General features: G+C 41.1%; 1 long non-coding RNA gene and 1 pseudogene across 1 annotated transcript; both read left to right on the top strand.

The window, feature by feature from the left end:
• Positions 1–67,485: 67,485 nt before the first annotated feature.
• On the top strand, positions 67,486–123,250 carry LOC110211330 (uncharacterized). Its single transcript, XR_013484362.1, has 4 exons — positions 67,486–67,601; positions 73,725–73,802; positions 83,962–84,124; positions 122,868–123,250. It is a non-coding gene; the product is annotated as an uncharacterized LOC110211330 (long non-coding RNA).
• Positions 80,100–81,927, top strand: LOC110211329 (carnitine O-acetyltransferase pseudogene; annotated as a pseudogene).
• Positions 123,251–144,179: the final 20,929 nt, after the last annotated feature.

Here is a 144,179-nt window from a genome sequence, read left to right as displayed (position 1 = left end):
CTGGAAACCTGAGCTGCCTCTCCAGAGAGCAGGAGGAGGCTGAGCTCCCAGAGAAAGCGTTAAGGCAGGGCTTCTGAACTATCTGTGTGTCATGGAGCCCTTTGATAGTTGGCGAAGCCTATGAACCCCTTCTATAAAATACATAGGATTGCAAAGGAAGCCAATTAATATTGAAATAGTTATCAAAATATTAAAAGAAGCAAAGACCCCAGGTTAAGAAATCCTGTTTCTAGAAGATCTTAAACACATAACAGCTTCATCCAACTGAATTTCTATAAGCCAGGAATCTAAATGATTGAACATCTAACCCAGACAAAATTGAGCCAGAAGACAGGAGCTAAAAGACCCCCAGAATTTATGGAGGTACAAGCAAGAGGAATCAAGAAGACCTCTTTAAATTTAGCTTCTCCTTTTGCTTATCATTTTAACCCTGGTATGGTTCCCTATAGAGTTCAGTATCAAAACTATTTGACAAACCTAAAATGGCTGTGTGCTTTTTAAAAGAAAATGAATAAAATAAAATGAGATTACAAAAACCAATAATATTATAACTTACCAAAATATATTTTATTAAATTGTGATGTAATAATGTATGTAGCAAAAGGTCTAATAATATCAGTAATTTTGATCAAGTGATGAGTGCAAATGATGTTCAGAGATGACTGCAATGACTCTAATGTGACATGATAATGTTATTGGTGACCAAGTCATAGGTATTGCTAATACTTTTGTGGTTTGTTACCTACATTTATAATGGAAAGAAATGCTAAATTTCTTTTAGAAGTTAATTTAAATCAAAAAAAAAATTTTCCCATCCAATTTTACAGATCCCTAAACCCATGGAACCTTTAGGGGTTAGTGGATCCCAGATCAAGAATCCTTGCTCTAAAAGGCATGAGCTTTTGGAAAGAGTGGTATGGGAGGCAGAACCCCAGGAAGACTTACAAAGAGGTTTCAAGTGCTCAGCAAGCATTTATGAAGCCTAGGGATTATCGCCCCCTCTCTCCAAACAAATTTAAGGCATAGTCCCTAAAGGCCTGAATAATGGAGTAGGGAAATGCCTCAATCTGGTATCAGAAGGCTCAAGTTCAAACATTAGATTAATTTTAGGTTAATTGTAGCTACAATGAGCTACATACAATGACAATTTGTTTCTCACCACCACCCCCCCTTAATTCCCAGATTGATTCTTTTGTGAAAGTAAAGTAAGATTATCTTTTACCTCAGTTCTTACCTAGCCTTTAACTACTAAATGAGTGTTGCCTCGGACAAACTGGGACCTGGGAAAGAGGTTAGCTTAAAAAGGCCAAGGTCTCCCACTGCATCCTGGGCCATCTCTAGTCTTCCTGACCTATGTCTTGCTATTGGACTCCAATGACTCTGGAGGACAGAGTGAGGCTGATGACTTTGCAGAGCCCTGCCTCACTTAAATCTAACTCACTCGCAAGTCAAGACAGCACCCTTCATGATTTCATTAGTTCTCTTTGAAAACAAAGGATGAACACCAAGGTAGTCTTATGCTAGCTTCTAACAATAATAATAAAAATAATAACAATAGCTCACATTTGCTTTTCATTTCTCAGTTTGTGAGTTTCTTTCTCAGAACAAACCTCTGGATGTTGATTTTCAGAGGCTGAGGGAGGTAAAAAGTCTAGCCAGGATGGGATCATTGTTTTTATGCTGCTTACAGCCTAATAAGGGGAGGAGATATACACGTAATTATGATACATAATTTTTACTGTAATTTCACTATTGTAGGCATTTTCCAGGGAAGACACTCTCTACCAATGCAGGGAAACAACCATTTTTTCAACCTGAAATCTTAAAAGAATTAGCCCAGGATCCTAATTTGTTCAGATTTACAGAATTAATAATATTAAAAGTGGGCTTTAAACCTAAATCTTCCTGATTTCAAGGTGAGCTTTCATCACCTGGCTTCTCAACATGATAAGCACAACAAAGAGATACAAATAATTCATGAAATTCAAAGAGAAAAATCATTGTTTGTACCAGTGATCTAGGAACGATTCAAAGAAGAGAGGCCAATTGAATTGGACTTTTAAAAAGTTTATGAATTAAGTGAGTAATGAATGTAAGGAAGAATGTACCAGACAACATGTGCAAAGTAAGAAAATCAGAAGGTATGTGCAGGATCCAGACAGTAACTCTTGTTTAAAGTGTACACAGAGTATAAGAAATGGAACTCTGTGAGATCAGACTGTAAAAAAAAAAAAAGAAGAATGGCAGGGGCAGCTAGGTGGTACAGTGGATAGATCAGTGGCCCTGGAATCAGGAGAACCTGAGTTCAAATCCATCCTCAAACACATAACACTCACTAGCTGTGTGACTCTGGACAAGTCACTTAACCTCAGTTGCCTCACCAATAATAATAATAATAATAATAATAATAATAATAATAATAATAATAATAATAATAATGGCAGATCATGAAGGGCTTTGAATTAGGCAAAAGGATTTGAAATTTATTCAAGAGGAAGTTGGGAGCTATAGAAGATTTTTGAGCAGAGGAGGATGATGACCATTAGCTTTACATAAGGACAGACCTGTGATAGGTCATTAGAGAAAGTAAAGTTTGGAATTGGCATCAGGAAGGATGACCCTGCATTCCTGGAACTATCGGTTGGGCTGCTCCTCAGAGTCTTTTCTCTGCCAGAGGTGCCTTGGGGCTTTCCTGGGGGGAGGGGGGGTTCTGCTCTAAGAACCCCTAGGCTCTTGTTCAATGCCCAGAGGTATTTTTTAATACCTTTTGACTTGGCCAAATCTTCCAGTCCTGCTCTTTTCCTTCATATTATGCATGACATTTCTGAAAAGGAGAGAAAACCTTGCGAAATCTGTATTCCTCTCCACCCTGCTACCCCTGCAGCTCTGGCCTGGGGGTCTGCTCTATGCAAGGCAGCTCAGGCTATTGGAGCAGACCCTGGTGGGGCCCTTGGGAGCTGCACTAACATTTCCTCAACTGGAAAATGCCTAGGCATCCATCATTCTCTGAGCTGCTCTACCTTTCAGCAGGGCAGCCACACGGGAGCCTTTCATAAATCATCCAGAGCTCAGTGTCCCCCTCTCTTGCCCTCCACCAATGTTTAATAGCAGATGGAGCTGGCTTTTACTGGTCTAGAATCCTGCCAGTCTGATTTGTCCCACCCAGTTTGAAGCATGGAACTTAGCATCTCAAGCTTGTCCAAACCATAACTGAGCAGAAAATCTTTCTATATCATTCCCCCAACAAGTGAACATCTGAACTTCTGACTCCAGACCTGGTGCACTAGCCATCTTCCTGAGTTCAAATCTGGCCTCAGACACTTACTGGCTGTGTAACCCTGGACAAGTCACTTAACCCTGTTTCCAAACTTCTCTTGAAGACCTCCAGTGACAGAGAATATACTCCCTCTATGAGGAAGTCCATTTCACTCTTGGACAGCTCTAATTATCAGGTAGCTTTTCTTTATATCCAAATTCAATTTGACTCTCAAATGTATCTCCTAATTCTTAGTTCTCTCCTCTGGGGGCCAAGCAGAATCTTTATTTCATATGACAGCCCTTCCCATACTTGAAAACAGCTCTCATGTCCCCCAGTGTTTTCATTTCTTCAGGCTAAACATTGCCAGGTGCTTCAACCAATACTTTTTTGGCCTGGCTTTCAGTTTATGGAGCCCCTTCCTCAACTGTTTCCTTAAAACTTCACAAACTACTCCAAATGGGATGGATCTAGCTTGGGTTGTGTATTGCTTTCTTTCACCCTTGAGGCCAAGAGAATAAAAGAATCCTAGATTTGGAAGAGACTTCAAAAGCCATCTAGTTTTGTTGTTATCATATCATTTTGGTCTTGTCTAATGCTTTGTGACTCCATGTGGGGTTTTGTTTGCAGAGATACTAGAGTGGTTTGCCATTTCCTTCTCCAGCTTATTTTATAGATGAAGAAAGTGAGGTAAACAAAAGTAAGTGACTTGCCCAGGGTCACACAGCTGGTGAGTATCCAAGGCCAGATTTGAACTCAGAAAGATGAGTCTTCCTGATTCCCAGCCCAGTATTCTATCCACCTAGCTTCCTCTTCTCATAAGCAGGAGTTCCCTCTTCAACATCCCTAACAGGTGATGATTATCCAGCCTTATCTGAAGACTTCCAATGTCAGGTAACATACAACCTCTTAAACAGAATTCTTAAACAGACTCCAGTCACTCAACCCCTATCCCCTGTACCCATGATACACCTTTATCTTTCCTTATCTTTCCCCCATAAATCTTTTGTAGCCCCTCCCTCAGAGACTTGTCAATGAGATGAGGGAAGGACCACTGGCTGGATCATCTTCAGGACATACAGCAAAGCCTTGGGTTCTTCACATTTCTGGTGGCCTTGGAAGGAATTTCCTTCTGGGAGAGAAGCATCTATTATCATAGTGTAGGAGTGACTGAGAGGAGGTGCTGAGGTCAATCAGAGTAGGATTTGGGCAACTAAAAGCAAGGGAAGGCATGAAACATTAGGGCAGGGCATTAAGAAGGTCCAGAATGATTGGGAGCCGCCAAGACACACATACCTCACTTCCCCATTTTGCCTTTGTCTACCCTGGGGCACTCGAAAAAATGTGATTCACTTGAATTCTACAGAACTTTGCCTATTGTCTCTCCTCCCTACCTCTCCAGCCAGAATAAGAAGGGCATGGTCCTGGAAGCATGCTTCCGCCTCCACACATTCACACAAACACCCCCAAATAAGCAGGAGCAGCATCCTTTCTGCACCCTTCTCATAGCCTTTCTCATGGGCAGCACTGATAACTATAACTAGCAAATTGAATACCTAAGGCAAACAGCATGGATTATGCCCCCAGACCAATTTTATAATTAATGGTATGAAAATAATACAAGAGGAAATTAGGACAAATATACTTGAATAGGAGGGAAATTTAATTATTGTAGTGGCTTGTGCTACTGAAGGAATGGCTATGTTAAAATTTTTAGCTATTTTAATTTCAGTGGCCTGGGACAAAATCTGTGCTTCTCTGCCCTAGTTATAGCTCTAATGGTATTTTTAAAAAAGTTTATTTATTATTTTTTATTTATTTATTTTCTATTAATTTATTAATTTTTTTTTGTTTTCAACATTCACTTCCACAAGATTTTGAGCTCCAAATTTTCTCCTCATCTCCTCCCTCCCCCAACCCCAAAGAGCCTTCATTCTGAATACCCTTTCCCCTAATCTGCCCTCCCTTCTATCTCCACCTCCTTCTCTTATCCCCTTTTTCTATTTTCCTACTAACAGCATTTATTTTTTCAGTGACTAAGGCATTCCTATTTTGGTGTAAAGGAAGGTTAGGATTAGGGTTAGGGTAGTCTCCAGGAAGTAGCATAGTATCTGGTCAAAAGTAACGGAAGTATAAACGGAGTAACTAGGGCCAAGTAATGGCTCAAATATGTATAAGCTCTGGGAGCCTAAGTCACTTAAGCTGTCTGAGCCTCAGTTTCCTCTTCTTTAAGGTGGGAATAATTTTACACTAGCTACTTCATATATCTCTCCTCAATGAATTCAAGTCACTAGGTATAGACAAATTACATCATCCATCATTGAAAGAAATGGCAGATGCAATTGTTGACCTGTTGGTAATGATTTTAAATGAATCCATGAGAAAGAAAAAATAAGGAATTTCTTAAAGACATTATCATCCTTTGTGCCAAGCACTGTGCTAAAAAACACTAGGAATACAGATGGTCCTTGTTTTCAAGGAGCTCACATTCTAATGGAGAGGTTAAGGGGCAGGGTAAGGGCAACATACACACGTATATGTGTATACATGTATGTGTATGTATGTGTATATGTATGTGTATTTATGCAGGTACATACACACATAGATACATATTCAATTGCAGGTCAGATGGAAAGGCCCAGTGGTCCTTAGGGTATGATGTCAAGGTAGATGATAATATAACTTCTTTAGCATAATTTCTATTGATACAACTGTATGCATTTCTGATACAGAAAATTTAACATTGCCAACGACATTGGTGGTAAGAGTTCTCTTTTCAAGGTCTTTAGCAGCTGTGAGTGCCAAAGAGGAAGGAGGTGCAGTCCCTGAAAAAATAATTGCTGGTTTGAATCTTTATAGGGTTTGTTTCCCTGGACAATGGTGACATGGGCATGGATGGTGGCTTGGTGGAGAGTGAGAGCAGAGAAGGCATTCCTATTCCCAAGGCTTTTATGCAGAGGATCCCGCAATGCCTGTGCCATAGTCTAAGGGAAATTAACGATCAAGGTAGTAGCTGTTTGACTTCTGTTTCTTTCCCAGCCAGGCTGGCTGGCTGGAGAGAGGACCCTACACTCTTGTTATCATCAACACCAACTACTAAGAACAACTATTACTGACTGATAGTTCCAAAATGACCAATTGTATAATGGATCCACTCACATATCTCCATCTTTTCCATAAGAATAATATGAATGATTTTTTTTTGGCTGCTTTGACAAAATCCAAGCATCCTGGCTCTAGACCAGAGCATTCCTCTGATCCATAAGGACCTCGGCCTGTTGCTGTCCCAAAGTCTTAGCAGTGAGTTGGCTGAAGAGATAGATAACATGTTTATCAAATATCCAGATAAAGCAATGCTTGGAAGAAAAGTCACCATGTTCAATGACAGAGTCCAGGCAGAAAAAGAATCACAGTGAGCTGGAATTATAGATTGAACTCAATAGGATAGAATTCATTGAAGTTTAAACGTAAAATCTTATACATGAGTTTAAAATAATTTCACAATTTGGAATAATGATAATATCTAACATTTACAGAGCTTTACTATGTGACAGGCACTATGCTAATAGCTTTTGCAAGATTATCTCATTTGGGGGCAGCTAGGTGGCTCAGTGAAAGAGCACCAGCCCTGAAGTCAGGAGGACCTGAGTTCAAATCTGGGCTTGACACTTACTAGCTGTGTGACCCTGGACAAGTCACTTAACCCCAATTGCCTAAGGGGGGGGGAAGATTATCCCATTTGATCATCACAACAACTCTGGGAGGTAGGTACTATTTTCAATCCCATTTTATGGATGAAGAAACTGAGACAAAAAGAGGTTAAATGACTCAACAAGGGTCATACAACTAGTAAATGTCTCAGGGAAGATTTGAATTCAGGTCTTCCTCACTCCAGGTTCATCACTCTAACCACTGGGCTAAATATAATACAAGATTCAGCCAGGAGACAGGAGACAACAAGCACTGAAGCTGACATTTCATTGGAATAGAGAACTCCCAGATAAAGAAATTCCCTCTACCAGTTCAAGTCAGGAACTTTTCTACAACTGTCTTAGAGAGTTGCCCAGCACAATGAGAAGTTAAGTGACTTACCAAGAGTCACACGACCAGTATGTGTCAGAGGCAGGACCTGAACACTGGTACCTCTGCCTAGGGGCAGCTAGGTGTTGCAGTGAATAGAGCTCTTAACTGGGAGTCAGGAAGACTCATCTCCCTGAGTCCAAATGTGACCTCAGACACTTACTAGCTGTGTAATCCTGGGCAAGTGACTTAATTCTGTTTGCCTCCGTTTCTCTATCTGTAAAATGAGCTGGAGAAAGAAATGGCAAACCACCCCAGTATCTCTGCCAAGAAAACCCCAAATGGTGTCATGAAGGGTCAACTGAAAAATGACTAAACAGCAACTGAGCTTCAAAGCCAGCTCTCTCTAGCCACTATACTCTACTGCCCCTCATAGTCCAGGGAAAAGCACAGTTGTGTGTGTGTGTGTGTGTGTGTGTGTGTGTGTGTGTGTGTGTGTGTGTGCAGAGAGAGACAAGCATAAATGTATATTGGTATATGTGTGTCTATATATATACACATACACACATATATACAAACACCTATATGCGCACACATATACGTATATACATATGTGCATGTGTGTGTGTGTATATATATATACACATATATATATGTGTGTGTGTATATATATATACACATATATATATGTGTGTGTGTATATGTGTATATGTATATATATATATACATATACACATATAGATATCCATGCCTAAGATTTGGGGGTATTAGTGGACTGAAAGCTCAATATTCATCAAGCTTGAATGTGACGTGACAGTCAAAACAGCTAATGCTCTGGGAGCCATAGGGTCCAGGACCAAGGAAGTAATACTCCTGCCATAGTCTACTTAGGCCAAAACCCTTCTAGAATATGATGTTCAGTTCCAGGTACCACCCTTTAGGAAGGAAACTGACAAACAGCACACATCCAGTGGAAGGAAACCATGGGATTACGAACTAGGTCAAATTAAGACCAATTGTGAGAAATGAGGATGGGAAGATTAATCCACCCCAGCTACCTAGTCTTGCAGGCGAGGAAACTGAGGCTAGGTTAAGTGGCTTGACTAGGCTCACTCAGAGGAATAAGTAAGGAATTTAAATTCAGGTTTTCTGATTGTTTTTTGTAAATTTTTTTCTTAATTTCAGGTTTTCAGATTCATTTTCTGATTCTGATTTCAGTGGGAAGAGCCTTAGACTCAGGAGACAGGTTTGAATCCTAGTCGTGCTCCTCACTAGCTGGGTAACCTTGGGCAAGTCATTTCAGTTTTCCAAATTGAAATTTTCTTCATTTATAAAAGCTGGATGACAACTTTTGTACTTGCCTGCTTTACACAGTTGTTATGGAGAAAGTCTGTGGAAAACTTCAAGTGCTTCAGACATGTGACTCACTATACTCATTAGCTTTCCCCCCACTATTCATTATCATTGTTTCCCTTCCAATGTGAAAACAGGCTTCTCTCCTCTAAGAGCCTGCATCCCCGAGCTCATGTCAGGTTTCCATTGGCAACTCCCAGATCCAACCCCAGGTTCTCTTAGCATCTGATTAAATATGGATGTGGGAGGGGGAGCTAACTCTTTTATGATCCTTTCCCTCAAAACTCCCATTAGCAAATCACTGTCCAGCAGGACAGGAAACATGGCCAGTCCATTATCCTGGGTTCATGGAGGAACATTAATTCTTAATAAACTGGCTGGTTGTAATAATGATACTTGGAGGAAGCAGAGTAATGGACAGACAGTTTTACATCTTGTACACAAGATTCAATATATGTGAGGGCCAAGAGGTGGATACAGAGAGCCGGAGACCCTGAGAGAAGAGAGATAGACAGAGACAGACACAGAGAGAGACAGAGACAGAGAGAGACAGACAGACAGACAGAGACAAACACAGAGAGAGACAGAGACAGGGAGAGAGCAGGGAGCCCGTGCCAAAGCTAGGTTACTTTCCACTGAGACAACCTCAGATAGGCACTGCCAGGAGGTCTCCTGCTAACAAATTCTTTCCTTTTAGGAGTTGTTGTGCTAGGTATATATCTAACCACTTAGTTTTTTTGGGCCTTCCTGGCTCAGAGTGAATGTAAATAGTAACTGTTTCTCTTTTGGCCAGCAACCCTAAGGATGTTCCCCTCCCAGTTTGATTTTTTTCTTATTAAGGGAGCCATCCCTTGACTCACTTCTTAAAGAGGCCTGTTCACTGAATGGATGTTGCCTCACTCAAAGTGAGAACCTAAAAAGGTTCTTAGCTTAAAAGAGCTAGGGTCTCCCACTGCATCCTGGGCCATCTCCAGGCATCCTATCTATGTCTGGCCACTGGACCCAGATGGCTCTGGAGGATAAAGTGAGGCTAGTGACCTTGCACAGCCCTCCCTCGCTCAAATCAAAGTTAATTGCAAGTCATGTCATCATCTCCCTGATGTCATGGTCCCCTTTGAGAACATCAAACCACAACAACCTTTGTAAATGAAAGTAAAACCCTAAATCTCTGTTTCTCACTTTGCAGTCTTATGTCTCATTTTGTTTCCATCCAACTCCATGTTATAGCTGGAGGCAGCATGCTGTAACTCAAAACACACTGGATTTGGAGTCAGAGACCTGAGTTCAAATCCCAGTTCTACTTTACTTGTCATGTGACCTTGATAAAGTCATTTCCATTCTGGGCTGCAGTTTCTTACTTTGGAAAATGAGAGGCATGAACTACATGACCTCTGAGATCTCTCCTGGCTCTAAATTTATGGTCCTATGAAAAGTCACACAAAGTTCTGTTTTCTTTTGCAACATGGCTAAAATGGAAATGTGTTTTGGGTGACTTCACGCATGTAGCTAATATCGTATTGCTTTCCTTCTGAAGGGGTAGGAGAGGGGAGAGGAGAGAATTTGGAACTCAAAATTTTTTAAAATGAACTTTAAAATTTTTTACAAGTAATAGGGAAATATTTAATTAAAAATATAATAAGAAAAGTCACATAGAGGTCATTTTTAGGGTGAAAAATGACTTTAAAGATGATCTAGTTTAGCTCCCTTGGTTGAAGAAACTGAGTTCCAGGTAAGGGACTTGTCTTGATGCAGATCACATGCCTAGGAAGTAACAGTTTTAGGATCTGAACTCAGGTCCTCTGCTTCCAAATTGAATATATCCAAGATAAAGTTGAGAAGTGCATCGTAATCTATCAATATTACACATTTAGTTGTGAAGGGAAGAAGGTGAAAGGAATCGTAAAAGAAAAACAATAGCTCTGCGTTCTAATTCAGCTCTTGACTTAAATGAATATTTGCCTTTATCACTTCCTTACTTTCCCAGCTAAAGAGTAAGGATGGGTGGGGAGAAGGCAAGGAAGGTTAAGCGCCAGCAAAATTTTTAAATCAGCAAAATATATTGAATTTTAATGCTGGAAAGGCTCTTAGTACCATCTAGCCCAAATCTTTCCTTTTCATAGAGGAGGAAATGGAAGTTTATTTAGAAGAAGGTGCTTGTAAGTTAGTTGCAGAGCAGGGAAGAAAACCCATAACTCATCAGTCCCAAGCCAGCACTCTTTACAGTACTATGTGTCTACATGTATACACTACCTCCACAAAGCACAGACAAAAATCAATCCCATTCCATTATCCTCACCCTTTGTATTTATAAATACAATATGTCATCTAATAATATATAATGTACCATAGCATACCAAAGGGGGTTTTAGGCATGAATTAACCTTGGTAACAGAAGAGTAGACACAAGTGCAATTGATCACTTTCCCAGCTTCATCCAACACTGTTTTGATGTTCTAAAATCCCTAATGAGGACAGCAAGTACTATGTAAATAAATCATCAATTAGATGGAAGACAGAACTGTCAGTGTGGGCACAAGCTCCTCATTTGCTGACACCACATGTTGACCGTGGTATACACCATCATATACAAATGCATGCTCACATTCATCAGGGCCTCCTCCTCTGTGACTCTTCTATCAAGAACTAAATTCTGTAGCAGGCAACAATTGCCATTACCACTATTGCCACATCTACTTTGTTCCCATCTTGTGCCAGAGACTCTCCCCTGATGTGAAGGGTCTAGGTATCCTTTGGGGATTTCTAAACTCCCCTAGTCCATCTGGCCTAACTCAGATGACAAAATCTAGGAATATCAGAATCTGCCCCTCCCCAGTGGTAACACCAGTTCCTTTTACAAGTGTTCAGGCTCACATGGTATTAAACACAGAATTAGTCTTATTTATATTCTAAAGAACAGAATAAAAGGACTTTGCTTTAGTAGAGAATTCTTTTTGGTATCAGGATGGCCATAGAAGCCTTTTCTAACTCTAAAATTTTGTGATTCTTTGAACTCACACCTGAGATCATAAAGAGTCAAGGAAGTCCATCTCCCCTTTGGTGGGGCCTTCCCTTCCCCTTCCCATAGCCTGAAGGAGACTCCAGTGGGATTAGAGTTGGATTCACGGGGTGGTTCCTCCACTTGCTCATGACAGTAACCCTGCTGACGTACACTGCCCACTCCAGGCACGATCACTATCTCACTGGAGTCGTGGGTCCTACCTAATGTTCCCTCACAGTTGCCCATCTTCTTCAAGAGATGGTTCCATTTCTCAAAAAAAAAAAACTGAGCAAGAGAAGAATTAAGCTGCAACCCCACCTGACGATTTTATAACTCTTTAATATCTCCAGATCCCAAATGAATCTGGACCTAATAATACCTTCTGTTTGTCTGACACCACCATCTTGTAGAAACAAAAGACTTTTCCAGGTTCGATGGGAAGCAGCTTCTACTTACCTTTCTCATTTGATTGAGTCAGGCTGAATCCATCCCCTTCGTTTCCTCACTCTCCCAGAATCCAAGCAATGTGCCTTCTGCTCAGTCAGCCCCTCTAACAGAGTTTTCTCAAGTCTTCGAGTGGCACTCAAAGTCACTGTCCATTTGCTCTTCCACTTCCTCTCTTCCCCAGGGCTTCTGGGCCAGGCCATGCAAATTGGGTAGCCTCTCTAAGGATTTCCAGAAAGGAGAAGTAATATCAGCCAGTCAACTAGAATTTAATAAGCATCCACTATGTGGCAGGCACTGTGCTAAGAGCTTGGGGATACAAAGAAAGGCAAAAATCTAGTCCCTGTTTTCAAAGATTTCCCAGCCTGAGGAAGATATTGATTCAAAGGAAGTGGAGGGGGGAGGGCACAACCCTACCAAATGAAGAAATTCACATCCCTCTTACATATATTTACAGTCACATATGAATACATTACCTAAGTGTAGACCCATCTCACCACTAGATGGCAAAGTGGATAGAGCGCTGGGCCTGGGGTCAGAAAGACCTCTTATTTAAAAAGAGTCTCAGACACTCGCTTTCTGATCCTGGGCAATTCACTAAAGCTCTGTCTACCAACATTTCCTCAATTATAACATTAGAATAATAATAACACCTACCTCTTAGAGTTGTGAGAATCAGAGGAGATATTATTTGCAAAAGTGCTTAGCACAGTGGGTGGCACATAGCAGGTGCTTAATAAAGGCATATTCCCTCTAAAACCTGAGAATTGGAAGAAATAAGAAAGAAATGATTAGTAGCATCATGTCACAGGTGGATAAAAAGCAAGTCAATAGTCAATAAATATTTATTAAGTACCCATTGCATGCTAGGCACTCTGCTAAGCTCTGGGGACACAAATAAGAAAAAGAACTAGTCTGCCCTCAAGGAACTTAGAGTCGAATGGACAAAGACAATACACAAAAAGAAACTGGAAAAGTTAGAGGGTGCCCACCAGAGGGTACCCAGTATGAGAACATCATGTTCATAGAGTTGGAATCAGGCAGAGCAGCTGATGGAAAATTAAGTTCGCTGGAGCTTCCTGAGCCCTCTGTAAAGGGAGGCTTTGGGAGTTTACTGCTCCACCCTCCAGCCCTCCAATAAGAAGGGAGAGGCAACTGAGGGTGCTGGGAAAGTGCTAAGGATCAAAGCTGCCTCACTCTCTATGATGGTAAGATTTCAGAGGATGAGCTTATCCTAGGGAATGACATAGTTAAAATAAAGAGCCACTGGCTCTCTTTGAATGGGTGTAGTGGTGCCTAGAAACTGATCACTTTGCATGCAACCTTTTTCCAGTTCAATAAAAAAGCAACCAAACTTGTCTTTTTAGCAAATAAAATATTTGGAGCTTTTTTTTTAAAGTTTCTTAGCCAGTCCTTTTGGCTGTTTGTTGTTGTTATTTGTCCTTTGTTCTTGAAGAGAACCACGACATCAGGGAGGTGATGCCATGACATGCAAGTGAATTGGACTTAAGTGAGGAAGGACTGTGCAAAGTCACCAGCCTCACTTTCTCCTTTGGAGCCATCTGGGTCCAGTGGCCAGATATGGATCAGAACAACTGGAGATGGCCCAGGATGCAGTGGTAGACCTTGGCCTTTTCAAGCTAAGGTCTTTAACGATCTCAGTTTGACTGAGGCAACACCCAATCAGTGATTAAGCCTAGGTAAGACTTGAGGCAAAGAATGGCCTCTTTTACCTAGTCAAAAAAAATCGATTTGGAAGGGGAAGACCCCAGTTTTTCTGGCTAAAACAGAAACAATTGCTATTTACATTCACTCAGAGCCAATTAGGACCCAAACAATGACCAAGTAGGGCTTGGCCTGGGACCTATTGTTGGCCAATCAGTGACAGCCTTCTTTTCTTTCTTTCTTTCTTTCTTTCTTTCTTTCTTTCTTTCTTTCTTTCTTTCTTTCTTTCTTTCTTTCTTTCTTTCTTTCTTTCTTTCCTTCTTTCTTTCCTTCTTTCTTCCTTCCTTCCTTCCTTCCTTCCTTCCTTCCTTCCTTCTTTCTTTCTTTTTCTTTCTCTCTCTCTCTCTCTCTCTCTCTCTCTCTCTCTCTCTCTCTCTCTCTCTCTCTCTCTCTCTTTCTTTTCCTTTCCTTCTTTCTTTTTGTATTGACAAAGAATATAGAAACATTGTTAGATAAGGGGCACATACTTTTAATTCCTCAATAGATCTGTAATTTCATCAGTTGTATTTGTGCCATAAGTACTTACATCTGTGTGATCTTGGACAAGTCACCTAAATTTTCTAGGCCTCAGTTTTCTCATTTGGCCTAAATGGACTATGAGGTCCCTTCCACCTCTAGAACTACGTATGATCTTATATACAATAAACGTACAGTTCTTATAGAAAGGATTGTTTCCTTTTTGTCTTCATGTCCCCAGAGCCTAAAACAGTGCCTAGAACCTAAAACACGCTCACTGATCCATTGATTCATTCACTCTATATGGTAACATAGATTCCAACCCCTTGATTAGTAGATTGGCTGTGGACAAAATATGACCGCCTGGAGACCAGGCCTTTGGTGATGAGCTTGCCCAACGTTTTCACTCTAAAATAAAAGAAGGCAGAATGCCAGACAATTACTTTCTCATTGATTTAGTGTTCAGTTTTGCAATCATAATTGACTTCTGAGATTCTCACTTCCATTTTCTAAAGAACATTGTCTCATAGAATTTCACAGCAAGCAATGGCACAGTTAATAGAAATCTGGATCTTGAGGGATCTCAGTATTTGGAGTCCAAGAGACCTTAGGGACTCTACTCTAGTCTAGATCTCTCATTTAACAGATGAGAAAACTGAGGTCCACAAAGCTTAAGCGGCTTGCCCAAAGGAGTTAGGAGCAGAGTAGAGGTTTGAACTAGTTGGGTCTTTTGCCTGGAAACTTAATTAACAATTAAGCAATATTATTTCTGCATTAAAATTGAGATACAGAGAGGGGAAAACTCCAGTTCAGTTCTGGGGTCTACCCATAAACATCCAAGGGGATGTTTCTTTAGCCCAGGGAAGAGTGGAAAGAAATCAAGCTATAGAAGAAAAAAAGAAGGGAAGAAGGGAGGAGAAAAGGAAGAAAGAAGATGAGAGAGTATAATTCTGAGGAAGGGTTTATGTTATTCTCTCTTTGAACCAAATCTGATGAGAGTAAAGTTTAAACAATGCTCATCTCCCTCCCTTCTTTCCCTCACTATCATAGGTTTTTGTGCCTTTTCATGTGATGTAATTTATCCTTGTCTGCCTCCTCCTTTCCTCTACTCCCAGTACAATGCCTTTTCACTACTTAATTAGTTTTTTTATCATCATATCAAAGTCAACTTATACCCACCCCCTCTGTCTATGTATACCTCTTTAAATGTCATAATAACAACACAGTGCTCAAGAGTTACAAGAGTCATCTCCCTTATAGGGACGTAAACAGTTTGTCCTTATTAATAACATGTTGTTGTTTTTCTTTTCTGTTTACCTTTGTATGCCTCTCTTGAGTCTTGTATTTGAAAATCGTATTTTCTGTGGAGCTCTGGTCTTTTCATCAGGAAGGTTTGGAAGCCCCCTGTTTTGTTGAATGTCCATCTCCCCTGAAAAATTGTGCTCAATTTCACTGGATAGTTGATCCTTGGTTGTAATCCAAGCTCCTTTGCCTTACTGAGGAAGGGTTTAAAGGAGTCACTGAAGACTCAGTCTTATCTCTCTTGACCTCAGCAAATAACTGACCACTCTTTCAATGCCATTATTCAGTTTATAAGGACAAAGTTTGCCCTGCTTAGAGAAGACCCCTGCTCTTGATGGCGGGTAGGGAGCTTTCATAGTTAAGAAACAAACTAGTGGAAGATTATAGGAGCAAATCCTCCTTATTACACTTCTTAAGGCAGGTCTGGGAAAGTGAATCATGTGATCAGTATGAGGCGCATTTGAAGACTAGGGGTGTTTAGTTTGGAGAAGAGAATATTTTTGGGTAGTGTGTGGTAGCTGTCTTTAAATATCAGGACTATCAGTAAAAAAAAAAAAAGAGAGAGAGAGATTAGACTTGTATATTTGGCCACAGAAGGCAGAACTAAGAGCCATAGGGGGAAATTGTAGAAGTTGCATTTCAGCTACACATGAAAAAAGCTTCCCAACAATTAGAGCTTTCCAAAAGTTAAATGGATTGCCTCAGAAAATAGTGAGATCTCCAACAGTGAAGGTATTCAAGTAAAAGCCACATGACCCCTTCTTGAGAATGTTGTAGAGGAGATTTTCCTACAGGCACAGTTGGATAAGAGGGCTTCTGAGGCCATGGGATCATAGAATTCCTTCCAACTCTGATATTCTATGATAAATGTTCAATGCGTATGCATTTATTCATTCAGTCAGCATTTATTAAGCACCCATGGGGTCCAAGGCCCTTTGTTATGTGGTTCAGGTGTTACTAAGATGCACAACACACAATCCCTACCATCAAGGAGCTTATATTCTAGAGGTGGCTTGGGAGAGAGACTCCAGACTTTAATGTCTATTTCAGTAAATCTGTAATTTCACCAGCAACCCATCCTCATCCCTCACCCTGTATGATTCTCATCCGCGGCTTTCTGTAAATCATCCATAGAGGAAACAACCAAGACTCTTGAAGACTTGTTCTGGGTCTTTTGCTAATCTATGGATCATGGCAAAGTCCATGACATTTATGACATTTATCCATTGTTCCTAACCCTGCTTCCTTTTCTGGTCACACATGTTATTCATTGTGTCCTTTATGAAACTTCTCACACAAAAGCAACATGTGCCAATAACTCTGAGAACAAGTTTGTGATATGAGGAGACTGACAAAGTACAAAGGACTATAAGCATTCATGGGTAGGGGCTGGACCTCTGATTTCCTTGCTCTATGAAGATTCTATGTGAGGAAATTCCCTCTATCAATGGAGATTGACAACTTCTCCATAACTTAAAGGTGAGAAAGTTGCCTACAATGCTGAGAGGTAAAGTGATTTGCCCAGGGTTACACTGGCAGAGGCAGGTTTTGAATCTAGTTCTTTCTGGCTGGCCTTGTATCTATTATACCCCCCTGTCTCTCATCTAAGAGTTAGAAGAGGGAGGAATCATGTCTAGATAAGGCTGAATAGAGGAATTGGCACTTTCACAGGAGCTTGAAGGACATGTAGGATCTCGACAGGAAGAGATTCATCTCAGGAGATGTTATTAGGTAGAACAAATGTAAGGCATGGGGCAAGAAAGTACCAAGTGCATCTGAGAAGGGGCTAGTTGTCCAGTAGTCCAGTTGTGTTCCATGGTACATGAAAAGGAGGGTGGGAGTTGTCTGGAAAGTCAATTGAGACATATCGCAGACAGCCTGAAAGCACAGACTATAGAGTTTGATTTTTATTAAGTAGGCAAGAGGTAGCCACTGAAGGTTTAGGTGTTTTGCTTTTGTTTTGGTGATGGGCTCTGTGTGTGTGTGTGTGTGTGTGTGTGTGTGTGTGTGTGTGTGTGTGTTTGCAAGAGAGTAGAATAACTAGAGGTGTGCATTTAAAGGAAGATTAAACTGGCAATCAGTATAAGATGAATTGAAAAAAGCAAGACTGAAGGTCAGGAGACTAGTTATAAGAGGATACCAAAACAGTCCACCAACACAGTAATGGTGGCATGAACTACAGTGGTGGCAGTGGGAGTGGAGAGGAGGAGAAGGGTATGAAAGGAGGAGGAGGAAGAGGGAGGAGGAAGAAAAGGAAGATGAAAAAGGAAGAAGGAAGAAAGAAGGAGGAGGAGGAGGGAAAGGGCAGAAGAGAAGAGAAAAAAGAAAAGAAAAAACAAAGAAGGAAGAGGAGGAGGAGGAGGAAGACTTCAGGTTTGGGAGTAACTGTATATGAGGGGAGGAAAGATAAGTTTTAGTATTGTTCAGTTTTTGACATGCTGGCAGGGGACCCAGAAAGTGCATCTAAGAACTAACTGAAATGTGTGACCAGAAAGCAATAAGCTGCCATGTGACCATCAGATCATGGACCTAGAGCTGGAAGTAAACTCAGACCACTGAGTCCACATGCACCCTCTATTTTACAGACAAGGAAACCAAACCTTACAAATGTTAAGGGACTTGCTCAAGGTCATACAAATAAGCATCAGAAGCAGGATATCAGGATGCATTCTAAATTAGGGTCATAATATTGTTTGCAGGATAAAGTAGAAGGAAAAAATAAGAAGAGAGCCTTGGACGTAGTGCTAAAGTAAGCCGATTTTTAAAAGTGTTTATATTTGACCCATTAAATTTTTTTTTTTAAAAAAAAGGCTTGCTAGTGCTACTAGGGCACGGTTCAGTCTTCGGTGTCTTTATAGCTCCTTATTATTCAGAGACAAGAGGTTTACCCTGAACAGTAACCAGGAAAGCTAGGTCCATTGTATTCTTTCAGTCAGGTCCCTTGAAAAATGATGCTGTTGGCTTTTCCTGAACTTTGTCCCCCAGAAACCTCACTGCCGCCCTTCTTCAATTTACTCACCTCCATCTGACTGTTCCCATCATTGCTGCAACATTTGCCCTCAAAGTAAAACAAGAAAAATCAAAGTCGTTTGAAGGTGAGGCCCCTACAGAGAGCAAACACTTCTCTCACTGAAGCACATTTTTTCCCGAGTTGCTGAATTTTCATTGAAGGCTCTGAAGAAATCCACATAGCTTGTCAGTTTCCAGGCATGACTGCTTTAGCAGGAACTGACTAGACCATAAAACCTGCATGAAGCAAGGCACACTGGACTCTGGTGGTGGAAATTGGCATTAAGTTATTATTCCAAGTGTTCAGCATCCTGACTTTTGAGAAAAGGAGAAAAGGGAAAACTCAGGGTGGTCTGTTCTGGAACCTGTGATTTGGGGTTCTTACCTTAAAGGATTGAGTTGAACCAAGCAAAACACAGAATGACTGATAATTCAATGGAAGTTTTTCACTACAATAAAAAGTTCCTTTGGACCAGGAGTCAGCTTACTCTGGTCCTGTAGTTTGCTTCCTATATGGGTTTAGTCAGGTTGCTTAACCTCTCTGGGCCTCAGTTTTCTCTCCTGTAAAATGAGGGGATTGAAAGAAATGATCATAAAGATTCCTTCCACCTCTGACATTCTGTGATCCATGTTCTAAATGGAGCTTCTATGAACGACATTATGGCTGGTTAACTTGGCAGCCGGCGGGCTCATGTAGCATCTGAACTACAATGAGCCCATGACTCTGAATGTACTCCATTATGACTTTAAGTCATAGAATCAGCAACTACCCTGATCTGGGAGGGATCTCAACATGCATTTGATGCAAAGGAGGAAACTAAGGCTGAGAGCAATTTGATAGCAGAGCCTGGATTCAAAGCCAGGTTCTCTGACTCCAAATCGAGTGCTCTATCCACTTTGCCAATCAATGGACAAGCCATTCCTCCTCACACCAGGCTCTTTGAGAGGTGGTGGTATTTTCCAGTGCTTGGGGGCTACTACAGTAAAGCACTGGGAAAAGGTGACCTCAGGAAGCCGATACCATCCTGCAGCTCTGTTTTCCTCATGCCCCCATAGGAGTGAGTACTGTTTATCCCTGACCAGATCCTGGGCCCCTGGCTTGACTCAGGGAGGAAGTGAGAGGAGTAGTGGAGCCTTCCTCTGACTTCAGGACTCCTCAGGAAGGCCCTGTGCGGGCCCTCCCGTCTACGTCCCCTCGCAGCCATTTCCTGGGAGCACGAGGAGCCGGGAGTCTTCCAAAGAGGTTCCAGAAGGGTTAATGGAGGCTCTCAGAGTCTTTGCTTTTCCTGATCACGTAGCTGGTGACCAAAAATAGACCTAGAGTGCTGGCATCGCTCGTGTCTTCTTGTTAATTGTCTTGTTTTAGATGCAGATGTTTTTCACTCACAGACAGTGTTTTTTGAGGAATCGGAATACAAAATGTGCTGGTGTGGCATTTCTGAGCCCAGTAAAACTTTGATTAGTTTCAACAGCATTGCTGGGCTCGAGATAAACATCAAATCCCAGGAAGCAGTGGCCCTTTTGTCTTTCACCAGCTATAAAGTAACAAGACCTCTTTTAAGCAGGAGGGCCTGTGAAATCTGGCATTTTCTTTGTCTCCCCCAAGAGACTCATTTCTTTTAATGTGTTGGGGGATTTTTTTTTTCTTTTCTGCCTACGCAAGGTGAAAACCAGGAATTACCAGTGAGATCCTTGGAAGGATGGCTTAGCAGCACACCAGCCTGCACCAATCTGAGTTTATTTCTAACTATTGAGACCAGAAGTCACTCAACAAATAACACTCCCTCCCAAAGTGTGGCGCACAAGTTACCATGTTCTTTTGCAGCTTATGTTCTCTGTCTCTCTGTTTTTGTCTTGGTTTCTCTATTGTTAAATAGGTACCGATAGGGGAAAGTTCACATTGACCTGAGACTTTAAAATAAATTATTATTAATAATATTAGGAGATGCAGAGTAACAGTGAAAAGAGGACTGGTCTCAGTATCAGGAAGACCTGGGTTCAAGTACTGACTGAGCAACCAATGAAAATTTATTAAGGACTTATTACTGTGATTTAATCAAATAGACAGATAGATAGATAGATAGATAGATAGATAGATAGATAGATAGATAGACATGGACAGATAGACAGACAGACAGATAGACATAGACAGACAGACAGACAGACAGACAGGCAGATAGATAGATAGATAAGATTCCTGCCCTCAAGGAGCTCGCATTCTAATGGGAAAGACAAGATGCAAACAAATAATTGTCTAATGCTCTTCAGTTACAGAGAAGGTACATCTGAATGAAAAGTTCCTCCCCAAGATTTCTGACCCTAATGAAATTGCAAGTAGGTCCCATCAAAACAAAACAATATTAATAATAATCTCTGAGTTTTATAGAGTAATTTAAGGTTCATAAAGAGCTTTTGATCCTTTTAAGTGCTTTCCTTAAATTTGTGTAAAATAGGTCACATACTTTGGACTTCCCCTCTCTTTGCTGGATAAAGAACTTTGGATTCAGAGTGGTCAAATGATTTGTACAGCAACAGACAGCTTGTTAAGTTTCAGAGCTGGGACTCAAACCCATATCTTCCAACTATAGGACTGGCATGCTTTCTCCAGGCAGCCTCTGAATGAAAACGTATGGTAGCCTGTGATCATACTTTACTCATATAAAGGAAGGCAAATTGGGAGATTTATAAGACAATAACAATAAAAATTATATACATAATAGCTCATGTTCATATGGCACTATAAGAAGTTATTTGGAATACAAAGAGGTATATCTTGTCCCCAGAGTAGGTTACCTCATCTCAAATGACTTGGCAATAGCAGTTCGGCATACACCCTGTATTGTAACAGTGACAAGCTGTTGTTCCTACTCTCCAGAATGACATCCGAAATCAACTATTTTTATAGGAGAGTACTGTAGCAAAACATCATCAAAGTGTAGAATCTCCTCAAAGAGCTGAATTCAGAGAAAGAGAGGAGGAGGAGGAGGAGGAGGAGGAGGAGAAGAAGAAGAAGAAGAAGAAGAAGAAGAAGAAAAGAAGAAGAAAAGAAGAAGAAGAAGAAGAAGAAGAAGAAGAAGAAGAAGAAGAAGAAGAAGAAGAGAGGAGAAGGAGGAGGAAGAGAAGGAGAGAGAAGGAAAGAGAAGAGAAAGAGAAGAGGGGGGAGAAGGAGGAAAAGAGAGGAAGACAAACACAGAGAGGGAGGGAGAGAGAGCAAGACAAAGACAGAGACAGACAGAGAAAGGGAGGAAGAATGTATGTGTGTGTGTGTGTGTGTGTGTGTGTGTGTGTGTGTGTGTTTATGAAAGCAAGAGACACAGAGACAAAGACAGAGACCTAATCATCTACAGCTCTGATTGCTATAGCTGACATTGCCAAGTCACAGGTAGTCTAAGACCCAGTTTCCAAAACTGCCTCAGAGCATTATGGAGTAACAGGCAGAGTTATGGAATACAGTATATTCATATCCTAACAGTGAAGTGCTTATTGTCCGAAAATACCAAAATCAGGTTTAAAAGACAGCCCTTAGTAGTTGTAGCTCAGTCTATATCCCAAATACAATACCGCAAGAGAATTGGCTGATGCTGTCAGAGCCATTGCTCTACAATCTGGTGATGGATGCTAAGGCATTTGGGGATGACTTGGCCCTATCTGGAATTCCCTTCTCCACCCCAGTGTCAAGAGAGACATTTGTCAGGGGTCTAAGGATTCAGTCATTGTTCTGTATTTTTGAAGATGGAGAGCTCACTGTGTATACTGGCCAGAACCTTCTTAAGTTCAATCAGCAGAGAAGTGCTAACAAGAAGAGGCAGATTCTTTTTTTATTTTTATTTTTTGTCTTTTTTCTTCTTTCCTTCTTTCCTTTTCTCCTTCCTTCTCTCTTTCCTTTCTTTTCTCCCTCCTTTCTTTCCTTCTCTCTTTCCTTCTATCCATTCATTTATCCATACGTCAATTAAGCCACCATTTATTAAGTCTCAGTCTCTTACTTATCTATTATACTAGCATCCCTTCATAAAATGTTCATTGGTTAGAGAATGAGTGAACAAATTATGGTGCATAAATATAATGAAATGTTATTTCTCTTCAAGAAATGATTCATGTAAAGATCATAGTTCTAGATCTGGAAAGGACCCTTAATGGCCATTTATTCCATCCCCTCATTTTACAAATAATAAACTGAGGCCCAGATAGATGAAACAACTTGCCCATAGTCACACAGGCCATAAAATGTCATAGACAGAATTTGAACATGAATCTTCAAAATCCAGAATCAGGAAGCTTTCCATGGTTTCACATTGCTTCAGAAAAACTTGAAAAGATGTGTATGAACTGATGTACAGCAAAGAAAACAGTGAGGTGGTGCAGTGGATAGCATGCTGGGCCTAGAGTCAGGAAGACTCTTTCTGAGTTCAAATCTGGCCTCAGACACTTACTAGCTGTGTGACCCTGGGAAGTCACTTACCCCTGTTTGCCTCAGTTTCCTCATCTGTAAAATGAACTGGAGAAGGAAATGGCAAGCCACTCTAGTATATTTGCCAAGAAAACCCTAAATAGGGTCATGAAGAGTCAGACATGACTGAAAACAACTGAACAACAGCAAAGAAAGTGGGACCAGAAAAAGAGTATGCCCATTGACTACAATAATACAAATGAAAACAATATTAAAATGCAACTAATGTCTATTTACTTCCAATGAGTATTCCCAGTTCTAAAGATCAGGTAATGGGGGAACAGTGGGTACGTGATGTTATATATGCTGTCAAATTTGCTTTACTTGTTTTCTTTTCCAAGGAAGGATTAAATGTTGAGGTTGAATGAATATACAGACATGAATGAGATGTAAATAAATAAACAGATGAATGAATGAATACATAAACAGAAACAAAAAATAAATGAATTGAAATTAAAAAAAATTATATTAATAAAATCTTCTTTGCAAAAATGTATAAGATAACATTCAGTACTACCAAGACAGTCTAAATTGTCCTAAAGTCATAAAGCGAAGTAAAGACAAGGCTCCCTGCCCTAAGAGCCACACTGGGAAAGACAAGCTGTACATGTGTACACATATGCGTCTTTCAATGAGGCAGCTGAAAAGAATAACAATAATCATCTCTCACTATGTGTAACACTTCACAATTTACAAAGCACTTTCTGTTGCATGACCTCATTTGCTCCAGAGCCAGATTTTCTGCAGCTTCTCCTTTGAAACCTTGGCAATTAAAACCAAATCGAGGAACCTAAAGGAGATGGATCTGGCTGAAGAAGCCAGACCCAGGGCAAATAAAACCCTCTTCTTCAAAAAAATCCATTTTAAAGGGCAAAGCCTTACCTAGGAAGCAGGAACAGACAATCTGATAGCAGAAGAGGTATAGCAAGAGCCAAACTGTCAGAAAAGAAAACATTTCACTTAGTCGGTGGAGATCATTTTATTCAAAGGTAAAACAAACAAACAAAAATGGGAATCCATTTGGTTACCAATAAATCCCATAACCCCATAATATATTGATTCAAGCAGACAGTGGAAAAAGCCTGAAACCCTATACTGGGAGAGAAATACTCTGCCTGATCCCCCTCCCACTTCTCCCCTCCCTCAACACACACATACACACATACACACATGCACACACACACACACACATGCACACACGCACATGTAAACACATACAATCAAGGGATCAAATGAGTATGCAGAAAAAAGCTATCATTAGCACGGGGCAAAAAGAACATTGCCTCAGGATGCTGACTTGGTGGGGGGCTAGGAAGGGGAATATGGTAAAGATGAGTATTGTAAAAGGTGATAGTGTGGTCAGGGCCGTCATACCAAGTGGCCACAGCAGCTTGTACTTCTCTTCATAATCTCCACTGTTTGGGTACCTCGGCTGCCTCCATAGGGATCTTGTCACATGGGGTCTGCTTGCTCCAGTTGAAAGCAAAAAGTCTTAGTTATGGCTGTGGTTTCTGAGCCATGTTTTGATCAGTTTAGTTGATGTCTGTGGGGCAAGGGAGGGAAAAAGCCTCTCCTCTCCCTGCCTCATCAGGAACAACAAATATGAGAAAAGCATCGTATCTACATTCCCTAGCTGCATTGCACCCAATGAGGCCATCACTTGGGTAGACAATGGTTGATCAAGGCAAAGACCACAAGGTCATCTCTGGCTACTCCATAAGAACATCATATTTGGCCCCAACCATTGCATCCCATGGGTGATCCAATCCAGGTTGCCACCTCTAATGAAGATGCACCAGAGGATCTCTTGTGGGAGAATGAAGCCGGAAATTGCTTCTTTGTCTTTGTCTTTGTCTTTGCAGTACGTGGCACATAGTAAATGCTTAACAAGTGTTTCTTGAATTGTGCCAATTGCTCATGATCCTATCCTCCGCAAACCTGAGGTTTATTTGTTAAAGCCACACATGTCACCAGATGCTTATACAATATAATACAATAACCACAAAACGGATAGTTGACCTGATTATTACATCACACTCCACAAGAAAATTCAAGGAGAACAAGATCCTGTACCTTTTTTCATAGCTATGGTTAGGGGGAGAACTGTGAACCAAACTAAAGTTGGAAGCAATGACAAAACATGAAATAGACAGCTTCAATTACACGAACTTGGAAAGCTTGTGAACTGACAAAATCAATGCAACTAGTATAAGAAGGGAAGCTAACACTTAGAAAAAATCTTTGTACCAAACATCTCTGATAAGGGTCTAATACCCAAAATATGTAGGGAACTAACACAAAAAATAAGATCATCAGCCATTTCCCCGGTGGATGAGTGGTCCAAGTATATAAACAAATGGTTCTCAAAAGGAAAATTTCAAGCTATTCAAAACTATGTGAACGTCTGCTCACTAAATCACTAAAAATAAGAGAAATGCATGTCACAACAAGGCTGAGGTTTCTCTTCATACCCAGAAAATTAGCAAAGATGAAAAGGGATGGTAATAGTCAATGTTGGAGGGGATACAGAAAGACTGGAACACTGATACTTTGTCCGTGAAGTGGAAAATTGGTCCCCCAACTTGGAAAACAATTTGGAATTTTGCTAAGGAAGTGACTAAAAAGTCCATACTCAATAATCCAGAGAGCCTACTGCTAAATATATACTCCAAGGAGGTCAAAGACAGTTCTACTCTTTGTGGCAGCAAAGAACTGGAAACAAAGTAGATGTTTATCAACTGTCGGGAAATGGCTAAATAATCTGTGGTTAATAAGGATAATGGATTGTACCCTACTGTGAGAGTGATGAAATAAATGCAACGGCATTTGTTAACACTATGTGCCAAACATTGAGTTAAATATTAGAGATACAAATGCAAAAGCAAAGATAATTTCTGCCCTCAAGAAGCTTATGTTCAAATAGGAGGAGATAACACATAAAGACCCTTATATTCTAACAGCAGAAAACACATTTTAGGGATTGGTGGCTGGGGCTTTGGTCTGGAAAGTAACAGCAAAAGGAGTAAATCGATATACCTTGGAAAAGCGAATTTTGTTATGGTTCAAGAACTAGAAAGTGAAAGAAGGTAGAAAAAGGAATTCAAGTCAATGAGAAGGTGCCTAGAGGAATGGAGAGTGAAGTAAAGTCAGGTCTAGATGTATTGGGGTTATGGGTAACCATCAGTCAGGATGTAGTTACCAGGGCAAGAGTTTCATATGGAAACAAGAAATGGTCAGGAAATTTTTGAGCATCACAAATGCAGAGAAGCATGAGAAAACTTATATAAACTGATGCAAAATGAAATCAGCAAAACTAGGAAAGTGACATATACAATCACTACAACAATGTAAATGGAAAGAACAAAAAGAATAATGACAACAAAAAATTAATAATAACCATATTTGCTCCCAAAGAAAAGAAGAGAAAATGTACTTCTCTGATTTCTTTGCAGAGGTGGGAGAAGCATCATATGTTAGATTTGATGTGCCAATAGATTTTGCTGAACTGCTTTCTTTGGGGGGCAGCTAGGTGGCGCAGTGGATAGAGCACTGGCCCTGAAGTCAGGAGGACCCGAGTTCAAATCCAGCCTCAGACCAAACACTTGGCACTTACTAGCTGAGTGACCCTGGGCAAGTCACTTAACCCCAATTGTCTAAAAAAGGAAAAAATGAACTGCTTTCTATTTTTTTTAATAAAATTCTTTGTTTCCGTGGACTTCTTGCTTGTGAGGGGGAACAGGAGAACATGTTCAGAAATGAGGAACATGTCTAAATCAAACAAACCAGAAACCAAAAAAAAAAATTAAATCAAATGTATAATGGAATTTAGCACATCTCTAACCAACATCCTGGTAAATAAGATGTGGATTCAATTAAGTAGGTCTCCGTTTTTTGAAGGTGAGGACCACAGAATCACCAAATTTTAGAAGTTGAAGGATACTCTTAGCAGCTATCTACTCAAATCTATACTGTGATTAGGCCAAAGTTCATTGTTTCTCTACAATAAGAATTAGTTTACCCTCAAAGGCAACAAAGCTGTACCTAGGATTTGACTGGCCTCTGTTTCCCTTGATGTAGTTTCCTAGTCCCCAAAGAACATATAAAGGTTCCACCCATGTGGAGTCAGGGCCTATTTCAGCTTAGTGTATGAGTGAAGACCACACAAGTCATCATGCCCCACCCTGCTGGTCAGATGAATTCCCCATGTGGTACCAAAGAGGTTTCAGCTGGAGGAGCTAGCTATGTGTCACTGAATTTTTGTTGCGTATCCTTGTTCTGTTGCGGCAAAATAAACCTCATTTTTTAAACTATTCAGTGACTTATGAGTGCATCCCAAAATAGAATATGAACTAACAGGCTGTTGGCATTAGGTCCACTCTTTAACACATAAAGAAATATCCTCTGTAACTTGCCAGACAACTATCCATATACCCTCCCTTGAAGACCTACAGAAGAACAGGTCAAATGAAGGGGAGCTTACCACTTCCCAAGGCAAACCATCCCACTGTTGGGCAGCACTAATTGTTAGGGAAATTTTCCTGACATGATGCCAAAATTTGTCTGTTTGTAAATTCTACTCTGCTATGGAAAATCTGTCCCTTGGGGGCCAAACAAAGCAAGTATAATCCCTTTTCCACATGGCAGTCCTTCAAACTCTTTTTTTAATATCAAAAATGAAATAATAAATAAAAATAAAATAAAATGACAGCAGTTTTACTATGAATTTGAGAAACTATTTAGTGGCAAAAAAAATTACCATAAACCCCATACTACTTTTAAGGAATTTTTATTTTATCAATCCCAATAATATCTATATACATTGAAACATAGTACTATATATCTATATTCAAAAATTATTCATTTAACAGAAATACATTACATTTAATTTATAGGCAGTGTGGTTTAGTGGATAGAAGGCAAGACTTTGAGTCAAGAAGTCCTGGGCTCTAATTCTGTATCAGATACTTGCTATGTGACTCTGGGGAAATCACCTATCTTCTATAAGATTCAGTATTCTCACTTATAAAGTGAGGTTAACAATACTACCTGCCTCAGAAGGTAGAGAATTAAATAAGATAACATATATAAAGTGCTTTGCAAACTCTAGCTGAATGAATGTGAATATTATTATAAATCACTGAATGAGATAGAGGCTAGTCAATGTTTTTTACCTTTCAGAGAATGGAAGTCAGGTTGGATAATTGATCATATAAAATTGTTGGCACAAAACCTATTATTCACAGTGCATATTTGGTTGGAGCTAAATAAAGATCAAAATGTTGTTTTGTGGGCATATGAATTCAAAGAGCCTTTGTAATAATGCTGCTCAGCCCCTAGATCAATCAATAAGTATTTATTAATGTTTACAATATGCCAGTCACTGGACTAACTGTTGGATTGCAAAGACAACAATGGAACAGTCCCTGCCCTCAAGGAAATTATATTCCAATAGCATAGACAACAGAAGCAATGGCATAAGACAACATATATAAGAATATATACATACATATATACATACATTTATATGTATATATGTGTATATGTATATACACATACATATATATACACACATACACACACACACGCACACACACACACACACGCACACACACACACATATGCTGTCCTTGCCAGTAATAGGGATGGAATGGAATGACATAAGTATACATATATATATATATACATATATATATACACATATATACTTATATATATGTGCATGTATATATATACATACATATATATGTGCGTATATATATGTATATATAGACATACACACATATACATATATACATATATACGTGTGTGTGTGTGTGTGTGTGTGTGTGTGTGTGTATGTCATTATGCCCTGCTCGGCTGGTCAGATAAATTCTCACGTGGTACCAAGGGGGCTTCATCTGGAGGAGCTAGCTATGTGTCACTGAATCTTTGTTGCATATCTTTGCTCTGTTGGGGCAAAATAAACCCCTTTTAAATATATATGTATATGACGAATGCGAAATAGTTTGGGGAGAAGGGGCGTTAGAAATTGGAAAAGGCTTCATGTAGAAAGTTACTCGTGTTTCGTCTTCAAGGATACTAGGAATTCCAAGAAGTGGAGATGAGGAAGAAGAGTATTCCAGGTATGAGTCTTGACACATAGAAAGGCCAGATAAAGAAAACAACGTCTGAATGTTAGTCAATCGATAAACATTTACTGAGTACCTACCACGTGCCATGCACTGTGCTAAGCTTTGGGTATACAAAGAAAGGCAAAATGCAGTCCCTGCCCTCCAGGAGCTCATAGTAATGGGATAACAAGCAAACAAACACACAATATACAACAAACTATACACAGGACAAATAGGAAATAACAGAGGCAAGGAGCTAGAATCACAAAGGGTTGGGAAAGTATCCCTGTAGAGGGTGGGATTTTAGTTAGGACTTCAGAAAAGCCAGTAGGCACAGGGAACAGACAGAGAAAACGCCCAGAACTAAGAGATGTAGTGTCATATTCATGGGACATCCAGGAGGCCAGTGTCACTAGATTGAAGAATACATGGTGTGGTGTAAGATGTAAGAAGACTGGAAAGTGTGTTGGGGAGGGGGGAAGTGGGGTTAGATTGTGAATGATTTTGAATGCCAGAGTGATAGGGAGCCACCGGAGTTTATATAGTTTGAGGTGATAAGCTCATACTTAGCCTGTAGGAAACTCACTTTGATGGCTGAATGGAGAGAAGATTGGAGTGGGCAGAAACCTGAGGTTGACAGACCTACCAGCAAGCTATTTCAATAGTCCTAATGAGAGTTAATGGGGATATGTACCGGCGTAGTAACAGTATCAAAGGAGAGAAGGGATCATATTTGAGAGATGTTGCAAAGGTGGAATTAACTGACCTTGGCAATAGATTGTGTATGAGAGAGGAAAGATAATGAAGACTCAAGAATAATGCCTAGGTAGCGAGTCTGGGGGACTGAGAGTGCTGCCCCTGCCAGTAATAGGGAAGTTTGGAAGGTGGAGGGTTTAGAGGGAAAGATAATGAGTTCAGTCTTGGACATGTTGAATTTCATATATCTATTGGACATGCAGTTTGAGATGTCTGAAAGGCAGTTGGAGATGCAACACTGGAAGTCACTAAAGAGGTTAGGGCTGGATACCTAGATTTGAGAACCATCAGCATAGAGATGATAATTAAATCTATGGGAGCTAATGGGATCACTAAGTGAAATAGTGGAGAAGGAGAAGAGCAGAGGGCCAAGGACAGCCCTGTGGGATACTCATAATTGGTAGGTTTGATCTGAAAATGATGATTCAGCAAAGAAGACTGAGGAGGGGTTAGATAGGTAGGAGGAGAACCAGGAGAGAGTAGTATCCCTAGAGAGAAGAGTATGCAAGTAATCAGCAGTGTTGAAGGCGGCAGAAAGGTAAAGAAGAGTGAGGACTAGGAAAATGCTATTAGATTGGTCAATTAGGAGATCAGTAGTAACTTTGGAGAGAGCAGCTTCATGAGGTCAGAAGCTGGACTGTTGGGGTTAAGAAGAGAGTGAGAGGAGATAAAATGGAGGCAGCTATTTTAGATGACCTTTTCAGGGAGTTTTGCCACAAAGGGCAAAAGAGATATAGGATGATAATGGGGATGGAAGGATCAAGTCAGGGTTTTTTTTTTCAGGATAGGGAGACATGGGCTTGTTTATAGGAAGTAAGAAATGAGCCAGTAGATAGAGAGAAATTGAAAATAAGTGAAAGAGTATGGATGACAGAGAAAGCAATCTGGAAAACAAGATGGAATGGGATCATTTGTTTGAGTAGAGATGTTTGCTTTGGCAAGGAGTAGGGCCACTTCTTCATGTGGAACACAAAGGCAGGAAGGAAGAGGCAAAAGTGTAGGGAAAAGCATCTCAGTGATAGGAGACGAAGAGGGGAGAAGAGGGAGCTCACATGAAGTGGACTTGATTTCTTCTGTAAAATATGAGGCAAAGTTATCAATTTAGAGGGTGGGGGAAGGAAAGCCATAAGAGGTTTGAGAAGGGATAAAAAGGTTTGGAAGCGCTGCTGTGGAGAGTGCAATAGTAAGCCGATAAGGCATGTGTAGAAGATTGTCTGGCAACAGGGAGGGCCCAGTTCAGTCAGAAAGGTTGGATGACTTTCTCCAACTTTGTCCAATAGCACATGTGTAGTAGGCTCAAAGGAGGTAGATGATAGGAGTGATCCAAGGCTAAGTATTGGCAGGGTATAATTGGTAATCTAGGGAGACTAAGGACTCAAGAGAAGAAGACAGTACAGAGTTGAACTGGTTCACCAGAGGGTCAAGACAGAGAAAAGAGGAGAGAATGGTAAGTATAGGGGCAATGGCCTGGGAAAGAACTGAGACCTTACAGGACTGGAGACCACAATGGGGATGAAGAGTATGGGAAAGCAGAGGGAGAGGTAAAAAGTCAACGATTATGATCAGATAAAAGGATTTCAGAGTTCTCGAATATGGAGGTGGTGCATTTGTTGGTTTTGACAAAATCAAGATTGTGACCATGAAGACTTGAATGATTAGGGTGTTTGAGGAAGTATAATATGCATATGAGGTCAGCATCTAGGGAGAAGAGAAAGATTAGGAGCCATATACTAAATCCATTGATGAAGGAAGGAGAGTGACCTTGAGATTTATAGACAATAGCTACCAGAATTTTAATTTGGAGGAAAATGTGAATTGTATGGACCTCAAAGGAGGAAAGGTCACTGAGTAATAGAAATAGAGGGAGAAACTAAAAGTGGTAACAGGAAGCAAGGAGTATTCCAACTCCCTTTCTTCAATAATCAAGCTGAAAGGAATGGATGGAAGTGAAGCCAGTACTGGGAAGGTTGGTCAGGGTGGCTGTGTCATGGGAGCATATGGGTCTTGATGATTGCTAGAAGATGGAAGGAATGGGAGATGAAAAGATTGAAGATGAAGGCAATTTTTGTTGCATTTGAAACAGACATTTCAGAAGACATAATGGAAAGTATTATTTGGTGGGGACTCTAGGGTGGGAAGGTTGAGGGGGATGGGAATAAGGAATCAGGTGGTGGAGGTTGGAGAATGGGGTTTGGATGATGACCTGCAGGAGTTCAGAATCACCGTGGTATGTCGGGTATGAGCAGATGTAAGTTAATCATTAAGTGGAAGGTGCCCACCCTCTTGCAGAAGAGCATTAAGCTTGATATATCATGAGATAGAAAGGGAGAGGAGAGGAGAGGAGAGGAGAGGAGAGGAGAGGAGAGGAGAGGAGAGGAGAGGAGAGGAGAGGAGAGGAGAGGAGAGGAGAGGAGAGGAGAGGAGAGGAGAGGAGAGGAGAGGAGAGGAGAGGAGAAAGAGAATGGAAGAGAGGAAGGAAGATTAAAGAGGACTGGAAAGTTAGGAAAGGACCATCTTATGAAGACATTTATGTCAAGCAGAGGAGTTTAGATTTGATTCTAAAGGTAATAAGGAGCCACTAGAGTTTATGAAGCTGAGTGGATAGAGCACTGGGCCTGGAGTCAGGAGGACCGGAGTTCAAATCTAGCCTCAAACACTTACTAGCCGTGTGACCCTGGGCAAATCACTCAATCTCTGTTTACCTTAATCTATTGGAGAAGGAAATGCAAACCACTCCAGTATCTTTGCTAAGAAAACCCCATGGACAGCGCTGGTGTGCTACTGTCCAAGGGGTCACAAGGAGTCTGACACAACTAAATGACTAAACAACAAGAAGTTTATGAAGCAGGGAGTTGATATGATCAGATCTATACTTTATGAAAATCACTTTGGCAGCTATGTGGAGGATGAATTGGAGTGGGGAGAGACTTGAGACTATAGGAGTCTTTTGCAAATAGTCCAAGTGTGAAATGATGAGTGCCTGAACTACAATGCTGACCATATAGTGAAGCATCTCCAGGATATACAGGCTGGGAACCAGTGGCTCCATGATGGTACCATTAGATGGCCTTACATGCTTGGTTCACAAAAACATTCACTAATGAATTGATACAAAAGTAAAGGACGTTTTCTGGTGGATTTTACTCTTAGTCATAGGATTGTTAATTTAGATGGAAGGGACCTCAGAGTCCAACCCCTTTATTTTACTGGTGACAATGCAAAGCCAGGAAAAGTTAACGACTTGCCCAAGATTACATAGGTTGTAAGTAGCATGGTTGAAATTTGGACTTAGGTCCTCTGCCTCTAAATTTAGCAAGTTTTCCACTACACCAGGCTACCTCTCCTGTTCTCTTCTGCATATTCAAAGATGTCTCAGATGAAGACAGATGGAATGCCTATCAAATTTCTATATAGCACTAAGGTGAAAGGAAGAGCTAATGAAATGCATGATAGACTTGGGACCTAAAAAGATGTTGACAGGCTAAAATGATGAGTCTAATAAGATGAAATATGTACTTGGATAGATTTGTATGGACGTACCTTTCCACATTGTTTTTCCTTACATTAAGCCCAAATCTGCCCCATATGTAGATCACAACCCATCCATGTTTTCTCATCCTGTGCAATTCTTGTCCACATCCTTCATAAATGAAATATCCACCCAGTATGCTGGAGGCCTTCATCTGGGGCTTTGATTATTTTGTTCAGTCCTCAGATTGGTTGTCTGTTATCCTTTGTTCTCGTTTCATAATGATCAGACTGTTACATTCCACCTTTGATTTCTTTGCCCTCTTGTCCTGTCACTGATCCTACCCTTGCCAAGCACAAACACTGGTAGTTAGCACTTACATATCGCTTTAAGGTTATAAAAAATACCTTATAAATATTATCTCATTTTATGCTCATAACAAAGCTAAGATGTTAAATGCTATTATTATCCCCATTTTACAGATGAGGAAACTAAGACAATCAGAGGTTAAGTGATTTGCATGAGGTTACACAGCCAGTAAGTGTCTGAGGCTGGCTTTGAACTTAGGTCTTCCTGACCCCAAGTTCAATACTTTATCCACTATTCCACCAAGCTACATAGGATTCCTTCTACCATCCTTCTCCATCTATCCTATTCACCCACCACTGAATGGAACTAGAAGAAATCACAAATTGTGCTGATTGGGCTCACTACACATTTGTATTATCAAATATTAATGAGGAACTCACTGCTAGAAGGCAAACGTTCTTCTTTAATTGATTCACTATTCCATCTCCACAATGGCTGTTCCAGACCTTTCCATCTTTCTTCAAGTGTCATATGGCACGCTCTTACCTATTTTCTGAGTCAAAGACTTCTCATATTTCACCAAAAGGAAAAAAAAAAGAGACCATTCCCTGAAAACTTCCCCTTTTCTCCTTCTCATCTCACATCACTCAAATGGCTTCTACAACTACCTCCTCCTTCACACCTGCCTTACATGAGGTGGCCCTTCTCCTTGCCAAGGCTTGCCCCTCTTCATGCAGAAAGGATCCCCTTCTATCCTGTTTTCTTTGCCATATTGCCCCTTCTATCATTCCAACTCTGTCACTTAGCTTCCATCTGTTTTCCTACTGCCTACCAACATGCCCATATCTCCCCCATTCTCAAAAACTCGCATTTGATCTGTTCATTCCCATTAGCTCTAATCCCATATCTTTCCTCACTTTCATGGTTAAACTCCTTGAGAAGTGTGCCTACAATATATCTATAGAAATCTGTCTACAAAAGTACCTCTACTTCCTTTCCTCTCACTCTCTTCTTACATTTGGCTTCTGACTTCATCATTCAACTCTCATCATGAAACTCTCCAATAATCCCCTTACTACCAAATCCAATGACCTTTGCTCAATTCTCATCATCTTTGATTCTTCTGTAGCCTTTTACATTCTCCATGATGTCTTCCTGGATATACTCTCTTCTAGGTTTTCATATCCTCGCTTTCTCTGGATTCTCCTCCTATTTGTCCAATCCCTCACACTCTTCTGCTGATTCTTCATCCATGTCACATCCACTAACCAAGGATGTTGCCAAAAGCTCTGTCCTAGGCCACTTTTCTTCTCCCTCTATTCTACTTCACTTGGTGATCTCATCATCTCCCATAGATTCGATCACCATCTCTATGTAGATGATTCCTAGATCTCTACATCAAACCTGGACTCTCTGCTGAGCTACAGTCATGAATCTCTAGCTACTTTTTCAAACGTTTTGAACTGGAGGGTCCATAGACATCTCAAGTTGCAAAATGACTTATTATTTTGTCACCCTAACCCTTCCCATTTTCTAATTTCTCTACTACTCACAAAGGATTTCCTGTGGTTTTGATTCTTCTGAAACTTTGGCAGCCCATTTTTTAAAACTGTATCATTATCTAGACAATATTGATATTAAAGAAAATAGTCTTTTGTAGGAGGGAGCAGCAAAGGTGTCATTGAAAGTGTTACACTATTGTTTAAATGAAATTAACCTTGTTCTCCTCTTAATTGAATTCTTCTTTTCCCTTTTTTGGTAAGGCAATTGGGGTTAAGTGACTTGCCCATGGTCACACAACTAGTAAGTGTCAAGTGTCTGAGACTGGATTTGAACTCAGGTCCTCCTGACTTCAAGGCCAGAAGTTGATTTTCTTCAACCTAGGTATAGAACCTTACTCTTACCTCTATAGTTTCCCCGGTAGATTAAGGATTAAGTTTCTTAAAGGCAGGAAAGGTATGTTCTTGTGTGTGTGTGTGTGTGCGCGCGCGCATGTGTGTTTGTGTTCCTAAAACTGAGGATAATATTTTGTACTGCATTGATTTGATATGTTTATTTTATTTAATCTGACCTATTTTTCCAGCCTTCTGGGATCAGTCTGGACTCTTATTCTACTACCTGTGTCCAGTATAGTTTTTTGTTTGCTTGGTTGATTGGTTTATTTTTATGTACATGGTCAGGGGGAGCTGCCTTTTTCTGCTTTGTCTTGAAAAGATGAGAGGCTATACATTTTTAGGTTGCTCGGAATCCTCAAGCCTGTATATCTTTAATGCATTTTTTAAGAAGAGATTTAGAAGGTCCTAAAAGTGGTGAACGTTAAATAACACCAAAAAAAAAATGAAAGCAACTGTGTTTTAGATATAAAATAATGGTTCAGTTATTTAAGACTGCTTTCAGAGTCAGTGGTCTGTGCTCTCAAATCATTGACAAGTTAGAGAAAAAGTCAAATTCAATGCCAAATTAGAAGGAAAAATAATGATGTAAAGGTACTACATGTAATTATACCAGCTCTAGTCTGACCTGTTTAAACAAGCTTTTGGCTTTGAACATGGGAAATGAATAAAGGTAAAGACATTGGTTGACTCTGTCACCATTTCTTAGGGAAGTTTAACTGATACAAAATAGTTGCCATGGCAATGAGGCCAAGAAGGACCAGAGACTACCTTAGCAATCAAACATTTGCTCTCCTTGCCAAAAGAAGAAAGAAGAGACAAGGCAACCAATATATTCACAAGTTTATAACATCAAGCCATGAGTATGAAAAAGGATGATGGAAGATTGCAAGCAGAATTGCCTCACTAGTGAAAATCAATAAAAGAGAAAATAAATCTGAACAAAGGCCAAGGTATCCTAAGAATATTTATAGTTGGAACTATGAGGACAACAAGTAGATATAAAGTGGAACAGATGTGTCAGAACTTCTGTAGCAATCAAGTTTCATCTTCAATACAGTGGAAACATCATATTTGGAATCTAACACTGAAGTCATTTTTGTTTTTGCAAAATCATCTGTATAAGGAATATATGGGATAAAATCTAATAAGATGACAGTTCACATGAAAAAAGATCTGAGGTTTTTAGTGGACTGAAAGTTCAATATATCTCATTTGCAATATGGAATCTTTTTTTTTTTAATGAACATTCTTGGGCTTTATTAAGATATCTAGAAATGGATAGTAAATAATCCCATATATTCTGTTTTGGCCAAGCCATATCTGAAATGTATCTAATTTGGAGTGTTCTGTTTTAGGAGGGTTATTGTCAACTGAAACATGATCAGAAAAGGTGACTGGGATGGTGAAAGGATTCAAAGTCATACTCTTCAAGAATTGGTTGAAGGAGCTAGGTGTAGTTAACCCAAAGAAGAAAATATTTGAGAGATACATGATCATTGGTGTTGAAATATCTGAAGGGTTAGCCTATGTAAGAATCAAACTCTTTCTTAGCCCCAAAGTGTGAAACTTGGAAGAGTAGGTAGAGGTTACCAGGAGGCAGATTTCAGTAAAATGCAAGAAAAAAATTTTCTATCAAATTTTTGCAACAATGGAATGAGCTGCCTTGAGATGTCTTGAAGTTATCTATCACTGGAGGTCTTCAAGCAGAAGCTGGATAATCATTTGTCAGCTATATTGTAAAGGGAATTCATGTATAAAGTAAGAGATTGAATTAGATGACCTCTGAAGTTCCTTCAAACCCTAAGGTTATATGAATTATCCCTTAGTGCTTAATGGATGCAAAATGGAAAAACAAAGATGAATGGGTACAATAGTATTGATGTTATGAGAGACACAGAGACCTATAGAGAAATGTGCACAAAAATACATACATATAGGCATAGACGCAATGAGACCTACATGTATATAGACAAAGATACACAGACTTACACACACACACACACACACACACACACACACACACACACACACACATACACACACACACATGGAGGAAAATGAACACATTTTCACATGATCGTATGTAAGATTTACATCCTGCAATCTTCATTTAGGGTTTTGTATTTTACCTTCACAAAGCCTTGGAAAGTGGGGGAGGGAAGACATAGAAAGAAATATCACCATTCCTTTAATCTACAGACCAAAAGAAGCCAGTTTTGCATCTGAAAATCAGCTCGTTATTGATCCAGTCCTTGTTAATATTCATGAAGCTCTATCGAAAAGCTGGAGACTTTAACACAGTGGCCCCCACACTCTAAATCAATTCCCATTGATTTCAATTGATTTTGCCCCCCTCCCTTGAAAACTTGCTCTCAAGGTCCTTTGAAACACACTTGTGGTATAATCAACTGTGAAAGATCACACACTCTGGGCTCTATCCATTGCTCTGATTTGGGGGGACTGTTGAAGGGGAGGGAGAGCTAGGTGGCCAGGGAGGGGAGTGGAGAAGAGAGGAGAGTTGCTCCTTTTCTGAAAACAGAACCTCTTGTGGATTTGGCATCTGCTCAATAGCTGAGACTAGGATGATAGCATCTACCTCTTTCACTCACTACCCTCTCTTCCCAAGACTGGAGCAATGAGGCATATCCAGGCCTCCTAGTCAGTTAGTATACCCATAGATTCACACTAATCCTGAGGCCAAGCAAGCCTCTGGTCAATGCAGGCTGCCATCTCTAACCCTTCCTCTATTTTTTGGATCCAATAACTTCTACTCAGAGGGAGGAGATGGGGCCTGAGGGCCAGACAGTATGGCAGCCAATTTCATTGTTGATGTGCCCCTGTATTGATGACAACATTTAATCACAGTCTAGATTTCATTTTTTGGACTTATAAATCCTTATTAATCATGCAATTCTCCCCCTCAACACCCTTTCCCACTATGTAGATAATAAAAGCATTTGCTCCATGAATCAAAAAGATGCTCAAATACTTAGCCTTAAGGTAGCATTAGTTACTAATGATGCCCCAAGGACTGAAATTTATAACTGATCATGGGTAAGCTTTCAAACTCTAGTCCAAAGGTAGATTGGGTTTTCATCATGGAACAGCTGGCTAGAAGCAATTCTGTGTCCCCTGAGATAGACTGCAGTTTTGTTCTCTTCCTTTTTTTTTCAAAGACCCCTCAAACAAACTGTGTCTTGGGAATGACATCTTCAAACTCTTACTTTCCCATACACTTTTATCATCTTTCCTTCTTCCACTGAAATCCTTATCCCCCACAGGGAGAGGAGTTCAAAGGGAAAATGACTTTTCTATTTAGTGGGCTCAGGTTATCCCTGCCTAGGCTAATCACCTCTGCGGATTTTCATTCCTGGACAGTCCTAGCCACACACCAATCTCACCCACAGCTTGTACAGGGTGATAGACCCCTGGCAAAACCACCTGAGAAGGATGCTTTGTATATCAATGAAAATGATTAGGCTTGTTTCTCCATCTATCAGTGGTGGGAGAATAAGTGTGGGTGATTAGGTAAATGACCAGAGGGAGGCATAGAGGAGAGTAGATATGGCCCAAATCAGGAGCTGAGAAGCTTTAAACCCAAAAGCCTAGGCCAGCTGGTAACAGGATTTCTTTTGAATGCCCAAATTGAAGAGGCAAGAAGTAGCAGAAAAAATTGGTTGTTCAGGTAGGGTTTCAAACTAGGAGATCAGCACTGAATCTGAAAGCAAGATACAGGGTAAATCAAAGCAATTTTCCCTTTGTCCAACTCAACCTCTGTCCAAAATTGTGTTTCTTGATGACAACTACTTACATTCTCTATCATGTTCTTCTGTGGCTCCACCCAATACAGCCATAACAGAGATGCCATATCACATTCCAGCAGATCGAATATTTTGATAAGTGAATTAGCTGTTCCTTCTATACATCTCTTGCTGCTACACCTTTGTGCAAAAGGTTCACCCCCTTCTATAATGTCCTTCCTCCTCATCTTCTCCTCATAGAATCCCTTCCCATCAAAGCACAGCCCAAGTACCATCTTGTATTTACTTACTTGTATACCTGTTATATTCCCCTCCCCCCAATAGAATATAAGCTATATGAGCAAGGACAGGGAACGCTTTGGAGAATGTGTGTGTGTGTGCATATGTGTGTTTATTCCTGGATTAGTAACTTATATATGCATTTAGTAAATGTTTGTTGAGTTGAATGACAAGTTCAGGAAAGATAAAATCAGCAAGGCCAATTGTAATGAAACTGATTTAGGGACTGGCCTCACCTGTCAATTCAGCCACAAGAGCTCAACAAGTGGGAAATACAGCTATATGCTCCTTTCCTCTGTTCTTTTTTCTACCTAACTCTTGGCTCATTTTCCTTTCTTTAGTCTGTTCTCCATACTATTGAGAAATGTCTCTTCTCCTCTTGGCCACAGGATCCACAAAGCCACTCCCTAGAGATTTTCCCACCAGTTCTTTATCTTCTAACCTTTCTGCCCTTATAGATTTGTGTTTCCTGAATTATTGTGTCCAAAATATGTTTCTCCTCAGGAAATATGTTGGAAACACTGTTTTTGCAAACTCTTCTTTAAACTACAGTGTGTAGATATATCATATTATAAAACAATAAGACCAAAGCAGACACATACAAATGTACTACAGAGACAGAGAGAAAGAGAGACAGACAGAGAGACAAAGACAGAGAGACAGAGACAGAGAAAGAGAGAGAGAAAGAAAGAGACAGAGACAGAAAGAGACAGAGAGAGAAAGAGACAAAGACAGAGACAAATAGAGAGACAGAGACAGACACACAGAGAGAGAGAGAGAGAGAGAGAGAGAGAGAGAGAGAAGACAGGGACAGAGAGAGAGAGAGAGAGAGAGAGAGAGAGAGAGAGAGAGAAAGACAGAGACAGAGACAGAGACAGAGAAACTAACATCCAAATAATAATAAAAGTATGCATGGCCCTGAGCAAGTGGCTCTACTATTCTGGTCTTCATTTCTCATCTGTAAAATGAAGGAGTTTGACTAGTCAGAGGTTTTAAACTCACAGCCCCACAGGTGGTGGCAAAATTCCAGAATGAACTAGATTAAAAATATCATTGGGAAACGTTTAACAAAGATGTTCATATTTTTTTTAAATGCAACATTTTGTTGTTGCTGTTCAGTCATGTCTGACTCTTTGTGACTCTATTTGGGATTTTCTTGGCAAATATGCTGGAGTGGTTTGCCATTTCTTTCTCCAGTTCATTTTATAGATGAGGAAACAGGAAAACAGGGTCAACTGACTTGCCCGGGGTCACACAGCCAGTAAGTGTTTGCGGCCAGATTTGAACTCAGGCAGATAAGTCTTCCTGATACTAGACCTGGTACTCTATCCACTGTGCCACCTAGCTACCCCACAATACAGCATAGGTGATATAGATTTGGTTTTCAAAGTCAATATGTGGCCCTCAGGGATCTGTTTCTGTTTGTGGTGGACACTGGTGGACAAGAGGATATTTCAGGTCTCTTCAGTTCTGAATCTATCATATTTTTTCAGTGTAATCATTGTCATGTGTATGGCATGGCAGCATGTTCACGGCAGTTTGTAGCACAATATTTTCTACATATATTATCTCCTCTGAGCTTTACAATAACCCAGTGAGATAAGCCGCATAGGTGTCATTATCTTCATTTTTCAAAAAAGGAAGCTGGGCCACAGAAAGAGTGGGTCAGTCAAAAAGGGACAGAGCAGGGATTCCAATTCAGGTCTTTTGACTCCCTCTCTAGCATTCTCCAGTGCACCACAAAATGAGCTCAGTCTCCATCAGAAGTGGACTGTTCAAGGGGCCTTTGTACAGTCCAATGAGGTTGTCATGGCTCACAATTTTCTTTGGGGCTTGCCTTCTAGATTCATGGCACATTTTAAAAAATAAATCCCCAATCAGAATAGACTTAAAGCCCTCTCCAATGCACTCATATATGAATAAGGAATCCCTTTTATAATATTTTCAACAAGGAGTCATCTAGCTTCTGCTTGAAGACTTTCCAATGATGGGGAACTCATTACCAAGTCAGACTCTTCTATTTGGGGATATTTCTAGTACCCTTTCTTTACGTGGAACTGACCTCTGCTATTCCATAATTTCCACGCATTTCCCCTGAGCCTGCATTCTGGGAACAAGCAGGACATGTCTAATTCTCTCTTCAGTAGTGGAAAAAAATCTACCCCCCAGAAGGTAGGGAAAGAATCAGAAAAACAGAGTTAAACTCTGGTAAATAAAAAAATTGATTAGAAATCACCTCGGCGGTGTTTTTTTTTAAAGTATGACTATAGATTAAGACTGTTTTTTTCCTATGTGGCCTGTTAACTTCTTTGCAAGCTCACTACTTTAAAAGACAATACACATTTAGTTGTGTAATTCTAACCTGTTTGATGACTAATCTAGGTCTCACTTTCTACCTTTGCAAAATGAAAAAATTGAACCATTAGTTTCTAAAGTTCCTTCCATCCCTGATGGTCTCTTACAGCTCTAGCATTCTATTTTTTTAAGGTCAGGTCAAACCAACCAGAATTTATTAAATGCCTATTATGTGCTAAGCATATTGTGCTAAGTGTTGGGAGTAAAGAGACAAAAGATAGTTCCTGATCTTAAAGAGCTCACAATCTAATGGGAGAGACAGCATACAAATAACTATGTAGAACAAAATTCACACAGGACGAAGTGGAGGTAATCAACAGAGGAAAGACACTAGCATTAAGGGAGATCAGGGAAAGCTTCTTCTAGAAGGTAAGATTTTAGCTGAGACTTGAAGGAAGCCTGGGAAGCCAGGAAGTGGAAATCGGGAAGGAGAGCATTCCAGGCCTGGGGGACAGCCAGTGAAAATGCCCCCAATCTGGAGATGGATTGTCCTGCTGAAGAAAGAACAAGGAGGCTGGTGTCACTAGAAAGTAGAGTACATTGGAGGCAGTGAGCTATAAGAAGATTGGGAAAGTAGGAGGTAGCCAGGTTATAAAGGGTTTTGGAAGACGAACTAGGATTTTATGTTCTATCTGGAGGTGAGAGGGAGCTAGTGGAGTTTATTGAATAGCAGGACAACAGGGTCATATCTGCGCATCTAACATTCTCTTAAGTGTCCTTTTTCTTATTTTTTTACATTTATTTTATTTTTAATTTATAGGATAAAACAAGCATTTCATGACATTAGATAATGAAAAAGATGATAGCTTGCATCTCTGATATTCAATATTCTAAAGACACTTCTAACTCTGCCATTTTATGTTCTACAGGCTGATCCAGCTCTGATATTCTGGGTCCGGTGCTGTAAATTGATCTTATTGCCACCACCCTCTCATATTTAGTAGGTCCCAGATGTCTATGAGTGTAGTCTGGAGAAATGTCTTTTGCATCATCTATGCCATGATGTTACCAGCCCTCTTGACTTCCTTGGGCCATGCATCATTGTGATTCACGTATCCCTTCAATGGATATTTCTGATGCCAGAGACCAGTTGGATCAAGAAGAAAAGACCAAGGATCTTTCCTGCATGTCAATTTCCATCCCTCTAGTCATTAGATCACTAAAAGTCTGGGCAGTGCTAGACAGCAAAAGAAGAGAGTAGTTAAGACAGGGCATGCAGATTTTTTAAATGGTTAAAAAAAAATGCCAATGGCGACACGTGATTTGATCTCCATTAGCTCTCTGAATGACTGTTCTTGTCATTCACTATTGTGTACAAGCTGGGTCATGAATCCTTAATTCACACTGCCAGACCTGGTTACAACTGGCCCCTGTGATTAGGCATTGTCGTCTGTGTGTGGTAGATGTTAGGTAACAAGCCAACCTGCGCAGCCACCCACTAGCCCTGGCATGCCTTGCTCTGGTTCCCTCATAAGGGGACTGTACTTGGCTTCAACCAATCATGTCTCTTCTTGTCTATCTCCCCAATGCCACTGTTTTCCCTTTCAATAAGCTCCTTCCTGTCTCCAAGGGGCCTTATCCTATCTTCCATGCAATCAGGGGAGACCAGAAATGGCTGGGATGAATGGGAGGAAGTCCCTGCAATTAACGGGATCTTCTGCTGTTTACACAAACACTTCAAACTACATCAGGAGCCAAAAAGTCCAGTTCACATTTGTGGTGAAAATGCAATGAAATGTAGGGCAGTGGGTGGTGTAGGAAGGTGAAATCTGAAAGACCAAATAAATCTGAGCTGTTATGGTAGTTTGTGTGAAACAGAGGATAATTTTAAGTAGAATGTTAAGAGCACATTGATCATTGAGTCAAGACTTCGAAGACGGACCTAAGTCTGGCTCTGCCACTTATTTAACAACCTACGTGCTTATATAAGCCACTTACTTCTCTGGAGCCAAGTTTCCTCCTCTGAAAAATTAGGGGACTGGGCTAGAGAGTCTCTAACGTCCCTTTCCGGGCCAATATTCTGGGATTCTGTGAAGTATGACTGCTTCAGGAAGGTGCTTAGAAACAGCACATCTATGCACCTAATACACATGCAAAACCCATCATCTAAGATGAACAGGGTTATTGCTTGGACTGGAAATAGTCCATCTCTTTTAGATAGATAACTGGAGGATTAACCTCAGATAGGGGCTCACTGAGCACACCATTTGAGCTCCCAGGCCTAGAAAAAAGTGGCGTCTATAAAACAAAAAATTGAATTAGTTCACTCAAAAAAGTCAGTCGTCCAAGTGGTATGCTAATGTCAAGCCAAACAACCCATTTTGCTGAATGCCTTTTGTGTATCACAGGCCACAACTGTGAGTGTTTTGAAAGGGCTTTGGGAGAAAATCTCTATCACTAGTCTAAGAAAATGAATTATTTTCCTGCTAAGTGTTTTACATTCAAAGCTAAATTGTTAGCTTGACCTAAATATGACTCCTCTTTTTTGGAGATAGAGTTTTGTGTTCTCAAAGTTGCTGACAAAGAAGACACGCATAAAGTAGAAGAGGGGTCAGAGAAGGCAGGAACCAATATGAGCAAAGGGGGAAGCAGTTGTTAACTCCTTCTAGTTTATGTCGACACCCCACACACAGCTTGATGGCCTACACTAATGGTCATTAAAGTGAAAAGGGCACTGGTTCTGGAGTAGAATGCTGTTTTTCCAAATCCCACCTCTGATCTTTATTATCTTTATTAGGGTAATTCACTAAACTCCCCTGATTCTCAGGGTCCTCAGTTGTAAAAAGAGACCATTGGGCTAGATGGCCCCTAAGGTCGCTTGTAAATCAAACAAAGTCTATGACACTATGACTTTCAGCTAATTTAACCCATCAAGTAAATGATAGTTTGCCCATGGATAGAGCACCAGGTCTGGATCTTCCTGAGTTCAAATCAGGCCTCAGATACTTACTAGCTGTGTGACCTTGGGCAAGTCACTTAACCCTGTATGCCTCAGTTACCTCATCTGTAAAATGAACTGGAGATGGAAATGGCAAACCACTCCAGTGTCTGTGCCAAGAAAACCTCTAATGGGTTCACAATGAGTTGGACACTACTGAAGCAATTGAATAACAAACTATACCTTAGTGCTATACATAACATTTGTTTTTCATTTGATCCCTACAACAACATTGAGAGAAAGGTTCTGTTATTGTCATCCCTCTTTCAGAGATGAAGAAACTGAAAATCATGGAATTTAAGCGATTTACTCAAGGTCACTTAGCTAGTAAATTCTGATATAAGGTTAGAACCCGGGCCTTCCTAACTCCTAATTCACTTCTCTATCCACTATACCATATCTTCAGGAGGCAAAAGGATCTATGTGAAAAGAGGACTAGAAGAGGGAGAATATTAGCCTGGGAACCAATTCAACTATTGACTACAAGGTCAACTTGAACTTGGACAAGTTACTTTGACTTTCTTTCCTTCCATTTCCCCTCCACTTTAAAATGAAGAGGTAATATTGGATGATATTTGAGGTCCCCGATAACTCCAAATCTTCTGATCTACACAGTCAAAATCATATCATAAGAATGGACAAGAAAGCACTTGATTTCTCTGTGTTTAACATCCGGCCTTCCCCGATTATTTCCCAATTTGTACATTCTGCTTTCCTCCTGGCTTTGGTCATTCTTTGTTGAGATAATGGCACCCAGACAAGCCACCAGCCACCAGCCAAACAATACTCCTTGCAACAAGGAAGCAGCGATGAAGACCTATTTAGAATGATTTTTTTCAAGCAATAGAAGGCAGAGACTTCTCATTGCTTGTGTAAACTCCACAAAGGCAGGGACACTGTTTCTTCTGAACTTTGTGCTGCCAAGTACAGTACTCTGAACACAGCAGTTGCTCAAAAAATGTGTTTTTTTTTCTTTTTAGGCAATTGGGGTTAAGTGACTTGCCCAGGGTCACACAGCTAGTTAAGTATCAAGTGCTTGGTCTGAGGTCAGATTTGAACTCAGATCCTCCTGACTTCAGGGCTAGTGCTCTATCCACTGCACCGCTTAGCTGTCCCTCAAAAAATATTTGTTGAGTGAATGTTGAATGATGGAACTTGAAGGTCTTTTTGAGCCTTTATTTGTTCTAGGTTGTAATCTCCTTGAAGATTGTTTTATTCTTTGCATTTGTATTCCTAGCACAGTGCCTGGCACATGGTAGGTGCTTAATGATGCATGCTGATTGATATTTTTTAGCCAATTTCAATCTTTGGGAAGTCCTCTAAGAGTCCTAGCCACTGGGAGAATTTTCTCACTAGGGCCTCAATATTAAAAGGTGCAACAATTCCACCCACTCCCCACCTTTTCCAATCCAAACTGAGCTGTTGCCCGAGTAATCATTTAATTGGGGTAAGAATCTCTTACTTCCTCCTTTGCAAAATTCTCTTTCCTTTGGGGAAAATTATCCTCTGTGCTTCTGGGTTTGAAATTGTGATCATCCCTTTTTATCGTCTTCAGGGTGGGCCCATGAAAAGTTAGTGCCCCTATGAAACAGGGCTCTTTGAAGGCCTGGAAGCTGCAGTTTCTGGGCCTTCAAAGAGCCCAAACTACAATGATTTATTTACAACAGTTAATACAATTGGTAGTAACGACTTTATAGGCAACCTCTAAGTGCAGGCAAGATGAAAAATTTACTAAATTGGAGAATAAAAATGCATAAGAAAATGTACAGAATCAATATTTCATGGCCTTTACTTTACCTTGCCTTACACAAATCTACTCCTGAGCTCACATTAAAATTTAAAGCAACGTCATGCGACAAGTTCAAACCCTGGGCTGTTTTCACGTTAGCTTAACTTGAGGGTCTTGGGGGTTGTTCATGTCATAAAGGAGGGAGGGTCAGACAGAGACAGGGATGCTTTAGAAGCCACTCATCCCAGGGTCTTCAGCCTTTCTCCTGGGGAAAAATAATTAAAACCAGTAGTGTTTGACATAAGTAGAAAAGGTCATTTTAAAAAGCGAATGAAAAGCCACTACTAACCATTATATGGAACCAGAACCCTACTGTGCAGGAGGATGATTATTGCTACTGTTGGTGCCTAACACAGCCCCCTGCATGCAGCAGGCACTCAGTCAGTACTGGTGGCAACTGCCAATAGTGATGATGGTAATGCTAATAATGAGCAGGGCCTCAGATTTAATCAATACATTAACCATTGAGCAACTATTAAGCCCCTACTAGGCACTGGGCATACAAATACCAAAAGGAGACATCCCCTGACCTCAAGGAGGTTACATTCTAGTTAGACAATTATGACACAGAAAATCAAGCCAAGTCAACAAATATTTATTAGGGCATACTGCTATGTGCCAGACCCTGTGCTAAGGAAGTGGTGTACAAAGAAGGGAGTTTGGGTCCAGGGAGTTATAGAGATGCTGAGTAGAAACAGCATTGATTATCAGGCCACTTTCAGTAGCAGTAGTAGCATTGTTTTATTATTATTTGCACAGGGAGAGGTGATGGGTTGGGATGGGTAAGCTCAGTCACCAGGCAGGTGGCAATACACCTGCACTGGAAAGCCTCTGGTGGTCTTAGAGAATGGGTGTATGGGTTGGAATAACAAATGCTGCTGCAGGTGCCAGATGGTGTCTCAGAGCGCCCAGTGCAGAGAAGGAGTTAGGAGTACAATGACAAGTAGATCTATTCTGTGCTTAGATGGTATATGATGAAGGTGTCAGACTCGGGGCCCTTAGCTCTAAGTGGCCATAAAAACTCCCCAGTGCCACCCAAAGCAGATTAAAATGTAATTAGGATATATTTAACAAAATGAACAAAATACAATACGACATAAATAATGTTAATTTGTGCTTTTCTAAGTCAAGATACTGTTGACAGGGATCCATTTCCATTTCAGTTTGACACTATTGGATGGCACAGACCATAATGCATTAAGTAAATAGCAAGTGCCAGAGACAGAATGCAAACCCAGATCTTCTGACTCCAAATCTAGTGTCCTTTCCACTATACTGTATTGCCTTTAATGCGGCTGACATATATCTTTGCAGTTCCTATCTATGGCCTACAAATCCCCAGTGGAAGGCTATTCTTCCCACCTCCCCAATATTTCATGGATATTAGTGGAGCATGGGTTCATAGAATTTAGCACTAAGAGAAACCTCAAAGGCCAGAGAAAGAAATGGAAATGAAATATGAAGAGGGCTGACCATGATCACACAGGCAGTAAGTCAGTCACTCAACAAGCCTTTGTTCGGCACTTATTTGTGCTAGCTACTGTTCCAAGTATCGTGGACCAAAAAAAAAAGTTCCGAGCTCCAATGTTCTAAGCTGAGTCCAGCACCCAGTGTGGTGAACCCTGAGATAAGAGGAGTCTCTGGCTGCCTAAAGTGGAGCAAACTGCCCAAGATCAGAAACAGACCAGGTCAAAGCTCCCATGAAGATCAGTAGTAGTGTCAGGCCTGTCAGTGGCTACTGCACGTCTAGCTTGGGCAAGATAAAAATGCCTAATCTAAAAAAAAAAGTCCAGGGTCCCAATTCAAGCTTAGTCATTAGTCCCTATGTGACCATGGACAAGTCCCTTTATATCTCTTGGCCTCAGTTTCCTCTTTTGTAGAACAAGAAAGTCCTTTAAGGTTCCTTCCAACTCAATGAACATAATGGGTGAGAGGTGTGCTGACAAGACTGACCTTGAACTTAACTGGAAATCCTCTTAGAATTATGTGGCAAAAGAAGTCTCTTTGTAAGATGAATAAAGATGAATTCTTCCAATGGCTACTGGTGGGGAGGGGGTGTTTGGTAAGTAAGAAGAACAGGTTTGCAAGGCAACAGCCCCGAGGAATACATACATTAAGGTGGTGGGAGTTGAAGAGCTGCTGACAAAGGAGTAAAGAAAAGGAAAGGCTGAGAGGTAGGAGATCAATCAGCAATGTCTTAAAAGACAAGAGAGGAAATAATTTCCAAAATAAGAACATTGTCAACTATGTCATGTGCTATATGAACTCAAGGAGGAAGAAGACTCAGAAAAGACTTTTGTCCTAATGAGACCCAGTAATAACCTTAAAAAGTGGTGTTGTAGGTTGAAACCAGATTGCAGGAGATTAAGGTTAAGGTGGGTGATAAGAAAGTGGCAGCAGAGATATAGACTATTAATTTGAGAAGTTTGGCCAAAAAATGAAGAATGGGTTACATAGAAGAGAACGTAAGGTTATATGAAAGTGTTGTTGTATTATGTGTAAATAGATGAGTCCTATACAGATAGAAGAATGGGAGAGGGAAGAGAGTGAGTGAGTAAAGAGACAGAAGAGAAAGATTAAAGATTCTCTAGGGGACAACCAGTCTAAAGGAGAGAGAGAAAAAAAAATTAAAAATTCTCTTTAGGACACAATGAGTTCATCCTTCTTTTCTCATTTTACAGTTGAAGAAACTGAAGCTCAGAGAGGTTAAAAGATTTGCCCCAGTCACATAGGTAATGAGAGTCAGAAGAGGGACTGGAATGCAGGTCCTTTGGCTCTAAATCCAAGTCTTTTTTTCATTGTCACACATTGCCTTTCTGTAGTAGCTAGGGGTCAGAGGACAAAGGGGGTTCTAGTAGTGCTTGTCCAGGAAAGCATGCTGTATATTCTTTTTGTATTCTTTTGGTGAACTTCATAGCTAGGTCATCTGAAAACAAAAGTTCAGCATCTCATTTCACAAGCTCGCTGTCCATGGTCCCCAAGGTTCATCAGAGCCCTACCTCTTTACTATGTGTGACAGACATTCATTCCCAGAGAGGCAGCAGCATAAGTCTCTCTGCTTCCCAACCTGGGGGTGCAGTGAGGGGAGGTGCACAGCATAGAGGACTCATGAGTAACTGGTCTGAATGGCGTCCACCATCACACATGACGTTTGAAATGTTCGAGAAGGGAGCATGGGCTTTGTTGACCTCTTGCCTTGATGGACGGTCCCTTTAAATATTTAAACTGTCAAGACATGGCTAAGGGACTTGTCACAACAATCCCAAAGCTATGGGTGACATTTTTAAAGGATGCCAATCCACTTTCCAAGGACAAAGCCTGAGAAACATATACACAAGGTTAGACCCATAAGTATGCTCTGGCTATGAGCCTTGTGAACACAGAAATAGTGAAATCCTCATTCATATTTGAAGCTGACCACAAATTTTGTTCTCAGCTATTAAGCAGGGTAGTCTGTGTTAATTACTATGGCTTGACTCAGTCTTAAATGGATCATAAAAAAAGAAGAAAGGAAACATCACATTCGATTCCCTGTACCAAAAGTTGATAGTTTCCAGTGTCTTAGCAAAAAATGGTCATCACTTATTACTTATTATAATTCATTAAGCTTGTAGGAAATATTTAGAGACTTAATTGGCATTTAACAAGATAGCCATAGAGAGTAAATGAGACATTAAATTCTCCCCTTAAATGCTCATTAGGTTTTCTTTAGAAATTAATTGATATCTAATTCATTTGCTATAAACTCTTCTATCCAATGCCAATTGAGAAGTTCAACATACTCATGAAAAACAGAAGGGGGAGAAACATTGACTTCACAGTGAGCAAGATCCCTGCCAGGGAGATTAATCAGCCCCCTGTCTGTGTGCTGCTTAAATCACAACAAAGGGGCATTGATCATTATGTCAGAAGGGAGAAGGGGATTTGTAGTGACTCGGGCTCAACCTATGGCTATCTGCCCCAACCTGTTTAACCATTTCGATAAAACTAATGGGTCAGTTCAGCAGTCAGCCAACCCCTTTGGCAGTTTAAGATGACATATAAAATGCAGGACTTGAGGCAGAGGAGACCTGCAGTCAAATGCCATCTTTGATATTTGCCAACTGTGTGACCTCAGGCAAGTTACTAAACCTCCCTTATCCTCAGTTAACTCATCTCTAAAATGTAAAGATTATCATGCATGACTTCTAAGGTGCTTTCCCATAGAACCTTACAGTGGGGGAGGGGGGAAGAGTAGCCTTGGCTGGTTCCATTTTTCACTTTTCAACCACCTGGTCAACATGCTGACAGAAATAGCATCAGATATCAATGTATTCTCTCACAAGTGGCTTTCAGTATTTTCCAAAAAGTCACTGCCCATCACAGACATAATTAGATTCCTGAATCTAAGGCAAACTCAATTGAATGTGATTCAAATTGAAGGAAGGGGCAGGGGGAGGTTTCTAATGCATGACCACTCTTGGCTTTAATTGAGGTTTCTTGGGAGATGTGGCTCATAAAAGCTGAAGAGAATAAGGAATTGGGAAACAAAGTCATTAGAAGGAAACAGGTTAAATTTAAAAAAAAAATTTGAGCTAGGTTTTAGTCTTATCAGGTAATTGACAAAGTTTCTTGGAGGTCCACAAATGATACCATAAAAGATTCTAGACAGAATGGAGTGGACTTTAAATGAGAAGAGGTTGTTTGTTGGATGGTGATGGCAGAGGGAGAATGTGAAAATGGTGGCAGTGAGAAGCAAGGCTCATGCCAACACCTCTTCCTGGCCCTATGTGTCAAAGGGTGCTAGAGAAGAAGCTGCCAGCCTTGAAGAGGATATAGCAGATATGGCATCTCCTGGAGAAAGATGAAGCTTCAGTGATCACCAGAAGATTCATCAATCACAACAAACATTTATTGAACACCAACTGTGCTAGGCACTATGTAATAGATAATGGGATGACAGGATGGAAAGGTGGAATGTGGAAAATGGAAGATGGAAGGACTGTGAGAGCTAAGGACATAGGATGAATGGAAGGTTGGTAGCAAGAGGCAAGAGTTCCAGGGAGCACAGTGGGAGAGAGGCAGAGATAAGACCTGGAAAAGGATAGAGCTGAGGTTATTAGTAGGAGTGCAGCAACCAGAACGCACCATCTTGATGGCTGGCCTCCCACTTGTCATGTGGTCATCCCTGGCATCCTTCCAGGCATAGTTACTCAGGCTAGGCAGCAAATACAGGATAGCCCACGTTGGTAAGAAGGCAGGCCCTTGGAGATAGACGTGAGACTCCGAATGGAGCCCAGGAGCAAGGCATAGACTGGACTTGTGCTAGGCATTCTATTGGGAAGGAAAAAATCCTCCTCATCTGAGATCCTGGCATTTGGAGGAAAGCACCAGCTGCCTATAACCAAGTACACTGTTTAAATTCTATCTACTGGCCTCTGACTCTACTGTGCTGAGGCTGAATTAAGTATCAAGTTATTCCTTTTATTTCCATAGGATCATAGGTTTAGAATCAAAAGGTCCCTTAGAGAGAATCTACTCTAAGCCACTCATTTTTTGGATGAGGAAGCTAAGGTCAATGTAGTTAAGTGATCTCCTCAAGATCACACAGGGAGTGAGAGAGGCAGAATTTGAACCTGGGTCCTCTCATCTGGTGCCAGATGTCACTATTATCCAGCATACTAGGGTTGGCATTGTGAGATAAGCTAAAAGCATACCAGAGTGAGAAGATACACCTAAGCACTGGTCATGAATATACTACTGAGTGATGTCTAGCAAGTTCCTTCTCTTCTTTAAGCCTGGTGAATCGTCAAGAACCTTCCCAGGATAATGTTCTTAAATACATAATATATATAAGGAAACCAATTATGTTGGCATAGAGCTATTAAAAATTAATACCAAATTCACAGACTCCAGGTTAATAATGCCTGTCCTATAAGCCCTCTTCCATTCCTGCCAGTTGCTAATGCCCCAACCATAAGTCACTTAGTATATATTTTGTATCCAATTTTCCCTGCACATATCATTTCTCTTCCACAGAAGGCAAGCTCCTTGAGGCCAGGTACTGTTTCATTTTTGTCTCTGTATCCTCAGTACCTAGAACTGTACCTGGCACATAGTAGATGCTTAGTAATGACTTCTTCTTGTTATTGTTATGCATGCTCTGTTTTTAGCAGAATTGAACTTCCAGCAGATGTCCTCCTAAAATTTACATCTCTGCTAGATTGATAATAATCACCTGTATTTTCCATCTAGTCTATTTGTAGATTTTTACTATAACATCAGACTAGTTCTTCTCTCCTTTTGTCTTTGTCCAAATGCTTTCCACCATGCTTCCACCTTCAGGTCTACGGTTGTACACACAAGTATATTCTTTCTTAATGTACAGTATTGATCATCCCTGGCTCCTTCTAGTAGATCTGTTTTTTGGGGTTTTTTGTAACAATACATAACCTTCCACTGCTCATGATAATACTGTAAAGGTTATTTTGAGTCAGAATGTAAAGGGCCTTGAACATAAAAGTAAGGAGTTTGAATTTCATCTTGGAGGCCGTTTGGGAGCCATTGCTGAATTTTGAGCTGGTGAGAAGCTGGGTTCAGGGAACAAAAATTAGGAAACTATTACAGTACCTCAAGCATGAGTTGATAAAGACCTGAACTAGGGTAGTTGTAGTGAGGGAAGAAATAGATTGAGCATTTTTTTATTATTTGGGGGGGGGATTTAATTATTTCTCAATTAAACATTCATTTTTCCTTCCCTTCCAACTCTCCTTTCCATTGAAAAGAAAAAGAACTGTCAAGCAAAATGAATTCTCACATTAGTCATGTACAAAAATATATCCTTCATTCTTCATCTTCAATAAGTCAATCATCTCTCCATCAAAAAGAAAGTAATATTTTCATCATCAGTCCTCTGGAATCATGGTCAATCATTGCATTTGAACATGGTTCTTAAGTCATTCAAAGTTGTTTGTCTTTTCAGTATTATTATTGTATAAATTGTGTTATTGTATAAATTGTTCTCCTCATCCTGCTCATTTCACTCTGTATCAGTTCATATAAGTCTTCTCAGGTTTCTCTGAAACTGTCCCAGATGTGAGCAATATTAAGAAAGCAGAATCAATAGAACTTGGCGATTGCCTAGATACAGAGAGAGAAGGAAGAACAGAATAGCAGACATAGAGAAGTAGAAGTATAGATGTGTAGGTTGGAGAGGATGATGAGCTCTGTTTTGGGATTGCTAAATTTGAGGTGTTAGCATATCATGCAGGTAGAGATAGCTACTCAGCAGCTAAAAAATCTAGGACTACGGTTCTACAGGAAAAAGTAAAGATAGAGATTCAGCAGCCATGTATAGAAAGGTGATTTTGAAACTATAGGCAAGAATGATATCACTAAGGAAGAAAGCACCGAGATGAGAAAAGAAAGCCGAGGGCAAGGCCTTGGGGAAACACTCACAGTTGAGGGACAGGAACAAGGTGATCAGTCAGTGACAGGAATAGAGAATGAGCAGTCAATGGCATTTTCTAAGGATTTATTTGGTCTCCCAGCACAAATTCAGGTCAGGGAATCTAAGAAGCTACAAACAAAAGGAAACCAGCAGACACTCTCCAAATTAGAACCTCATTGTCCACAGATGCTCAGAACTCTGGCTGCCTTTCTAGTACCACTCACAACTTAGATGGGAAGATGGGACAATGAACATGAAGCAGTTAGGGCATATTATAAATCAGTGTGTGATTGAGCAAACAATAGCTAGCATAGCCAAAGCTCAAAGGTACAGACTCTTAGAGCCAGAAGGGATCTACCGTAGTTATCTCATGCACTCCTTGTCTGATCAGGAAAGTATGTTGACAATATTTCCATCAAGTAATCATCTAGGCTGCAGTGATAAGCAGTTCAGAACCTCCCAAAGCTGTCCAATCTACTTCCTTGTGGGTCCAGGCTGATAGAAGCTAGTTTCTAGGGACACATCCAGATTTCTCTGCTTCCACACACCCCTATTCATTACCCACATTCGGAAGGTTCTTCTTCCAAACTCCACCAACTGACTTGTCCTTGGTTCATCCTGGTGATTCCATATTAGCACTCTGGGATTGAGGCATGTCCTTCATTGGAAACATTTTTGTGATTATTATTATTCTAAGCCATCTCTACAAAAAAAAAATCTTTGGCATTAAAATGAAATATTCTACTAGTGTTAAAGAGACTGGATGACAAATGATTCATTTAGTAACAACCTAGGAAGCAAGGCTGACTGCTGGAGTAGCCCCAGTCTGTTAGGGGTCTTCTCTCCCTGGAAAAAACACAATAGAAGTAAAAAACTTGATCTAAAGTGTCTGGTGACAAATGCAGCAACAAACAGGTAGCAAACTCCCCCTGGAGGACTAACCCTCCTCTCCTTTCTTATTTCTCAGCCTTGTCAGTGTCACAGAGGACCCCACAGTATTTTACCTTCCACAGCCCTCTTGGGGTGGACCCCTTTGAAAGGCTTCCTCTGTGAGTCCCAGGGCACTTTGGGGGTTAATCCTGTCATCTCAAGATCCTTCTCAGATGCCAGACCAACTCAGCATCAATTTGACACAGATTTCTTTGGGGGAAACTGGGTTATTCTATCTGGGAGTGCTGTCCATTTGACAGACAGGAAACTGTGCTGGAGCAAGCCCATACACCTCCTCCCTCCTTTGGCAGCCCCAGCCTCTGAATTAAACATTTAAAGGGGCAATTACATTTTTAAAATGGCAATCTGATGTTTACAGAACTTCATAGGTAATTTATAAGTTTTGTGTTCCCGGGCTCATTTTGCTTAAACAATTTAATTTGGGGGGGAGGAATAGTGGGGTTGGTTCTTCTTTGCTCAGTTTGGATGTGTCTGACTCCTCTAAGGACAGGAAAGAAGGGAGAAATGCAGGTGGCTGGGCTGACATCACTGGCTGGGAACAGCTGCTTTCAACATCAGGGCTGCTGAATTTACTAAGTTCCATGATCTATAAAATATTTTTGATGTCATGTGTGTGTGTGTGTGTGTGTGTGTGTGTGTGTGTGTGTTGGGGGTGGTGCACAGCTGTGCATGGACTTGTCTTTATGACCTTTCTAAGCCTCACCACCTTAATAAGCCTCAGTCTTTCTCATCTATAAAATGGAGATAACAATACTTTCTGTACCTATCTCACAGAGCTGTGGTAAGTGAAGAAGGCACTTTGTGAACCTTAGAGTGCTAAGGAAATATGAATTGATATTAGTATTCTGACTGAGTACAAATTACATATGTATCAAGTATGCCTAGATATGTGTGTTTAGGTTCTTTTAGTCTACTTAATGTATTTGGGTATTTGGGTTCATAGAGTCCTGGAACTAGGAAATCTCAGAGCCAGAAGAAGCTTGAGACATTACTTGGTCCAATCTTCCAATGCTTATATAAATCCCCTCTACAGCTTCACCAGAAGGGTTGTTATCTAGCCTCTGCTTGAATATTTTCAGGTACAGGAAGCTCACGACATCATAGGGCAGCCCCTTCCATTGTTTGGCAGCCCTGGGTGTTAGAAAATCCTTCCTTCTATTGAGCTGAAATCTGCCTCCCTGTACTACACCGGTTCTGGTTCTGCCCTCTGGGGCTACCCAGAACTTTGCTCCCTCTTCCAGACAGTCTTTTAGATATTTAAAGACAGCAGTCATGTCCCCCATAAATCTTCTCCAGGCTAAACATTCCCAGGCCCTTCAACTGTTTCTCTTTATGACATAGTTCCAAGTCCCCTCTCATCCTAGGCACCATCCTCTGGACAGGTTCCAGTTTGTCAATGTCCTTCCTAAAATTCAATACCCAGCACTGAATATACCACCCCACATATGGTTTAATCAGGGCAGAAAATAGTGACACAATCTTATCCCTGGGTTCAGGGCAAGGTTTCTTTTGCTGTTGTTTGGATTTTTTTTTTCAAAGCATCATGCCTGTAATGGCATTTATTTGAACATGATAGACCAAATTGATTAGTGTTCATAATCATTGGGTATCAGTGTTCAAAGAAAGATGGACCTGGAGATACCTTGGTATAGTCGAAAGAGAATTAGGTTGGGAATCAGCAGACCTGGGTTCTAATCCTAATTTTTCCATGTACAATTTCAAGCAAGTCACTTAACCCCTCTAGTCTTTAGCTCTTTATCTATGAAAAAGAGACAGAAAAAGACAGAGATAGAGACAGAGTCAGAGACAGAGACACAGAGCGGAGGGACTAAGTGACTTCTGAGATCCCTTCAGCACTAAATCTACGAACCTTCCCTCTGCCCTTACTTCTTCATCTTTAGGGTATAATATTTTAGGATATGAGACCTTTCATTGCAGGGCTGAATTTGATGACTCTGACTGTCTTTATAGGATCTAAGCATTTAAGTGAAATGTGAAAAATTCAATCCATAATCTAGACACTGGCTTATTGAATCTCTCTGTAGGCAGAACATCTGGTTAGGGTCTGAAATTTTTATTTTTCATTAGGATATTTTGATTTTGTATCAGAGTATCTAAGTTCAATCCCCGTCTCTGCCTTTCACTTGCTGTGTTACCTTGGCCAAGTCATCTCAGGTCTCAGTTACTTCTCTGTGAAGCACGGATAATGTATGCTCTGGGCTGCCTTGCCTACCAACTCCACAGGATTGGTGTGAAGATGAAATGAGATAATGTATAAGGAAATACTTTGTCAACTGGAAAAGGCTATAGAAACATGGGCTATTATAGCAGTCATTCATATTTTATGCATGTATATATCTTGTTTCCCTCATTTCACTGTAAGGGTTTTAAGGGTAGAGGCTATAACTTTTATAGATAGATAGATAGATAGATAGATAGATAGATAGATAGATAGACAGACAGACAGATAGATATAGATATAGATATAGATATAGATATAGATATAGATATAGATATAGATATAGATATAGATATAGATATAGATATAGATATAGATATAGATATAGATATAGATATAGATATAGATATAGATATAGATATAGATATAGATATAGATATAGATATAGATATAGATATAGATATAGATAGATATATTTGTTTCCTTAGCATCTAGCACTAGTTTTCACACAGGTACAGGAAGAGTTTTCACAGTGCTAAAGAGTTTTCACACAGCAAGCACTCAGCCAATGTTTGCCTAACAGTTTAGGTCAGAGAGTGAGCATCACTAGGTGAGTAGCTATCTGTTCTTGTGAAAGGAAGAGGAAAATATTAGTGAGGATGAAGAACTCTGGAGAGATAGGAGCAGAAGAGTCCAGAATATTACCAAGGAGTTACACTTTCAGAAATGGTACATACATTGAATTGGTTTTTCTGACTCCTATCATCTGTAATTTTTCTGATTCCCCTAAAGGCCTCCTGCCTAACCATCTAAGTCTTCAGATCTTCAGAACCCTAATTATTCATTATCCTTCCAGAACACTTCGTCTGTCTCTAGATTCGGGGGTGAAGAGGGTGTTCCTTCCTCTGTTATCTGCTTTCCAAATTTTCTGTCTTATTATAAACTTAGAAAAGCATTGTGGTGTCATGGATTGACATCTAGCCTGAAAGGCAGGAAGGACTTTGTTCAAAGCCCATCTCTGATACATCCTGGTTACGCAACCCTGAAGAAGTCACAACTTTTTAGTGCTCTGGGCAGCAATCATAAGACTATAAGTTTCAGAGAAGGTCCTTACCATGTTCTCTGCATAACAAAATGGTCAGGTTTGTTCATAGTAATGAGGTTTATAATATGAATTAGGATAAGGAAACTGGGTTCAAAAACTTTTATTTCACAAATATGATATATGAGATACATATAGAGATTAGACCTGTGATTTCATTGAAACAGAGAACTCCATCCACCAAGGCACGTTGGCACCTAGTCTGAAACAATGCCCTTTTCTACCATACATATTATGGAGGTGAACAAAGCATTATGTGAGGTCCCCAAGGGAAGGTACTTACTGGCAGGGAGGGATTAGATGGCAGTCAATGAAGGCTTCTTGGAAGAATTGCATTTGAATTGGGATTTAAAGGATGACAAAGGATTCAATAGCTGAAGAAGAGGAAAGAGGTCATTCCAGACACAAGGAGAGCTCAGGCACATTTGGGTCACTTGGTGGAATACAGTTTGGCTGAAGAACTGAGTAAGGACTAATATGAGACAAGGATATCCTGGTATTCTACCACAGAAGCATGCTGTATGAACCTCAGTTTCCTTATTTGCAAAATGGGGATAACAGCAGCTCTACTTAGTTCATACTTAGAATTGTGTCCCTTGTAATGGATTTCTGCTGTACCCCCTCAGGATTCTGATGTAGACTAGAAAGGCCTTCTCCTGTTGCCTTCACCCGAGAACATGCTATCTGAGCCTCACCTTCCTCCTCTGTAAAGAATAATAACACCCGACCAGGTTACCTTGATGCTCAGAGGAGATAAAAATACATACCAAATGCTGTCTAAACTATCAAGAGCTGAAGTACATATCCCTTCACCTCCTCCTCCTCCTCCTCTCCCCCTCCTCCTCCTCCTCTTCCTCCTTCTTCTTCTTCTTCTCTCCTCCTCCTCCTCCTCCTTCTCCTCTTCCTCCTCCTCCTCTCTCCTCCTCCTCCTCCTCCTCCTTCTTCTTCTTCTTCTTCTTCTTCTTCTCCTCCTCCTCCTCCTCCTCCTTCTTCTCTTCCTCCTCCTCATCCTCCTCCTCCTTTGTTGTCTTCCCTTCTCCTCCTCTTTCTCCTTCCCTTTCTTCTTTTTCTTCTTCCCCTAATCTTTTTCTTCCCTTTCTTCTGTCTCTTCTTCCTGCCTTTTCCTTCCCTCTTCTCGGTTTAGAGGAAGAAGGGAATGCATAAGAAGATCAAATAGAGGTAGGGACTGAAAGAACATCAGCTTCCCTTGCAGTGACTTCCAAATGTGCCTTTTCCGGTCTCTGCACTAAACTAGCAGAGTTTGGTTTTTTTTTTCCTGCTAACTCCCACCCACCAAAAAAACCCAGTCTATTTGCCTCAGTTCCCTCATCTATAAAATGGACATTACACTTTCCCTGCCTACCTCACAGAGTTTGTTTGTTTTCTTCCACACAATAATGACTGTAACGAGTTCTGTAAACCATAAAGAGCTAATAAATACCTGGTAGTCCTCACAAGGATTTTTCTGGGAATCAGGAGAGAGGAGTACAGAAGTAGTAAGAGTGGAGTAGGGCAAGAATTGGAGAAGCAGCCGCTTCCCTGTAGCTGTGCCCTCCCTGGGCTCTGCAGTAACCTAACAAGGCATGTTAGGAAGAAGGTGCTGCATCCTGTTAACCTTCCCCAGTAGCTTGATTGTGACAAAAGATTTTGTATCCAGGAAGAGAAGGGGGAGGGGGTGCCTGAAGCAGGGAGGCAGGGTAGAGACATACTTGGCAAGCAGAGGCAGGTAAAGGCAAAGGGAGAGGTGATGGAGGTAAGGAAAAGGGGGGGGTAGACCCAGAGGAAGGAAAGGGGGAAAGGGGCAGTCTGTTAGGTCACTGAAGCCCGACCCAAGCTCCTCTAGGAAAGGGAAGCAAATGGAAAAACCACTAGAGCCACTGAACTGGCTGGAGCCAGCCAGGTTACATGTAGACAAGAGCTCCCTCGGAGCGGAACTTGGCAAGCAAAGGGACAGCCACTTAAAAAAACAAAGTCAAGTTTCTGAGCAAATGAAACCAATACACGGAAGTGTGTTGAGTAACCTGAAAGGGCTACTGCTCTGCTAGCCTGTTCGCATGAATGGGCTTCTTACTGAGCCAAATAAATCAGGCGATACGGAGATAGAAAAGGAGTTATTTGGGGCCAGGACACGGAGAACAAATGCAGGCAGTTTACTAATATGTCAGAAAAGGGGATGTCTCAGCTAAGGAACCCAATCTTTAAAGAAGGCAGTGCAGACTTCCTACCTCATCTACCCCAACTCTTCAGTTAGGCTATTACTGATCTCTCTCCTCTACACCTGCTTGTCATTCTTACTCTTTCCTTCTTGAAATTATCCTGTATGCTCTTCATATTTTCTTACTTGTGTATTTATTGTAAAGCCACACACATACACAGTAGAAATGAAGGCATTGCCTCCTTGAGTACAGTAAAGTGCTTAACTTTTGTTTATATCTCACCAGCACCTAACATAGTTCCTGACATGTTTGCTAAATTCAACCTTGGATCAGAAAAAGAATATCAAAGGTGATTTAGTTCAGTTTCCCACCCAGTCTAGGAATCCATAAATATTTAGGATCTCCAACAGGCCTGCTTGAACACTTCAAGTGATGGAGAACTTATTACCTTTATAAGACAGCTCATTCCATGGTTGGACAGTTCCACCTGTTAGAAAATGAAAGCAAAGTGCTTTTTGAGGATAAAAGCATAAAGAAAAAGAATACATAATGACATGTGACAAGAGCATAAGAGAAGTTACAAAGTGCTGTGTGAGGTCCAAAGTAGGAAAAGAGCATAACTAAAGAAGAGATTAAAGAAGAGTTTGTGGGAAAAAATGGCATTGGAGCTGGGCTTTGCAGGCAGGTGGGATTCCTCATGTGGAAGAACAAAAGAAGGGCTTTTCTAAGTCAGAGGTTTCCTATTGAAAAAGGGTCATAGAGGTCATCTAGTCCAAATCTCTCATTTTATAAATGAGGAAAGAGAAATCCAAAAAAGCAAAATGATTAGCCCTGGCTACGTAGCTGGTAAGGTGTCTGTTGAGATTTGAACTCTTGGCACCAAATCCAGTATAGTTGTTGCTAGAGCATGTCCCAGCCTTAGTATACTCCAGGAGAAGCAAAGTTGTGTCCTGGAAATAACAACAAATGGACTACAATTCAGGAGACATGATTCTGAATCTTTCCTCTGATGCTCAACAAATCACAAATGACTGTTCACTTCTCTGAGCACCAGTTTCTTCCTCTGCAAAATGGGAATGTGCTCTTTGTAAGCCTTCAAGTGCTTTCCTAATGGGAATATTTTTGATAAAATCATTGAATAAGGAGCATCTCTTGTGTTTCTGGGTTCTTCAGTACATGTTGATGCCTTCAGAAGCTAAAGAAGGAAAGTGCAACAACCGGTCTTTCTTTCACTGATTTATCCATCATAGAAGACCTTGCCAAATGTTTTGTAAAAAAGCATATTGAGTAAGTTAAGTAAAAATAAAATCCTTAACCTGAGAAGTTTTCTCTACATGACACACAGGGATGACTGGAAAATGACAAGTTGTTGGACTGATTTCCTCCCATCATCCCTGACCTCCCAAATATAACTGTGTATGTACATTTATGTACATATACATATATGTTTCAGTCATCAGAGGATATTAAATATATAACATTATAGATATCAATGATATAGATGTAGATAGACATAGATACATAATTGGATATTTGGTATTATGTAGGCATAATATGGAACTCACATTGTGATGATTCAAGAAAGGACATCATGAGAGATTACAATGAAATAGAGGAAAACATAAGGTCAGTAATTATAACTGTAAATGTGAATGGATTAAACCAGCCAAGGAAATCATCATGATTCAGTGGTAAGACCGCTGGATTTGGAGCCAAAGAACTTGATTTCAAATCCTACCTCTTCCAGGGATGACCCATGTAACTCTGGAAAAATCACTTCTCTCAACCTTAGATTCTTCATCTGTAAAATGAAGGGTTTGGAATTGATGACCTGTAGGAGGCCATGAAATCTAGGAGTCCATTATCTGTACTGTAGGAGTAAGTACCTACAGAAATAAGATCATGCATCTACCCCAGGATGACCACCCCATTTCCTCCATCTCCTCAAGACTGCTACCTGAACACAAACCATCCAGAATTGTTCAGCACCTTCTGTTTTCCTTTAGCCAAGAAATGAGACTTATCAAGAAAGAGCTTTCAGTGAGAAACATTGGGGAGGTAGAGCAGTGGAGCTAGACATGAGGGAAGTATGAAAAGGACAAGGAGGTAATATGACCGGGGCCTGGATTCTCCAAGTCAGAGGAGGAGATGTAGTCAGTAGATAAAAGGCAGCAGGCTATGACAAAATTTTGAACCATCGAAATGGGGCACTGGGGAAGAGAAAAGCTGGATGTCGTCGGCATAAAATGGGCCTTCAAGGTCAGATGGCAGAAAATGTTAATTCAGAATGACTATGAGGACTCTCTTAGGCCTACTGTGAAGAAATCACTGTAAATGTCCCTTTTTAAGTCCTTGGAAGATTCAGTTTGAATTTTCTTTAAGAGGGTATGCCCCCATATAGTCATTTATTGGAAGTAACTCAGCCTTTCAACAAAAAAAAGTAACTGTCTAACAAAGGGTACTACAAAAAAATCCAATTGATACAAACAAATTAAAGAATATTCCTTTGAGCTTCAGTTTCCTCATCTGTAAAATAGGGACTATAATATTTTATACTATTTACATTCCTGAGTTATTTCTAGGAAAGCACTTTATAAAACCTTAAAGGGCCCCAGTAATGTGGGTTGTTGTTGTTATTATTGTTGTTACTTAGCAGCTAGATGCCCGGTGGGAGGGGGAGCAACAGCATGGTAGAGGAGGAAGAGAGTAGGTTTCTCAGCAGGAGATCTGGCTTTGACTCTCAGCTCTACCACTAATTCACTTTGACTTACTTATTTGTTGTCTATGGGCCTCAGTTTTCCCAACAAGGGAGTTGAATGGGACAATCTTGCTAAGGTCTCTTGCAGTTTTCAATTAAGGAGTTTCAAGTTAGCCATCCTACAGACACAACTCAAGGGCCATACTCCTCTCCATCTTCTGCTTTCTGTTAAGTTGCATGAAAAGGGAAATTTGATCTCTGAAGAAAAGGAAATTGAAGACATCTGGGGAAATGACTCAGGTGCTAAGCAGAGGAGACGATGAAGTAGATTACTGCAGCCGCTCTACTGAAGCTAAGGGACCTTAAGAAGGGAAGAAAGAGCGGAAGGTTCACTTCAAACCTATGAAAGAAAAAGACACAGTTAAGGCAGAGTCTTATTAAAAGGATCATTACGATACCCAGTTGGCCACAAGTCTTTGCATTGTTTAAGACTTTTTTTTTCCCCCTCAATTATACATTCTATTTCATAGAATCATCTGCCTGGAACAGAAAGGGACCTCAGAGGACATCTACTCCAAGACTTTCATTTTATAAAGAAGGAAACATCAGCCCAGACAGGTTAAGTGACTTTTCTAGGGTAGATGGAATGGAGTAAACATTTATTAAGTGCCTGCACCATCCCAGACACGGTGCTTAGCGCTTTACAAATATTATCTCTTTAGATCCTCTTGACAACCCTGGGGGAGGAGGGTTAGTGCCATTGTTATCCCCATTTTACAGTTAAGGAAACTGAGGCAGGTAGTGATTAAGTGATTTGCCCAAGGTCACACATCTAGTAAATGTCTGAAGCCAGATTTGAACTCAAGTCTTCCTGACCCCAGGTCCAGCTGTCTAATCATAGTGCTTCCTAGCACAAGTAGCAAGCATTAGAAATAGAATATGAGCCCAGGCCTTCTGACTCCAGAATCAAAGCTCTTTCCACTTAGCCGCATGTTTCCTGATTTAAATGTTTATGGTTATATTAATAGTGGGGGGGGAGGGAAGCATTTATTAAGTGCTTACTATGTGCCAAACACTGTACTAAGCACTGGGAGTACAGATAGAGAAAGGAAACAATTCTACCTCACAAAGTTCATGTTCTAATTGGAGGAGACAATACGTAGAGGACAATTCAGTTTCGAGGCAGATGGAAAAGCCAAGTGTCCTTAGGGTTTATTGGCAAAGCCAAGGCTACATGGGTAGAGCAGAAGGCGATGTCCGTGGGTCCAAAGTTAAAGCAGGAGGAGTGATGTAATCTCTTCTTATGTCACCCATTTCTAAAGCCCCCAGAATTCTTGAATATGTATTCACCCTGAGTTGGTTGATTTTTTCACTCTAATATAGAGGTTCAAGCCATTTGTCCTTAGAAAAAAAAATAATCTCCCATTTATATAAAACCCCATCTTTTTAGGCAAAAGATATGTATATAAAAGCATGCAATCATCTTTAACTAAATTAACTGTAACTATGTAAAAACCTGGTTGTTCAGACCATAACCAAGACACAGTGGCAGTTTATCCTAACTACAGACAAAAAATCAGGAGAAACTGATGCTGAGTGAAGTGAGCAGAACCAGGAGAACATTGTACATGGTAACTACAACATTGTGCTATGATAAACTATGATAGCCTTAGCTCTTCTCAGGATACAATGATCCAAGACAATTCCAAGATGTGTGATGGAAAATGCTAACCGCATCCAGAGAAAGAACCGATGGAGTCTGGATACAGATTGAAGCATACTATTTCACTTTCTTTGTTTGTGTGTGTGTATGTGTGTGTGTGTGTGTGTGTGTGTGTGTGTGTATGTAGTTTTTTTTCCTTTTGTTCAGTTTCTTCTTTTGTAATATGATTAATGTGGAAATATGTTTGACATGATTGCACGTGTATAACCTATATCAGTTTGTTTGCTGTCTTGGGGAGGGAAGAACAGAGGGAGAGAGGAAGAAAAGTTTGGAACGCAAATTCTTATAAAATATCAATGTTAAAAACTATCTATACATGTAATTGAAAAAAATACTATTTACAAAAAAAGAAAAACAATCAGAAGAAAATGTCATAAATATTATGTAAGAGGATGAGTCGACTTGGGTCTCCCTGGTGTTCACACATCTGGATGTAGAACGAACATGAACAACTCAGAACTTCATCCAGAGGGGTGGTATACATAATCCCAAACATCTGGTTCTATGGTCCAATCTGGATGTTTGGCAATGCATAGACAAAGACTTTCTTTGCAGAACAGTCAGCATTCAACAGATGCATGTCAAGGAAATGATTGACTGGGATAAATGGAGAAGGGACTGGATCTTGCAGTTCTCAACCAGATATTTTGGCTTCATGCAGCCCCAACTAGTGCCTGCTAAGCTCAGGTGAGACCTTTGAATGATGAGCAGCATCACCCCAGACTCACCCAGGGCACCTTCTTACACCAAATGAGGTCTTGAGCTGAAGCCCAAACACTTGACAGCTATGCTAGCCCACTCCCAAGTGCCTCTGACAGATGGACTCCCAATCTGCATACATCTCACTCTGACACATGCTGACACCGTTAAGTTATTATTAGTACAGATAATGGAGTTATCACCAAGAAGGCATGCATATTTTTTTTTATGTTGTCACTGCAGATTGTTTTGCTGTTAAGGAGAGATTCTATCAAGCATAAATATTTATACTCAGATGCATGTCAGATACTTTAATCAGGAGCTATGCCTAAAACTGGATTGGACTTAATTGAATCTTGGAGCCAAGCACGAAATCAGCTTCATTTGCTTTGGGGTACTGTGTAGATCCATGTAATCAGTGATCCCCTGGGACAAGAGATCTTTTGGGAAATGGGATACTTCTTCATAAGGACAGGCAAAGTATGCAGAACTTGAGAGACAAGATAGGTGTAAGGAGAAGCCTTGTCTACCATGTCAGGGGCAGGAGCTGAGGTAATAGCTTGCTAGGCCCCAGCAGTGCAAGGCCTCACTCCTCTGATAAGTGAACTTCTTCCCAGGGGCCAGCCCTTTAAACCTTGACATCTCTACGGAGGTGGCTGAGACAGGGCCAATTAACCCCATTTGTCTCAGAGGTGTTGGGACAGGGACAGCTGACCAGGAGAAGTAGCAGAAAGCCAATGTCTCCTTCCTCCCAAGCCAAGAAGCATCCATCAGAGGATAACAACTTTCATCATCCCTGACGGGAGCCAAGGTCAAGCCTGCATCCCAATGACAAAAAATTTCATATCCTATTACCAATCCTCTATGCAATCCATTCCCCAGGCCCCGAGCAATCTTGAATATTTAGCCTTGGTAGGTTGGCTCTTTCACTTTAAATCACTCCAGACTCCTTTCCAGATAGAAGCCCAAGTCATTTGTCTTTGGAAAAATAAAATCCCATGAAAACAAATTTCTTGGATTTGTGTCCCTTCTGAGAAGCACCAGGGCCAACTTTTACTCAGGCCTAAGAGGGACAGAGGGTCATGCCCTGTAGTTGGTAATCCTGGGAACATAGGTAAAAGCCACAGCTCCTGGACTAATTAGGTGGGAGAGGGACTTTTGGTTTTCTTCTGCTTTTAAAGCCCTTTGGTGATCCCAGATGTTTTAATTACTGAGGAAAGAGAGTGGATGATTCTGGCCATATGTCTCCATTCCGCATAAATAAATCTAGCGGCCATCCCAGCATAGTTCCGCAGCTCCGTCGACAGTCCCTGTAACACTGACACTGTCGGGCCTAATCACCATCTTCAATCCTTCAGTGAGCATGCTAATTCAGGGAACACGGGGACTGCTATTCCATGAAAATACTCAATCTAGAAACAATTAGGCTAACATTGCCAAAAGAGGACTCCTCTGGGAATTTGGATAAGGTCTATGAGCAGCTTCCCTAAGTGGAAACAGCCTATCAGTTGGTTAGCTGGTACAGTATAGACTGAATCACCCTGTCTCAGTAGGCCAAAAAGAACCTCAAGATACCCAAATGGAAAACTCAAAGGAATGTTCAATCCATTGTCCAGAAAAGCCAGGTGCACCACCTCTTTTGCGAGATTCACCAGCTGCATATGTTCACCTTTCTTAGGTAAATTTGAAAAAGATTCATGAGAATGAACTATTATAGGAAAATCACAGGCTCCCTGGAACTTATTTTCTTCATTTGTAAAATAGGAGGATATGAGTTCCATACTTCCGCCTGGTCAGACTCACTTCTGTAGTACTGGTCTCCATTCCAGCTGCCATAGTAACAGAACAAAATAGATAAGGTAGACAGCACCCAAGCAACTGAGAGAGGACAACCAAGTTGATGAAGTGCCTTGAAGTGATGTCATATAAGGATCAGTTGGAGGAACTATGGATCTGTAGCGTGAAAAAAGAGAAAACTTAAGAAAGGAGAGAGGTAGGATTGAAAACCCTCTTCAAGAATTTAAATGGGTTTTATGTAGAACAGAAAACAACAACAACACTGGTTTGGTTTGACCCCAGAGTGCAGAACCAGCATTAACAGGTAAAAGTTAGAGAGGAAAATGTAGGTGTAATACAAAAATCTCCCTAACAATAAAAGCTATCCCCAAATGGAATGGGTTGTCTTGGAAGATTGTAGGGTCCCCCTCAAAGAGGGGTTCAACTACTTGTCAGCTACATTAAAGTAAGGATTCTTTGGGGCATAACTCTGAATTTCAGTTATTCTTGTTATTCTTTGTATAGCTTGTGGGTATAGCCCACAGAGCTCCAAACCCTACCTAGCACGGTATACAGACAAAGACTAGACTGTTACTTACAAATTTTCCTGTTTTTTTTTTGTTATCTAACACTTTTGGACATTTGATTCAAGTTTGTTAACTTATAAATATGTGCTTTTTCAAAGTGACTATGGACAGCCTCATACTTACAATACTAAGACTGAGAAGGTACTAAATGTTTCTGGCTAGTGATGGAGCTCTGCCTTTTCCTCCATGCCAGAGTACTAGGGAGGAAATGACCAAATTCATATGGTAACCCATTGGTCCCATGATTGGGATTTAAGTCATAGTAGCTCTTACTATCACTTTATCTATCTTGGCTGTCTTATTCTCCAACCAGTCAGAAACCAGACACTTCCGAAGTTAATCCAGGCCTCAGTGTCCAGCTGCTCACCATTCTAACAGACTTGAACAAGAAACAGTATTGAAACAATAAAATATTCAGGACTGGAAAAAAAAAAAAGACCAGCAAAGGAACACAAAGGACAATAGGACACATTTCTGAATGAGTAGAATGTTGTTCTAATCTGTTCCTTGCCCACCCCCAACTCAAGATTGTTTGGAAAGCAGACTCATAATCCAAGAAGGGCAACTTTCCTCTGCAGCCAGAGTGATAGAGAAAGAGTAGAAATTTCAGGGTCACAGCCATGGTCAGAAGATCACAGATTTGGAATTGAAAGTGAGCTCAAAAGCCACCTACACCAATCCCCTCATTTACTAATGAGGAGCTGAAGCCCATGTGACTTGTGATTTGCCCAAGATCACACAGCTAGTAAGTGGCTGAAGTGGGATTTAAATCTAATTCTTCTTGAGAACAAGTCCATCATCTCTCTCCATTATACTGCTCCTGTTGTTATCTGCTGTAGACTTTTCATTGTCTGTCCACTCATGCCTAGTCCCGTATATAGCTTCTGGCTTGGCCTGCCTCAAGAAACAATCATAACTCCCAATCTTGGACTTTTTCATATTTCTGGACTGATTTGCTTCTCGTTCTCCCTTGTCATGAACCTTGGCAGAGACTTCTCCATGCCTGGCAGGTGGGGAAATGTTTTCCCAGTGTTGTTTCAATAAAACCCTTGCTTAGTGGAAGCATTTCTTAACCACCCTTCTCTTTTCCTCCTGAGCAGCAAGCTTCTCTGTCTCTGTCTGTTTCTGTCTCTCTGTCTCTGTCTGTCTCTGTCTCTGTCTCTCCCTCCCTGTTTCTCTCTCTCTCTCTCTCTCTCTCTCTCTCTCTCTCTCTCTCTCTCTCTCTCTCTCTCTCTCTCCCTCTCTCTCTCTGTCTCTCATAAAGAGATGGGAGAAAGAAGGGCATATTCACACACAGACCTTATAACTACTGACTGTGAATGACTCAGTCACATACTATAACTAGATCACATAAAAGTTTGAGACATACATCTTCCTCTGAGTCTCCTGTCTTATTTTACTTTATTTTTCTTTATGTCTTTGCTCACTGTCTTCCTTCTATAAGACAGAGACAGGCAGACAGACAAACAGACAGATTTATAAAGCACTTACCAAGTACCAGGCACTGTGTTAAATGCTGGGAATACAAATACAAACAAGATAGTTCCCCACCCTTAAAGTGTGTACATTCTAATGCAGGAAAATGAACAAAGTGGAGAGAGGATAGGGAAGCATGGCATGACAATGGCTCTGGGCAAGACATGACTATAGCTCAAAATCCCAGGGGCAGAGTCCCCTGGTGAGAAGGAGGGAAGAGGGGAGAAGGTAAGGATGATGGCCTGAGTACAGGCAATATGTTGTGAAGAAATGGCAAAGAGCTCAGATTCCAAGAAAGACACGGTCAAAGCTCATCTCTCTAATGTTCTTAGTGGGAAGTGGGGAAAGAATGTGTGGAGGACAGAGGAGGAGATGAGGATGATCCCCAGCATGTGAAGATAGCATGGGGTGGAGATGGTCAGAAAGTGTGTGCTGCATTTTCTTTCTGTTTACTCATTTATTATTAATGGCCATTTTTGGTTATTGTTAGTTATTTTCAGTCATATTTAACTCTTCACGACCCTATTTGGAGTTTTCTTGGCAAAGATGCTGGAGTGGTTTGCCATTTCCTTCTCCAGCTCATTTTACAGATGATGAACTGAGACAAACAGGGTGAAGTGACTTTCCCAGGGTCACACAGCTGGTAAGTGTCTGAGGCTGGATTTGAATTCAGTAAGATGAGTCTTCCTGACTCCAGACCCAGCACTCTATCTACTGGGCTAGCTGCCCTATTAGTGGTCATGGCTTCCTCCAATTTTAAATTCTCACCAAAATTACCTACCTATCATATTTATTCATGTCACCAGTGACAACAACTTCAGAAACTTCTGTTCTAGGAAGATTAAAACCTTCCTCAGAAAAAGAAGCAGGTCTGCTGATATTCTACTGATTCTTTGATACTTAAAACCATCCATGATTCCACCAGTGAAAACACTTCCAGCACTGATGAGGTCCATACACTAACAGTCAGTTCTTCATGAGTTACTGTGGCCAAAAATATTTAGCACCTGGTGGCTGTTTTATTTTAAAAGTTAATAGGCATGCCTGAATCTCTGTAGCTTGTAAACAGAGAGAAGACATGGTCACATACAGAAGAGAAATCAAGAAACATTGCCGAACAATGGGAACAGTCCTAGTTTTGAAGTCATAGGACCCAGGTTCAAATTCTGACTCTTGTCACTTACTACTTGTGTGACTATGGGGAAATTGCTTTACCTGACTGGGTCTCAGTTTCCCTTTCTGTATTGTGAGAGGATTAGATTATATAATTTTCTCTAGGTTCAGCCCAGTTCTAAATCTCTGATCCTAAGAGAAATAATGAAGATCAATTAAATTTTCTATTATGACAAAGCAGGTAAATTAAAGAGAAGTCACTTCCCTCTCTCAAAGTCTCAATCTTCTGTTCAGCAAAATTATTAGAATGGGCTGGATGGGATCTTCCAGCTCTGGCAATCTGTGGTTCCACTCCTTTTTTGAATGAAAAGGCTAAGGACATAAGGATAGGGGCTGGACGTGTGATTTCTCAGGCATGGGGAGTTCCCTTTACTAATACAAGTCAATGCCTTCTGTGCAATTTATAGAATTAAAGAGTTTCCCAGAGTACTATCTAAAAATCAAATACTACCTATTTCCCTCTTTGCTGCCAGGTTCTTAGAGTAGATTTAGCTGTGAGAGTTACACACAATATGGCATCCCAAAACGAGTGTTCATGGGAAATGACCTGAGGAGCATACTTTGGGTCCACCTCATTTAGGCTCAGGGTTTTCCTGGAAATATGGTGCCTCTTATTTCCACACTGGGGAGGGAGTAGAGACCTGGAGCTTGAGCTCTGTTTTTCTCATTCCACAGCACACTGATTCTGTCTTCCTCCAAATGCATTAAAGAGAATGTATGGATGCTGGATCCCAGAATAGAGCAGTTCATAACTACAATTAACCACTATTAATTAATGGCTGAAAGATAAATGAGTCATTGGATCCATTTATCCCTAGCTTGCAAGTATTTAAATTCACAGTAGGATGCAAGCCCATTTTTCACTGCAGTGAATTAAAACAAGTTAGAATAAGGACTGGATATGGCATATTCCAGTCGACTGTTACATCTCACATTCAGGTTTCTGACCCACTTAGATGGCAAAAGGCAAATAGATAGTAGAAAGCTCCCTGAGACTCAGTTTCATCTTTTGAAAAATGGAAGAGATGGACTAGATAATCTGGATAAGAACTCACATTGGCCTGCCTAAAAATAATAACGATAATAATAATAGCTAACATTTGTATAGCACATACTATGTTCCAGGAACTGTGCTAAGCACTTTATGACTTCCTCATTTGTACCTCACAGTAACCCTGGAGGCAGGTGCTATTTTTATCCCATTTTACAGATAAAGAAACTGAGGCAAACAGAAGATAAATTAGTTGTTCAGAATGACACAGTTAGGAGGTATGTGAGGCCAGATTTGAACTCAGGTCTTCCTAACTCCAAGCCCAGCACACTACCCACTGCACCACCTAGCAGTGCCTATGGATTCTAAATGTAGAACCTTTCAGTGTTCTAACGTTCCCATAAAGTACAAAGCTTCTGGTGTGTAAGCAGCCAAACTGTTCCTTCTAGTTCAGGATTGAATCCTGCCATCCTCCCGTCTCCATCCAAAGTTACTCTTCATAACTCTTGTTCTAAAACATGTTTTCTCTGCTGACTAAGGTCTCAATTCTCCCAACCAGTGACTTTTTGATTCCCTATACAAGGCATCATGTAAACAACCATAGCATAGTGGACAGTGTTGAACTTGGAGACAAGAAGACCCAGGTTTAAATACCTCCTTAGTTAGCTATATGACCCTGGATAAGTCACAAAGGTCTAGGTTCAAATCTTGCCTTCAGCACTTATTAGCTATATCACCCAGGGCAAGTCACTTAACCTCTTTGAGCTTCAGTTTCTTCATCTGTAAAATGACAGGATTGGACTTAGTGGCTTTTGAAGTCCCTAAATATATATGTTCCTAAAATTTTATCTGAGCGTCAGTTTCCTCACTTATTAAATGTCATTAATAATAGTACCCATGTCACAGGACTATTTGGAGAAGAAAATGGCAAACCACTCCAATATCTTTGCTAAGAAAACCTCAAATGGGGTCGTGGGGAGGTGGACAGGACTGAAACAACTGAATAACACAAGGTTATTGGGAGGATCAAAAGAGATCATTTAATAAAACACTTTGCCATTCTTAAAGGCCTAGACAAATATGGCTGTTATCATCAGGTAGGCACAAATAGAATCTGGAAAATTAAAAAAAAAAAAGAAAAGCAAGAACTATAAACATACCTGTTCTTCATTAAAATAAAAGGGAATTGTGATTTGTTAAGCATTTGATCATTCAGTTTTATCTGGAGACCAATTTGCCTATCTCTTGTGAGCAGGCATGAGGCAAACACAGCATTTAAAACTCTTCCATTTTATGTTCAAGGTATTTTTAAAGTATTGGGGTGGGGTGGAGAGCTCAGCTCTTTCAAGATAACTGAGGTTTTCAGTGGGTAGAAAAGATGTCTTTTCATAAAAGAAAACTTAAATCTGCTGGGAGTTGGGAGTGTTGCTTTAGTCAAGCAGCCTAGAATTTATCCAAAATCTGAGCTTCTCATCACAGAAACGCAGGCATCCTGGCCATGACAGCTGATTGGAAGAAAATTAGTATAAAGTTTCAGAGAGGGCATAAGAAAGGAATAGTTTCTGTTCTGTTCTGCCTTGGAAGAGGAAAGATAAAGGAAAGACATAGTTTGAGACCTTACTGATTCTAGTAATTTCATAGGCTCAAACTTGAAAGGATATCTAACATGTTGGATGACAGGTTCAGGATCCAAAAAGTTATTGGTGAGATAGAACAATGAACCAAATCTATTAAGATGAGTTTCAATAGAAATAAAATTAAATATGTATGTGTGTGTGTGTATATATATATATATATATATATATATATATATATGTATATGTATATGTATATGTATATGTATATGTATATGTATATGTATATGTGTATGTATATGTTAATGTAAAGTCCTACACTTGGGTTCCAAAAACTAACTTCACAACTACAAGATGGGGAGACATGGCTAGACAACAGTCTATAAGAAGAAAACCTCAAGGTTCTAAAGGGCTGCATAAGAATCAATAGTACAATATAACAGCCAAAATAACCTATAATGATCTTAGTTTGCATTAAGAAAGGAAGAGCATCCAGAATGCAAGAATACATAGTCATTTTTTTACTCTGCTCTGGTCAGATCACAGCTGGAGTATTGCGCCAGTTCTGGGCACCATATTGACAAGTTGAAAGCATTCAGAGAAAGATAACCAGACTGGTAAGAGTACTAGAAAACATATGCAAAGATCAATTGAAGTAATTGGAAGGATTTAACCTAGAGAAAGAGACTTCAGAGAACATAGTAGCTATCTTTAAGTATCTGAAGGTTTGTCGTGATCATCTGTGGTTGTCCAGTTCATCTCTATACTGACCTCTACTCTCAAATCCCTTGACCCTTTGTCCTAGCCACATTCACACCTTGCCAAGCCCCAACTCTGGATCACTCCTACCATCTGAGCCTCTTGCCCTACTCATGTGTTACTCTATCAAGTTAACAGGGTTTGCTATAAATTTGTTACCTAATTTTAAGTCCACACTGAAGTTGATAATCCTGTTTTTTTTCCGTTTATTCTCTATCTCATTACCCAGAAAGGATTTTCTCTTCTCTTTTCATTTCCCATATCACCTCCTCCTCCCACTCTCTCTTAACTGAGGACTTTGCCTCATACTTTACTGAGACCCTTTATAGAGATAATTCACTACGATCTCCATTTTCTTCTTTCTCTTTAACTCAGATACTCTTGGTATCATCCCTTATTCCCGCTTCCTTTACTCCAGTCTCCTTGCCAAGCCCATTCCTTCCCCATGTACTCTTTATCCCATTTCTTCCCATATACTCTAGCAAATTGCCTCTACATTCATCCCTTTCTTCTCTAATCTTCAGTTTCTTCCTATCTACTGATTGCTTCCCTACTGCCCACAAACATGTCCACCTCCCTATCCTTTTTTTTTTTGGCTAAACAATGGGGTTAAGTGACTTGCCCAGGGTCACACAGCTAGTAAGTGTTATGTGTCTGAGATCACATCTGAACTCAGGTCCTCCTGACTTCAGGGCCGGTGCTCTATGCACTGTGCCATCTAGCTGCCCCCACCTCCCTATCCTTAAAAACCTTGCCCTATACCTTGCCATCCCCCCAGGTTTTCAGCCTATACCCTTCCTTCCTTTCACAACTAAACTCCTCAGAAAAAAAAAAGCAAACTACATTTCCTTTCCTTTTATCCTCCTCTCAGCCCTGTACAATCTGACTTTTAACCTCCTCTCTCAAGGGAAACCTCTGTTTCTGAAGTTACTAATAATCTCTTACTTGCTAAATGTCTTGGCTGTTTCTTAATACTTATCCTTCTCAACCTCTCTTTACCATTTGACAGTGTTTGACACCTTTTCCTCCTAAATATCCTCTCCTTTGGGGATTATTATGCACAGTTCTCTTTGCTGTCCTACATGTTTGCTCCTTATTTTTCTTATTTATTGGTTCTTCATCCATATCACACCTCCTAACTGCAGGTGTACCTCAAAAGTCTAACCTCAACTCTCTTCTCTTTTTCTTCTATACACTCTCACTTAGTGGCCTCATCACTTTCCATGGGTACAGTTATTATCTCCATGCAGACGACTCCTAAATCTATAAGTCTAGCCTTAATCTCTCTCATACATCTTTAACTGCCCATTGTATATTTGAAAGAGCATGCCTACTAAGTATCTCAAATTTCATACAACCAAAACAAAACCCATTATCTTGGGGCAGCTAGTGCATAGAACACTGGCCCTGGAGTCAGGAAGACCTAAATTCAAATCCAGCCTCAGACACTTACTAGCTGTGTGACCCTGGGCAAGTCACTGAACCCATATTGCCTTGCCAAAAAAAAGTACCACATTATCTTCCCTCCCCACCCAAAAAAAAACCACTTTTCTTCTGAATTTTTTTCTTCAGAAATCTACATGGCACTACTATCTGTACAGGTACCCAGGCTTAAAATTCACCATCATCTTCAGCTTCCCATTCTCTCCCATACCATATAGCCAATCAGTTGCCAAATCTTATAACTTCAAACATTACACATCTCATATCCGTCCCCTTTTTGCTACTCACAATGTTACTGTCTTAGTTCGGGTCTCCATCATATGGACTACTTCTATAACTTCCTAAGTCTCATCCTATTTCAATTCATCCTCTTCCTAAATTCATAATCTTCCTAAAGTTCAGGTCTGATCAAGTCATTCCCCTACATCATAAACTCTAATGGCTCCCTATTGCCTTTAGGATAATAACAGAAATAATAGCTAATATTTATATTTTTAAGTAAAGAGATTGCTTTATATATTAAATTTTTTACACAATAAATATTTGCAAATTAAAAAACTTTAGAAATATTTACTATATAAGGGCAAAATATATTAGAAATGTGTAAAGCAAAGAAAGGCAAGCCTTTGAATCCTCAGCACCTAGAACAGTGTCTGGTGCATAATGGGACCTCAATAAAATGGTTATTGATTAATTATTGGTTGTTTGGCCAAAGAAGGATTAGACTTCTGCTCAGCTCCAGAAGGGTTCAAGTAGTTGATTGCAGAGAAGCAAATTTAGACTTCATATTGGGAAATCTTCCTAAAGAGCTCTCCAAAAAGGGAGCACACCACCTCAAGAGACAATGGAGCCTCCCTCATTAGAGTTAACTGGACAACCCCTTGTTGAGAAGGTGGATTCATAGGTACAAGTTGGATTAGACAGCCTCTGAATATCTTTCTGAGTTTTTATAAATAGGACTGGATATTGGAGCCTCGTCTAATCCCTTCATTTTACAGTACAGAAACCAAAGAATAGACAGACCTTTACCTATCCACAATCACATAGGTAGTGAATACAGATTCAGTGGTGTCATATCCAAGCTTCTTGGCTAGGATAGGAAATGAGTCAAGGGAACATAGCCTATGAGCATCCCTGCCTCTGGGAAGCAAATCAGAGTATGGTTGCAACCAATGTTTTTGTTCAGTGGGGACTAGTAGCAATTTAAGTTATTTGGTATGCTACAGAGTATGTATTTCTTTAAACCTTGCTCTAAATGGATTTCTTTTAATGATTTCTCATTTATACAAATTAACAAATGAGATTAGTTAAAGTGCATTTTTATCTAAATTCTTAACCAACAATATCAATTTATACCTTCCCTCCAGATATACCTTTAATAAATTTTGGCACATTTATATAGTCTGCATCCATCTCCTTCTTCATGGAGAATTTTTTTTTTTAGCCTGCAAAGGGTAAAAGGAAATTTAATGGTTAAGGTGGAACTAAGCCTAGGATAAGCAAGAAGTTAGTAAGTTGAATACTTGGCTATCTAAATCTGAATCCAGATTCAAATGAATTATATCTTAGCTTACTTATTTACTAAGAGGGGAAAAAACGAATATATTACTGTAGAACCATTGTTGGTGTTCTTTTAGAAATTAGAAAGAGTGAAAGAGGTGCCAGCAGTCTGGAGACAGTCAATTGCTCCAATTTATAAATATGGGAAAATGGTGCATTCCAGAAACTACAGATCAATAAACATTACTTTGACCTCTGGAAAAATGCCAGCACAAATTATTAAATAGATGACTTATGAGTATTTTTAAAAGAAAATAGTTATCACTAGAAGTCAGCATGGGTTTAGAAAGAACAAATTGTGTGAGAGACTGTCTTTATTCTATTTTTAAGTAGTGTTACTAGAATGATAGATCAAAAGAATATCACAATTATAGTACCACACAGTTTCAGCAAGATATTTCAGTCTTTTAAGATATCCTTGTAGAATAGTAATGCAGTATAGCCAGGTATATTTGTAGATGGCTGAAGCAAAGTAATCCTTATTGATAGATCAATGTCAATCTAGAATGATGTCCCTAGTGGAAGACCACAGGTCTCTTTCTATGTGACCAAATCCAGTTGAACATTTTTAACAATAACTTGGGTGAAGATATAGAATTTATACTTAATAAATTTCCAAGAGGCACGAAACTGAAATGAATGGTTAATTCATTGGATAAGGAACTTTTTCTAATATCTATATACAGGATAGAATAATAGGCCAAATCTAACAAGATGAAATTTAGTAGGAAAAAATATAAAAGTACTGAAATTCGATATCTTTTTCAAAGTCAATTACACAAGCACAGGATGAGAAGACTGGACTAAGCAGTAGTTCATCTGAAAAAGGCCAGGGGATTTCAGCTGACCTCAAGTCAGCAGTGTGAGGCAACATGACATACTGTAAAAATGTGGTCAGAGAATTGAGAAATCTAGGTTGTCGTCCCGGCTCTGTCACTATCTATCTGTGTCATCTTCAGAAAGTCACTTGGATTCTCTGGGTTTCAGTTGCCGCATGTGTAAAATGAAGGCGATAGATAAGATGCCTTTGAATGTCCTTTCTGCCTCTAAAACCCCAGGATCCTAGATAGGCAGCGTCTAGGTCAAGGGAGGTAATGGTCTCACTGTCTTCTGTACCAGTTAGATCATATTTCTAGTAGTGCATTCTGCTTGGAACATTGCTATATTATAACAGGTCAAGAGGAATAGACAAACTGGAACACATTAGCAGATCAGAATGGTCGAGGGATTCAAAACCACATCACGTGAGGATCAATTTAAAAATCTGGGGCCATTTAGCCTGGGGAAGATGGAGGGAGGGGACATGGTAGCAGTTTTCAAATATCTGAAGGTCTATCATGAGGAAGAGAAGGAGAACTAATTCTATATTGTTCTTAATGGAATAGCTACCAATGGGAACTGTTGGAGAATAGATTTTATCTCAATAATATAAAGATTGTTATTGTTCTGTTTCTTTTCAGTTGTGCCTGACTCTTTGCAACCCCATTTGGGGTTTTCTTGGCAAAGGTACTGGAGTGGTTTGCCATTTCCTTCTCCAGCACATTTTACAGATGAGGAAACTGCAGTAACCAGGGTTAAATGACTTGCCCAGGGTCTGTCCTCCCCAATGATTAAGGCTATTTAAAAAAAAATGAGTAGTGAGTTCCCCTTTACTAGAAGTGTTCAACATATCTAGACAACCACCTGTCAGGAATATTGTAGAAAGGATTTCTACATGGAGTAGGAATTTGGACGCATAATCTCTAAACTCCCTTCCAACCCTGAGAGTGTATAATTTGACCCCAGACTGTTCAGGACTTTCTTATCTTCAGATCTGCTGCCTTCAGGTAGCTCCTCCTCTTACTCTCCTTAAAACTTGCTTATCCTGTGTCCCATTCCCATCAGACTGAGTGGTTGAGAAACGAATCCCAGACCAGATGTTAATGGCTGATAATGACTTTGCACACCACCCTGTGGGAAGGATGACACATTTGGCAGGTGCTTTTCTAGACCTTGCCCCAAAGAGTGACTATGCCTAGGATTTGGGTGCAGGGGCAGGTGGGTAGGGGATATAGTTTGGGGGAAGAAGATTCTTCCTGGCCAACCTTCTAGCTACTGGTCCTGTCTGTGATCACTCCTTAGACTAATGTGGCAAAGGGGGGAGTGGGAAGGGGAAGCAGGAAGAAAAATACAGAAAGCATATGGACCGTGAAATAAAGCATATGGACGGAGTCTTCAAGTACATGGCCACCCATATGCTCCTGAGCCTGGCTTACTCAGCCTCCTCCTCTCTGCCCCCTCCCTCTGCATTTGGGACCCAGTTCAGGAAGCTTCCTCCCATTTCTTCCCCTCCCCACTTTCCCACCCAGTCTGCTTCACTTGGCCCCCTCTCCCTCCTCCTCTCACTCCCAGACTGGCTCATTCATCCCTCCTCTCCCCCTCGCCTCTGGCTGGTTCATACATCAGATTCTTCCCACCATCCAGGAGAACTGAACCCATCCATGTGTGATTAATACACTGAACTTCCCTGCTGCCCAGAGAGATGCCAGGTACAGGTGGATAAAGGCTGGGCTTAATTGGCATGGGGAAAGAGAGAGCAATAACCTTTGCTCCAGCTCTGTCTTTAGACTCTAGTTTTCTGCTTTTTATTATCAGCTTTCCTCCCAAAATAGCTCTCACATGACAGACTTGACCTTTTAGACCAGAATAGGACCCCACCTACCCACCCATAACAGGGAAAATTCACAAGCTGCTTTGTGACCTTGGGCAAGTCACTTTACCTCAGTTTTGTCCCTTGTAAAATGAGAGAGCTGCCCCAGATGATCTTTAAGATCCCCTCCACTGTGATATGTGTAAGGTGGATTAGATTGTCTCCCAAGCCTCAGGGGGTAGAACTAGGAGGAAGGAGTAGAAGTTGTAAACGCTTGCGCCAAAGCCAGCTACTCAAGTGGCCCTTTCCACCTCTGTCCCAGCGCCCCACCCCAGTCCCTCTTCCTCCCAGGCCCCACTGGGAATGCCTCACCTACCTGGGCCCAGAGTGGCAGGGGCAGGTGACCTGCAGTCCTCTGAAGTGAGGAGTGCGTGCAAAGGGGGAAGGCCCTGGGAAATCTATGGAGGCTCAAATGCTTTGGTGCTGCGAGGTGGGTGGAGTGGGTAGTTTTCAGGTCATCAAGATGCTGGCCTTTGAGGTGAGAACCATGATCAAGCCCTTGGCTTCCTCAAGCCAGGCTGCTTGAGAAAGATGCCAGGTTTCAGGCATATCAGAACTCCCTGCCTCGACTGCCAGGTGCCTCCATTGTAGCAGAAGCCAGACCACCACCTTCAGATCCTGCAGCCCATTGTGAACAATGAGGAATGGACTGACACCATGCAGTAAGTTCCAGGCTCAGGAGGTGTAGGGGAGTGCGAAGAGCCAGGAAGACTCACAATTGGCTGAGTGGTGGCTAAAGACTGCTTACCTCCAGGACCGACAACCTGTGGTGATCCACTCTAGCTCAGGCCTGGTGCTACCCAAAGAAGACTTTGTAGATTCCCAGGGTCAGCTTCAGTTTGCAGCCAAACTCATAGAAGGAGCTTTGGATTTCAAGGCCGTGATTGACAATGAGATTCTGCCAGGGGAATATCTTGGAGGAAAGCCACTGCATATGAACCAGTACTACCAGAGCCTCTCTTCCTGCCAAATTCCAAGCCCCAAGCAGGACTGGATCATTAACTACAGCAAGACATCTAAGCCCCCTAACATATCACCATTGTGCACGATTTCCACTTTTCTGGGTTGGCCGTGTACCACAGTGATGGGACACCCTTTACCGCAGATCAGATCTTCAAACAACTGGAGAAGATCTGGAACTAGTCCCTGCAGACCAAGAAGGAGCCCACTGGCATTCTCATTGCCAATCACTGAAAGACCTGGGCCAAGGCTTACAGTAACCTCCTCAAAGACAAAACAAACAAGGCTTCAGTGCATTCGATGCAGAAGAGCATCTTCACTATGTGCCTGGATGTGCCCATGCCATGGGTCTTGGAGGACATATACAAGAGTCAGGTGGCTGGCCAGATGCTGCATGGTGGAGACAGCAAGCAAAACAGTAGAACCACTGGTTTGATAAAACTCTGCAGCTCATCTTAGCAGAAGAAGGTTCCTGTGGTCTCATGTATGAACACACTGCTGCAGAGGGACCCCATCGTGGCACTCCTGGCCACATCATGGAGTTCTGGAAGAAACCAGAGCTTGTGAGGTGACCCATGATTCCCCTAGCTATGCCCCAGAAGCTGTGCTTCAATAACACCCCTGAGATTAAGGATGACATTGAGAAGGCCAAGCAGAACCTCATCATCATGGTACAGGACCTCAACCTTACAGTGTAGTGTGCCATCACTTTGGGAAGAGTCTCCCCAAGTCAGAGAAGATGAGCCCAGATGGTTTCATCCAGGTGGCCCTACAGATGGCCTATTACAGGATCTATGGCCAAACCTGTTCCACCTATGAGAGTGTCTCACTCCGAATGTTCCACTTGGGCCACACTGACACCATCTGTTCCAATTCTGTTAATTCCTTCAACTTTTTCAAACCCATGAATGACACTGACGTGATAGAGCAAATGAAGGTAGATCTTCTGAGGAAGGCAGTGATGACACACAGATCATACGCTATCCAAGGGGAAGCCCTTGACCACCACCTACTGGGCCTAAATCTTCAAGCCATCCAGGATCTAGTGAGCATTCCTGAGATCTTCATGGACACATCCTATGCCCCTGCACTTTAAACTTTCTACCAGCCAGGTCCCTGCCAAGACCAACTGTGTCGTGCATGTGCTTTGGGCCGGTGGTACCGGATGGTTATGGTGTCTCCTACAACTCTGTGGCTATGCACATCAGCTTTGTGATTCTGTCTACAACAGCTGTGCCAAGACCAATGCTGCCCATCCTGCTCAGTACCTGGAGAAGGCCCTGTGGGAAATGTGTTCCTTGCTGCAGAAACACCCACGAGTCAAGCTGTGAGCCATGTCTGAGATGAGGATATCTCTTCTTCAGGAGAAGAGATTCTGGGAGAAAGACAGGAGTGGAGGGATAGGGTCTGTCTTGACATAGGCCTCTGAACTGCTGGGGCCTCAGGAGTAAAAGGACTTCCCAATAAAGCAAATTCAGGTCCCCAGCCTGGCACTACATATAATACCATCTTCACCAGCCAATTCCGCCACTGCCCAGGACATCAGATCTAATTTCCTCTACCTTTTGGTTCCTCCTGAAACCTCATTTCCATTACCCTCCTGGGATACAGGCTTACTTCCTGCCCCACCCAACTCTTCCTACCATCTTGATACAGCTCCATGTGGGCCCAGCACAAAAAGGATCCATTGCCCCACAGCCCTAGCTCAGAGCCACACCAAATTTAGCCTGACCTTCACCATCCAGCTTCCTTAGCTGCTATAGTTGTGAGGGAAGAAGTGGGAAGTATCTCAGCTACCCCACTCTCCCTAGTATACTGGGACCAGGGCTAGGTTTGGATTTCAGAAGTCAAGTGCCTTTAATAATATCATTTTCCCTGTTGTTCCCATCCTAGGAGTTCCCCATTCTCCCTGATCCCTAGCCCATGGTGGTAGAAGCCCCCCTGGTACCATCTATAATAGGAATTCTTGAGCTATTAGGTCAGGTCTGGGCTGCATCTGACATTGGCTATGAGCCTCAATTCCAAATCCTCTGTCTTGGAGAAGAGCTAGCCTGTGAAAGATAATACTCCTGCAGCCTTGTACATCTGCATTTTTAAAAGCACTACTCCTCCCTTAAGGTGGAAGGAAGGAAATAGTCCATTCTTAAGCTTTGGCCCTCTTCTTCACCCCAATCCCTGATTTATGAAGGGTAGTCAGGGGATGATGGACTTTGTCTTAGAGAACTAGACAGATTTGAGCCTTATTGGAGCCCCAGGGGAAAGACAGAGGACAGGGGAGGAGTCAGTCAACCTTCCCGTCATCCCACCATAGGTTTGTATGAATTTGATTGTTCATGTTAGGGCTCAGTTACTATCTTCGATGATGTAGCTAATGCCCTGGGACCCTTGGCTCTGTCATTATGATTCCTGAACCACAGTGAAAGATTATACAGTATTAATGTGGGAATTAATAAAGGGGAAATATGTTGGAAGACTAAAAAAAAAAGGGCAGATTTTCACTGGATAAAAGGAAAAACTTCCTAAAAATTAGAGCAGTCCAAATGCAGCATGGACTCTCGTGAGAGACAGTAGATTCTTTCTCCATTGTGGTCCTGAAACAAAGCTGCATGACCACTTATTATGGATGGTGTGGACAAACTCTTTTTGCCAGGCATGGGTTGGACAAAACAGCTTCTGAGGTCCCCTCCTGTTCTGAGATTCTGTTAATCTTACCCTAACAGTCAGAGATCATCAAAACCATCAGAGAGCCAACCATTAAGAGACAGGTTTCCCTGCACTCTCTCTCTCCATTTGCCCTGGCTTTTCCCCTACAGAGGTCAAGGTGCAGGAAGCTGTTCCTAGGCTTTCTGCGCTCTTGGACAACAAATTGTTGAGATGACAAATTGTTCTTGTTCAGTCATTTCAGTTGTGTCTGACTGTGACCCCTTTTGGGGTTTTCTTGGCAAATATATTGGAGTGATTTGCCATTTCCTCCTCCAACTCATTTGACAGATGAGGAAATTGAGGCAAATAGAGTTAATTGACTTGCCCAGGGTCACAGAGATAGTAAGTGTCTGAGATTAGATTTAAACTCATGAAGATGAATCTTCCTAATTCCAAGCCCAGTGCTTTATCCCCCGTACCACCTAGCTGCCCTTGAGTTGACAATAATGGAATAAAATTACAGAATATTAAAGAGTTGCAATGGTCTGTGGGGCTCAACTTGTACAAATCTCTCTTTTAAATACAAGGCCCTGAGAGTTAGAGTGACTGTAAGTCTCATGAAGATAGAACTTATGTCTTGCCTAGGCTTAGAATCAAAGATTAAGAACTGCAAGGGACTTTGTGAGAGGACATCTGGACTAACTTCACTTTTCTCTTTCTAGCACAGTCTTTGCACACAATAGGAATTTCATCAAAATTTGTTGAAATGAAAATTCAGCAAAGGAATTATAGCCAGCAAATGGCAGAACCAGAATTTGAACCCAAGTCCTTGGACTCCATATCCAGTGGTCTTGCCAGTACGCCACTTCGTTGAATAGGGAGAGGGTAAGCAGTCTAAGATGCATTCAAATCATTTCCTAGTGCAAATGAAATTCAGAACAAAAATAACCACAAAAATCTCCAGGAATGGACACTGAGGAAAGAGACTGGAAGGGACAAAGAAACAGTAGGTGTTGCTTCTGTTCTTTGATGGATTGCTGATCTCATTGATGAATTAATCAATCAGCAATCATCTATTGATCACTAAGTATGTGCTAGGCATTGTGCTAGGTGCCAGACAAAAAAGTGAAATAGCTCCTGCCCTCGAGAAGCTTACGCTGTACAGATGAGGCTACTCTCTCCAGTGTCCAGCCATGCAAAATGTAATCCATCCATGCCTTCTCTCCTCCTGTAACTTTTGTCTGTGTGTGCCTATAAAATGTCACTAGGGAGTAGGGGCTGAGGGGAGGGCCAGGTAGTCTTCCCGACATGCTGGATGCTCTTCTCCGTTCCTCCTGACCTTGCAGAGATTGCAATGAAGCATATGACTTTTCCATTATTTATCCTTCTGAAATGGACGGAGTTCCATACCTCCCTCAAATAATGCAGTAACAGAATCGATCAACCCACCAAAAGGTCAGAATGCAAATGCAAAACGTAAATCAGGTACTAATTTTTTTTCCTACAATCCCACAACAATGTAGTCATATATGGTCAGGTTTTAATGTGTAGACTAGATTACAAGATTCATCTATACCCTGATCTTTTAATCAGATTTGAACTCTTCTCTAACTGAGTCAAAAAGGTAATATTATGTGATTGGTTGAAAGATTCAGTTATGGCTCTTGGGCCTACACATAAAAATATCAAGCCAGTTCAAAAATGCAAGGAATAAGGGTTGGGAATGCTTTATGGAGACAGACCCCTTCACTTGTAGCAGAGGGAACCCTGGGAAGGGGGAGGGAAGGAGGAGACTTCTGCACCTCTGTTGACCATGGCATCAAAACTACTGGGCAAGTAGAGATAATCCATCTATCTGGCAGCAGAGAAACGCAGTAAGCAGAAGCAGATTCAGAGAGACAGATGCCCAAGGGAGAAGTCGGCTTCAGGGGGTGTTGGCCCCTCATGGCAGACAAGAATGGCAACTGTGGACTCCAGAAAGGAATGGAAGCTGGGAGTCCAGCCTTGAGCCAGCTCAGCAGAGATGAAACATGCAAAGAATAATAATAATAGCTAACATTTGTATAGCACCCATTAGGTGCCAGGGAATGTGCTAAGCACTTTACAATTATCTCCTTTGATCCTCACAACAACCCTGGGAGATAAGTGCTGTTATTATCCCCATTTCATAGATGAAGAAATTGAATCAGACAGAAGTTAAGTGATGTGTCCACAGCTAGTAAGTGTCTGAGGCCAAAGTTGTACCTAGGTCTTCCCAACTCCAGGCCCAGGGTTCTATCCACTGTGCCCAGGAAGGACTCTGCAAAGAGAAAAGGGACTTTCATGAGGTGAAAGTTCTGGGGATATACTTTCAGTATCATGAGCTGTAAGCCACTCTTTGCTATGCGTGCATCATACAACATACCTCACTTTAAGTCAGTCAGTCAACAGGCAATTAATAAAGGCTTGCTATGTACCAGGAATTGTGCTAAGCAGTGGGGATATTAAAAAAAAAAAAGGTCAAAAACGCAGTCCTCTTCCTCAAGGAGCTTACAGTCTAATGGGGGAGACAACATGTAAACAACTACATATACAAAATATAAAAGGTCCAGGTGTAGTGGAGCTAATGTCAGGAAGCCCACTCTTCCCACAGATGCTGTGTGTTTGTACCAACTGTGCTCACTATGCCATGTTCATAAAGACTCGGGACCTACAGTAATAGAAGCAGCCCCCACAGGGCTACCCATGGAAGGGGAGGGAGCAGCCACCTTCTGGAAATCCAAGCTATAGGGGAAGTATAAGGGAGAATAGCACCCCAGAGGGTTTGTTACATTACAACTTTCTGTGTGACCAGCCTGACTCCTTTTTCATCAATCATATATTTCTCTAGGGATTCATTGATCCTTTAACACTGTAAAATTCTTCATTGGTAGATTGATGTTGTTTGCTGTTCACTTGTGTCCAGCTCTTCGTGACTCCACTTGAGGTTTTCTTGGCAGCCATACTGGAGCGGTTTGCCATTTTCTTCCCAAGCTCATTTTACAGATGAGGAAACTGAGGCAAACAGGGTTAAATGACTTGCTCAGGATCACACAGCTTGTGTCTGGAGTCAAATTTGAACTCAGGTCTTCCTAACTCCAAGCCCACCACTCTATCTAGTGAGCAGCCTAGATGCCCTGATAGATCAATAGGATGATAGATCTAGAGCTAGAAGGATCATGAGAGATCATCTAGTACAATCCATCAGTACAAGGAAGCCCAGAGAGGTTAAGTAACCTGCCCAAAGTCACCCATCTTAAGTAAAAGAAGAAGAGGCTGAACCCAGGTCCTCTGATTACAAATCCAGGCTTCTCGCCATCCCATGCTGCAGGTTTCAGGCTTGTAATACCACCATGCACTATTCTTTTTCCTTTGGATGAGTCACCACATTAACTCTTTAGAGACTGTGATATTACATGATTTGTAGCCATACATCATACCTGGAAAAATGTTACTGTTAAAAAAAATGTAGGGGCAGCTAGGTGGCTCAGTGGATAGAGCACCAGCCCTGGAGTCAGGAGGACTTGAGTTCAAATCTGACCTCAGACACATAACACTCACTAGCTGTGTGACTCTGGGCAAGTCATTTAACCCCAACTGCCTCACCAAAACAAAACCACACAAAAAACAAAACAAAAAGAAATGTACCTTTCTTTCCAGGAGAAGTTTAGGTTTATTAAAACCAACATATGATTCCCCCAAATCAAGCCAACCCACTGTCCTTTTCCTGTGCAATTCTGGGCCCAGTTCATTGTCCATCTTTAGAATCTGCCCAAGGTATACACCTACCAAACATCTAAGAGAGTGACTTATCTATCTTCATGCATTTGTGAAATAATTATTATTCATCAACTTGGTTTTTCATATGCAGATATTTAGACTGAAATCTTTTTAAAATATTTTTATTTTGTTAAATATTTCCCAATTACATTAAAAATTTTTTAACATTCCTCTTTTAAAATCTTGAGCTCCAAATACTCTCCTGCCTTCCTGCCCCTTCCACCCATTGAGAAGGCATATGATATCAATTATATATTTGAAGACTGAAATCTTTTGAATAATTATGGATCTTCCTGGAGTCAGGAAAACCTGAGTTCAAAACTGGCCTCAGACACTTCCTCTCTGTGTGATCTTGTTTTGTTGTTGTTTTATCTCACTTTAGAAGCCACACAAAGATCCAAGAATTAATGCAATTAACAATGTATCATCTCCAAGCAGAGCACCTAAAAGACCTCATCACATCTAAGAAAGACTTCTGCCCTGGACATTCTTCAGGACTTTAGCAAACACTGGAGAGCACCCATCTCCCTGTTCTATGTGTTACTCGATGTTAGTAAGTAGAGGGTCCTCCAAACTCAAATCAGGACTCAGTCAAGAAAAAAAAAGTATAAAGAAACAAGTATAGGAGTTCCATGGGGCTCTTACGAAGGAGCTCCCATGAAGAAAGTTAAGTAATAACAGCAAAAGCTTAGTGCAGAAGACAAAGTCAATGCCCTCTACCTTCCTAGACCATATTCCTGCTTTCAATTATGTCTGCCCACAACAAAACCTCTAACTTTTATATTGTGGCCAAAGCAGAACCTCAGAGATATTTTTTGATGTTACAAAGGATCCTCATATGTGAAAAAAGTTGGGAGCTCCTGCTTTTTAGATGAAATTCCAAAATTGAGCAGGATTGGATTAGATAATCTTAGGTCTGAAAGCTGGAAGACTTCCATAAATGGCCCAACCCACCCATTTTACAAATAAGAAAATCAAAAGCCCAGAAAAGTTGTAAATTATTCAGCCTTGAAGGGCTCTCCCAACCCAAGATTTCATGAGTCTATGCTCCTTGAAATCTATACAAGTAAGGAGCCAATTTGAGACCTGAAAGCATATTTCATTTTGATCACATTAACTTAAGACACAGAGGGCTCCTCATCAAAAACACACATCCAAGGTCACTTATCGCATCATTAGTTTCCTTTTCCCACAAAGGTGACTTAAAATTCTTGGTTTGGAGACATTTGTTCCTTACCAGCTATACCTTCTGCTCATTCTTTTATTCCCAAGAGAATAGGGGAGCAACGCCTTCTCAGCTATTCTGAGAACATAGAGGGGCAAAAAAAAAGTTAAGCTTGGGAGGAGAGGATTTACCTACCCAGCAACTGGAGAGCAGTTACCTGATCACAGCAGCAAAGAGAAAAGATCCAGAGATCCTCACATTCCCACTTGCCTGAGTCCTAGAATTAACTAGACGCCTTGAACTCATACCTGAGGCATGTGCTAATGGACATGGAGACAGGGTAAACATCCTGCCCCAGGTCAGGGCTGAGAATGCCTCCTGGTCTCTATTTCCTAACAGGAAAATTGAGAAAGGAATCTCTCAGCCTCCAGAAAAGCTGAGGAAACTCAGAACCAGGCTTCCTTCTTAAAACTAATAGATCTGAATCTTTTATTCCAAATCAAATTCCCCACTGCCACACCTAACTCAATCCAATTCAAATTAGTTCAGTTCAAAGAACATTTCTTAAGTAGGTATCATGTGTGAGGCCCTACAAAGTGCCATGTATGTGAAGATGGATATGATATAGTCCCTCTTCTCAAGGGGCTCACAGCCTCTGAGGTGGTGGCATGGAAGGAAGGACAATTATACAAGTAACAATGATACAAATTTGAATGTGATTAAGGCAAGGTAAAGTAGAAATAAGCTGTAGTGGAAGGAATGAAGACAGAAGCTGACAGTCCTGCTCCTCCCCCTCCAACGTTTCTCATTCTTTCTAGTGTTCCATCCTCATCTTTCTTAACCTCTCTGCAGCTCTTGACACTTTTGTTCGTCTCTTCTTTCTAGGTTTTCATAGTATTCTTCTCTCCTGGTTCTCCTCCTACCTGTCTGACTACTCCTTTTCAGTCCCCTTTGCTGGATCTTCCTCTAAGTCATGCCCACTGAGGATATCCCCCAAGATTCTATCCCAGACCTTTTTCTTCCTTTATACCAGAGGTAGGGAACCTGTGGCCTCGAGGCCACATGCAGCCCTCTGGGTCCTTAAGTGTGGCCCTTTGACTGAATCCAAGGATTTGTTCTGTGAAGTTTGGATTTAGTCAAAGGGCCACACTGGAGGACCTAGAGGGGCCACATGGCCTTGAGGCCACAGATTCTCCACTTATTAGTTTCCTTGGGTTCCATTATCATCTCTATGCAGATGATATCCAGACCTATTTATCAAGCCCTGACCTCTCTCTAGTCTTACATCACCAGCTGCTACTTGAACATCTTACAATAAATGTCCTGTAAACTTTTCAATTTTAACATGTCCAAAGGAAAACTCAATATCTTTCCCAGAAAACTTCAGTCTCCTGAACATCCTTATTGCTTTGAGAACCACCATCCTCCTAGTTACCCAAAATTGAAAATTCAGTGTCATCTTCAGCTCCTCAGTCACACTTAACCCAAATATCCAGTCTGTTGCCAATTTGTTGTTTCCACTTTCACATATAGAAAGATTAGTTGTTGTCCTTAGTGCTCAAAGAAAACCAAAATGACATCACTATGTCCGGGTTAAGGTACATGGTGTCTGACTGTGGCTGATCAGGCCAATATGAGCTCAGAAGGCTCTATCACAGGTCAGATACAAGTAGTCCATAAATAGACATACATGTATATGTATATGTGCCCGTAAAGGTATATATACCCATATATGCATATATGCATGCGTGTGTGTATATAAACTCTTCACAGCTACCATCTTGGTGCAGGCCCTATTAACTCAAGCCTTGACTGCTGCAGCAGCCTGCTGGTTGGTCTCCCCAACTTAAGTCTCTCCCCATTCCAGTCCAGTCTTGTCTGACAAAATGATTTTCCTAAAGCACAGGTCTGACCATGTCACCTCCCCCCAATAAACTCCAGAGGTTTCCTGTTACCTCTAGGATCAAATATAAAGTGCTCTACTTGTCCTGAAAAGTCCTTCATAAGCTAGCACTTCCTAACTTTCCAGTCACCTAACACTTTACTCCTGCTCTGCCTCATAGACAGAAATTCCTTTGACCGTACCTTTTCATTGTCTCCCATGCCTAAAATGCTCTTCTTTCTCATCTTTACCTTCAGGCTTCCCTGGCTTCTTTTAGGCTCAATTCAAATCCCACCTTCATCAAGGGGACTTTCCCAGTTGTCCATCCTACCACACACACAGGCCTTCCCTCTGAAATAAAATTCCACTTAAACTTTACATTTCTTGTACATATAAAGTTGTTTGTATTCTCTCTCCTCATTTGAATGATAACTTCTTGAAGGCAAATATCTTGTTTTTTATCCTTTTTTAAATATCATTCAATGCTTAGAACAATGCCTGACACATAGTAGGTGTTTAATAAATGCTTGTTGATTGCTGTCTGAAGTGTACAATAAATGCTGGAGCTTCAGGGTGATTTACATGGCTCTGGTTAGTAGAGGAAGGGTTATAACAAGACTTTACAAGACAAATGGAAAAGAATATGTTTGTCCCCATTTTCAAGAAGAAACCGTGGAAGGTGCTAACCACAACAGGAAGAATGTGCCTGTGTATTAGACCAGGATAGAAGTGAATGGAATTCAGTTATCCTTCCTTAGCTAGGAGTTAGGGTCAGGGAACTTCTACAGAGGAGGCACAAGTCAAAGAAGGCTCACAATGGCTTAGTTGACCAGCTTGAGGGTCAGCTAGGAGGATACTGTAGGGCTCTACAAGAACAAAAATAAATATGTGTAGATCAGTCCAAGGCATACGACTTTTTAAAAACTATATATCTCAGAGGCAGCAGCAGGGGTGACCACAATGGAAGCAGCGCAGTCACAGTGGATAGAAACTAAAGAGTTAGAACAATGGCAGAGAAGGATGGTAAGCAGAAACAGGGGGCAACACTTGGTCAATGACAGATAGAGTGGCAAATCCACTAAGCCCTGAGTTCCTCAGCCTCAGTAGACACAGATGTGGGGCAGAGCCCAGGAGAAGCAGAGCCCAGAAGTTGTCCCTAGCCAACACCAAGTTACTATGGAAGGCAGAGACATTCAGACAGGAGGTACTTTTCAGCCATGATATAAGGTAGATGGCACTGAAAATTTCTCTGAGACCAAAATCCTTCTTGAATTTGGAATCTGAGTTCCCCAGAAATGTACGCACATCCGCCAGTACAGCCTAAGTATGTGGAAGATTGAAGAGCTGTAATTAGAAATTTTTGCATGTGCAAAGGCACCACAATCCATGTCCAAGGCAAGACCAACATATGGGAAAGGGGACAGGGGAAAAACTGATATGTGAGGGGAAGAGGACAGGAATCACAAGACAATGATTTCAGGTCACTAATGGGCAAGGTGGCCTTGGGTAGAAGGTCACTTGAGCTTTTTCAGTCTGGTAGCTTTTACCTGATTACTCACGCTAAGGAGCTAGGGCTAAATTCTGTTATTTCTCTGCTTCTAAAGGACTACAGGCACTGTCTGTACCCTCCGAATTTTATGCCATCTAAATCTGGCCCTGCTTCGGACATATACCAGCTATGTGACCCTGTACAAGTTTTAACCTCTGAGAACTCTAGGCCATAGGTTTCAAACTGAACTAGAAAGAGGGGCCACTGATCTGTACATAAGGATTCCCATGGGCTGCATACTGAGTTAGTTTTAAAATGTACTATTATCTACATTTTAATAGATTTGTATTTATTTTGTTAAATATTTCCCAATTACATTTTAATGTGACTTGGAGTGGGCGGCCTGTGACCTAGCCACATATTTAAGACTTCTGTTCTAAAACAATAAATTGGAGAAAACGTGCCAAACTACATGGGCTAGGGGAATTCTCTCATCCAAGAGTTTTCCCTACTGACAAAATCACAGCTCTAGTCCACATCCCCATCCCCTATTCTAAATCTGATGTCCTGGTGCAAAGTTTCAGCTGCCCCCACTCTAAGCACACCTCTGAAAAAGCACACCCATAAGAGTGCAGGCCAAGAATGATTCCTCTCCTTTATTTACGTTGTTATCCTGTCTTGATTAAACACTATTAGTTGATTTCTAGTTACTGGCCAATCTGTTAGGAAAGCATGCACTGAATGGAGGCATGAGCTGACTTTTGCCCCTAATTAAGTCCTAATAGAGGTGTGATTGCAGAAGTGTGGGACAGCTGTTAAAATTATAAGAAATTTGGGGGAATGAGAAATAAACTATGCTGGGGGAAGGAAAGATCAGGGAAAGCTTTATAAAGGAAGTGGCATTTGAGTTGGTTTTGAAGCAAAAAAAAAAAGACTCCAAAATAAATGGAGATAGAAAAGGAGGAGGAGAAGGGAGGATAACATGAGCCCAGTCAGAGAGATGGAAGAAAGCAGAATGAGAATAAGGTACAGGGGAGCATCAGATAAAGTGTGACAAGCAGATTGGACTCAGCGTCTGGAAGTCATCAGCTTAGGTTTAATTTTGAAGGTAATAGCAAACCAATAAAAGGGCCTGCTTTGTTGCGGTGGTCGGTTTTGTTTGGTTTGGTTTTGCTTTTTAGTAAAAGAGTGACATGATGATAATGCTGTATTATTCAGCAAATGAATCAGACTGCGGAGGATGGATTAGAGAGAATAGGATAGACTGGAGGGAAGAAGAGAGGGAGACCTTAATAATTTAGCAAAAAGAAGAGTTGAGAACCTAAACTGGGGGATGGGGGATCATAAGTGGAAGTGGAAGGGAACCGGATGTAAGACACTGCAAGGGCAGCTAGGTGGCAAAGCAGATAGAGCACCAACTCTGGAGTCAGGAGGACCTGAGTTCAAATTTGACCTGAGACACTTACTAGCTGTGTGACCCTGGGCAAGTCACTTAACCCCAACTGTCTCTTAAAAAAAAAATATTTCAGAGACATTGAGGACTGGACTTGGCAACTATGGGCTGTTCAGGGTGAGAGACAAAAAAAGGTAAAGGTGACTCTAAATTGATAAGCCTAGAGGTCTGGGAGCATGGCAATGCCGTAAACTTAAATGGAGAAGGAGTCACTTCGCCTGTGTGGGCTTCACTGTTCTCATCTGTCAAATGGGAGGATTGGACTAGCTGAGCTTCTAGCTCTAAATCTCTAAGCTTTTGATGATAGTATGAGGGAAGAGGACACTTAAGTGTAAGGGGTGCGGTGGCGGAGGTGAAAGGTAATGGGCTGACTGTCCTACCCTTCTCACCAGCTTTCGTGAATGCTGTGCCCAGAGACCACACGCTGCCCTTCATATTGGTGGGTTTCCCCCAATGGGTCACTCAACTGGACTAAGTGGGAATTCTATTGTCATTTGATAAAGTGCCAATTCCATGGGGTCCTTACAATACTCTCACCCTACCCCAATTCCCCAGAATGGTTCTTTGCTTGAATGCTAACCAACCTCCAAAAGAGAGCACTCCTGACAATGGAAATGAAAATATATTCAGCAAGATATAGAGATACATATAAAGAACCCAATAAAGACTGTGTAAACAATCTCTTGATTCCAAGCCTATCTATTCTGGGTGAGTTAGGGAAGGGAGGTGGTGAATGTCTGGAGCAAGTCTTGTTAGGAGAAGTCCCTGGTTGAAAGCCAGGCCTGAATTATCACAAACAGATAGAGAATGAGTTTCTAAATCGGTCCTGATGCCAGCTCAGCATTTCTTGGTTACCACTGAGCTCCAGTGGTTCTTTCTGCCCTAGACAGTGTGAACTCAATCAGCTTTCATTGTTTACAAAGAAAATGACTTTACTTCTTCTCTTAAAAAGGTAAAATAAACTTTTTTTCTCCATTACTTCTGAAAGGTGACCCTGCAGTAACCCATAGTGCAGGCAAAAGAGCATTAGAGCCAGTCAAAAGAACTCTCTGTCATTCTATAGTGGAAAAAACAATGAACTTAGTCAAAGGAACTGAGTTCAAATCCAGACTATGCCAACCCCTCCATTTTCATAAACCTTTGTGCTCCCCATGTGACCAGGAGTCATTTTACCTCTCTGTGCCTCAATTTCCTCACTTGTAAAAAGGAAAGAGTTAGACTAGATGACCATCAAAGTCTCTTCCAGCTATAAAACTAAGAAGTTATGCTCCTGCTTGAGTTTCCAAACCAGTTCAAGGTCTGTATGCCTTTGAGCAAGTCATTTTCCTTCTTGCAGACTTGGTTTCCTTCTCTGTAAAACAAGGGAGTTGAATTAGATCTCTTACAGCTCTAAATCCTGTGATTTAATCAATCAACAAATATTTCTCGAGCACCTACTATGTGCTAGGTACTGAGCTCCAAACTAGTCCTTCTTCCATGGTGCTAGATCATTTCCCTGACCAAATGAACCTTGAAAGCAGCACTCCTCTGTGCTATATATGAAAACTAGTCCCTGCCAAAGCTGTTTAAAAGAATGATACTTCTGCACTTGAAAGGAAGGGCAGGCATAACTACAGGGGAAGCCAGCCTGTGATGACCCACCCCTAGTTGGGGATAACAATCTGAAATGTTCGTGAATTAGAGCTCCCCTCTCCACGCCAGTTGCCAATCCCATGAGGTTTTCAAAGGCTATTTAGGATGCTTTTCCTTGGATCTGGGATCCACATGGTATGACTCATTATCAGCTATCATTGTCTGTTATCTGCAGAGGACTCTTGTTTAAATAAGGGAGAGTGGTGATGATAACTGATTATCCAGGAATTCCAAGCTGCAAAATGAGAACCCGATCAAAGATATTGAGACAATTTGCACGGCATTTAATCTTTCCATTGCAGTTCATTACATGATCTCAGTTTCTGTAACTGGCAGAGGAATGTGCTTTGGGGGGAAAAATAAATGATGTTATCAAGTTATCATCATCCCTGGGGGGTGGGAGGGGGAGGAGAGTGTGAGTAGTTTAGTTTAGGGTTTCTCCTAGCAAGAAGTTACACTTCCAAAGGAAGTAACTTAATGGCTCCCCAAAGCTAGTGAAGCTATGCCTCTCTTATCACTTAAATAATTCCTGAAAGCTCACCCCTGGCCAAGAATCATTCATGGAACAAAAAGAATAGAACCTGAGCCTCCCTGAACAACACCCAGTCTGCTCATGGGGCCTTCACACCAACGCAACCCTGAGTTTGAAATAGGCCAACCTATGCTTGATTCCCAGCTCTGACCTTGACATAGTGAGAGGTAGCGTGGCAACAAGATCCTGGACTGGTCACTTCACATCACAGTCCCCAAGAGGAACAGGCAATCGATTACCAACCTATGGGGTCATTGTAATGGAAGTGCTCTGCAAACCTTGAAGTATTATATAAATAAGAGCTATTATAATGTCATATAAAATCAACCTTAAATGGCTATTCACATTGGCCTTGGAGTCAGAAACACCAGGGTTCAAGTCCTTCCTCTGACACACATTAGCTGTGTGAAGCTGGGCAAGTCATTTAACCTTTTAGTGTAAGAGATAAACTCTCAGATAACAAGATTCAGAGGAGTAGCCAGTCTGCACAGAGGGCATTTCCTCACCAGGAGTTCCAGACCAGAAAAAGAATGGTTCTTGTCCTTGGTGCATTTATTTAACAAACTTTTTTTTTTTAATTCCACTATGTACAAGGCATTAGGCTAGGCGCTTGGAGTATAAAGCTGAAAACTGAAAACTGTCTCTCCCTCAAGGAGCTAACAATCAACTGGAGGTTAGGGAGGAAGGACATAAAACATGAATGCAAATAGATGTTACCACCTACAGCCTGGAACACTATTCCAGGACTCTGGGCTCATAGGGAGCTAGGACCATCTTGTAGTGAGTCTCCAAGAAAGTCCTTATCTTTAACTAGTTTTGTCTCTTCATGTATATTGCCAGGAAAATTTCTAAAATGTAACTTGGGTACAGTTTGTATCTTTGTTCAGTCACGTCTGACTGAACATTTGGGGTTTTCTTGGCAAAGATACCAGAGTGGTTTGCTATTTCCTTCTCCAGCTCATTTTACAGATGAGGAAACTGAGGAAAACAAGGTTAAGTGACTTGCCCAGGGTCCCACAGCTAGTAAATATCTGAGGCCACTTTTGAACTCAGGAAAATGAGTCTTCCTGCTTCCACACCCAGTGCTCTATCCACTGGGCCACCTCATTGACTACCAGTTTGTGTCTGACTCTCTCCAAATATAAGTAATACAGTCCCCTCCCTCAGAGGAACTCAATGTACAATATGGGTATCAGATAGGAGACAGTTTTTATTTCTCCCACCAGAGAAAATGCATCAAATGCAAAAGATACCCTGGAGCTTATGAATAAATATAGCCACACAGCACACTCCAATAGCTCATCAGATTCCCCTTAGAAGATAACCAAGCGACTGCTAGATAGATCTTTCCCATTCACTTGAACCTGCCTGCACCATCTGAACAACTCACAGAAAAATCACAGAGATTTGATTGGTCAGATTCAGATCATCTGGCCCCTCATAGTATGATTTTAATATTCCAGCTGCCAAGAGTCAAAAAAAAACCCTATATAATCAGCCTCTATGGAGAAATGATTCCATTATGACAAGGCCACATGACTGAGGTTCCAAAAGCTTAGCAAATTCAGGAAATAAGCAGGATTGGCCTGACAGGTACTTGAAAATTTATTTCTGATTGGATAAATCTGCAATAACCCATACCCCTTAGGCAGCAAGTTACTGGGGACCCACAAAGAGAGGCAGAACTAAAGGCTACCATGACATGAAAATTATTGTGACTTAGTAAAATAATTAAATTTATTCACATATACAAATTTTTACATCTTAGAAAACTCTTTATGTCCAATAAGTCCTTCTTTTGCTTCAGTCACTTGTTTTACACGATTTGGAATTGAGTTCAAAAGTTTTTGACATAAATGATGAAACCACTTTTATTACTTTAGATGTCAAGTATACCTTCAACAAAGAGTCCAGTTTTTCAAGTCTGGCCTTGATTGCAGCTCATAGGTTTTCAATGGGGTTTAAATTATGCAGGTTCCCAGGCTATTGAAACACATTTATCTCCATCTGTTAGATAAATTTCTTAATCTTTTGTGTCATGTGGCATGATATAAAATCGTGTTGCAATATTCCATCTCTATTTGGGAATTTTTGTAACCTTGGAATAATATTGCTTTTTTAATGTATAAACACATTTATCAGAGTTCATTATTCCCTCAATGAGGATAAGACTTCTAGGTCAAATTGCCCCTTCAAAAAAAATGGTTTGTTATTGTTTGTTGTTCAGTTGTTTTTCAATTGTGTCTGATTCTCTGGCACCCCATTTGGGATTTTCTTGGCAAGATACTTGGGTGGTTTGCCATTTCCTTCTAAAAAAAAAATTGATTATAAAGATGCCCAGATCTTATAGATTACATAGATTTCTTTTAACAGTGGTTTTGGTATAGTCTTGGAATAACCTTTTCCAATTTTCTTTACTCCATTCTTTGTATAATCTTTTCTATGACAAGCATTTTTCCCCTTCGTAGCCAAAGTTAGCAGCTTTTTATTTAAAACTGATCTTCTCACTGTTATTTCAACTTCAAGAAATCTAAACAATAGTGTAGAGGAATCTTCTTCTCCAGGTCCCTTTGAAGGTCTTCAATTGTTTTATGAGAATTAATTAAACTGTTTCTTAGCTGTAGTTCGTGATTTCTTGACACTATTGTTCATTTTCTCTTGCATTTTCCTTTGTGCTTGGACAAACCCTGATTTATTGTGGGATTGAATGATTCTTGAAATACTTTACTATACCACAACAAAAGCCACTACAATATCTCTCACTGTCATTGAAGTAAGCTCTTTTAAGAGCTAAAACTTTTGCATACTTCCTTGGAATAATATACATTCTTAAAAATCACATAATTAAAAACACACAAAAAGCAATAAAACACAAGTGTATGGCATAAAATCTACCACTTAATTGACAGAGAACTAACTAAAGGTTAGTCATGGTCAGATGTTCCAATTGCTATCACAAAATTATACCTTATCAAAACTATTGCTTGTCCCAAGGAGCTCACACGCCAGTATAAAAACTCATCTGTTGTCTGAGAATTATAGAGTTTGAAACTTTCTCAGCACTTCTGAGTGAAAAAATGAATGAAACATTTATTAAGTGCTTATTATGTGCAAAGTGCTCTGCTAGGCACTGGAGATACTAATAGGATAGTAAGACAGTCTCTTCTCCAAAGGAGCTCACATTTCAATGTAAGAGCCAACATATATGTTAGGTTTCAGCAGCATGCCAGTTGGAAAGGTCTAGTGCTCCTTAGGGTTCAACAGCAAAGCACATGATTCAGTTCAGTTCAATAAATATTAAGTGCCTACTATGTATCAGGGCAGCTAAGTGGCACAGTGGATAGAGTACTGGGCCTGGAATCAGGAAGACTCATCTTCCTGACTTCAAATCTGGGCTCAGACACTTACTCACTATGTGACCCTGAGCAAGTCACTCAACCCTCTTTGCCTTAGTTTCTCCTCTGTAAAATGGCCTGGAGAAGGAAATGGCAAATCACTCCAATATCTTTGCCAAGAAAAGCCCAAATGGATTCACAAAGAGACACAACTGAAACAACCAAACAAATATAGCAGGCAGTGAGGATACAAAAAAAAAAGAGAGAGAGAGAGAGAGAGAGAGATAGTCCCCGCCCTCAAGAGACCTATGCCTCTTTTATGGCATTCGCACCAATAAAATTATATTAGTTTCTGTTGATGGACCATTTAACACTGCATGGGAGCACTGCTATTCCAAAGTGTCTTGGGTTCAGGTCCTGGGCCTTCTCTATCGCTGTCTGAAGGGAGACGGTGGTCAAAGTGGCAGTTTCACTCATCTGGCAAATGCTGCCTCAAGCTGCCTTACTGCTTCTACTAGGCTGTTTAGCCTTCCCTATGGATTAGCAGTTGGTGGCTGTGGCTGGTGCCTTGTACATAGGAGTTGCTTCCCTGGACAATGGATATAATGGCTGAGTTGGAAGTAGGACTGGAGGTATTGCCTCTCCAGAGGATGCACTTCTCCACTCTTCATGGTGGCTGGCTAATAGCTGTTGCTGGTGATGTGGAAGGTGGCACCTTTCCACAATAATTTTCTCCTCAATTATGGGGGGGGGGAGACTGGGCTAGAAGTAGGTCTGGTAGCTTGGTGCACCCTCCTATTCCAAGGCTCTTGAGTTCAGGATCCCAGGACTGTCTCCATTAAGGTCTGATGCACATAATTCTCTGAGCATGGAGCTTGGCTTCAAATCAACTCCATGGCCATGTCGGTTAGTCATACAATGAGCATTTATTAAGCACTTCTCATGTGCCAGGCCCCATGCTAAGCCATGCTAAGAAATGCAAAAGCAATGTCCTTGCCTTTAAGGAATTTACATTCTAATGGGAAGACAACATGTAAATAAGCAAGGACATAAAAGATAAATACACAGTAGATGGAAGATCATCTTGGGAGGAAGGTACTAGCAGAGAGAGACATATGAATGCTAGCTATATGCTTTAAAAACCTAATGGCATAGAAGCAAAATTTTATATACAGTCTTCTTTGTCCTTTGCATACAGATAAGTCGGTGTTTATTAAGTTAAGGATCTCCTGTGATCATTTGAGCTGCTGAGTAGAGGACCTACTGAAATGGAGAGAGAGAAATCAGGGAGATGGATTAGAAGGCTATGAGAGGTAATGAGGGGCTATACAAGGGTGGTGGAATGTGAGTGGAAGGAATGGAACGCATAAAAGAGATGTTGTAAAGGTAGTAAACGACAAGATTTAACAACAGATTGGCTATGTGGAGTGAGTGTGAGTCAATGATGATACCAAAGTCTGATTGGGAAGATGATACTGCCCTCAACAGTAATAAAGATGTTAAGAACAGAAGAGGGTTTGGCGAGAGGGGGAAGATAGTAAGTTCTTTTTCACATGTGTTGAGTTTGAGATGGTTATGGGATGGATGACTGAAAGGCTATTGGACATGTATGACTGTGGCTTGGTAGCGAGACTAGGGCTAGATATATAAATCTGGGAGTCATCTATACAAATGTAGAAATTGAATCCACAAGAACTCATAAGATTACCAAAAGGTATACAGTTATAGTTGGTGACCTAAATCTATTTTCTGTTGGAAAGTGTCTATTCAAATTTAGGCCTTCCTGACTCCAAGCCAGGTACTCTATTCTGTGCATCACCTAGCTGCCTCATGGAGATTAGTAAATACATGGAATATAGTAAATATAAATAGTCATACTTTTTAAGATAATATGTTTCATAAGTTTTCCACTGCCTAAAATAGCTCTTCCTTCTATTTGTTCTGAAATGGGCTTTCTCTAACATCAAACACTAAGTGAAGGGATGTGATACTAGCTCCAGAATTAAGGGATTTTGTGAGTTTTCACCTAATCCTATCTATGCCTTTATCATACCTTGATCATGTCATCACTCTTAAATATTCCACCTCTACTATCCATAACTCTGATATTCATCTATCTGATTATAATTTCTAATCATCCCTTCCTTCATCCCACCTAAACTACTCCCCTTCTTTCTCATGACCTTCTCACTTTACCCTTCTCTGCTTTCCTTTTTCTTTTTTGCAAAATATTAACTTTTTTATTAATGAGTTCAACTTTATTACAGCACCCTCTTTCCTTCATGTCCTTATATTTCCATCCTATTGACAATCATCCCCTTCCCAATCCCATTCCTGAAACAATTCCACCATCTACCTTTTCCCATCCTATATACAAGGTGTTGAATTCCCCTGGAAGAAGTCACACAATCATGCTGAGTCCTACAGATTTATGTTATATAATCTCAACTGAGCTCTCCCTGCTGCATGCCAATCATTTTGCTCTTCCTTAATTGATGCTTTATACCACTCCACTCAGCATCCATTAAAAACTTTTCTTTTTTCCTTAAGATACCACTATGGCCCCCTCCCCACTTCCTCTCACCAGAAGACATCACCTCATACTTCACAGAAAAAACTGAGACCACAATGAGCTCCCTCTTCTCTCCAATATTGCACTCCAAACCACTTCAACAACATTTCCAATTCTCTCCACCTTACTTGCAAACATTAGGGCTTCTATTTGTGCCCTTGATTCTATCCTATCCCATCTTTGTTTCCCCTGGGAGCTCTGATAATTCATCTCTTGTTTAATTTTCAATCTCACATTATCTACTGGCCCTTTCCTTACTGCTTACAAACTTACCCACGTCTCATCATCCATCTCTTTAAAATCCTCTTGATTCCATCATCCTCTACTCTATCTCTTCTTCCTTTTACAACCAAACTCCTGGAAAGCTGGCTAGATTCATTGTTTCCATTCCCTAACTTCCTACTTCCTTACAGTCTGGTTTATATCTTCATCATTCAAATGAAATTCTTCTCTCCAAGGATACAAATGCCCTATTCATTGCCAAATCTGGTTGCCTTTTCTCAGTCACGGTCTTTTTGAAGTGCTATTTCCTCCTCTCTGGATTCTTATGACACCTCTCTCTTGGTCTTCCTCCTACCCAACTGACCACTCTGCCTTACTCTCCCCTGCTGAATCCCCTTTAACCCATTCCTTATGTGTCAGTATATTGCAGAATTCTTTCCTGCGTCTCTTTTTTCTTTAGACACTCTGCATGATCTCAGCAGCTCCCAGTATTCAACAATCCTCTCAATTTGAATGACTCCTAGATCTACACATCTAACCCCAATCTCTAATCTGAACATTACTAGTTACCTATGGACACCTCTACCTGGATATTCCATAGGCCTCTAAAACTCACTATGTCCGTAACAGAATACGTTATCTTCCTTTCAGACCCTTTTCTTTTCTGAACTGCTACATTTCTATTGAAGGCATCACCATCCTTCTAGTTACACAGGTTCACAACTTTGGAGTCAACCTCAGCAAGTTCCTCTTCCTTGTCCCTCCCAGCTCAATTGTCACCTTGTCAATACTACTATGGTAATGAGTCCTGCATTGAGTCAGTCAACAATCCTATATTAAGCACTTACCATGTGCCAAAGACTTTATGAAGCACTAGGAATACAAATGCAAGCAAAAAAACAATCCCTGACTTCAATGAACTTACATTCTGGTAGTGAAGACAACACATAAAGGATGCTAAAGAAGGAAGGGGTGGAAAGTACCTGGCAAAGGCATAGTAGAGAAAGCCTGGAGTGAAACCTAGAGAGGAATGAGATCTGGCTGACCTAGAGGTCCTGCTTAAATGGATGCCCTGGGAGGAGCCATCTAAGGGGAAGGCCCCAAGGTTGAGAGCACTTCCAGTGTGTGAATTCTGAGGCTAAGTGAGGCTTCAGGATAAAGAACTGGGCCGTGGTAGAGGAAGTCTAGCATATAGCCTATAGTTAGGAAGGAAGGAAATATGGAGGAGTGAGGCACGTCTGAGGTGCTCACCTTCAGTTAACTCTACACTAGGAATCACTCCCATGAGGAGTGATTATCTGTCCCCTCTCCCCTACACACACACACACACACACAGAGTGGGAAAGATAATACGGAGCATTAAGTACTTACTGAGTGTGAGTACTGCTCTATGTGGAGGATTTTTGTCGTTCAGTTGTGTCCGACTGTTCATGACTCCATTTGGGATTTCCTTGGCAAAGATACTGGAGTGGTTTGCCACTTTCTTCTCTAGCTCATTTTGCAGATGTGGAAACAGAAGCAAACAGGGTTAAGTGACTTATCCAGGGTCATAGAGCTAGTAAGTGTCTGAGGACTGATTTGAGCTTGGATCTTCCTGACTCCAAGCCTGGTGCTCTATCCACTACATCACCTAGCTGCCCCTAGGGTGAGGATATGAAGACAAAATGAAATACCCCTCCCCTTAGGGAGCTTGCACTTTATGGGGAGGAGTGAGAACAATGTGTAATAACAGCTAGCATTTATACAGTGTTTAAGATTTTTAAAATGCTTCAGAAATGTTATCTCATTTAATATAAACACATGCAAATAAATGCTTTTATATTATACACAAATACAGTCTAGAGTATATACAAAGTAATTTTGGGGCAGAAAACATAGGTCTCATATAAAGGGCTTGAATCCTCACCCCTTCCTCAAATTTCATCTTTCCCAAGCAAAAATATGTCTTTACTCCAAGCCTTCCTACCTCCTGACCCTCTAAGTTGCTTTTCTCTAGGTGTTCTCCAGCTCTGATGACTCTTTCTTAAGGAGCATATCCCAAATCCACACCATAATAGCATTATAGGGCTGGTGCGCCATGATTGGTTGTGAGAAGGTCATATTTGCTTGTGTGTAGAGCTGGCGTCTCCCAGCCTATATTCTGCAAAAGCATGTGGCAGAAGACAGTGATTGGGTGGCTACTGGGGCCCCACAGGATATTGGAGGGCGCTTAGATTATTAGGTCCAGGAAGGATCTATGAACAAACATGAAAGCTCTAAAGGCCTTTGGAACATTGAATATCAGAGACAGCAGGGACCTTAGAATATTACAACTGAGAGAAATTCTCAAATATTGAATGCCAGACCTGTAAGGACCTTTTAAAAGAATATCAAACCAGGAAAAAGCCTTACTACATCTGGTGTCAGAGCCAGAAGAGAACTTAGAATACAAAATGCCAGGGTCACCAATTGACAGAATAGGAAACTGAGGTCTAAAAATCAGTACAGTTAGCACATTCTTTTTCCTGAGCACCCAATTCACTTCTTTTTAGAAATAAAATGTGGACATAATGAAATATGCCCAGAATTCTAGGAGAATTTCCATTCCTTTCCAGTCCCTTCATTCTTCATGGAATATTAGTCACAAATCCATGGGATTTAGATCTTAGAGATTTAGTTCAACTCTTTACAGATGAAGAAACAGGATCAGAGCAAGAAAGTAATTTGTCTAAGGTAGTGAAATTAATCAGTGGTAGAGTTGAGATTTGAACCCAGGTCTTCTCACTCAAGATCCTGTGAAATATCCACCATATAATAAGAGTTGTCCAAATGTAGAATAGGCAGAATATCATGACTGTCCCATCACTGGAAGTCTTCAAGCAGAGGTGGAGAGCCACTTTTTGGGGATGATTGAGAGATGTTTCTGCTCAGGTGGAGGTTGGCCCCAGTGACCTCTAAGGGCCCTTTTGGCTTTGAGATTCTAGGATTTTCAGCCTTAGTGATTCTTCATGGTATCTCTCCCCCTGGACTGAGGGGAGGAGGTACCCAGGTAGGGCTGTCAGCAGCACCAGCTGGGATCTCTGAGCTGAGTGGGCAGTGTGTGCCCAGGACGGATGAGGTGTGAAATGAGGTCTGTCAGGTCTGTGCCCCCTGAAGCTGACTTGGCAAGCCTTGTTTTCACCCTGGGTGAAGCAGATTGAGCTTTTTCGGGTGTTTTCCCAGCACTACTCAGGGAGCAAGAATAGAATTTGTTTTCTTCCCATTGTGCAAAATTGTCTAAAATAAGCAAAACCAAACAAACATAATGAAGGATAGGTGTTCATCAAGATGGAGAGAGCAGGGAGAAACAAGATGGGGGGATGGAAAAGAGGGGAGTAATGACCACCTAAGCCCAGACCACTTTCAGCAGATCCTAATGAGTGAGCTGGCAAAGAAGGTCCCTCAGCAGGAAGCCTGCATTATTAACGTTGGCACCAAACACAACCTGACTGCAATCTGAGAGAGCGGCTGCTAAGCTGGCACGACACAGACCCCATTCTTGGCTGCAGCATCAGAACAGATGTCTAAAGAGGGATTTTTTTTTTGTATGTGGGTTTTTTTCAACATTACATGACCTTATGCCAGAGCCTGTTTGTGCCAAGGTAAAGGTTGTTAATGGGTCAAGGAAACAGATTCATTGGCTTTGCCCAGCATCAAATGGTGCTTGAGTGGGCGCTCCAGGGCAAAAGGTGGGGAGGAGATGTCAGGAAGGGCTTAATTACAGCAGTGGAATTTTAAAAAGCAACCAAAAGAAGGCCAGCCATCTTCCTCCCTTTGGGGCCATAGGAACTTAAGATTTTTGCCCATGGACCAGTCACAGAGATGAAGGGCTACAAGGATAGCTCATAGGCACCAGCTAATCGTGTACGTCTGACATTAATGGTACCCTTCCTAAATTAAGCTGGGTACATTTTGAATAACCATTACAGTTTGTGTGTGTGTGTGTATGTGTGTGTGTGTGTGTGTGTGTGTGTGTGTGTGTGTGTGTGTGTGTTTAGGTGTGTGTGGGGGGGTGCATGTGTGATACCTTGGATTCACAGAGATTCTTTTTTTTTTTTAATTCTCCCCCAGAAGTTCAAAGCATTGTGTTTACAATTTCATTAGCCTCATGCCTTCTCTGGGGAGTAAATAAATAATATGAATAACAATTCATATTCTTACAGAGCTTCACCCTGCACAAATTCTTTTCCTTAGATCACCTCCAAGAGGTAGATGGTATGAATATTATTATTCCTGTTGAACAAATGGAAAAACTGAGGCTTGGAGTAGAAAAGCCAGCCTGAGGTCATACATCTAAGTAAAATGTCCAAGCCAGAACCCAAACCCAAGCAGTTAAACCTCTGGGTTTTAGTTTCCTCACCTGTAAAATGAGACATGTAGGACTAGATGATCTTCCTATTCTAAAACTTTTTCCCAAGTCCATTTCTGCCTCTTTCACAAAAAATAATTAAATAAATAAATAAATAAATGAACGAATGAATGAATGAATAAATAGATAGATAGATAGATAAATAAATGAATGAATAAATGAATGAATAAATAGATAGATAGATAGATAAATAAATGAATGAATAAATGCATACATACATACATACATACATAAATGAATGAATGAATAAATAAATAAAAGGGGAAAAGTTGTTCTACAGTTTTATTAACATGGGCTCTGAAGTGCAGACTGGCCAAAAGACTTCCCTGAGATTGCGTGGTAACTTGGGACAAATCTACAACCAAAACTTGGGCTTTCTCCATGCACCACTGGTCAGCAGAGCTAGAAAGGCCAAATACAATTGGATCCAGCAAATATTTATCTAATACCTACAGTGGGCTAGGTGCTGGAGACACAAAGATAGAGAACTCAACAGGCCTTACCTTCAAAGATCACAATCTACTGTGGAGAAAGTGGCATGGTATAAATAAATCAAAACATGACAAGGGCAAAAGAGGGATCCAAGCAAGGGTCTGAGGAAAATCTGTGACTGGAAAGAATGCTTTTAACTTGGGGGGGGGGCGGAATAAGGGAAGACTTGGTGAAGGAGGTGGCATCTGAGCTAAGCCTTGTAGGAAGACAAGGGTTTCAATAGACAGGAGTGGAAAGAATGTATTCTAGGCAGTGAGCTTGGCCTATGTGACTACATAGAGGCAGGAGGGGACATAATGAGATCTAAGGGACTTCTAGTGGTCTAATTTGTCTGGAATGTAGAGTGCATTGAGGGGAATAATGTGAAATAAAGGAAGCAAAGGCATATAGGAATCTGATTGTGTTGGGCCTTGAATGCTAGAATAAGAAAATGTATCCTAAAGGAAACTGGGATCTGCTGAAGACTTTGAAACATGATATTGTCAGACTTGGACTTTAGAGCAATTATTTTGGTAGCTTTTTAAAGGGAGAAACGGAGAGGGAGATCAGCAAAGAGGCCATTAGAATCACCCAGGCAAGAGGTGATGAGACTTTGAGCTACAGTGGTGGCCATGGAAGTGGAAAGAAAGAGGCAGATGCAACAGAAATTGTGGAGGCAGTGTGCCAAACTGTCATTTAAACCCTTTACAATGCAAACTAACAGAAAAATGAGAGATGTGGTCTTCTTTTCAGAGTCAGGCTCTTAGACTGAGTCCATGTGACAAGAAAACATTCAACCAAATGGTCAGTCATCTATATCATTAGTAAAATGATGGCATACAACCAGTTTGATTGAATTGGCAAGACATCTTGGTGCCACAAAGACATCTTCACAAGTGAGTTTTTTTATAATGAAAAGTCCTGATGGACACCCTGTTCTTCATTCCCCTCTATCTTGCTCCCCAACAGTTTTACAAGAAACCAGGTAGTATTTATGTATGCCATAATAAGAAACCAGGAGAGAGGCTACACACAGACATGGACTCAGTTACCCAAAGAGACAGGACTAAGAATTGACATGGTCCACCAGGAAAATATGTGCCTACCCCCCGTCCCTCCAGGGAATTACGTGCATCAAGAAATTGATATCAGAGAGAGGCACAGAAGGAATAGTGAGGAGAGAAGCCTTCTTAAGAGAGAACCCCCAAAGCTTGAGAGGTCCTCCTATAAGAGAGGGCCACCAAACCTTCACAAAGCATCTCTTGATGGACAGGACAGAGAGAAAAGAAGTCATCATCAGATGGAGATGCTGAAGGAGAGGTGTGGTCGATAGACCGAGGTATGGAAGGGAAGAAGAAGCCATTGCCAAGTGGAGGAAAAAAGGGAGAAAACTAAGCAGAGAGACATGGTGTGAAGAAGCAAGGCCTTCATTAATGCTCAAAGACTTGTGTACTAAGTCCTACAGGAAGGTGGAATTTATCAAAGGAAAGGTTTCTAAACTCCCTAGCAAATGTAAAATCCATCCCCACCCCCAGTTTAAAGGACAGTATCAGTTCCTAGGGAACATTTAGCCTCACCAGAGAGAAAGAAGGGGAGTTGTCTTGTGCAGTATAGGCTTGAATCAAGTCCTTTACATTTGGCGGGGGGAGCAGGGAGAGGAGGGTGCTAAATATACTATCTTTAATGTATTGTTAGCCTGAGAGCTTGCAATGGAGTTGAATGTTATTTTAGATAAGCAACAAAGCATAGTGTGCCAAAGGAAAATTCTGGATGGGTACATGAACCAAAGAGGGTACTGATAGACACCCACAAGATCTAGCATTGCCGGTGTGAGTCCAGAGTTGCTTGACTTGAGTAACATGGCTCATAGCTTCCATAAGTTAATACTTACTAATAATCAGAGTCCTACCAATACAAAATCACTTGCCATAAGAGGTTGTAGTAGGTTATTGATCTCCAGAGGTCTTCAATCAAAGGCTGGACTACCATTTGGCAATGATGATGTATAAGGGATTAATTCTCGGTTTAGAGGAAATGTAGATGATCTCAGAGGTCCTGACAAACTCCAAATTGGTGATACCTTCTCTGGTCCTCAGTGTCTTCATTTATCAAATGAGGGGACTGGATTAAGTGACTTTTAAGGTCCCTTCTAGCTATAAATCTATGATTCTGTGGTTTCTGTGGTCAAAGCATCATGGACATTCAAAGAGAACACATACACAAATACACACAAATACACATAATATATGTCCCAACACAATTGGTGCCCACAGCTTCAAGATCATTGTAATGATGGCAGTTGGTCATCTAACTCAACTTTCAGAATAGGACATGGGGAGATGAGTCAGACAGTCAACTAACATTTATTAAGCACCTACTATGTGCTAGGTACTGTGTTAAGCACTTGATGAGAGGAGGCAGCAAGAGACATTCTGTAAAACACAAAATCTCCTGAGTGTTCTCTCCCCATTTCCCAAAACGGTTTAGGTCCTTAAGACTATCTGTACTATTCCATCGTCCTGACTTGACATCCTTAATACTAACACCTCCCAATTTAGTATCATTGGCAAACTTTTTATCGAGCTATTGACTACCCTCACATCATCCTGCTACATACAGACTCTATCAAGGCAATAAAGAGGCAGGAGCTTCCACCTCCCCCACTGTAACCTAGCATGGATTGGGTGTGGGGAGGAGAGCGGAGGGGGATGGTGTTGGAAGCATCTGTCGGTGCTGGGCTGACTTTTAATAAACATCCATGTGGAGGAGGAGATCATGGGCTCAAGTGGAATTTGCTTCAAAGTAGGGCTGGCACAGGGGGCTCCAGTTATCCACGGGAAAAGAAGGGTTTGTGTTTATGCCAAGTTTATCACTCCATCATCAATCAAAGAGAAAGAAAAACACATCTTCTCTGCCCTCTCCTCCTCCTCCTCCCCACCCCACCCCCCACACTAATGGTTTCCAGCCTCACCAGCGGAATGTTTTGTTTAAGGAAAAAGTCGTTTGACATAATTAGTAATTCAAATACAGCAATATATCTTTATCTAAATAAACACAAGTCTCTCTCTCTCTCCTTGAGAGATTACGTGTGCCAGAGGAGGAAAAGATACATAGTGAGTGGAGAGGAACAGGAGTGGTGGTGGGAAGGCTATACACACCCTAGCACTGCTGATAGCATTACCAGTGCTCTCTGGTGAGTGGTGTTATCAGAGGTTGAGAAATCCAGGCCGCTTTTCCTTGGACCCCCACCCCCAACCTCCACCAAGGAAGAACACACTGTTCTCTGAGGGTTTGGGAACCTCCTTCTTTTCCCTGGAAAGGGAGGAGGGTAAGAAGAGGCCAATACCCTTCTCCTCTTTCATTCCACCCACTCCATAGCTTTCTTGAGGTCAAAGAAAAGCTGTAAGCAGCAAGAGTAGGGCTGGGTAGGACACATCCCCTGTCCTCAATACTCATCCCAGACCACAGTCATGGATGGAAGGAGCCCACAGCTCAGTAACAAGGCCATCAGAGACAAGGTAGATCCCTAGCTTCTCTTGAAAATGGGAGCCCTCCAAAGAATGTAAGGGCCATCCAGTGACTGCAAGCTGGCTGTAAAAAGGATATCCCACAGTCTCAAAGAAGGAAGAAGCCTCAGAATCCTCCTAGTATAACCCAAACCTAAACAAAAACTCTCGCTTATTCCTGACAAGTTGTCCTTCGGCCTCTTCTTTTTTTAGTGAGGCAATTGGGATTAAGTGACTTGCCCGGAGTCCCACAGCTAGTAAGTGTTATGTGTCTGAGACTAGATTCAAACTCAGGTCCTTCTGACTCCAGGGCTGGTGCTTTATCCACTGCACCATCCAGCTGCCCCTTGGCCTCTTCTTGAAGAACCCTAGTGAGAAGGGAACCATGAGGTCCCAAAGCAGTTCATTGCATTTTGAATGTCTCTTACCATTAAGACATTTTTCATTATGTCAAGCCTAAATTTACCTCTCTATAATTTCCCACCACTGCTCTCTAACGGTGGGATCACTAAAGGCTGTGGGGTTCTGGATTTGGAGTCAGGAGAGACTCCACTTCCAATTACATTTCTGATACTTTATGACCCACAGACAAGTTCTATAAATCTGGAAGGGACCTCAAAAGGCCATCTAGTCCAACCATTCTGTTTTGCAGATGAGGAAATTAGGGCTTTGAGAAGTAAAAGGACTTGCCCAAGGTCACCCAGGTAGTACTTAACAGTCTGAATTAGAACTCAGGTCATCTGACTCCAAAACCAGCATTTTTCTACTACACCTCAGTGCCTCAGTTTCCTCAGCTATAAAATAAGTGTAACAGATATACTATAAGATTCAAATGAGGAACCACCTTGTAAGGATCAAATGAGATAGCATATACAAAATGCTTTGCAAAATATAGCAAAGTGTTATATACATTCATTTATTCAAATATCTCCGCTATTATTTTTGTGTGGTGCTGACCCATGATGTTATCAGTATAGGTAGTTCCTTCCATTAATACAAATGGGAAAGTGCTCCTAACTGTACAGTTTTGAAGAGTTGCTTAGTATACTGATTAGGGGATGTAGGCACTGAGAGGTTGAGACTTGCCCAGAATTACATAGCTATATTGTGTCAGAGACAGGATTTGAATCTAGGTCTTCCTAACTCCACAATTGGTCATCTATCTCTATACTATACGGCCTTTCATTATAATATTGTACATAATTATTGTTATTTTTTTAGTACAACAACCTGGATGTTAGGAGGATGCACTTAGAACCATTCCTTCCTCAAGGTCATTACCAAGGTCATGAGGCCATCTCTAGTCATCCTGATCTATATCTTGCCACTGGACCCAGATAGCTCTGGAGGAGAAAGTGAAGCTGGTGACTTAGCATAGCCCTCCCTTACTTAAATCCAGTTCATTTGCAAGTCATAGCATCACCTCCTTGATGTCAAGGTCCTCTTAGACCCAGGACAAACCACACAAGTCAAGGTCATAGCACAGAGGAGTCCTGCAGTGACGGGTGAACTCCCAGTCATATACATTTTTACAAAAGCAGTGTAGGAAGGTGCTCACCCTACCCTGGTGTGATTACAATACAGTCAGTCAGACCAGCCAGCTGTCCAACCTGAGCTGCTGAGGGTGGAGTTCGATGCTGCTGCTTCCTAGGGATAATAAGGCTCAGTGCCAAGGGGCCAAAAATGACCTTATGGATTCACAGCAAGAAGGGGGACACAATGGTGCCATTAGCCATGAGGAAATCTCACAGGTGCACAGCTGCAAGTACAGATTAGAAGGTCCAATGGAAAGCCTTTTAAAATTGGCTCTCCTGTATCTCCACAAGTATAAATATCAAGATGAGAAATGAAAAATTCATTCAGCCATCCAGATGGTTCAGTTTACCTGATGCCAAACACCTGTATAGATTTAAATACTTTTACTTGATACAGAAGTACACCATCACATGCATACAGACTCAATTTCCCACTTTTAAAGCTGCATTGATGTGGGAGTTTTTATTCAGTCATTTTGGTTGTGTCTGACTCTGTGTGACCCCATTTGGGGTTTTCTTGGAAAACATACTGGAGCGGTTTGTGATTTCCTTCTCCAGCTCATTTTACAGATAAGGAACTGAAGCAAACAGGGTTAAGTGACTTACCCAGGGTCACACAGCTAGTAAGTGTCTGAGGCCAGATTTGAACTCGAAAAGATGAGTCTTTCTGACTCCAGGCCCCACACTCTATCTACTGTACCACCTAACTGCACACCCTGGTAGTGCTATTAATACCCCCATTTTTCAGTTCAGTCTCTGAGGCAGACAGAGGCTAAATGACTTGTCCAGCTAATAAATGTGTGATGAAGGGAGGCATTAGTAAAGAGAAGGTCTCCTACAAGTTCCCTACAACACTGGATCCCAACATTTTTTGTTCCACAAACCCTTTGGAATTACCAGAATAACTTAATATACTACTTTTAATATTCTGTTGATTTTATTAAGTGTTTTTCATAACTACCACCAAAAGTTCCAAATATATATAGAAGAAAAAGTATTTGTAGCATAATTGGGTAATTATTTACTCCTTAAGGCACCATTAAATAATTTTCAGCATGAACCTCTTAGACCGTTGTTGCTTTTCTGATCACCCAAGGGAACCACTGCCCTACACCAAGGCAATCAGACTTCTGAATCCTCCCCACCCTCCACCCCACCCCACCCCCAAAATAAGGAAGGACTGTAGAGCTGGAATTTGAACTCAGTCCTTTTCTTCCAAGTTAAGTGCTCCTTCTATCATATCCTAAAGTCTCTATTTTAAGTCAAATTAATTCATTACAATCACTTTGGAATAAAGACCATGAAGAGATTCCTGAGTAAACCTAATCATTTTAAAAAGGAGAATAATAAAAGACACAGTCATAAAATTCACTTTGAAATCTTGCTCCTTTAGGTAAACAGCCCACTTTTTTTCAGAACTGAACTCCCAGACTCAAAGCCATGAAGGGAAAAAAGCAAAGTCTTTGGAAGCCTTGGGAGTCCCCATGGAACTCCCTGGACTAGGGCTTTTCCTGACCATCAGAATCCCATCTCCCCCTGGGCTGGGGTCTAACTCATGGAAACACAGGCAGGTGTGTACTAGAGTTCAAGGGCCTTAAAAAGACAAGTTCAACAGCCTTCTTCCCTCCATAGGCCCCTTCAGAGAATAAGGTGGGTGGTGCTTTCAGAAGGAAAAGGATTAGAAGCAGAGGCAGGTTTGGCAGTCCTTGGAAAGAATATGAGACCTTCCCACTCTCCTCCTAGAAATGAATGGCCCTCTGTCTTTTCATTGAGGGTTTGCAGGGCCTTTGGGGCTCATTGCTGTGCTATAAACATTTGATCCAGACTGGAACTTGGCTTGTGATACAAGGCCTTGGCCCCAGAGGGGAAAAAATTCTTCTTAAAATCAAAACTGAAATCAACTGGCTATTTTACAGTGGTGGGGGGGGGGAGCAACAAGATTAGAGCTGAGGGGTGAGTTTCAAATATTCTCCATGTCTGAATAATAACTGGTATATAAACCAGGGGATTTTTTTTTCCAGATCTTTAGCCTGCACAGTGGTGTTGGCTCAGAAGAGTGTATGTGATGAAAGCAATCACTTGGTGCTGGCTAAATTCCAGCTGGTGCCTTTCGGATTCTCATGTCCTGGGGACTCTCCAGAACACTTCATGGCCACATATCCCTCTTATTACAAATGGACAGAAGGGACTGCGTGGGAGAAATATGGCTTCATGACAAAATCATCAAACAGTTCCCATACGAAACTTAGTTCAAACTGAGGAAGTTGATACTGGTAAATGGTGGGGAAGAGAGAAGAATTCTCCAGCGTGGGTTGGATCACAGCTTGGCAGCAGGTTGCAGATGGGCTCTGTGCTTCTGAAGAGGGTTAGACCAAGGAGCTTTTGAAGTCCCTCCTTACTCTAAGAGTCCACCATTAAATTCAGTAGGTAGCTATACATGTTATTCCTTCTCATTTATCACTCCCCCCATTTAATTGTTTAAATCAGTGATGTCCACAGAATCATGCATTTTCCAGAAGAAGGAACCTCAGAGGGTAGCTAATCTAACCTCCCTATCTTAGCATAAATACCGTCTACATCATACTTGGCCTGTCCCGAACTCAAAGGCCTCCAATGAAAAGAAAATTGCTCCCTTCTCCAGACAACCCATTCTGCTTCTGAATAGCTCCAAATGGTTATGAAAATTTCCCTTTCCTAGAGCCACATCTGGTCCTCTGACTCTTCTCTTCGCTGTTCCTAATTCTGCCTTCCAAGGCCAAGCAGAGCAGGTCTTTTATCTTTTTGGTGGGAAAATCCTTCAAATACTCATATAACTATCACTCCCCCCATCCCCTCCAAGTTTTTTGTTTAGGCTAGATATCCTCAGTGTCTGCCCAAGAGGAGATTCATACATCCTGGGTACTATTTGATCTCCCTTGAGATGAAACTGGAATGTAGCATTGATTTGGAAACTTTCTTGGCCTAGGATGTCTTTTGGAGACAAAATATGCCCTGGACTATCTACCTCACCTAACTCTGTTCCCCACTGCAGAGAAGTGGGCGGATGGGCCAACTAGAGAATGATTTGACTTTGGAATAAATCTGCAAATAGCTTAATATTATAAGCCTTAAAATCCAATATCAGATGAAGGAGCCTATGTTGAGAATTACTGGCCTAGAGAAGAAGTCATGTTACCTTATATCTCTTGTGTGCATTCAGATGGATGTGATTTCTAAGGATTACGCTAAGTAGAGTAAGATATAAATTAATTATTTTTCCTAGCCATAAATTATATTAATTAGCCTTCAGCCAAAATAACATAGACATAGGATAAATGTCATCAGTCACTCATTCATATTTGTGTGTCTTACAAAAAATATTTTTCTTTCAGACTCAGATGTTTCTGTTTTGTTTTTCTTATTTCTGTCTTCTAACTCCATGGCTCTGGTATGCACCTTGGTGTTTGAAGGTTACCTCAGCTTTGGAACTTGGTTTCCTGAATCCCCTCAAAATCCTCCTCACTGTGTGATGTGGTTCCTTTGTATGGAGGGGTGGCCTTAGGTTAGGAAAGTTTTTTTTTTTAAAAGGATGTGGTATAATGAATTTGGAATTTAAAAAAAAAACAGGCTTTAAATAAGAATTTTTTTACTTACTGTTTGACCTTGGGCAGTTTTCTTGGCCTATCAAGGCTTTATTTTCATAAACTATAAAGGAGATTGGGGGAAAGGGAGTTAAAAAGAATGGAGAAGGTCAGATTGAATGAGGTGAATGATGTGGAGCAAGGGGAAAAGAGATGATTTGAAGTTGACAACATGAGACTGAGTGCAGACTCTGCCATTTTCTACTTGTGTGAACTTGGGTAAGATACTTAACCTCTCTTGGCCTCAGTTTGCTTATCTGAAAAAAGTAATAAGGTTTTACCAGACAAACTCTAAGGATTCCTTCAATTCTGAGTCTGTAATCTAGAGAGTTCCTTCTAACTTGCAAACTTGGTTTTGACCTTACCACAGTTTAAGATGTAAGCATTTGATCACTGCATCTTATCTGACCAGCCTCTGGACATTCATGATGAGAGATGTTTGAGGTTGCAGTATTTTCTAAGAGTCCTTGTGCTGATGGTTATGCCCATTGTTGCCTTTAACACTCCACTAGCCAGGTCTCTACACATGCAAAGAAGTGAATAATTCAGCTAAGTCAACTAAAAGGATATATTATAAAATCATAACACCTCTCAGATGGAAAAGTCCATCCAGATGGAAGGGCTTATCTAGTCTAAACCTGTAGGGAGGCAGTGTGATAGAGTAGAAAAGACACTGGGTTAGTTGTTAGGAGTCCTAGGTTTAACTTCCATCCCTTCTATTTGAAGAGTGCCACAAAGTGCCAGCAGTCTAACCCTAGGGAAATTCAATCTGCCTCTTTTGTCCTCAGTTCCTTTTTTATTAACTGAGGGAAATTGGACTAGTTGACCTCTAAGGGCCCAGCTAGCTCCAACAATTTGTTAATTAAGAGTTTACTGCTTGGACAGTAATCTCTTATAAAATGTCTTCCCAACGTGGGCATCCCTCCTCTGCCTGGAAGACTTCACCCTAACTCCAGAGGCAGCCCAGCTTCCAAACACTCTTCATTAAGTTCTTCCTGAGGAAAAACAGGAGAAGGAAACATTGAGGAGACAATCTCACACTGATTGGTCGGAACAATGAGCCAGATTTTCCATTCTGCAGCATACAACCTCTGAGAGTAGAATGAATCTCTGTAGAGCATGGCCGTGGGTAGGGAAGAGACAGCCAATGTCTTAAACCCTTCATCTCTCACCTTAGCAACTAAAGATGGGAAACAATTAGGGGAAGTGAGTGAAAAGGCAAAACAGGTTACTTAAGAGAACAATAAGCCTTTAATGCTTTGGGAGAACTGCACCCCCACTTTCTGGGTCAATCTGCCCCCTCTACTGCTAACAGGCTGTGGCCACCAAAGTCAAATAGCCATTAGGCCTGGGGTGGTCTAGCAACTTTGTCCAGGCATGGGATAAATGGGCAAGTAATTAGCAATTAGTAATTAGTAAATAATAATAATTAGTAAAAGAGCACCAAGGTCCTGAATTCAAATCCTAGTTTGGACCCTTTCTACTTATGTGAGCTTGAGTCACTTCCTCTCTGTAGGACTCGAATTCCTCATTTGTAAATTGAAGATAGAGGAGCAGGTAACCTCTGAGGTCTCTTCCAGCTTGAAATCTATGATCTTAATGCTGCTTCCTGGAGAGGTGGGGAAAGAGTGTGTGGGGGGGGAGGCACAAAATATACCTGAGATATTCACTAAGATGAATTCAGTTAAGATGGGGATTAACCCTAGGGAAAGACTTTGGACCTTAAGACACAAAGGCCTATGGGAAGAAAGACCCAAGAGCACTGCCTTGCAAAAGTAGGGGGATAAAGAGACCTTGGGAATTTGTAAAGATGCAGCTAAGGAGGTCTTTGTCAGGAAAGGAGCAAAGTAGGGCCAGACTGGGAAGATCTTATCTGGATTAAGGGGGAGAAGGGGGAAAGGCAGAAGTTAGAAAACATGCTATGTTGCATATTCCTATTTTATCTTATTGCATATTCCCATTTTAATTGATTATCCTAGCTAACTAGGTGCTCATATCATTTGTTTCTATCTAGTAAAGGAGCAAGTGCTGTCCTCTAAATTCCAGCACCCTGGGACAAAGGCCTGGTTGCCTTGCCTCATTTATGGCTGAGATGGGACTGGAGGTCTTACCACCAAGGCAGAGACCTAGTATTAAGAGACTTGTCAGGGTACTGAGGACATAAGATAGGGAGGATTTGGGGTTTGCTTTTGTTCGTTGGTGTTTTTAAGTGGCCAGTATTGGAACACGGGCTGGGAAGATAGTTCTGATGGGGCTGGAGAAGATTTAGGCACCTGGAAGGGAGAGCAAAAAAGACCATGACAAAGGAAAACAGTGGGGTGAGGAATCCCCAAAGGCTCACTTTGTCCAGCTCCAAATTTTGGCCATAGTGTATCCAATGTGTACCCAACTGCTCTTTCCCACAGAAAAATATGTATGCCATTCATTCCTCAGCTAGGCACATAGTCTGCCCTCCAAGATTTCCCCCAGCCTCCCCTGCCAATAAAAGGACACCATTTTCCACATCATGAGGGGAATAAGAAGTCAAGGAAGGATTGCAGCAGAGTAGCCTGGGTCGCATTTTCAGCTAAACAGGCATTTTGGACCCAGGGACTTAGCCTTTTTTACCGATCCTCCCAGTCCACCCTGGGGAAGGCATTCTCTTTAAAACTAGGCGTATGGTAGTTAGTCTGGATGTGTTACCGGCAACATATGCCAAGCAATTAATAACAAATATCAAGTACGTTCTTCTGTCTGTGTTTGTGAGTGCTTTAGGGAGCCCGGGCCAAGGGCCGGGCCCAGACCAGCTGCCGCCTGTGATGTCAGCCATTATCCAGAAGGATGCATACCCCACTATCATGACTACTGAGTGTTCAGAGCACATCTCAACAGCCCAGCTGTCGTTCCACCAACGAGAAGGCTTGGTTTTTAGAAAAACACTCCCCTTTGGCCTTCAAGTCCTCTGGGGTACCTCAGGAATCTCTGTTAGTACAGGGCCGCTTCCCTGGAATGGTGGAAAGAGCGTAAGACTCAGAGTCAGAAGGCCTGGGTTTGAATGCCATCTTTAGGATGGACTAGCTGGGAGCCTGAGCAAGTCACTGCTTCTCTGAGCATCAGTTTCCCCATCTCTACAATGGGGAAAGCAATATTTGTACTACCTTCCTTATGGAATATTATAAACAAAGTGTTTTTAAACCTTAAGATTTTATAAAAATGTACAGGCGTCTACGTGGATAGAGCACTGGACCCAGAGTCAGGAAGAGTTGAGTTCAAAACCAACCTCAGACACTTAATATAGCTCTGTGACCCTGTGCAAGTCACTTAATCTCTATCTGCCTCAGTTTCCTCATCTGTAAAATGGGGATAACAATAGCATCTACCTCACAGACTTGTTGGGAAGATAAAATGAGATATTTGTATAGTGCTTTGTAAACCTTAAAGCCCTATTTATATGTTAGCTATTATTATTCTATTTTTCTAGGGGCTCAGTGGGTGATCATTGAATTGAATTGTGTGTATGTGGAGGAATATATTTTCTTAGAAGTATAAATACAATCAAGTGAAATATATTTATATCATGAAGACAGCCAATTGACCCGCATGATATTTTAAAACTCAAGTCTCAATTGTCAGGTTCCCAATATCTCTGAGCATGTGTAAGTCTCTTCCTATCAGTTCCAGAACCTTAAAGAGATCTCAGAGAAGGAGCAGCAGGGGACAGTAGTAGAGTGCTACACTCATCAAGAGACTCAGTCTACAACCATTCTGGAGAGCGATTTGGAACTATTACCAAAGGGCTATAAAAATGTGCATACCCTTTGACCCAGCAATAGCACTTCTAGGGTTATATCCCAAAGAGATCATAAAAACAGGAAAAGGACCCACATGTACAAAAATATTCATAGCAGCTCTTTTTGTGGTGGCCAAGAATTGGAAATTGAGGGGATGCCCATCAATTGGGGAATGGCTGAACAAGTTGTGGTATATGAATGTAATGGAATACTATTGCACTATAAGAAATGACGAGCAGACAAACTTCAGAAAAACCTGGAAAGACTTGTGTGGTCTGATGCTGAGTGAAGTAAGCAGAATCCGGAGAACATTATACACAGTAACAGCCACATCGTGGGATGACTGACTTTGATAGACTTGGCTCTTCTCAGCAATGCAAGGATCTAAGACATCTCCAAAAGACTCACAATGGAAAACGCTGTCCACATCCAGAAAAGGAACTATGGAGTCTGAATGCATATGGAAGCATACTATTTGTTCTTCCTTCTTTTGTTGTTTTGTTTTATTGCTTCATGCTTGTGGTTCCTCCCATCAGTTCTAATTCTTCTTTCCATCATGACTAATGGGAAAACATGCTTAATATGAATGTATAAGTAGAGCCTATATCAGATTGCATGCCATCTTGGGAAGGGAAAAGCAGAGGGAGGGGGAGAAAATTTAAAACTCAAAATCTTATGGAAATGAATGTTGAAAACTAAAAATAAATTGATTAATTATTGAGAGAGAGAGAGAGAGAGAGAGAGAGAGAGAGAGAGAGAAAGAGAGAGAGGGAGACTCAGTCTAATTCCTACTGGGTGTGTGATCATGGCCAAATCATTCCATCTCTCTGTGCTTCCATTCCTCCATCAGTAAAATGGGGAGAAATACTTGTACTGCCTCCCTCAAGGGGTTGATATGAAGAGAGAGTTTTATGAACCTTTAATTTATATGCAAATGTAAGCTAGACAGTCAGAAAGGCAAGGGAGGACCCAATTCATAGTAATAGGGAGCAACTACCTTTAAGTAAAATTTAACTTGTTCAAAAATCCCTCCTACCACCCATCAATGTTAGGGTTTGACCTCCCTGGTTTGAAACTCCTACATTAGTGTTTCAGATTGCTTTTCATATACTCTCTTGTATATATCTAGTTATACACATGATGTCTCCCCTATTAGAGTGTAAGCTCCTTGAGGGCAGGAACTATTTTGCATGTCTTTTTATCCATAACACTTAGCCCAATGCCTGGTACAGAGCTAAGTGCTTAATATGTTTTTGTTGACTGGTGAGTATACAACAAGAGTGAGGACACTAACTCCTGAAGGCCAATGTTAAAATGCACGCATGACTTGGAAGAAATAGCTTGAATTTGGTGACAAAAATGGACCCTGAGGGAAAGAGGGGTCTTTTCAGAGGGGTCACCAGCAGTGATGAGTCCCAAGTGGCATGTGGGTAGCATATAGGCCAGAGAAAGTAGAACACGGGTGATGCATCTAAGAGTAATAACCAAAAAGGAACAGTGCCTTAGGCAAAATAGTCTAGTTGAAAAGGTACTGAATATTATTTACAGGGAACTGATCATCCAGTGGGCTAGTTACATTCCTCCTCTTTCTGCCTGATTCCTCATGCCCAGGAAAGGCTCAGGATCTCTCTGGTGCTCTTTCCTCATTATTAAAGAGAATTCTGGGGCAGAACTCCTTGTAACAGGGACTTTATGTGGATTTCCATAGGGATAATTCCCTGCTACCATGTAATCCTCTGTAATTGTTTACAGGGCCACAGAAATAGAATGAAGTCCAAAGAGGAACTTGGGGGTCCACGTAGGAGGTCAAAGGAGCCAACCTCACTCTGTATACCCTCCTTTTAATTAGAGCTTCATCCAGGGAATTCTCTAGAATTCAGGATCCCATAGGACTGTGAGCCTTTCAAACCCAGGGATAAGACCAGATGAATGTCTAATCTGAAACAGTCAGGTCTCAATCCCATATGAACTATTATACATACATACATACATACAGACAGACAGACATACATACATACACACATATACACACATATATTTTGTATATGTTTACATATATTTATATACATATATGTGTGTGTGAGGAAGTTATAAAGGGAGTTCATGTTTCAGCTGGGGCCTCAGAATAAAGGACCACTGAAAGTTTCTGATTCTGTGAGATGGCAAATAAGACAGTTTTGCTGCATACAGAGCATCCATGGAAAACATGAGATAAGGTTGTAAAAGTGCAGTGGGTCCAGCTTGCAGAGTATCTTGAACACAAAACTAAATAGCTTGAGTATCATTCAATAGGTAGAAGGGAGCTATTGAAGGCTTTTGAGCAATAGAGGGGCATAAAGAGAGAGTAGTGTAGAGTATGTCCACAAAGAGATAATGAGCAAAAAAGAAGCTAGAGTGGTCACATGGCAAGAGGTAGGCGTAACTAATGGACAGTCCGCACCTCCAAGTGGTCTCTTCATAATGTCAAAAGAACTAAAGTATATGCCCCAGCATGTCAGATGCTCATCCCACACCTGTGAAAAATGTATAAGAAGACATGAACAAGAACAAGGATGCCCAGATGGGGAAGGGCTGCTATTTGCATCAGTGAGAGATATGTCCATATTGATGAGATCACTGATCCTTTGGAAACTGTGAAAGATGGAATCCAGCCAGCAGAGAATTAGAGTACAGAAGGACAATTAGGAGGCTACTGCAAGGCGGATGGCTACCTGTCCATCTAGGTGGGTGGGAATGACGACCCATATGAAGGTAGTACTGCTTGGAATGGAGACAACTGAATGAATTGAATAGAATTCTCCTACTGGATCTGCTCGTCCACTCTCCAAATGAAGGAAGCACCCTGAAAGAATGAGTATCAAGAGCTACAGAAGAGTCAAATTTTGTTTTCCCCCAGTCCTTGAAAAGTGGGAAGTATGCTGGTAAAGTAGAAAGCCTGCTAAATTTGGAGTCAGGGGACCTGGGATCAAATTCTACCTCTACCACTTGCTACTGATGTGACCTTAGCTCTAAGTCTACCATTCTCTCGGGTTCTCAACTTCCTCATCTTTAACATGAGAGGCTTGGCAAAGATGATTTCTAAGTTCCCTTCCAGCTCTACTGTATAGAATTCTGAATGCTACCCTTCCCATTTTCTGTGGTGCAGACTCAGTTGTACCAAATGCTACTTGATCCTGCATTTTTAAGGCACCCAAACTAAAATTGCAACAGACAAGGGCTGCTTGGTCTAAGTGCCCTTCTTCTCAGAGAAAGTACTTGACCATTTGGGCCAGAGGGTAAACTGCTATATACCAAGTGTCCCAGGGCCAAAAGGAAAAGAATTTCAGGCCAGATCCAGGCTCCTGAGTCAAACCACTCTCCTCTGATCTTTTCTGAAGCCTTTCTACTCCCACTGAGGCTGGGATGAATTTTTAACTCATTATTGATCAGGCAATTTTTAAATCAATTTTAATTAAATGAAAGATTTCTATCAGGATTGCTTCTTTCTGGACAGTAAATTGGACCTTGTAATAACACTTGCACTTGGACATCTCTCATCCCTGGGGAAGGAGTGGCCATCATAAATAAATAAACACCCTTTTCCTCATTGCACATTTAGGAGAAACTGAGGTAAGGACCTTCCTTTGACGTTAAACCATGAGAAGGCAGCAAGTGAGGGAACAAGGCCTAGGCTTTCAGAGCAGCATGGCACAGTAGAAAGCATGCTGGATTTCAGCTCAGAGGTCCTGAGTTTATACGCCAGTTCTGTTTCTTATTAGCAAGTTGCTGACCGCTCTCTAGGCCTCAATTTCTTTATCTGCAAAAATAGTGTTTGACTTGATCAAACACCAGGTATTGAGTAAACACTTGCTATGTGCCAGACACTGTACTAAGTTCTGAGGATACAGGCATACCTCATTTTATTACACTTCACTTTATTATGCTTTACAGATATTGTGGGGGGGTTTCTCCCCACAAATTGAAGGTTTATGGCAACTCTGCATCAAGTAAGTTAATCAGTGCCATTCTTCCAATGGCAAGAGCTCATATCATATCTCTGTGTTGCAATTTGGTAATTCTCACAATACATCAGACTTTTTCATTATTGTTATATCTGTTATGGTAATCTGCAATCAACGATCTTTGATGTTGCTGCTGTCATCGTTTTGGGGTACCACAAACCACACTTATGTAAGTCGGTGAACTTAATTGATAAATGTTGTGTGTGTTCTGATTGCTCCATAAACTGCTGTTCTCCCTGTCTCTCTCTCTCCCCTCAGGCTTCCCTATACCTTGAGATACAACAATATTGAAATTAGGCCAATTAATAACCCTACAACGACCTTTAAGTTTTCAAGTGAAAGGAAGCATCAATTGATGGGGCAAACTGCCTTGTTGGCTTGTTTTAAGAAATTGTTACAGGCACCCCAGCCTTCAGCAATCACCACCCTGATCAGCCAGCAGCCATCAGCATCAAGGCAAGAATCTCTTCCAGAAAATGCATGACTCACTAAAGACTCAGAAGATGGTTAGCATTTTTTTTTAGCAATAAAGGGTTTTTAATTAAGGTATGCACATTGTTTATTCAGACATGCCACTATTGCACACTTAATAGACCACAATATAGTGTAAACACAACTTTTATATGTACTGGGAAATAAAAAAATTCATGCAACTCGATTCATTGCAATATTTGCTTTATTGCCGTGGTCTGGAACCAAACCCATAATATCTCAAAGGTATGCTTGTACAAAGAAAAAGCAAAATCAATCTGTGCCCTGAAGGGGTTTATATTCTAATGGATCCCTGGGGTCTCTTTCACCTCTGAATTTAAGATTCTATGATCCCATGCCCTTAGGAAAGTCATTTTTTCTTTCTAGGCCTCAGTTTCCTCACCTGAAAATGAGAGTGTTGGCTAAGATATCCTCTAAGGTTTTCCTAGCCCTAAATACTATTATCTCTGCTACTGTTGCTATTAACCAACAGCGCCATGTCACGTTGAATGATGACTTGACTCCTAGGAAAGCAGAAAGTCTGCTGACAGGAATGAGTAAACCAAGTGGTCTTTACTGACACTGAGCTGCTGGTCCCACACCTACCATTTGGTCATGGAAAAGCGTTTTATTAAGAGTTGTCCCAGGAGGGAGAGGTTGCATCTTAAACCATCATTTTATTCAAGGGAAATAAAAAAAAAAGATGACTGAGTCAAGATCCAAAAAGATATTGAAAAAACAGTGGGCTAAATCCAAAAAGATGAAATATAATAAGGATAAGAAAGGTCTACACTTGGTTTAGAAAGGAGGGGGCTAGAGAGTAAGAGGATTAATCGCACAAGCAGAGAATGGGCAGGCAAGGCTGGAGAACAGTTTGTACAGAAAGGTCCTTCTGGGAGGCTTAGCAGACAGCAAGCTCGATACGAGTTAATAGTGTGATATGGCAGCCAGAGAAAAGGCTGTCCTCTTGGGCCGCATTAAAGGAGGCATCATCTCCAGATCAAGGAAAGGGTGAGAGAGTAATTCTGCCATCTGCCTTGTGCAAACCAAATCTAACTCTTCTCTCATTGTTTAGTTTTTGCATGACCTTATAGGAAGACTATGAACAAGCCTGAGCATACCCAAAGTAGGATGATCAGTGCAGTGTAAGGACTAGAGATCATGCCAAAGAAGGATCAGCTGAAGGAACTGAGCATGGACATATGTCATATATCAAACATCATGTAGCATATATCAGAAATGTGTGGGTGTATGCACACATATATAAAATTACATACACATACATATGTGCACATATGTATATTGTATTACATGTGTGTATACACACATTTGTGTGTGTGTGCATATGGACATCTGTGTGTACCTCTACATATACACATATTTTTACATCCATATACATATATATATGTAGAGAGAGCTTTATTGCTGTTGTTCAGTTATTCTTCAGTTGTATCCAATCTTTGTGACCCCATTTGGGGTTTTCTTGGCAAGACGCTGGAGTGGTTCACCATTGCCTTCTCCAGCTCATTTTACAGATGAGGAAACTGAGGCAAACAGGATTAAGTGACTTGCCCAGGGTCACTAGTAAGTGTCTGAGGCCAGATTTGAGCTCAGGAAGAGGAGTCTTCCCGACTACACACCCAACACTCTGTGCACTATGGTGCCACCTAGCTGCCCTTTGTTTTTATATAATTTGCAAATATATTCCTACTCCCTCCCTTGCCCATCAAGCTGTATGCTGTAACAAAGAACGTGGAAAAGAAGAAAAAAAATGTAGTTAAACAAAACCAAGCAATACACCAAGACAGTCTGATGGCATATGCAATACTCTGTACCCACAGCTCCCCACTTCTGCAAGTGCCAGATCTCCTTTAGGGTTGACCTTCTTGGTCTTTGAAATCATACAGCATTCAGTTCTATTGTTGTTGTCGTCATTGTTGTCTCTACTTACATTTTTGTAATCATTGTGTATGTTGTTTTCTTGGTTTGTTCTACTTGTTTTACTCTGCACCTCAAACAGGTGATATTTAGTCTAGAAAAGAGAAAACATAAAAGAGACAGAATCACTATTTTTCAATATTTGAAGGCATCATTTTTAGAGCAATTCATCTCCTTCTGCTCAGCCTCAAAGGCCAAGAATAATGGGTGGTGACTGCAGAGAGATATATTTAAGCCATAAGTAGGGACAAACCTTCATACCAATTAGGGCTGTTCAGAAGTGGAATGAATGGCTTCAGGAGTTCACCACTAGAAGAGGTCTTCCAGCAAAAGCTGGTCACTTGTTAGTGATGCTATGGAGGTGAGTCATGATCATATACAAGGTAGAATAGGTTTTGGGGTTTTTTTTTGGTTAGGCAATGGGCTTAAGTGACTTGCCCAGGGTCACACAGCTAGTAAGTGTTATGTGTTTGAGGCCAGATTTGAACTCTGGTCCTCCTGAATCCAGGGCTGGTACTCTCTATCCACTGTGCCACCTCGCTGCCCCTAGAAGGTAGAATAGTTGATCTCTGAAATTCAGAACAGTCATTAAGGAGAGTGGCAGAGAGATTAAATCATGGAGTAGTAAAGCAATACTGAGAATTAATATGGCTGGCCTGAATCTGTCCTCAAAATGGATGCCATGGGAAGAACCCACGAATGGGAGAAGGAATTGGGGGAAAGGGGAGTGTTCAGGGAGAGAAAGCCCCAAGTGCTGAGGGAATTCCAGGATGGGAGGGCATCTGAAGTATGGTAGTGAAGTCCTGAGAGTCTGAGAGTCAGAAGGAGAGCCAAACATGGGGGACTACTATGCAAAGACACAGAAGCAAGAGGTGGGAATTTCATGTATGGAATACAATTACCAGATTAGTTTGATTGGTGTAGAATTCATGAAAGGGAGTAATATGTAATAGGATTGGGAAGGCAAGTGGGAGCCAGCTTGTTAAAGTTTTAAATGCAAGGGCAAGAATTTTATATTTTATCCTGGAAGCAATAGGGAGCCATTTATACTTATTGAGTAGGGTAGTGACCTAGTTATTTGTTTCAGGGCAATCATTTTGCAGATGTACAAGGGATGGATTGGAAAAGGAAGAGACAGAAAATTGGAGGTACAATTAGAGGCTATTGTGATGGTCCAGACCAAAGCCAATGAACGGGAGGTCGTTTGAGTGGAGGCAAAGGGACAGGTTAGAAAGCAGAAGTGTGGTAGAAGCTAGAGGCAAGGATGAATCTGAAGTTATAAACCTAGGTATCTGAAAGCATGGTGGTATTCTTGGCAGAAATGGAAGTTTGGAAGAATGATGGGATGGTGAGAAAATATAATGAGTTCTCTTCTGGACATGTTGAGTTTGAAATGTCTATGCAACCCCCAGCCAGTTGGTAAGGTATGCTTGGAGTTTAAGAAGTTTAGGGCTAGATTTATAGATTTTGGGGTCATCTGCACAGACATGGTCATTGAATCCCTGAAAGATTATCAACAGAGAGGATAGGAAGAGGAAAGGAGAGGAGAGAAGAGTGGAGGAAAGGAGAGGGGAAGAAAAGAAAGGGAGGAGAGGAGAGGAGAGGAGAGGAGAGGAGAGGAGAGGAGAGGAGAGGAGAGGAGAGGAGAGGAGAGGAGAGGAGGAGAGGAGAGAGGAGAGGAGAGGAGAGGAGAGGAGAGGAGAGGAGAGGAGAGGAGAGGAGAGGAGAGGAGAGGAGAGGAGAGGAGAGGAGAGGAGAGAAAAAGAGAGCCCTAAAATAGTATCTAACCACGTGAGTTTTATTGCCTCCATTTAACAGATGAAGAAGCTGGTATCAGAGATGGAACTTGAACTCAGATGATCTAAGCCCAGCACTCTTTCTTCTAGACCAGGGGTCCTTAACCATTTTTGTGTCATAGACCCCTTCTTAGCATAATATTTTTAAATAATTAAGGAAAATGCTGAATTTCAGTGAGATGTTAGTGCAAATAAAGATGTAATCTTTTTTTCAATCACAGCTCATGAACCCCCTGAAATCTATCCATGGACATTTTGAAGATGCATCTACCCAAGTTAAGACTCTCTGGTCTATTGCATGCTGCTTTTCAAAAAAGCAGAGATCTCAGATCAGTGATCGCAGAACAGGAGGCTGCTTGATCTTTCCCCTCCTCCCCCACTATATCATGCTGGCCTTTGTTCCTGTGTGTATAAGTCTGGGAAGAGAAGCTATACTATAAGTATATATTGATGGCTGCCTTAGACCTGAAACAAAATGTGAAATTTAAGCCTCTGGGATCTTGTCAATGGCATTAAGCCCAGGGCAATAGACCGGGAATGGATGGTTGAGGGGTGGTAAGCAACCTGCCAAGCTCATGGTTCTCATAGCACCAGTACGTGATTAGTATTTATTGGCATTACTATTAATGAGAATCACACATCATTAACCCCACAAAAATCTTCACTTCATTTTCTATTTCCCAAAAAGTAAAAAAGAAGGAAGGGGGATAGTAGAAAGGGAGAAAGAAGGAAAGAAAGAAAGAAAGAAAGAAAGAAAGAAAGAAAGAAAGAAAGAAAGAAAGAAAGAAAGAGAGAGAGAGAGAGAGAGAAAGAGAGAAAGAAGAAAGAAGAAAGAAGAGAGAAAGAGAAAGAAAGAAAGAAAGAAAGAAAGAAAGAAAGAAAGAAAGAAAGAAAGAAAGGGAGAAAGAAGGAAAGGGAGAAAGAAGGAAAGGGAGAAAGAAAGAAGGAAAGAGAGAAAGAAAGAAAGAAAGAAAGAAAGAAAGAAAGAAAGAAAGAAAGAGAGAGAGAAAGAAAGAGAGAAAGAAGGAAGGAAGGAAAGAAGGAAGGAAGGAAAGAAAGAAAGAAAGAAAGAAAGAAAGAAAGAAAGAAAGAAAGAAAGAAAGAAAGAAAGAAAGAATGAATGAAAGAGAGGGAGGGAGGGAGGGAGGGAGGGAGGGAGGGAGGGAGGAAGGAGGAAGGAAGGAAGGAAGGAAGGAAGGAAGGAAGGAAGGAAGGAAGGAAGGAAGGAAGGAAGGTAGGAAGGAAGGAAGGAAAGAGAAAATGGAAGAAAAGCAAGAAGGGAGCCAGAGAGAAAAAGACATAGCGAGAGACAGAGACAGAAAGAGAAACACAGAGCCAGAGACAAAGAGAAAGCACGGAAGCTGTGGTTGGCCTTTTTCTTTTCTTTAATAGAACATTTGCTTGATTCATCCCATCATGGCTGTGCATATGTGGCAGCCACATCAGACACTGGTCACTGGCAGCCAAACACCTAGGGCTCTGGTTTCTTACCCCTGCACGAGTCCAGTATGGGTCCTAACCGTACTTCTGTGACTGATATTGTTGTCAGAAAAGTGTATCTTCTTGAGAACAGGCATATTATTTCATGTCATTTTAGGTATATTGATTCTGACTGGACAGCAGAATATCTCCTTCGTAGCTACTAATAATAGCTAGGATTTATATAGCACTCTAAGGTTTACACATATTGCTTCATTGTATCCTCACAACAGCCCTGGGAAGTAGGAACTATTATTCCCATTTTACAAATGAGGAAACTGAGACAGAGGTTAAGGGATTTGCCTAGGGTCACACAGCTAGTAGGTGCCTGAGGCTGTATTCAGACTCTAGTCTTCCTGATTCCAGGGGCAGAGCTCTATCCACTGCACCACCTGTTCATATCTCACCAAACTCTAATTTTGTCAATCCTGCCTGAATAAGCCCTGCCCCAAAAATAAATTTTCAAAGGCCTAGAGCCTTTTGAAAAGGATGTGTTCTGTAAAATTTGGATTCAGTCAAAGGCCACACAATGATCTAGAAAGCCACATATGGCCTCAAGGCCGTAGGTTTCCCACCCTTAGCATAGAGTATTGGTTTCTTAAATTATTTTTTTTCTACCTCATGGAGATCAATTATTCTAAATCGTAGATTGGCTGGTCTTTCGGAAGATCCACTGGCTATTCAAGGGTCAGTATCCCCTTGGCAAATATCGGTTGCCACCTCAGTGGATTGAATAGTTCCTCTCTATCATCTGTACTTTGCAACCCTTGGACACCTTATATCATAGGTCAAATGGTGGTCTTATGCATGGTAAAGAAGGCAACCTGTGGAAGTGGAGAAAGACTATGCTCTGAAGCCACAAAGTCCTGAGTTCAAATACCGCCTTTGACACATTCTGGCAATTAACCCTACACAAGTTATTTTACGTCTTGGTGCCCTAGATAATCCTTTCAATCGCAAAAAAGGTGCCAGCCTGCACTGATTGAGAGAGTCTTCTCATCCTGGAATTCCCTGTGCTAATGGAATCAAAGGTCTAGTTCTTGTAATAACTAACATTTATATAGGATTTTAAGGTTTGAAGTGCTTGATATATATTTTCTTATTTGAGCTTCACAAAAATCCTGAGAAATAGATGCTATTATTATTCCCATTTTACAGGGGAGGAAACTAAAACTGAGACAGGTTAATTTAACTTGCCCATTCACACAGCTAATAAGAATTTAAGGGAGGATTTGAATTCAAGTCTTCCTAACTGCAAGTCCAGCATTCTATCAACTATGCCTCCTAGCTGCCCTAAACCTGTTCTATGCGTGATGATGTAATTGTAGGCTTTTTAGGCGCTTATTTTGTGATGGGCAGAAACAGAACAATGAAGAGGCAACAAAGTAGAATTAAAAAGTACATGATATTTAGAGTCAAAGGTCCTGGGTTCAAATTCAGACTCTGCTACTTGCTATGACCTCAGGTAAGTCCTTTTCCTTTCTCTGGGCCTCAATTTATTCATTTGTTAAATAAAGAAATTGGAATGGGTGACCTCAAAAGTCATCTCCTGCTGCAAGTCCTATGATCTTGTGGTAATCAGTGTGTTTTGACCTCTCTGACTCAGGACCAGGCTTACTACATCTCCTCCTCAGAAGTCTTAGTTGCCCTGAGGAATTTGGGGTGACTTTTTTCTCTGCCATTGTCAAAAGCCCCTACTGGCTATGTTTCCCCATTTTTGGGACCCCATGACTAGCACCCCAATTGCATTTAACTACTTAATGCCAGGTAGCTTTTATGAAGGGATATTTACTTCACAGATAGAGCAAGAAAAAAGCACACAAACATTTCCCCTAACACCATGGGGATAAAATCCCACCTAAGCCTCTTTAGTCATGGATTGGGAATGGGAAATTCAACTATCAATTTAACTTGGTTCCTACTGAGCACTGGTCCCACTGAGTTCCCACCCAAAGGCAGCTGGAGTCTGAAGATTACTCCTGAAGGTCACTGCTTGCTCCTTAGAGCGCTGATGCTGCTCTAAACCCAGACTCTGGAACAAGATGCCAAGGACCCCTCTGGACCTTTCGATCTCATAGCCTCCACCCTCTTCACCAGTCACCAACTTCCCCAACAGTGCAAAGGCCAGAGAAGGGAGGTAAAACTGAAAGCCTTTTTTGAATAACTCACTACATGCTTAACCAACCAGAGCCAGCTACAGAATATCTCCACATATTTCACAGTCTGACTCTTCAAGGCACTTCTCTTACATGTCATTTTAATTTTCCTGGAAGCAGGTCTGTTGCAACCTCTATATGGAGAGATGCTATCTTCTCCCTAGCTTCCTCCATGTGGAGACACCATCTGAGGCACCCTGGGCATGTAACAGACTTTCTAGGATGCTATCAATTGTCTCGGAGTCAGGAGAAATTTTATTAGAAGGTATGCCTAAACAGGGTATACAGACATATGACTCTGATTCAAACAAAGACCAGAATCAGAACTCCAGTGCTTTAAATTCCCAAGGCCATGACCCAAGGAAAGGCATTATACTACAAAAACCCTGAGAACTCAGTGACAGGGAGAGGGAACTCAGGTGAGGTTGTGCTTTGCCAGTTCCCAAAGAGCCCCTTTTCACCACTCCCAAACCAAAGACCACCTCATCCCAGAAGCCTACTGTGACTAAAGTCTCTAAAGCTACTTTTTTTTTTTTGGCTAGGCAGTGGGGTTAAGAGACTTGCCCAAGGTCACATAGCTAGTAAGTATTGTGTGTCTAAGGCCGATTTGAGCTCAGGTCCTCCTGAATCCAGGGCCTGTGCTCTATCCACTGTGCCACCTAGCTACCCTAAAGCTACTTTCACACCTTCTTGGGATACTCAGTCCATTCTCAGCTACACCAGACCAGTCCCCAGCCCTATAGTATAGGTTGTTCAGAAAACCTTGGGCCATCCTGTTTAAAAAAAAAAAAAAAGGAAAGTGTATGTGGGGAGGGAGGGAGGTGCTTTCTGTTCCCAATGAAATACAAAGAGCAAGTCATAGTGTGAAGGGGAGATTGAGAAAGAGAGAGAAATAGAGAGACAGAAAGATCATTTATTTAGGACTTACTATGTGGCAGGTGTCCTATTAAGCCCAGAGGATACAAATACAAACAAATAAGATAAACTCTGCTCTTATGGAGCTTACACCTTATGAAAGATAAAGATTGTGTGGCCTGAGCTTAGGTTTTACAGACAGGAGCTACAGGGTCCTGTCATCAGGGCAATTAGTGTTGGCTCCAAGGGAGAAACTATTCTAACTAGGAGTTACAGTAAAAAGGAACCTTCTTCCAATTTCCTTATTTTAGAAAGAAGGAAACTGAGGCCCAAAGAAAAGAAATGATTTTCCATGGTCATAGATATTAAGCAGGAGAGACAGGATTTAAACCTAGATCCTGTGACTGCAAATGTAATTAATGCTTCTTCCATGACATTAGGCTGCCCCTCCAGAGCTATGGGTAATCCCAGGGCTTTATGACACCTAATGAACCATTAACTTAGGAAAAGTAAAGCGTTTTGTTGTTGTTGTTGTTGTTGTTGTTTTGCTCTTTTTTTTCCCTTAAAGCATTTTGGCAAAAAAGCATCTATGGTGTTAGAAATGTTGGGCCCTGTAGCATACTATGGGAAGAGATTTGGCGTCCAGAGCCTTTAATCAGAACCAGTTGGATAGCCAGTCTTGCTCATAACCTACAATGAAGGTCACTAGAGAGGAATTTAAGTCAATTAGTTGGCAGGATGAACAGACAAATGAATGTCATGTCAGAATGTCACAAGGATTGAAGAGCTCTAGAATTGGAATGAGAAGGCCCAAAGCTTCTGTGTCTCTATGGAAGGCATGACCATTCTTCCTGTGTCTTAGGTTCATAACCTCAGTGCCACTGTTGACTTCTCATTCTCCTCTGCCCCATAGGGCCAGTCAGTTACCAAATCTTGGCAGTTCTACTTCCATAAAATTTCTCCCATCGACATATTTCTACTTACACAGCCACTTTAGTTCAGGCTCCCACCACCTCTCACTTAGACCATTGTAATGGACTCCTCATTAGTCTCCCTGCCTCCAGTCCCTCCCTTCCAATGCATTATCCACATAGCTACCAAAATGATTTTCCTTAAGCTTAAGTCTGACCTTGTCACTCTCCTGCTCAATAAACTTCAGTAGTTCCTTTATACCTCCAAGCCAAAACATAAACTTCTATATTTGGCTTTTAAACCCCTTTACAATATGGCTCCAGCCTATCTGACTAGCCTCGTTATACGTTACTCCCCTTTCTGTACTTCAGAGTCCAGTCAAATTGGCCCTTGCTTTGTTCCCCAAACATAGTGCTTCATCTCCCGTCGCCAAGTTTTTGCATAGGCCACCTTCCCAGTCCGGAAGGCTCCCTCTTCTCACTTCTGCCTCATTGATATAAATACACTTCTGTCTTTGTCTCTTTCTTCAAGATGAAGCTCAAGTCTCATCTCCCACATGAAACTTTTCCTGGTCTCCCAAATTCCTAGTGCCCTCTCTCTTTATATATAACAACCTTATAGTTTGCTTTTATTTTCTTTATATTTATTTTGCATTTATGTATACTTGTCTGCCTTGATAGAAACAATGTTCCTCGAAAGTAAGAATTGCTTCAGTCTTTGCATTTGTATCTCTAATACCTAGCAGAGCATCTAGAACACAGTAGATTCATAATAAATGCTTATTGTTGTATTTAATGATTGATTAATTGATTATATAACTTTGGGCAGGACATTCTCTGGACCTCTAAGCCAGAATCTGTAATAAGAGGGGAGTGGACGACAATATCTCCAAGGCACCTTCCAACTCTAAATCCTACAATCCCTGATAAATAGAGACAAATTTTCAAAATTACCCTTTGTGCACAATTTTTGCACGTACCATTGTTAGAGAGTGCAAAATTGTACAAACGGACAGATCAGCCCACAAATGGCTAATTGCCTAGGCAATCATCCTCTGGCTCCTTCCAAATGTGGTAGGAGCTGCTAATTGTGCTCACAATTGGCTGATTGAGCTCACAATCAGTAAATTGCCACTGCAACAGTTCGTGCATACAATTTTGCAGCTGGGAGTAATTGCAGGTGATGGGGTCTAACACACTTTGAAAGAACATTAGACAGCAGCATACAGCCCACTACCAGGAAGCCATCACCGTCGAAAGCCTTCAGGGCCCAGCTCAAGTGTCACCTCCTCCATGAAGCAGACTGGTGACTGTGCCCTCTTAGAGAGCCGGGTTTGGAGCCAGAAGACCAGAGTTTGAATGATGTCTCTAGAAATCACTGCCTGTGACCTTGGGAGACTTAATTAGCCTCTGCTGGTCTCAGCTTGCTAATCTTTAAAGTGAGGCACTTTGGCCAGGTGATCTCTAAGGTGCCTTCCAATCCTAAGGCCTATGAGGTTAAGGCTTCCCTGATCCCCTTAAGAAGGAAGTGATTATCCTTTCTTTAATTACTTATTGCATTTGTTTTACACAGCTATGCACTTAATAGGCATTTAAAACCCTTCGCAAGCTGAACTCCAACTCGCCTTTTCTTCAAGCACCCTATGGTCTAGCCCAAGTGGCCTTCTTACTATTCCTCACATATAACATTCCAACTTCTATCTTCCTCTCTTTGAACTTCCTGGAGTGCACTCTCTCATCACCTCTGCCTCTTAGAACCCCTGGTTTCTTATACCTTCTGTAGAAAACCTTTCCTTATCACTCCACCTGCTGGTACCCCTGCCACAGTCATATTGGATTGAATTTATATCTATTTTGCCTACACTTGTATGTGTGCATGGTTTCTCCCCTATGAAATGTATGCTCCCTGATGGCAAGAACTGTTTAATGTTTGTCTTGTATTTCAAGCACCTAGCCTAGTGCCTGAAAGCACAAATAGTGCACATAGCACAAATATTTGTTGATTTATGAATTAATTGAAGTCATCGTTATGCATATACTTGTCTTATTCATCCCTACCAGGCTATAAGTTTCTTAAGAACAATGGACTTTGTCTTATTTTCCTGTTAAGATATTTTAGGGTTTCAGGGATAGAATTAATTTCATTATTTATTTATGTTAATTAATTAATTTAATTTTTTTTTTTGCTTTCCAGAAGCTGGAATAATTTACTTTTTGTTCTGTACAGTTTTCATTCATGATTCCTTGAAATATAGCTCTGAAAAAACAGGCTTTAAAAAAGCCCATTGTGATTCAAATGGAGCTACTTGACTAGGTCTTTAAACTCAAATCACTCTGGCTTTCATTGAATGGCCAATAATAGGTCCCAGTCTAAGCCTCTGTTACTTATTGTTTAGGTTCTGATAGTTTAGAACTAGTGTAAACAGCAACTGTTTTCTGTTCTGGCCAGAAATTCTGAGGGTCTTCCCCTCCCAGATTGATATTTTTGTGATGGTAAACTAGGCCATATTTGTCTCAATTCTTACCTAGCCTTTAGTTATTAAATGAGCATTGCCTCAGACAAGACTTTAATTTAGAAAAGCCAAAGTCACCCTGACTTTTGGCTTGCCACTGGACTCTGATAACTCTGGAAGAGAGGGGGAGGCTGCCAACTTTGGGAAGTTCTGCTTCAAGTCAAGATATCACCCTCATGATAACATTGAAACAAAGGACAAACAACAATAAGTAAAACTGTATCTTTTTACAGCTGAGGAAACTGAGGGTCATGAGTTAAATGACTTGACCAAGGTCATGTTTATAATAAATGTCAATGGCAGAATTTTGAACACAAGTCTTCTATAACTAATCCATTTTCCCCAAATAGGCATTAAAAGAAAATAATCTTCTGTTTCCCTGAAGTAGAAGAAAGTACCCAGACAGATAATCTTTGGCTGGGAGGAAGAGAAAAAATCTGCCAGCAGGAACCTGCCTATCCTTCCCAAGAGGAAGGAAGAGGAGACTCTACCTTTACTCTTATTCCTTCACTACTCATTGTTACCCTCTATGTCCTGGCCCTCACAGTCAACTAAGGAAATCCTCCTCCCTTCTGGAAAAAAAAAATCTACTGTGGGCAGGGGATGGGTCAATTTCCAGGAAATCTTCTCATTTTCTGTTTCACTCCTAATTAACATATCTGTGTGTATCTGGCTCTGATCTAATCTCTATCCTCCCTGGCTCTTCCAAAGATCTCCATTAACACATGCCCTGGCCCTCTGCCAGAAGTAATACAATAACCCCCAAGCCACTGGCCTAAGACCCCTCCTATTTCCTTGTAAGAACTTGGCTTTGTCTTCACAGATTTAGAACTAGAAGAAGCTTTAGACATCATCTCCTCACTTTACAGAGAGGAAGTGGAGATCATAAGTGACTTGTCCAAGGTCCCACAGATGGTTAGTGTTAGAATTGCAGAATTTCAAAATTAAAAGGGACCTCAGAAGGTAGTATCTAGCCTAAGCTGAGAATCCTTTTAATGATATCATTCACAAGTGACTGTCGAAACTTCACTTGACTCCCAGTGCAATAGAGTCCATTGCCTCCTGAAGGCATTCTCATCCCACTTTTGAACAGCTCTGATTGATAGGAAGGGTTTTTTTTTCCCATTGCTAATCTTGCCCCCATTGAGCTTATAGTGAAGGAGTAAATCTACAGAGTTGGGAAATGGAGAGCTCTAATGACTGAGGTAATCAGAAAAGGAGTCATGTAGGAGGTTCCACTCAAGCCAGTCCCTAAAGGGAGCTAGGGATGTCAAGAAGCAAAGGTGAGGAGGGAGAGCATTTTAGACATGAGGAACAGCCTGGTCAAAGACATGGAGAATGGACATGAAATGCCATGATTGCCAGATTGGAGCTAGGATGCAAAGAGTTATAAACGCCAAACAAATAATGAAGTCTATATTTTGTTCTAGATAGATAAGGTAGATGATGGGAGAGACAGAGAGACAGAGAGAGATAGAGAGAGAGTGAGAGAGAGAGACAGAGAGACAGAGATAGACAGAATGGGAGAGAAAGAGATGAGGGAGGGGAGAGAGAAAAAGAGACAGAGACAGAGAAAACATTTATTAAGTGCTTACTGTGTGCTAGGGGGTTAAGGATATAAATACAAGTAAACAAGACAGCCCCTATCCTTGAGGAGCTTACAGTCTAATAGGGGAAGAGAACAAACAAAGAGGAAGGGTATAACCACAGAGGAACAAGGATGTTGTCAAGAAGGTGAATAAGACGAGAGTCAGTTGAGCCAGGGATAAAGTTAGCATGGGCAGAGCTCCTCAGGAAATGGCAGTCTGGGCTACGGAATCACCAGTCAGAAAAGCAGATTACAGGATAGAGGCACATCTGAGAAAGCCAAGGCTGCTGTTGAGATGAAGAAGTCTAGAGAATGAGTTGAGCTGGGAGTGAATAAAATGGTAATCCAGGCAAAGAACTCTCTAATCAGAAGAGCCAGCCCCAGGGCAGAGGCATTTTAGAGGCACTTGGGAATCACTTAGTGATTAGTCTTTGGCACCAAACAATATAGCAATAGAGAACTGTGGATTTTCAATTTGGCACAATATTGAAGACAGATTGGAGAAGGAAGAACCTGAGAGCAGGGAAACTAATCTGGATATTACCCTACCACTGCCCATGTGAGAGATAATAAGAGCCTGAATGAAGGCGGTGGCCACATAAATGAAGTGAAGGGGAAAGATACAAAAGAACTTATGGAATAGGGTTGGTAAAACATGGCAGCTGGTTGAATACGGGGTTGGGGAAAGTGAAGTGTCAAGGATGTCTCTGAAACTATGAACCTAGATGTCTAGAAAGATTGTGGTTCCTTCCATAGGAATAAGAAAGAAGAAGAGGTATGAGTTTCAGGAGAAATAAAATAAATTGTGTTTTGCTTATGTTAAATCTGAAGTGCCTATGGAATACTCAGGTAAAAATGTCCAGCAGACAGTTGGTGATGTGGGACTAGAGCTCAGGAAGGAGATGGGGATTAGATGTGCAGTTACATATAAGAGTTGTATGAAAAGACATGATAATTAAACTGATTAGATCACCCACAGAGAGAGAAGAGAGAAAAGGGTCTGCCCAGGTCAGTGCCCTAGGGTACACTGGCACATGTGGGGTAGGAGGATGATGGTCCAAGAAAGCACATTCAGAATGAGTGATAAGACAGGTAAGAGAACCAAGAGAGAGCAACGTCATAGAAATCAGTGAAGAAGGGTGTCCAAGAGGAAGGGGTGGTAGACAATCACAAAAGCTGCAAAGAAGCCAATAGAGTGAGTACTAAGAACATTAGTTCTATAGCAGTTAGGATACAATAAGTAATCTTTTTTTTTGCTTTTTTGGTGAGGCAATCAGGGTTAAGTGACTTACCCAGGGTCACACAGCTAAGTAAGTGTCAAGTGTCTGAGGTCAGATTTGAACTCAGGTCCTCCTGACTCCAAGGCCAGAGCTCTATCCACTGCACCACCTAGCTGACCCTATAATGAAAAATCTTTAAGTGAGTAGTTTTAGTCCAATGGTAGGCTTGGATTGCGTCTGGGGCCATCTCCAGTCATCCTGATCTGTGTCTTGGCACTGGACCCAGATGGCTCCAGAGGAGAGAGTGAGGCTGGTGACTTTGCACTGCCTTCCCTTCACTTAAATCCAATTCGCTTCTGCATCACAGCATCACCTCCCTGTTGCCATGGTCCTCTTTGAGAATAAAGGACAAAAAACAACAACAACAAGGCTTGGACTACAAGGCACTGAAAAGTAAGTAGGAAACAAGGAAATGGAGGTAATGAGCGCGGACAACTCATTTTAGGAGTTTGGCTGATAAAGAAAAAAGAGATATAGGATGATACCTCGAGAAAACACTAGGGTAAAGCGAACAACATGGTGGTGGTGATGGTGGTGGTGGTGGTGGTGGTGGTGTTTTCTTAAGGATTCAAGAGACCTGGTCACTGGGGTTTGTTGGAGCCAGATAATACAAGTTTCTGAGAATCAATTTTTAGTGTGAGAATTACACCTCAGAAATCAGGGTTTGGTTTATTGGGGTTTTGTGGTGGTGGTTGCTTAGGCTTAAGAAAATAATGGAGAAAATGTTAATAATGCAGGTTAACTTTAAAATGTGTATATTAAGAGTGGGGGATGGGGAAGGAAGGAGCAATCCCTAACCTCTTACCAGCATGTCACTGCCTGGTCATGTTTGTAGGAAGTAAGAAAGGAACAATGTAATAGAATAGTATTACATTGTAAGAAAGTTACAGGGTAAAGTGAACAGGAAAAAAAGACAATTGAGGTAACAAGGTGTGAAGAAAAACAATCATAACAATAAAATAATCATGATCCATATAATGACCATAGTTCCTAAGGACCTGTAATGAAGCATTTTGTGCACCTGCTGACAATGAACTTAAGGTGTGGATTAAGACATACCATTTGTTTTTCTTGAGTGTGCATATCTGTTACAAAGATTTGGTTTTTCCTTTTTCTTTTTGTAAATTTTGCTGGGTAGAAAGACGAGAGGGTAAGGAGAGGTAGTGAAAAGGTTGCCTCCCAAAAAAAGAAAAATGAACAAAAGCACTGAAACAGTTTTTAAAGGGACAAGAGGTAACAAACAGAAGACCAGAAGGAAACACAGACATGAACAACTTTGAAAGCTACACGTTGTTGATGATGATGATGATGATGATGACGATGATGATCCTCCTTTCTTGAACCACGAGGGTGATGTCTTGACTTGCCAGTAAATTGGATATGAGTGAGGCAGAGTTGCACAAAGTGGTCAGCCTCACTCTCTCCTCCATAGTAATTGAAGTCCAGTGAAAAGACAAAGGACAGGACAGCTCATATTTCTTGTGGGACAATAACAGTGCACCAATGATAACTAACATTTATACAGTGCTTTAAGATTTACAAAATGCTTTGCAAATATTATCTCATTTTATCCTCACCATAACAGCGGGGGGAGATTAGATGTAATTTTTATCCCAATTTTATAAATGAAGAAAATGAGACTGAGAGAAATTAAATGACTTATCCAGGGTTACATAGCTAGTAAGTGTGTAAGGCAGGATTTGAACTCAGATCTTCCTGACCCCAAGTCTACTGTCATAGCCACTCCAATTAAACAACAATAACAATACACATTTATTAAATTGTTTACTATCTACAAGTCACAGGGGACACACAGACAAAATTAAAAACAATCTTTGAGTTCAAGAAGCTTACTTTCAACTGCAAGCATATGGATGAGGATATCTATGATCATTTGCAGAGAGAGAAAGCACTAATGATTATTGGGGAAAACTGATAGGTGAGCTTAGCCTTGAGGGAAGCTAGGGTTTCTAAAAGGTGACAGTGAGGAAGCCCATATTCCAACAATGGGGAACAAAAGGAATGGAGGCAGGAGATAGAATACTGGACCAGCTGAGGAGGAACAAAGGGGCTAGGTTGGCTGCAGTGTAGAGAACATGGAGTGACATGACATCAGCTTGTGAAAGGAGGCTGGAGTCACATAGTAAGTGGCTTATATGTGTACATCATTTGTACCACCTCTTGTGGTCTGAATCTAATAACTTAGTTTTACCTATTAAGTTTCCCCAGTAAATTCTAGCCTGAGAAGCAATGTGACATGGCAGAGAAAAAGTTGGCCTCATAGTCAGGACAGCCTGAGTTTAAGAATTCCTCTGACGCATGCTGGCTATCTGACTCTGGACAAGTCACTGAAACTCTCTATTCCCAGGGCAATTCTCTAAGTCTATGACTTTTTGAGACTGTAAGTCACAAAAAAGTTGTTGATCTGTGTTGGCAAAGGGAGTTTCTTCAATGGGGGAGCTCCCTGCACCTATGAAAGCTCAGGTACAAATAAACCAAAAAAAAAAGTTCTGACCTATTTTTCCAAACTGTAAAAATCTTGTAGGATCCTAATTCTGCCATCTAACATTTTACCTACACCTTCTAGCTTTCTGTCACCCTCAAATTTGATGTCCTCATCTTCTATTCCCTCATGCAAATTGTTGATGAAAAATGTCAAACCTGACAGGGTCAAGTTGCACACTATTAGCACCTCCTTCATGTCTAGCCAGGCAGATAGGTGGTACAGTGGATAGAGGGCCTTGTCTAGCATCAGGAAGACTCCTCTTTATGAGTTCAAATTTGGTTTCAGATATTTAGTAGCTGTGTGACCCTGGGCAAGTCACTTAACCCTGTTTGCCTCAGTTTCCTCATCTATAAAATGAGCTGAAGAAGGAAATCACAAACCACTCCAGTATCTTTGCCAAGACAACCCCAAATAGGGTCATGACATGACTGAAAAAAATGATTCAAAAACAGCAACATTTCTAGGCTGACATCAGTCAACACTCTTGGGGACTACCCATATAACTTTAGTGTTAGAATGAACAGAGCAGTTAATCTGAATCAGTTGAAGGGTTTGAAGACCAATTCTGCCCTTACTCCCTATGTCAAGTTCAGCAAATCATTTTCTGTCTCTTTGCCTCAATTTCCTTTTTTCAAAAAATTAGGAATCCTTAGGGATTCCTAAGATCCTCCTAGCTCTGAATCTATGCTGATCTAGTCTTTATGCCTTTACACAAATCAGTCCCCAAGGAGGTCAAGGGACACTTTGTCAAATACTTCCTTGAAATCCATTTACACAATGCCTATCTCAGTGGTTATGAAATACTTTTGATCATGGCAGTTTTCTTTGCCCTGAGCATTTGTGGTACACTAAATGTTTAAATTGTCAGTAAAGAAAGGTGTCCAAGCAGTTAGGCCTCTAGACCCATTACCCAGGCCTTAGAATTCTTCCAAAGGACTTTTTTCTTCCCTGCCCCTCCCTCCTTTTTTCTTTTCTTTTCTTTCTTTTTTTTTTCTTTCCTAGTACTCAGAGGGGATGAAGCAGTTCTTCACTTCTGTGGATAGGATGGCTATTGTGACCTTCCTAAGCCAGGCTGGAAAGATCAAACAGCAAACTGCAAATAAGAAATATAAAGTCCCAGAGAAGTGGGGAGAGTTTTATAGCACATCAGGCAGATCTTAAGACACATCAGCTATTGCAGCACACCCTTTAAGAAGCTCTGGATTCTCTAACAAACCTTTAAACAAAATAAAGGAGTGTAGTCTGATGAGATATCTTTTTGGTGAACCCATGATGGCTTGCAGTGATCACTACTTCCCTTTATAATTGACTCTAAGATGTCTTTTAAATGATCAATTCTATAATACTTTTAAGGTTCAACTAATGCATTGTTGGTGGAGCTGTGAAATGATCCAACCATTTTGGAGAACAATTTGAAACTATGCCCAAAGGGCTACAAAAATGTACATACCCTTTGACCCAGCAATAGCACTTCTAGGGCTATATCCCAAAGAGATCATACAAATGGGAAAAGGACCCACATGTACAATAATATTCATAGCAGCTCTTTTTGTGGTGGCAAAGAATTGGAAATTGAGAGGCTGCCCATCAATTGGGGAATGGCTGAGCAAGTTGTGGTATATGAATGTAATGGAATATTATTGTTCTATAAGAAATGATGAATAGGCTGACTTCAGAAAAACCTGGAAAGACTTATATGGTCTGATGCTGAGTGAAGTGAGCAGAACCAAGAGGACTTTGTATACAATAACAGCCACGTTATGCAATGACTAATATTGTTAAATTGAACCCTACTCAGCATTGCAAGGATCTAAGACAGCTCCAGAGGCCTCGGGATGGAAAGTGCTGTCCACATCCAAAGAAAGAACTATGGAAGTCGAATCTCTATCACTTATTTTTACCTTCTGTTGAGCTTTGTTTCATTTTTCTGATGATTCCTCCTATTGGTTTAATTTTTACTTACAACTTCACTAATATGAAAATATGTTTAATGGGTATGTAAATGTAAAACCTACATCAGATTGTGTGCCATCTTGAGGAGGGTGGGGGGGGAGGAAAAGGGAGAAAAATTTTCAACTCAAAAGCATATGGAAGTGATTGTTGATAAATCAAAATAAATTAATAAAATCAAAAAAATACTTTTAAGGTTCATTATCAAACTCAACAGTATAAAACTTGGACAAGATTTTCCATTCTCTAAAAATCTTCAAATCAGTCAATAAGCATTTACTAAACACCTACTGTGTGCCAGGACTTGTTCAAAGTGCTGGAGATACAGATGCAAAAATTATAGACTATGACATAACTAATGTGGAAATATGTTTTGCATGCCTGCACATGTATAACTTTTATCAGATTGCTTGCCTTCTCAATGATGGGTGAGAGGAGGGAGGGATAGAGAGAATTTGGAATTCAAAATTGTAAAAAATGCAAGTTTTAGATTCTTATAGGTAATTGGTAAAAATATTAAAATTCAAATTAAAAGATTACTGACTAGGGTGCAACATTATGTGTAAGTATACAGGACTATAGTAATCAATGAGAGGCAGATTGGCCTGAAGCTGTGGGCCTCATAAGGTAAGGCAGAATCCTATCTGCAGGCAGGCAGCTATGGCTGCAGTAGAAGACATTCTTTATGGAAGAAGCCCACAAAAATCCCTGTCCCAACATTTAAAGATCAAAGAGAGAAGATTAAGGGTAATGAAGACTGGATGTCTAAAGAGAAAGAAGATTTTGAGGTGGGAGGGAGCTTAGAAATCATCTTTTTCAATCCCCACATTTATGAATAAGGGAACTGAGGCGCAGAAAGAAGAACACATCAAAGGTCACACAGAGAACAATTGGTAAGTCTGAGATTTGAACACAGGGCTTCTGACTCCAGATACAATGCTTTTTCCATCAGGTTCACTTGCCAGGGAAAGGGGAGAAGAAAGTGGGAACATGGGTACTTGACTTAACTCCATGTTTAAATTATGAGCTTATTAGCAGCCTATTTGCTCATTAAACCTTTTGATTTGCACCCCCCAAAAGTGCCTTAATGAAAAAGAAATTAACTTTTGCTGTCTTCAGCCCTGTCGGGAGCTGAGCCTTTAAGGTGATTTCACAGACCTGGCTCTCCCTGTGGGAGACTGCAATGCAGTTCAGTGTATGCTCTGGGAGGCTCTCTGCACTCATCTATTCCACACTGCAACACTAGGGAGTAATTTCTTCATTATTATCACAACTCCAGAATTATCCTTGATTCTTCCTTCTTCTTTAGCTCTCATAGCCAATCAGCAATCACATCTTATCAACTCTGCCTCCATAACAACTCTCCCATCTGTCCCCTTTGTTGCACTAACACTTCCACTCACCTGGCTCCTGCCTGGTCACCTGAGCCTGTGTTTTTACAATAGCCTTCTAATCTCCCTTAGGAACAGTGTAGTACATTGGAAAGAGCCCTGGCTCAGTGCATAGGACTGGGGTTCAAGTTTTTTTGATTCTCACAACAACCATGTGATGTAGATGCTATTGTGATCATCATCTCACAGCTGAGGAAACTGAGGCAAATACAGATTAAGTAACTTGCCTAGAATCACACAGCTAGTGCCTGAGGCTGGATTTGAATTCAGCTCTTCCTAACTCCAAGATCAGATGTTACACCATAGAGCTGCCTCCAAGATAAATATAAATGTATCTGTGTTTTTTCTTCACCCTTTTAGTCTTTCCCCAGTCTATTTTTTTCAGGCTTTTTGCACATCACTCTGACTCATGTGCCGTATCTTCCAGCCAAAGTGCCCTATTGACTTCACCTCTTAGGCATGGTATTGTCTCCTCTGTCCATGACTTTGTGCAGTCTGCATCGCATGCCTTCAGTGAACTGTTCTTCATTTCTGCCTTGCAGAAGACTTAGCTTCCTCCAAAGCTTAGTTCCAGTGTCAACTCCCATGGGAAACCCATTTTGGTCATCCCAATTTCCAGTGTCCACTCCATGAAAAAAAAAATCACTGTGTATTTACTATATGTAAGTAAAAGTTACATATTTGCTTTACATATGCAAAGTTTCTAAAGTACAAGTAAACCCACTGTCTTCCCCCT

Source organism: Phascolarctos cinereus, unplaced genomic scaffold (assembly GCF_003287225.1).
Source record: "Phascolarctos cinereus isolate Bilbo 61053 unplaced genomic scaffold, phaCin_HiC Scaffold_2;HRSCAF=192, whole genome shotgun sequence".
In the NCBI taxonomy this organism is placed as follows: Eukaryota; Metazoa; Chordata; class Mammalia; order Diprotodontia; family Phascolarctidae; genus Phascolarctos; species Phascolarctos cinereus.
The sequence above is the reverse complement of the archived record's forward strand: the minus strand, read 5'-3'. Positions and strand labels throughout refer to the sequence as shown.